The sequence below is a fragment of the Acipenser ruthenus genome, chromosome 1 (genome assembly GCF_902713425.1).
Source record: "Acipenser ruthenus chromosome 1, fAciRut3.2 maternal haplotype, whole genome shotgun sequence".
Classification (NCBI taxonomy): domain Eukaryota; kingdom Metazoa; phylum Chordata; class Actinopteri; order Acipenseriformes; family Acipenseridae; genus Acipenser; species Acipenser ruthenus.
In genome coordinates this window covers 81731982-81869759 of record NC_081189.1, presented here as the reverse complement: position 1 = coordinate 81869759, position 137778 = coordinate 81731982, and the positions used below count along the sequence as shown (strand labels likewise).

The window sequence follows — 137778 nt, the reverse complement described above, 5'->3', positions numbered from 1 at the left end:
TAGAGAACATTTTTAACCTTTAATTCAGCTCCCAAATGCCATTGACCCTGTTTGTGTTCTTGGCCATAAATAAGTCACTGGGATGTTTTACTACCTATAGTAACTAATCCTTCTGTAGTTGTCCTTGCTATTTTTGGGATGAACAACTGTTTGTAGCTGTTGGGAAGGAATGAAGCTCTATGACAGCTGATGAACATTCCTCATGGACAGCCTTTCAGCCCTAGATTGGGTTTTGACATCAGCACGACGCATTTCATTTGGGTGTGCGGCAGTGGGAATTTTAATAATTATCAAGGCAGAATATTTATTTAATTGTTTAATATTCAGACCTTAGACTGGATAAACTCTTGAGCAGTTTGTTTACTAAGGTGACAGCAGTGATAGCACTTGGTTACAACAACCGCATTTATCACACATTATTATTTATTTATAATAAGAACTGTCATTTATTTGAAGAATATGGGGTCATACTTTGAAGCTCAAGAAACTAGAGTACATCAGAGAGGATTATAATCTTTGAGTAACTAGCAAGAACAAATAACTGCTCCTTCTTGCAGCTATGCTGTTTCTTTCTAAATTAATACTTTTAGGTTTAATTCCACACAGAACATTTCAACAAATTAACAGATTTAAGCCATAGCAAATTTCATCACAATTGAACAAACAATTGTCAAGAAATATGCAAAACTGCTAAGTGTGACATATGTACGTATGGGGATATGTAACCCTTGCAGATTATAATAAAGGAAATGTGAGGGTTTTATTCAGTGTTGACCTCACTATTTTGGAAATAATAAAATGATATTCCAGTTCTTTTAGCTCAAGACCAGGGCCGTCATTTGCTATGGGACAGCCCATCCTTTGCTTGATCGGGGTAAATATGGAATTATTTAAATTATCAATAGTATTGTACAGTATTGCAGTTCTTGTAGAATATAATTTTAAAAAGTGTGACGTCACATTGTACCAGTTTTAGATTGGCACCGGAGTGCATGTAAGTCATCATTGTCTTTTTCACAGTGGATCGGCAGAAAGTGATATTTAAGGTGATATACACTACAGTATTAGATACATTCTGGTTAAAATTTACTGTTAGAACTATTGTTTTAAAATGTTACATTGCTTAAATATGCATTCATTTGGAAATAAATGATTAGGCAATATTATACATGTAATCGATGGACACTCTAAAATAAAGAGTTAAACTGCATTCTTGCCCCTGGCTCTTTTTGTAAAGCCCATGCAATACATAATTTTTTTCTTCAATGATCTGAAATAAGAATAGTCTATGTCCCTAGCTACTACTCTAAAACAGTTTAAAAAAAAAGAAAAAGATGTTGTATATGGCAAGCCAAATTGTCATTTAGAGATATCTCAAATGAATTTCCATTTACAAATTTAAATGAGATATCTAAAATGCATTTGCAGATATCTCAAAATGTTTCAAGATATATTTAAATAATTTTGCGATATCTCTAAATAACTTCCAGTTCTTTTAGAGATATCTCTAAATCATTTAGAGATATATCTAAAAAACTTCCTGTTCATTTAGAGATATCTCTAAATCATTTTAAGATTTCTCAAAATTATAACTTCCATGCATTCTATCTCATTTAAAGCTCCATTTAAATATATCTGGAAATGATTTAGAGATATCTTAAAATATTTAGAGATATCTCTCAATTAATTTGAGATATCTCTAAATGATCATTTGGCTTGCCATAGAAGCTGGCAGCAGAACAATCAAAGGTTAGCGTTAAAGCATTTACCCACTTTTAAAACACAAAAGTTTCAGTGGAAACACACACTTTATTATCATAAAATGAGACTTAGTGGATCAACATTTAAAAAATGCTTTAAAGTTAATTGCACATTTTGTGTAATATATTTTAAGAATAAGAATGGTGTTGACAAAGCACAGGATTCTACCTAGTTGTGAATTACTGCCTGTTTTTTCTCATTCATTATGCTATTTAGGACAGAGAATGATCAATGTTGACACAACTTTGCCCCCCCCCCCCCCACCCCAGTTTCTGAAATGACACCCCTGCTCAAGACCAAGAATTTTGAATGGGGCCAGACTGCTTTTGCCCCATTAAGAATATAATTTAAGAGCCAGGTGTGTCTGCACCATTGACCTATGTGCTCCATGCTAATGCAGGAGTGTGCTTGAATGGCACTTGCTTTGTGGGGGGTACCACAGTGTTTTTCTCAGTGTGCTTTGAGTTTATATAAAATATTGAGAAAATGATGTGCACATCTACCCAGGAAAGATATGCTACTGTATAAATTAATTGCTTCTGCTAATTGCTAAGTGCATTCATGGACTAATGATTTAGAATCCAATGCAATAATTCAGAATTAGCAACCCTAACTATTTTACCTCTTTCCTCAAAAGTAACATGGAATGCAACATTCAGTTTGAACTACTTAGTAACGATAACTAGCTCATTTGGCATTGGAACAGCAGATTATGGAAATTCTCATGAGTGCATTAAACATGATAGGCCACTGACACCATCTCTCTCTATAAATACAATTTTGAAATCCTTTCAGTGCAGTTCGTTTGAAGCGATATGGTATCAAAGAACACACATACAGTCACATATACTGTACACATATGCATGGGTTGGACAGGGAATTAGGAACACATGACATAACACTAGTAATAGGGTATAGGGCCACCAGGGTGAATTGGTGTGTGTGTTTAAATGGTTAAATAGAGATCCATAACTGTACCTCTATGATTACCACAGTCTCTTCTCCTTGCTAAGCTTTTCAGAATTAAATGACACTATTTTGTAATTATAAAACTATTTTTACGCTCAATGGAACAGGGAAATAATGCAATTTACGAAATGGTGCTGTATTTCTTGACTAAATTCCCCTCTTTGGTTAAGCAATAAACCTCTGCTATGTTGAGTTTCACAGTCCACCCTAATTACATAAGATTAGTTGTCTGAGATTAATGTCTTGCTTGTTTGATGCTAAAACTGATGCATAGTTCTTTATTTATATTTTGATGATGTAATAAAACGATGACATAAGAGCAACTGCAGAACTTACACTACATCTGGGTATATCATTAGCTATGGTTGTGCTTGACTGTGTAGTGTTCAGCAGATATAAAATATCCCTCTTGGATAAAGATCTCTGGGGAATACTCATATTTCAGCAACACCAAACTCTCTTTTGCTAACCAAAAATAAAAAAATACAGAATATGTATATTTATACTGAGTCTCTGCAGCAGGACGTAAACAGCAACGCAAAACATACTAGTAGTTTACATCCAGAACTAGATGGTTTTAAGGATGATTACAAATATTGGGCATGTCCGCTACTGTACACATTCACAATTTACATCAAGGTCTGGAATATTGACTTGCAAGAGAAACTCAATCACAAGGATATAGTCTTAAAGGTACAGCTAATGGCAGTGACTATGACTATTTTGGGAACAAACATGTATCTTGGTGGTGGCATGCATCAATTCCTGTGTAAGCCTGTGTGGTCACTTGTGTTTGGTTTTAGATTCCGATTCCATGGACCTTGGAAAAAAGTTCAGCACGCCCAAAGACATCATGCTGGAAGAGCTATCCTTGCAGTCCAACAGGGGCTCCAGACTCTTCAAAATGCGTCAGCGGAGATCTGAAAAATACACTTTCGAAAACTTCCAGAATGAAACCAACATGCAAATGAATGTAAGCAATTAAAATATTTCATTCAGATGCTAAATACATTCAAATCTAACAAAGCAATGAATTTCTTTTAGGTTTATTTTCCATACATTGTACTTGTTAGTCAAACAAAATACTCATGTTGTGTTTATTTCACTCAGAGAGTTTTAGTAAAATGATTATGCTTGTACTGTATCTGTTTTTCACAGATCATTTGTAATAGTCATGGGTTTAGAATATTTTTAATTGCATAGGATTATTATAAACAAACATATTTTCTCTGCTGGAGAACAGAGGACTGGTGGTACAGATTAGAAACTGGTAAGATTGTAAAAGTGTTTATGGAGGTTTAACACTAAAATAAATATATTTAAATATTACAATAAATTGACTTCACTGAAAGTATTGATAGCTATTATTAAATATATTTTGTTGCTGTAAGCATAAAAAAAGGTAATCAGCACAAAACCACTAAATAGGCATTCAAGTTCGCATTGCTCACCAACAAACCACATGTGAAAAAAAACTACTGCCAGTTGTGACAATCCCTCAAAATGGTTAATATAGCTCTAGCTAGCCTAAATGGAGAATCCTATAGCCTATGATTTCAAATTATGATTCACAAAAGGTCCAATTTGGCAAGATCATATGTTGCGAGAAAGCTGTTTTGTTGGGAAGATTTTATTAATAACGTTTTTTTTTTGTTCTAACTTTCAAGGCATTTGTGCAGGTATTATCGCTCAATGTTGTTTAGCAAGAGGCACACAAAGATTTCAGCCAATATATTTTCAAATGGGGAGCCATTTGGGGCATTTCTTTAGGTATACCTTTAGGATTAAGGATCTCAGCAGTATTTCTTTCCAGGTTTAAATGGGTGTATACAATACCAATTACAGTACCAGTTGCATTGCTTGTCTTTGGAAGGAGTTCCTATATACATTTTGTGCCATAACTTTGCAATCCATAGATTTCCACGCTAACCGATGGGTGAGGATGATCTGTGTGACATTAACCCATATGAGTCCAAATTGTTTTTTTTATTTATTTCTCACTAGAATGGTGTTCCTCTTCAAGCTCAGAATAGTGAAGCGACAGAAAATGGCAAAAGAGATGGTAACAGCTTGGATGTTGGACACTCACCCAAAACACCACCAAATACACCCGACCCCAGAACCCCACCTAACCCAGACAATATAGCTCCAGGTTGGTGAATTAGACACAGTTCATAGGTTGATAAGTATTACATTCAAAATGGGTTTGTTTTATATAAGCTGCATTTTTAGTTCAGTGAATCAGAATTATTGTATTAGCTAAACCAGGGTTGTGGAAGATAATCTGAATATCCTCTGGACACAGCACAGAGTTTTCTCACTCTCTCCTTCCATCAAACATAATATTGATATTGCTAATATGAGCTGTGGTTCTTTAATGAATTTACAATATGCAATATTTTTATTGAATCATTTTAAAGAATTATAAGCTATAAGTGAAACTGTGGTATAAAACTCAGAGCACGTTTCTGAATTATTCTTGTCCCATAAACATTCTTGTTCTAGGAAAAATGAAAATAACGTCCCAAGAGCGCAGTCGATTGTATCTTTACTTCCTGTTTCTTTCATGATGTTTAGTTCAGGAAAATCATTGTTTTAATTAGTGTAAAGGGGCTTTCCTTTGGAATGTACAAAGTCCCCCTAAAAATATAAACATTCTAGTTGAGAGTCAGTTGTGACAGAACAGGGTGTAAATGTATTTGAACATAGCAGCAATGTATAACAATTTGAAAATAACCGTTTAAACCAATGTGAATAATGTAGTGCACCCTGTCTTTATATATAAACAGAGGTAGCTCCAAATGCAGCCTCCATCTAACAAATGAAATAGGCATTTTTGTACTGAGGTTAGAAAAATCAACCTCACTAACAATACATGTGAGTCTCTTTAGACTATTTGTGTATGTATACAATACTCCATGGAAGACCCTATTTAAAGTTTTAAAAGGCAGTGATATTTAGAAATGCTACTGTGAGGCAATTAAGAGATGGCCTAGTATGGTTAACTTTAACATTCACATTGAGAGAACATGTGATGCATCCCAAACACAGGATATGGTGGACCCTTGAAGGACATTCCTCCTGAGAGGTTTAATACCACAGCTGTCCCGAAATCCTACCATTCTCCTTGGGAACAAGCCATCATCAATGACCCTAACCTGCTGGATACTTTACACCTCCAGATGCCATTGCCTGAACTAAAACAGGACAGGCAAGATTTTAAAAGCTTCAACAGGTAAATGCACACAGGCCTACAATTATAATAGTAATATACTAAGGAATAATTGCTGAAAACATTTTACTGAGATAAACTGTTGTCAAGTTTGTAATGTAAATCCCACAACAATTTTGATTAGAGAAGCTCACTGGAGCCAGTGCCTCTAGTAAACTCGATGTGGGGGAGAGAGACTGCTTCACAAATAGGACTTTAATCTAACCAGTTTAAATGCATTAGTATACAATTCCATAAATATATATATATATATATATATATATATATATATATATATATATATATATATATATATATATATATATATATATCGGATCTGGGGATCTGACAATCAACTAGTATACCGAACCATGAAATTAAATTTAAAAAGTGTATTATTTGTAATGGTCATAATTCAGAAACAACTTTAACTTTGGGGTTTGGAATTCAAGTGGGCTTTTTCTGAAATTAAATGAGTTCAGGACCAGAAATAAAAATGAAGCTCTCTCTGTCACAACTATTGAAGAAATCAACACCAATATATCCAGTTTGTTTCAACACAACAAACACATATACACATATACAAATTATACATTTTATTTCAGTTTCTTTCTGTACACAAAGGGTTTCAATGATTAACAAATGTATTATTTCAGTACATTTTGTACAAAAGCCATTCTTCAGATGTGTAGAAATAATTTAGCTGAAGGACTGAAATACTCTTACAGTGTTTTAGCCTTATCGACTCCCAGGTTTATTTCATGTTTCGATAATTAAAAATGTGGTTAATTCACTGATTGTGAATTTGGTCATTACATTTACCCCATTTTTTTGTATTCACTGTAACATGTATTGTAATGTACTTTTATAGGTCCCCATGCGAAATCAATATTTATTTTGATGTGTATTAATGTACAAGGTGGTTTTAAAGTCAGTATGTAACTTTGTAATGTCACTGTGGAAAACTTCATTACAGACCATGAAACTTGGCAGATACCAGCACCAAATGATAGACAAAAATATTTTAGGACTAATACCACAGGTTGTAAACAGATTGCAGCTGATACTGACAAGTGTAATTGCACTGCTTAATATGGCTTCCATTTTCATACTTCTTAAAAGAGAGATAATAAATTTAACACTGGTTCTTCTAGTCTTAAATCAGTTTAAATTCCTGTATGCTTCCTGTTTTTTTACACCTTCAGAGTCGCTACTCCTTTTGGTGGTTTTGACAAAGCCTCCAGGATCATCACTTTCAAGGCACCGGAGATGGACATGAGCTTTATGAATGCTGCCCCAAAACCCACAGATTTCCAAGACCTAGTTGGCAAGCGCCCTACTTTTAACAGGACGGCCCAGGGTTGGATTTCAGATGGAACCCCTGTCGTCATCCCTGTTGTGCCTTGGGAATCCATCATCCCTGAGTCTGATGACCTTTGATGTGCTTAAATAACAAAGAAATCTGATACCATACAATAAATAAGATGGTTTGCACATAATGTGTCACCCAGTATGTTGCTGCTGCCACCATTGTATTTATAGGTGTGATATTATTTAAATGTGTTGGAACAGATAGACTTCACCAGGGGGTGGGGTAGTGTTAATTCAACAGGCCCTAACTGTGAAGTAAAACAGCACTATTATAATATATATATATATATATATATATATATATATATATATATATATATATATATATATATATATATATATATATAAATATCATGCTATTAAATACATTTACATAAATATACTATTAGACAAGGATTCAAAATGTTTTGTTTTTTTTTTTGTAATGAAGAACAGCAAGTAAATTGAATATTTCTTGTATGATACGTTTTTGATGGGGGCGTGTGTTAATGGAAATTACCTTTTTGGATATAGTGTCTTTGCCTTTTACATAACATTTGCATATGAGAACTTAACTCTATTTTAACATAAAATTACAGTACCATGCACACAAGTACACTACTGGTGTTGCTCAAGTATACATCAATATATAAGTACTAACATTTTTAAAGATTTTGAATAAATGCCTGCATTAAGATAAGATATTGTGACATCAGTCATGCTGACTGATGCGTTTTTATCCCTCACAGCTTCAAATAGGGCAGCTTAGATAAAGTTGTAACATGAAATTCCTCTTCATGACACTTGATTTATGGAAGTTTCCAAATATACTATCGATTTTTTTGTGAAATCCGACCTAGATAATAGAGCACTTACAACCACTGACCACCAGGTGGTCCCAATGACAGTTAACCACTGAATTTTCATTTTTAGAAATATAATACATGTATGTTAGAATTCCAAGAAGAAAAAAGCTAATAATGGTTAAATATAGGATACTACATTAACATTTATGGAAGTAAAAAACAAACAAACAAAAAAAAAACCTCTCTGTGTCAGTTCATGCAGTAATGTATAAGAAGATAAGAAAAGTTACAAACCAGAAGACAGCATTCGGCCCATCAATGCTTGTCCAAGATGTATTGTAAAGAAAATGTATTTCTAAATTAAAGAGCTGAATTCAGGGGAAATTAGTAAAAAGCTCCACATCTCTTTAGCAATATGGCACAATTTAAAGGTGTCCAGTCATTCTGTCAATGGATTTGAATATCAAACTGGGACTAGTGCTAGTACCATCTGCAGTGCACAAGTCAATCTAGAATGTGATTTAGAGGCTGATTTCTGCCAGCACTCCTAAGTGGGATTGATAGAAGATAAGAAATGTTGAGAATAAGAAGAGTCTTGTCCCTTGCTAGCACACTTACTACTGTGAACTATTTCATGTGTGAATCTTCTGTTCCAAAACCAGTTTGTTTATACAGGAATTACAAATTGAAATGTATGCTTACTTTTTTTAACTAAAGTACAGTACAAATGCATATTTTTCATATTTAGTGGCAGGTATAATACAAAATGTATACATTATAATTAGCATTATAATTATTTATTTCTATTTTTTTTTAAATGTATAACTCTGGACAGGGTAATATTTTATAAAACCGGCAAATTAATTTAGTTTTTAAAATGTGCACATTTTAATTTCACATTTTAAGTCAATAAGTTCCTTTACAACACTTTGCCTGTCTTGGTAGTCCTAGTTGTTATAGAAACTGGTGCACAGAAACTAAAAGCCTGTCAAAACAAGTATCTAAGTCAGTAACTTTCCACTGTTGATTTCTGAAGTGTTTATCCTCATCTGGCTACAGTAGACTGTACTGGCCAGGCAGCCTGTGAGCTCAAGCGGACACCTGCAGGTCTAGCCTTTGTACTCCAGAGGCCGGTAGCTTGCCAACATCCACTCTCCTGGATGTATTTGTTTGTGAGGAAAACCAGCTGTGTTAAGAGCAAATTTATTCTGAGAACAGCACACCCCAAGTAGATATGCTGGCTTGCCCTTACCATCCATCACCTCACAACTCTGTATGCAAAGAAACAGACAGTTAATGAATGCAACAGCTGCATGGATACTCTATGTGGTGCATGATAATGATAGAAGGGCCCCATATGGTCCCTGGGCACAGTATTTAAGGTAATGTCTGCCATTTAATTTGAGGTTTATAACATGAAGTTGTGAGTGAGTTTATGTATCTCTTGCCCACGTTCACTATCATTACCCTTATACAAGTTTACATTGGTATTTTTGCACTGTATTTTTGCACTTTTCCCATGCTTTTTCCATGGTAATACCATGTATTAACCATAATTTACCCTTGTTTACCATGTTTATTAATATGCTTTACCATACCTCACTGTTCTTTACATTACTTTACCATGCTTTCACTATGCTTTATTATGCTTTGCTATGCTTTTACAATGGTAAACTTTTATAAGGGTAACTGATAAAAGTGATTGGCAAAGAAGTTCACATATGTAAATGTTCATGTGAACAGCATGGTCTGAACATTATAAAGTGTTTTTTTTTCTTAATATTTTTAAATATTATCTAAAACGTAAAAAATAAATAAAAAAATACTAAACATTTTGACAAATTGTCTTTATGAATGTTCTATACTACCTGTAAAATGAAAACTAACTAAACTAAACAGCCATTACGTGATATTTAAGACCTTTATAACCCTAACCTAACCACACCTTTATGTTTAACATATTCTCTGCCTCTTTCAAATATGCTGGGTTTCAATGGCCTGCTAATTGTCTTTTTATAGTTTCTGTTTCTGCCCTTTCAGCCCACTGAAATCTCATTCAGTCTTTATATATGCAAATGTAATCCAACCCCCCTTGGCTGTAAAGTAAAGTAAATTAATATTTTACAGATTTTCTGATTAATATGTACAGTACAGTCCATAGATTAATTGCTTTATTACAAAATGAAAAAAAGGATTTAAAAAATAATGCAACTTAATTTGTTTAAAATTCAGCCCCTTCCTGCTTCAAGAGATCATATATACTGTCTGTAGAGTATGTGATACCTTCTTATTATGTATGAATTTGTATAAGTGCAGACAGACCTTAAGTTGTCTCCTGCACAGTTAACAGTAGGATAGGAAAACTTTGATTTTATTAGCTGCATATAGGATTGTTTCCAATCATGCACACTGATCTTATAAATGTACTGTAACTGTAGTATGTGGAACTCCAGTATTTGTTTTAGACATTTTGAAATACTGCTTTGCAAATTTCTCATTTCTTGGCACCTTTTTATATAATAGCTGAAATGCACGCAAATTCTTTTGAATGTGTTTAGTCTTAGCGGTCTGTATAGAACTAGCAGTAAGAGATTATAAAGGTGCCTGAAAAATATCTCTATTGTTATTCCAAATAGTAGAAGAGTAGAAAGAGTAGAAGCCTGGTGCTTTTGTTTCAGCAGGTGTTTACTTGAAGCGGATAATCCCAAATCTACAGTCAGATATTTGTGGAGCATTGCTGACATAAAAAAAACACACACAAAAAAACAAACTATGGACTGTGTTGCTGTAAGCCGTTTAGGACAATTTAAGTATTTAATTTTTTTTTCTCATATGATTTGTGCCAGTAATTATTCTGAACAGTTTCATCTTGCGTGATTTTCTGGGGTCTAATACATAATCCACAGGAGTCTGCAGACAGCGACAATTTGTTTTATATACATGGGTGGCCTGACTGCTCAACAGCACTTCTGAAATCACACATGGAAACTTGTATTGCTCAAATTTTACTCACTATTACACAATTGTTACCACACCCTGAGAGAAAATAAATATGCATATCCAGTGTTTCCTGAAAGAGTAGACCAAATTTTTCTGGTTTTATTATACCAATGCTCCCTAGTTATTTTAATAATTTGCATTGTCATGTTGAATAAATCTTTCCTGTATAAGACTCTTTCACTTATACGGTATATTGTATGATGTGCAAGTCAGAGATGTAATGAGAGTACTGTTCTTGTACACATTTTATTCACAATTATTTCCTAAAGAATATGTACAGTGTATTGATGTTTCAGTCCAGATTCAAAACATTCAGAGCAGCCAACTTACTTGTCCATCTTGGGTAATGTATGTTTAGTATTACTCACATGGACAGGAAACTTACCAGAATACCAAAGTCATCGAGTCAACCAACTGTAAAAGTGCCAGTCCTGAAAAATGTAGCCTTTATTACAAGTGTTGGAATTGTCACATGATAATACAGCAATTCCAAGTCATTACGTAATTGATTCCAATTGAAATCTTGTAATTAACTGTTATTAGTGTTGCAACAGAATTGGAATAGAATTCATGAGAATGGTGGAATGCCCATGTGTCTTGTTTTGAATAAAATTACACCATTCATGGTTTGACATTTTATGTCATGATTTTTTTTTTCCATTACCCACTTCCCTGTATGGGTTAAGATGTATATTACATGACATGCACAGGTTTTGTTGGACTAAAAATGCATTTCCAGTATCAAATTAAGGAAGATGGCTGGTTTCATCTGCAGCAGTGGTGTAGTGGTAAATAAAAAAAAATTAAAAAGTGGGTAAACTCCCCTGTTTGGTGGTGTTAAACAGATAGATTGAACAGATAAACATAAACAGATACATTGTTATTGACCCTCAGCCAACCAGAGCCCCACCCCCATACAGTTATTTCCTCTCTCAGGTGTGAACAGTCACAGACCCAACGGTACGCTTCACTGAACGGTTCTGTGAGCATCCTTTCGGGGGCTAGGATGAAGGCTACCAGCACTGCCCTGCAGGTCCATTGGGCCTAACACAGAACATTAACAGAACATAAACAACCAATCACAGAACACTCAGTCCAGTGGCCACGCCCCCCTGCTTGCACTGCGGTTTTCTGACAGAGAGCTCAGCTGTGAGTCTCAGGCACAACTCAACAGAGATGCTCACTGTTAAAATGTCTTTAACACAGGATTTGCATGCCACAGGAGAACAGAAATGAGTAAACTCTGTATCCCTTATATGAGAAGTGGGTAAACGCTATATTGCCCAAATTAAACGTGGGTAAACGCTGTTTACCTGCGTATACCTTCCACTACACCACTGATCTGCAGTCTCCCAATACAACTAGACAATAAACAGGTAAAAAAATATATATATACACATGATATCAGTGTGCTCCTCTTGCTTACTTCTAATAACGACTTTGTTAAAAATTCAATTTCATTGCCCTTACAGTTGAGTACCCACCCCTAAGCATGCGTATACACTCATTGTTTCACTTTCACCATTAAAAAGACTTGGAGAAAATGATTTAAAAGTATGTATCTTAGAAATTTTCAAATAAAAAATACATATACTTGTATTCCTGTTGAAATTGACATCCTTTCCAAAGATTTAGTTTGAAACATGATTGCCAATGCTTGCCTTTTTAATCTTTTTTGCATTGTGAACAACATTTTTCACTGTTAAATTTGTTGTTTTGCAGGGAACAAAAAACTTAGCAATGTACCCCTGATACAGCACTTGGGCTGAATCTGGTAAGGATGCAACCACGGCCTACTTTATAAGGGAAAACAGCTTTAAATTAGTCATGAGTTTATTAATTATTATTATATATGTGGCCATATAATGAATTAATGTAACAGTCAAAACATTACATTGAACACTTTTGAATTCCCCAGCCTCTTTTTTTTTTAATGCCCCTCGTTTCACCCCATATAGTATTAACAACATGAATCAATGACCTGGTTTTGGGTGAATTAAGTAATACATTCTCGATTAAAAAAGACTGATTGAAAAAGCAATCACAGCCATATAATGAGGCACTATTTTTAAAACAGAAATCTATTTTAATTCTATTTGTAGCAACACATTATCCATTTGACTGCACTGAATGCTTCCATCGCCTTTACAGTATGTATCAGTCAGAAAACATCTTGTCACAACTAAATCTAGCTAAAATAAAGATTAAAATTAGATAACCTTAAAAAACACAACTACAAATGCTGAAGAAGATATGATTAGGAAAAAAAACTATACAATAGTTATTGTTCAAAATATGTTTGCAAACAAAGATATTGTATTATTTAGTCAAAACAAACATATAGTATGAGACCATTACTGCCCTTAGAAAATGTTTTATAATATTTGATGTATGATTAAGCAATGTCAGACTAACTGTATGCTTTTCATGATATGTCTTGCACATAATGTATTAATCCAAATATAAACAGCTGTACTTTATATGTAAGGATGCTATTTGGGTATTCACAAAAAAAATACTTTAATTGTATATATTTCATGAGCACTGTTATTCCCTGTGTAGATTAAAAGCATTGCATAGTCATCCCTTTTCATGTTTACGGTATTAACCAACGAGTTGCTGCCCTCATAAGAAGCCATTTATTGAGTCCCTTTTCTTCTGGATAAGTGATAATACAATTTACTTCAGAAAGAAACATTTGAGAAGTTGTGCTACTGGTGGTGCTGCTATCTTTAAGTATGATAACAGTAATGGATGGTTTGGGCATTGTATGCAGCAGTGCCGGACCACAAAAATGTTTGGGCCTGGGACAACTTTTTAAGTCAGCCCCCCCGGGCAATCATCTTTCCTCTCAGCTGTAAAAATAAATCGTCCTGTCAGGGCCAGGAAAAAAATTCCTGGTTGTCCTGACTCCCCACCCCCCCATGGGCAGCACTGGTATGCAGTATTAACATTACAAAATCACACACAGTTATAAGTTAAAATGTAATCCTTTGGTACTGTATGTAAGCAATAGAGGTACAGCAAAGAAGGTGGTGGCCATATAACTCACACAGTTTACCGTGTTAACTTGACGCAGTGGCGAGTTGTATCAATGGGTTGTCACTTTGTTGCATTGCTGCCAACTGGCTGCAAAACAACCTTTTCTGCAAACATTATGAGACCTCACATGCAGGCTCAACTATTATGTCAAAACCCCCACTCTTCCCCTGCTGCCTCTCACTGCTCATTTTTTGTTATCCAATGTTCACTATGCTCTTTAGACACAGAGATCCTGCATAGGGAACATAGTGGTAAAAATAAAGATAGGCATTGAAACGTGTGTCTTCATTCATTTATATAATTAACTCCTAACATATGCAGGCAGCCAAAAGATTAGTGGATTAATCAATACATTTGATAGATGTAACTGGTCATTGACAAGTGCATTGAATTGAATCAGTTGACCTTTATATTTTGTTCAGGTCCCAGCAAGGTAGCCTGTAAGCTGATGAAGTTTGTCAGTTGAAGGCAGTAGACTAGGGTCAAACTACAGCAGGGTGACCTTTTCAGATGCTGCCACATTCACTAGGAATACATTTCCCATGGAAGACACTGCCTTGTTTACAGTGGAAACATGTCTAACATAATCTGCATCTGTTATTAAACAAATTATCAAACTTGACTTGCCGCATAATTTGGTAAAAGCATAGCAGTCTGGCAAAGACATGATAATATGTTGTTAAAACACAAATATCTTAAAAATGGCTGAAAAGGGGATGCAATATTTCAGGTGAAGCAATGCAAATACCAGATACTCTCGACACATTTTATAGTCCCCACCAATTGTAATGCATATTAACCCTATTTCGTACAGCCTACATACTATAACAAATGTTGATGCACTTTGTGTCTTATAGTTTCATGAAGCCATTAGCCAAACTGTGCTGAAGGGGGGTTTTCTTCATTAGCCACACTGGCTGCCCCTGTCAGTAGTATTGAAAAAACAGTCAAGGTCCTTCAACATGAGCATTACAGCTGTTGGCAAAGCTGTTTAGTTGTCCCCTGTTTGAGTGACTGTGTGATAATCCAGCATTCACTGTCATGTAGGACAGTAGACAGGCGTGAGATTTTTTTTCATCAGACACATATTTATTTTCTCTATTGCTGTCATCATGCTTGGTGGGGACTGTCAAAAATACAGTACATGGACGGATTTGACCAAGAGTTAGATCATAGCTGCACCTGATGCAACTTAGATTATCATTGTGGCTTTCTTGCTGCTTGGAGCTTTGCAATCATATTTTTAAGGTTACTTTCTAGGCCCACAATCCTTACCAACATGCTCCCTTTGTGTGTTGACTATTTTGGTGAATCCTGGTGATTTCAAAATCCTAACCTTCCAAGAGGATCACCCATCTAAACCCAAACCACAAAGGTATATTGGAGTCAAAGGCTCCAATATACACTACCCCAGTTGTCAGTGAACCCAAAGACACCCACAATGGTGTTGTAAATAATAGCTGAAAATCTCACTAACCAGTCAGTTGACTTCTTGGCCGATACAGAGTTTAATAAAGTTTGAAGCACTGGAACTGAACAGCCTTTCACATTCCATTTGAATCTTGCAACAATGTGACTTTTCAACTCTCACTAACAATGTAACATTGTTTTAGGATTCTCCGGACAAGTTCAAAGCCAAGTAAACACAAACTTAGAGAAAAATGATAAAAACTCAATATTGGAGAAACATACTCAGTTGTAAACACCATAAAATAGTATGAGAAATATATGTTCTCGTTTTATTTCGTGTAGGTGTAACAGACAGTTTTGTGTAATGTAATGCTGTTTACCATGTTGACAGTGAGATGAGATTAGATTAAAAGTTATATAACTATGCATGCAGATGATTCTGGCTCTTTTGCATATGGGTTAAGATGCTTGCTTGCGCTGTGCGGACTTGCTATTATAAAAAAACATGGGCTGCAGAATAATTGGGGGTCTGCGACTATTAAAAAACAATGCTATTCTTGTTTTTTTTTTTTTTTGAAGTCACAGCTCATGATCTATGTTATTGCCTAATACAACTGTGTTTTCAAGGTATATGAAATGTAAGTAAGCTAATCCTTTGCCCTGTTTGAGGCATTTTTTTCTTCTTAATTGTCCTTAGAACTATTCAATGATGCACTTGTGTATGTGTGTTTGAAGAGGATAAGTGTTAGTCAAGGAGGTCTGTTTTGTGAAAGAAAATTAGAGACAAATAAGAGAGTTTAAGAAGGCTAGAATGAAGGCACTCATATAAGACAAAATCTCTGGAGTGGAAATTGAAGAGGACGGGGGAATTTAAACACACAGAGAAAACCCTGAGGTTGTACAACTTGTAGGTTGCACTGGGAATGTGCTCTTGAAGTATTAGCATAATAATCAGCTATCTAGATAGTATAGTTTTATTACTTACTCAATGGATTCCTGTAAATGTACTTTCACCAGTGCTCTTCAACAAGCTGCCCACTGAGCTACATACCCGAAACCAGGCTGGAACTGTCCAGCAGGAACGTAATGAACTGTACAAGTTCAAAATGTGCGGGCTACTCAATCATTGCAACACCAACAAGACTCAGCAGTGCGGAGAAACTCCTCCCTTAGCAAAGAGTGACCGCATGACTTGGTGTCTGTGTGGAAGGAGACAAACAGGACTGCACAAAATAAACGAAAGAGGCGGGGTTTGACCTCCTTGCTCTCAAAACATCTCGCATCCAGTGTTTCAGGTGCCCGGAGAGAAACAGGACTCACTACCGCCGCTCATCAACAAATAGTTATGCTTACAGAATTTAAGCACCAGTACAGTGAGAGCTAGGAGGAGGATACGAGAAACGCACATCTGAAATACCAGGGAGAATGAAACAAGAAAAAGCCAAATAAGAGGAATAAATCTTGGATTTTATTCGAAAGGATTCGCTTTGGGGGATTCAATACATTGTTAATCCTACGTCTATGAAAACCTCCTGCATTTTTACCTGGAACTGCTCTTCCAGGCCATGAGTTGAAGCGGCAGTCCTGGTTACTAGTACGACAAGTAAGCAAGTTAAATGGAAGCATTCTAGGTGGATACGTGAAAAATAGGTTTTGGAAACGCGCCATTTGGTCATATAAAGGTAAGTAGTTTAATATGTACCTAGTAAGTAAGAAAACTTTGTTTCAACGCCATTTTGGCTTTACGCGTATGCTTTTAATATTACCTGAGGCACAGGTATAAAAAAAAAAAAAAAAGTATATTCATGTCTGCTTGGGCTTAGGAGAAGCAGCAGCATTGGTGTGATAAAGCTACTCAACTAAAAATTAAAATACAATAACCACCGATCCTCAGAAAAGTATAAATACAGACGTATTATCGAGTCTCAAGTAAAATAGTGTACACTAAAGTTTTAAAAACTTCTTACTTGCCGACACCTTTTTCCAAAACGTTGATAGACTTTAATTTTACTTACTATTAGGTTTTGCTGTTTAAAAAAGTATTATAATGGTGTTTCTTTCATTTAAAAAATATATAGTTTTATTAAAAATATAATTCCGTTATAGCTGTTTTTTTTAAAAAATTCTATTAAGCCTAAATTCTAACACAGTCTTATTGACAGCCCCATTTGTTTACATTTTCCAAACGTAGTTTTAAATATCCATAAGCTCCCTTAAATCCGCCCTGCCTCGCACGTCATTCTGTTGTTATACAATACACACGTTGTGCTACTGCTTGCAGCAGAACAGACATTTTAAAAGTAGATTGCCTTGTATTTCCAAGTTAAAATTATCAACACACCCACTTTTTTTTTTGTGCAATATAAAGTATTGGTTCTTCGTCTTAAAAGAACGCCGAGTCTTTTGAGCTACATGTATGCTAAAATAGTATTATAAGGCTAGATGTATTCAATTGGTGTCATGTATTAAAATATTATTTTCTGGTAACCAGAGTGACAATATAATGTGCTGTGCCTAAAATAAATACCGGTATGCAGAAAAAATCAAAACAGGTCAGATTTTCTTTCACTGTAAATAATAATAACAATTATTATTATTATTATTATTTTGTATAATACTAGTTTTGTGACAGTTGTCTTGCCAGTTTGGAAGATTAAATAATCCATACATATTAGGATGTGCCCTGGTGGTGCAGTGTGTAACCTGTGGCATTTGTTAAAAAATAAAAAAAAAGACAGACAAATGGTACTTTACAAGATGTATGTACATACTGTACAGTTTTATTAGAACAGGGCGATCTTTCTTATATACTATATCTGTTGCAGATGAGCAGTTATCTTTGAAAAGATAAATGTTCCAGCTTTGTTTTGTTATTGGTCAGCGATGCCCACAGACATGATGAATTTTACACTCAATTTACACTTTGTTTCTTTTTATGTATCATTCTTCCATGGTTTAACTGCCGTCACACTCAATCAGAAAGAAGATATTGTTAACAGCTTGTTTACATTTGTCATATGTATGGTAACACAGAGACCCAAGCTTCCTTCCATCTTGAAATGTGCTTGCAAGTACATAACTCTGTGATACATATAGAGTATTGTGCATACTGTGCAATAGTAATACCAGTTATAGCAAGGTCCATAAAATGCTGTTGTACAAAAATGAAATTACAAAATACCACAGTGTTCTAAATGACGTTAATGCGATACTGTTAAGTACAGTATTTATCTAAAATGTGTAATATTACTTTAAAGATCTTCTTAAATTTGTAAGATTTATTATTTCTGGAAGAAATGACCCCCCCTTAAGCAAATGGGCTGTCTTTGGCAGATTTGAATATGACTGTTAACCAAAACTGTTCTGAAAGCAACTGCTTTTAACAGGAGACAGGATGGATATATATATATATATATATATATATATATATATATATATATATATATATATACACACACACACATAGTGGTTTGCAGACGTATTCACCCCCCTGCAAAGTTTTCACATTTTGTTGGCACGTGAGCGTACTCCACAACATTTTCAAACTAGACTTTACATGTAGAATCTACACAAACTATCCACATTGATAAAGTTGAAAAATGCATATAGAATATAAATAAGATTTACAGAGAAAAACAGATTGATCTCAGTTGCATAAGTATTCAACCCCTTTGCTGCTGCAGCCCTAAATCAGCTCAGGTGCAAATGATTTGTTTGAAATGTCACAAAATGAGTGAAATGGTTTCAGCCTGTGTGTACTCAAAGTGCTTTAACTTGTAGGTAATTTCCCTCAGGTAGATAAAGACTTTCAAGCTGCAATTCACATAGTGATCCAACATAGCAACCATGAAGACCAAGGAGCTTTCGAAACAAGTCAGGGATAAAGTGGTAGAGAGGCACAGAGCAGAAGGGTACAAGAAAATTTCAAAGGCGCTGATTATCCCTCTCAGCACAGTGAAGTCCATCATTAAGAAGTGGAAGATGCATCATATCATCGAGACATTACCCAGATCAGGTCGCCCTCCCAAACTGAGCAGCCGGGCAAGCAGGAAACTGGTTCATGATGTCACTCTGAAGCCAACAATGACGAGAGATCTGCAAAGTTCTGTGTCTGAGATGGGAGTCAGTGTTCACACATCAACAATAAGCCAGTCCCTACACAAAGCTGGCCTGTATGGACGGGTGGCAAGAAAGAAGCCATTACTCAAAAAGCCTCATCTTAAAGCACTATGGAGTTTGCGAAAAAGCATGTAGATGTTCCTGCAGACATGTGGAAAAAGGTTTTGTGGTCAGACAAGACAAAAATGTAACTTTTTGCTCTAAATTCCAAGCGTTACGTCTAGTGCAAGCCCAACACTGCACATCACCCAGTCAACACCATCCCAACTGTCAAGCATGGTGGTGGCAGGATCATGTTATGGAGATGCTTCTCTTCAACAGGGACTGGGAAGCTTGTCAGGATAGCGGGGAGAATGGATGGTGCAAAGTACAGGCAAATCCTTGAGTAAAACCTGTTTTAGTCAGCCAACAGGACAATGAGTTTCCACATTTTGTTGGTACCTGAACGTACTCCACGACGCTTTCAAATTAGACTTTACATGTAGAATCTACACAAACTACTCCACATTGATAAAATAAAAAAACGCATATAGAATATAAATAGATTTACATATAAATAGATTTACAGAGAAAAATAGATTGTTCTGTTGCATAAGTATTCAACCCCTTTACTTCTGCAGCCCTAAATCAGCTCAGGTGCAAATGATTTGTTTGAAAGGTCACATATACATATACATATACATATACATATACTGTACATATACATACATACCTGGGTCATTCCATGCCAAATCAACCAGTGCCGTTGCCTGTCCGTCTCAGATTTTCCTAGAAAAATTCACCTGGGGATTTTCAGACACTATGAGTTCAGAAATGATAGCCATTTTTTTTTAAAATTTCCCCTTCAACCTGTGACCTTGCAAAGGTCAGCCTAAAGTGAGAAAGAGACCTTGACCAGAAAAATCACCCTGGGTGCAATTTAGATGCTACCATCATGTGTAGCACCTTATTCTACTTGTATTGAATAGGGTTTTTCAGACAAATTGCCAGACAAGGGGTAACTGACGAGTTTTATTCGAACTTCAGCCTAACCCTTTACCCTGTAGGGGATGCGGGTCCTAAAATGTAAGTATTGCTGTAAGAACCTTAGAACCAGTCTTCCAAATTCTGTGAAAAACTTTTGGTTTCAAGCCCCACCACTGGTCATTAAACCCCCCTTGAAATTTGAATTTTTGCTATTTGTACCAAGTTTAGGCCGTAATAACGTGCGTGGGGGGACTCTGAAAAATCACCCAAATATATGTTTGGATAGATGTTATTGAGATCTACAAGTATCAAGCAAAATATCTTGGTATCCAGGGATTTGGGATTTTTGGCAGATTTCTGAAGTTGCATTTGTCATGCATTCGAGCATTGCTTATGACCACTGGTGAGGCTAAAGTACCACATAGTTCTATCCAAACTGGCTATTTCTTCAATTGTGCATTCTCTGAGGATAGATCTAGAGGAAAAAGTAACAATGTGGGGTTCCAATGGCACTTGCTTGGAGCTGAGGGGTTATGAACTTGCATGGGACTTGGGACTTTGTTGTTATGATGACACATTTGAAACTACCAAAACCTTAGTTTATAATAAAGTGTTTTTTTTTTTTTTTTTTTAATAAGTTGTGGTGCCTACCTAGGGGGATATTTGATTGACTAACCATTTGTGAAAAAGCCATTTGCTGCATTCTCATGAAATGCACATTATCCACCCTTCTCTGACACAGACTTTGAAAAATTACTGAAATCTGAAACGTCATTATTTATTTATTTTGCTTACTCCTGTTCTTTGAAACAATAGCGCTTTGCATTCATAGAAAAAAATGAATTCATTTCCATCTCAACTCTTTTCAACACATCAAAAATAAATATTTACTTACTTTTGCATATTTCAGTTAAATCCATTTACTCGGCTTCGTGTGTAGTTCAGTGTTATAAATTGGACTACTTTTGTGGTCCCTTTATTGGCGTAAGGATATTAAAATGTGTTTTTCTTCCCAAATCTAATGTTTGACCTAGATTATAAATGCAGTAAGGCCCACGAGGGTGTCCCTATACGTCGAATATACAGACTTCTTAGGGGTTGGAGGCACTAAGCCCAGAGGCGTCCGTATATTCGATGTATACGGACACCCTATCAGTCCTTATTGCATGCATGCATGCATACATATAGATTATACAGTGGTTTGCAGAAGTGTTCACCCCCCTGCAAAGTTTTCACATTTTGTTGAATTACAAATAATCTATGCACAGTTTTTCAAAGAAACTTTTTTTATTCAAAGCTGTAGTGGTTAAACTGAACACTGTTATATGAGGAGGAGGTTAAATGTCAGCAAAACTTGCAAAGAAAATGTACAAAATGAATTTCCTGGTTGCATAAGTATTCAGCCCCTTAATTCAGTACTTGGTAGAAGCACATTTTGCAGCAATTACTGCTTTGAGTCTTTTTGGATAGGTCTCTACTAGTTTTGCACAGTAGGATGGTGACATTTTTGCCCATTCACGGGAAAATTGCTCCAGTTCTGATAAGTTTGTTGGGATTGTCGATGGACTGCAATCTTCAAGTCTCGCCATAAATGTTCAATTGGATTCAAGTCAGGACTTTGACTGGGCCACTCAGGAACACAGATTTTCTTTTTGTTCAACCACTCCAGTGTGGCTTTGGCTTTGTTCTTTGGGTCATTGTCCTGCTGAAATATGAATTTCCTCCCCAGTTTCAGAGTCTTGGCTTACTCAAACCGGTTTTCCTCAAGGATTCACCTGGACTTTGCACCATCCATTCTCCCCTCTACCCTGACAAGCTTCCCAGTCCCTGTTGAAGAGAAGCATCCCTATAACATGATCCTGCCACCACCATGCTTAACAGTTGGGATGGTGCTGACTGGATGATGTGCAGTGTTGGGCTTGCGCCAGACGTAACTCATGGAATTTAGACCGACGCGTTCAATTTTTGTCTTGTCCTTTTTCCACATGTCTGCAGCTGTGTTGTCCAGTGGCTAAAGAAAAGGGCTTGTAATCAGGAGGTCCCCGGTTCAAATCCCACCTCAGCCACTGACTCATTGTGTGACCCTGAGCAAGTCACTTAACCTCCTTGTGCTCCGTCTTTTGGGTGAGACGTAGTTGTAAGTGACACTGCAGCTGATGCATAGTTTACACACCCTAGTCTCTGTAAGTCGCCTTGGATAAAGGCATCTGCTAAATAAACAAATAATAATAATAATCTACATGCTTTTTCGCAAACTCCATACGTGCTTTAAGATGAGGCTTTTTGAGTAATGGCTTCTTTCTTGCCACCCGTCCATACAGGCCAGCTTTGTGTAGGGACGGGCTTATTGTTGATGTGTGAACACTGACTCCCATCTCAGACACAGAACTTTGCAGATCTCTCAAGGTCATTGTTGGCTTTAGAGTGACATCCTGAACCAGTTTCTACAAGTTAAACCACTTTGAGTACACACAGGCTGAAACCATTTCACAAATTTTGTGATCTTTCAAACAAATCATTTGCACCTGCGCTGATTTAGGGCTGCACTAGCAAAGGGGTTGAATACTTATGCAACTGAGATTAATCTGTTTTTCTCTGTAACTCTTACTTATTTATATTCTATATGCATTTTTTTAACTTTTTATCAATGTGGAGTAGTTGTGTAGATCAATGTGTGTAGATTCTACATGTAAAGTCTAATTTGAAAGCGTTGTGGAGTACGCTCAGGTGCCAACAAAATGTGAAAACTTTATATATATATATATATATATATATATTATACTTGGTCTCAGGCCCCATTCCACATACCGTTCGTATAATGCCTGGCAATGCCCTCTGTGTCAGGTCTTATTGCTTACATATATACATGGGCTTACTCCTTGTTCTTCTTTACGCTGAAGATAGTTCTTAATGACTTTCGCTGTATGTTTGGGGTCGTTGTCATGCTGCACAATAAATTTGGGGGCAATCAGATGCCTCCCTGATGGTATTGCATGATGGATAAGTATCTGCCTGTACTTCTCAGCATTGAGGAGACCATTAATTCTGACCAAATCCCCAACTCCATTTGCAGAAATGCAGCCCCAAACCTGCAAGGAACCTCCACCATGCTTCACTGTTGCCTGCAGACACTCATTTGTGTACCGCTCTCCAGCCCTTCGGTGAACAAACTGCCTTCTGCTACAGCCAGATATTTCAAATTTTGACTCACCAGTCCAGAGCACCTGCTGCCATTTTTCTGCACCCCTGTTCCTGTGTTTTCGTGCATAGTTGAGTCGCTTGGCCTTGTTTCCACATCGGAGGTATGGCTTTTTGGCCACAAGTCTTCCATGAAGGCCACTTCTACCAGACTTCTCCGGACAGTAGATGGGTGTACCAAGGTCCCACTGTTTTCTGTCAATTCTGAGCTGATGGCACTGCTGGACATCTTCTGATTGCGAAGGGAAGTAAGCATGATGTGTCTTTCATCTGCTGCAGTAAGTTTCCTTGGCCGACCACTGCGTCTACGGTCCTCAACGTTGCCCGTTTCTTTGTGCTTCTTCAAAAGAGCTTGGACAGCACATCTGGAAACCCCTGTCTGCCTTGAAATTTCTGCCTGGGAGAGACCTTGCTGATGCAGTATAACTACCTTGTGTCTTGTTGCTGTGCTCAGTCTTGCCATGGTGAATGACTTTTGACAGTAAACTGTCTTCAGCAACCTCACCTTGTTAGCTGAGTTTGGCTGTTCCTCACCCAGTTTTATTCCTCCTACACAGCTGTTTCTGTTTCAGTTAATGATTGTGTTTCAACCTACATATTGAATTGATGATCATTAGCACCTGTTCGGTATAATTGTTTAATCATACACCTGACTATATGCCTACAAAATCCCTGACTTTGTACAAGTGTACCTAGAAGAATTGATGCTGTTTTGAAGGCAAAGGGTGGTCACACCAAATATGGATTTGATTTAGATTTTTCTTCTGTTCACTCACTTTGCATTTAGTTAATTGATAAATATAATCTATTAACATGTCTATTTTTGAAAGCATTCTTACTTTACAGCATTTTTTCACACCTGCCTAAAACTTTTGCACAGTACCGTATATATAATGTTTGTTGTTTTGAAACAAACGGGATATATTGGTGTTGATTTTTTCAATAGTTGTGACAGTAAGAGAGCTTATTTTAGGTTCTGAACTAATTTAATTTCAGAAAAGGCCCACTTAAGAGAGTTTGAATTTCAAACCCCAAAGTTAAAGTTGTTTCTGAATTATGAACATTACGAATAATACACTTTTTTATTTAATTTCATGGTTCGGTATACTAGTTGATTGGCAGATCCAATGAAAGCTGTCGACCATAGGAATTAATCTTAACAGGACCAAAGGGATATTGGCCGCAAGCCTAAAACAATTATTTCCATTCTGAGTACTAGACAATGCTGGACATTGGTGTGATTGTTTGGGAAGCGTGTGATTCACAAGCTCAGTGCAGGTGATGTGCAGGTTTTCTCATTTTAAAAAGTATTTCACATTCGCTGGCAGAGAGAGGGCAACACTCCTGGCAAACAGCTGATAGTCTAAACAGGAAAAACTCTTGCTGCATTGTTATTGGAAATATCTGAATTCTTACCGTGGGAAAAATTGATTTTAATATTTCAGCATTGTATTGTCAAATTCTTTCTGCCAATTTTAACTACAAAAGAAAGAATAAGTGTCACAGGTGATTTTCTTGTGTAGACCAAAAACTATAGAAAAGAGCTTCAAATGACTATTTTCAATGACGGACATGTTGTTACCTGTCAATTTGTATAAATATTTTTCCAGAATTTGGGCCAAAAATAACAACCCCCTTATTGACACTTTTCCCTTTTATGCTTGTTTGGCGTTCTGATATTTAATTCCACCATTAAGAGTTCAAGATAACGTAGTAGTCAAACGCTAGATAACAGTAAGTACATTCACATAAAATCTACTTACTATGTCTTAAAAACCAGGCCAAATATGTACTGTTTTTTAAGACATAGTATATGTCTTAAAAACCTATACTGTGGTAAAGAAACTCAGGAAGCCACTTGCATGCTTGCAATGACAGATCTTTTAAACACACCGCTATTTTTGTTTTGCAGATTTATACCTTATACACTGTACAGACCCAGAAAATATTGGCATTGTAATTGAGATTATACCCATTAAAATACATTTGTCATTTCCTCTTTTTTTTGGCGAGAGACTGCTAAAATTGAGACCAGTTCCTCCAATTGAGTTAGACTTAACATTTCTGATTACAATAATAAACACAAAAGGGAAATTGTCAAATAGACCTATGAATATAATAAATACACCCAAAGTAAACATAAACGGTATTGGTGCCTGGCTGACCAACTTGGGCCTGAAAACTTTTTTTTTTTTTAAGAATAGTATGCGTTTTGTTTCTTTTGGTTTTAAGTTAATTTTGAGGTGAAGTGTATGAGCAAGACTGAACTGCATGTTTAAAAGCTTGTAGTGAGTTTGTTGTTTCCAGTAGGAAAACTACTGTACTTGTTGTTTTTTTTTAAATACAAACAGTGGACGGGAACTTTCTCTAACCTAGATTGGTTAAGACAAAAGCCTTGGGACAAATTATACACATTATACTGCAGTCACCAGATATGTGACTCAGTTCACTCCTGCACTTCAGGCAGAATTCTAAAACTTGTTGCATTCAACTTGACCAGCATTAACTAGATGAATCCTGCTTTGTGAAGCAGCCTTTAAGATGACTTCTGTCAAATCTTTGCTGTTACACACATATAAACACCTGTGTTTTGTGAGAGGAGGTGTGTTTGCAACAGCTCAGTATAAAACAAAGATGCTATTGAAAGTAATTTGTGAGCCAACTACAAAATGTGTGTAATGCACTGTGAGCATTTTGGTTTTGAAGCCACAAGGCTGACATTTGAGTGAGATTTGCATAGTATTTTGTATAGGTCACTGGTAAGAGATGTTCACTGTACTTGCTGTACTTTATGCAGGAAATCCAGATCCGTTATAAGGTCAGGCAACTGAAGCGTTTTGTAAGATATAGCCTACAGTAAAGATTTTCTTGTTTCTGTGATTAAATCAGTCTTGAGTATTTAGATGCACTCTTTATAATTACACAGTGTATATACTGAGCTAAATAAACAAATTACAAATCATTTGTACATTTAATATAGCGTGCAGTGTTACTCTGTGGTGTCATTAAGGTTACGGAGTGAATAAAATAAAATGTTGGGCTTCAATGTAATGCCGCTACATTTCACCACTGCTGTGTTGTCACTCGTGTTTTGTTCTGCATACAAAGCATAATGTTGAATTTTAAAATTGCTAAGAGGTTATGACCAAAATCATCAGAAAGAGTGTGACAGAAACCTCTCGGTGCATCTGAGGGCTGTGTAACACAAATTCTCCATATGGTAACATCAACCCATTTAAAACCTAGTTGGGGGCCATAATATAAAAACGACTGAGCTTAACCACTGAGCCACCACAAGTTAAAGTCATTAAAAATAAATAAAACACAGTGTGCATATAACTGTTCCCTGTATTACAATCTCAGCAGCTCAGCTGAAAATGAATCCTGTTTCAAAGTCACATTTAATCCTTTACTGTTAAATTATTCTTAAATAAGGTACTTTAAAGAATAACATGGAGAAAATGTGAACATATAACTTAGGAATACAAAAAAAACTTTCTGTAAGTTCAGTGTTTTGATTAGAAGTCTTTCTCATTGTCTTCAATTTTTTTTAATGCAGTAGATGCTGCTGATTAACAACCTCTCGGTCCCCAGCAAAAAGTTGTCATTAACCGAAAGTTGCCAGTAAGCGAAAAGCCCCAGTTTTCAAGTGTATTTGGAACAACGATATATACTGTAATTGTACACATATGGCACTGAAATACATGTGTTTTAAATGTTAGTGTTAAAAAATTAACATGAGAAACACAAAATACCCCAAAATACAACTGTTTACTTCACACGTGTGTAAAACACACAAAAAAGGGAGTAGGCTTAAACAGTACTACACAACGATGTACTACAATTGTCTGGCAACTAGTAATAAAGTTGTCAATAAGCGATGTGCCGTTGCTAATATCAGAATTCCATTAACATTAAAGTCTATGGGAAAGGATTGGGAAAATGATGTTACTAACCGAAGGTTGTCTATCAAGGTTGCTAATATTATTTAATAGTATTTCCAAATTTAGCACAGTTGAGTGTTTAATACTTACGGATGTCATATAACTTAATGAACACGTTGACTGTTTTCACAGACCCCAATTAGCAAGCACTAATGTTGGACTAGTGTTTGTTGGTTTGTGAAAGAAGTTAACTCTTTGTTGCATTGTGCAGTAAATTTCAATAATATAGCCCTACTGTGCAAAATGGTGATACAGATAAGATCACTCAAACCTGATTTACCAGCTTCAGTGAACAAACCTGTACCTTTACAATGAAACTGTATTGAATGGTTTTAGATAAGAGAGCACATTTTGGTGTTATTACAGTACGGAGGCATATAGAGTAGCACATTTACACATTTTTGGAGAGGTATCAAACTAGAAGTTTACTCATTTGCTTTGGTAACCCACTTTATTTCTTTAAATTGGTTAATACGTAAGCAATAAGGCACGACAGGGTTTGTGATATACTCAGTTATCACCACGCTCCCCGGTTGCGTTGCAAGTCACAAGGCGAAGCTGAGTGGCTTCAACCAGCCAGGGCATGGTGCTATTGGAGTATATCACACACCCTGAAGTGTCTTATTGTGCTTATAAAATGGATTAACTAATTAAATTGAAAAAAAAAGCTAAAACGTTTTAATGAAGTAATTTTTATTAAATATCCTTCCGCCTAAAACTGAGCTAAGAAAAAATAGTTCCATATAAGTTCAAAAATAAAATCAAATAAAACCAGAAATTCCTAAAAGGTCAACATCTACATCAGTCATGTTTATTGCGATAAATTCCAATGTCTGCCAGGTTTTTTTCCTCCAAATTTTAGTGGTGTATGGATTTTTGTAAATAAGTGCCGACCCATGGTGATATGCTGTAATATCAACACCCCCAATCAGGATAGAGTATTTAAAATACCCATGTTATACATTTTCAGTAAAGGATAGTATTTCATTTCAATATGTTTTATTGTTTTGAAAGACATTGTAGGGCAGCAATGGGAAATTGTACCTGGAAACTAAATGTCCTAGAACAAGCAAGAAATAAGTTGGTTGCAGTTATAAGAAGTTAAATGATTAGTTTGAAAATTCAAATGCTCATTGAATAGTACTGTGAGAGGAAAAAGGGGCCCTTGGTGTTGTGTTTTGCAAGCATTTCTAGTCTAATATTCAAGATTTGTAAATTCTACAAGAAAAGCTATAATTGCTGTCCACACAACCCCTAATGCTTTTTGAAAGTATAGTATAACATTTCTATTTCAACAGAGAACATTGAATATAATCCATCTTTTCAAAAATGCATGAACTTTCTGTTCCTTTCTTATGTAAATATTGATTGACACTTCCTTATCAAAGTCCAGCTTCAGTGAGCCTGTGATTGAAACCTAATCAGTTTTCACAGGTGCCATTAACTAAGGAAGTGCTGCATTGTGAAGGAACTTCAAAACAATAAGTACAATGGGGAAACAGACCTTGCTGTGTTACTTTAGAGCCAGTGAAAGCCTGCCAAGAATGTGCTGTGTATTTTGGCAGGATTCTATAGAACCTGAATGCTATAATTTTTTTTTTTTTGCAAGACTTAACTGTTGGGTCTTTCATGGTAGTAGTGAAACATAAAGTTGGTTCGATTGACATTCTACAAAACCGGTTATTGAAGCAGCATGTTTACCTGATTATGGTTTCACAGCCTCAGGGGGTCACACCCCTAAAGTCCTGGGGAAGGGAAGTTGATGTCTTGTGGAATAGAACACTGCAACCAAGCGTTTAGGAGGTACTGTAACAACAGTGGTTTGTACTTTCAGCTCAGTCTTTTTTTTAAAGTGGAAAGAGGAGAGGGGGGGTATTCTTTTTACCCTTTATCAATATGGTGACCATATGGTGACATCCCATTAGTGTTTTAACAAGCTTCACCCATGTTCTTGGTGTAAAAGGGTTAAGTACCACATTTTAAAATGTTCCATGGCAACATCGTTATTTACAGTGAATTACCTGAAGTTAATCATTAACAGTTTTACCAAAGGAATGTGTTGGAGAATTGCACAAACATTAAAATGTGGTATAAGATGGATGACTTTCTAAATTGTTAACCATGATAAGCTTGTAGAGTTAACAAACTCAAGAAATTGAATAAATGAATGCATAAAATATGTTTTTTTGAAAATATCACTATCTATAAACAATCTCTTCAGCTGTCATTTTTCTCATTGGAAAGTGAGAAACAGAATACCTCACTATATCTAAATTTTTTGATCCCGTTCTGGATCCTCCAAGTTCAGTGGTAGGAAGGAATAATCACAGCTGATTTGTTCTTCCAGCACAGAATTTAATGTTTGGTCAGGCGCACTTACACAGCACTGCGTCATTAGTATAGTAACATGCGATCAAGCTGCAGTAAATATGTCTCAAAAGAGCTGTGTTGGATTTTTTTTTTTTTTTTTTTATATCTGAACATAATAATAGGATAGCCGAGTTGTGTGCAGCAGAACAGACTTGATCGTACATTAAATCCAACAATGAACCTTCGACCAAGCATTAGCCCTTTTAATATATTTTTGTTGCATTATACCATTTTGAAACAATATTACAACACAAGTATCTCAACAATTTTACAATTTACTTTAAATTTTAACAAGACATTTATTGTGGCTCTGCCTCTGATTTTGAATCATCCTCTGATCCACTGCCTTCAATTGTAACCATCTTTAGGGCTATTAATTGTTCCATTCTTAGGAATACCAAATTCCGTTTTTCAAAAATGTCCAATTCCATTTGTTCCTAATTTTTATCAACGTATTAATAATTAAATATGGCATTTGAACATAAATATAACGTTGGTAGTTAAAATAAGTAAATTTAATAAATATTACCACAATTATTTATTTTTCAATTAGACTCTTGTTGCTGTAATAGTAAGTTAAACACCTGAAGACACTTCAAACCTGTCATAATGTGCATAGACATATCTTGGCTCATTGCTGGCATTAAAATAAGCAGGAAAACCTAACAATTATATTGCAACAGTTCAGAAAACCAAATGTCTAGCACAGTTGTGAGAATCATATTTTCAGTCTTCCACTAACACAGTAGTTCAGTCTACAAATAAAGGTGTTTTGAAAATACTTGTTTAGGTTATTGCTGTTGTTTACAGTAACAATAAAAAATATGACAGTTTAGTAACAGCCCAGCAATGTCATGTGAGAGTAATCCTATGTACAGTACTCCACAAATTTTAAGTTTATTGTTTTACTGGCATTCTAATAATAACCAGGATAAAATATGAAACACTGATAAAGGTGTGTTGACTGACTCATTGCTCTAAACAGGTTCACTGCTATGTATTACCTGATTGTAATTTAAATAGCACCCCTTTTATTGTTCAATTGTTTCTTTCAGAATTCTGCAGTGCTATTCGCAAGATTTAAAAAGAGGCGTATCTCCAGACAGAATGTCTTTATGAAACCAGCAATGTGCAGTGTAGTGACTACATCCTTTACACAGTAAAGTGATCAATTTCCTTTGAGGATTGTATAGCTAGAAAAATAGTTTTGAGCTAATTTCTTCGTTGTCAGAAAATATAATTCAATTAAGACGGCCATGGTTTAAAATTGCTAATTATAGCTTAATTAAAGGCAGGTAGCGTGAAAAGAAATAAACTAAACAATAATGAAATACGGAATCAACTTAGCTTACTTACTTGGGTAAAGCTCTGCCTTGAGCGCAGTACTTTAGCTCTTAGTTTTTCAGCATAGAAGAATGCAGTGCTTTGCCATTGTTGCCGTCTTATTTGCTATCTTATTCTCTACGTGTTTGACTGGCATTATGATATTTAATGGTATTGACTCGTACATGATCACATGAATTGCAGCAAAACTTTAAGAATACTATCGCACCATCCTCATATAGATAATCAGATTTCTTTTAGCTCTCTCTTACTGAAATATTGCTTTTTTTTCTTCGTTGGTGCAGCCGCCATGTTGAGTTTCAGCAGACATATGGAGTGAAGTCACATGAAAAAACTCAAAAAAATATATAATGGACATGGTATGTCTTCTTCAATTACTATACACTTAAATGTGTATTTTCAACTAATTGCTGATTACATTTTTACCAGTTTCAAAACGCTTGAGATGATTTCTGAAATGGTTGTTTTTTAAAAGGGAAGTAAAACAAAAACCGTCAAAGTGTGAGTATTGTGATTTTTATTTATGTTTACCGGAGTATTCATACTTAAATAATGCAGGAAGATTGTGCTTCACTGATTTTAGTATTCAATTATACGACAAGTTAAAAACTGTAAAGATGATGAGCAGCACTCTCTATGGAGTGCTGCTCATTAACTTTACAGTAGATTCACTGGCGCCAAGCGAGCTCTGCACTAATGTGACGTGCATTTTTACAGAGGGAAATCAGAGAATCAGCTGCAAGACAGACACAAATATGCTTATGGTAATGCTTTGTAAGAATGCTCTCAAAATAATAGGTTTACCTCGAGAGGCTGGAGTCTCGATTTGAGGTTGATATTTATGATAATAACTTGCGAAAGTTAGTAAACTGAGTGCGAAGGTTGTTGCCAGTTACTGCAAAAAATGCACGCATTTTAGCCTTGGAGGGAACACTACACACAATACAATACTACGTTAATCTTTGTATTCATGTTGATTTTTGTCATAAATACAACACGTAAACGATAGCTGTTAATTTTTTAACATGTATAATTATAAAACAGTTTAAATATAGGCCCTATGCCTTGTTCTTGTAGTTTACAATAGCTTGCCTGCACTATCTGTTATTATCAGTATCCTATCGGTATTGGCCGATGTGGGTAGATAACAATCGGCTGTCGGTATCGACCAAGAAAATCTTTATCGGTGCACCCCTACTAATTACTTTTGCTGCCACGCATACTACCCATAGTTGAACATTGTTTTTACGTTTGTATTTGTGTGCAATGTTCAGAAAAGCACTTATAATACTGTAGGCGCATAACTTTGTTGAAAAGTGTGGGTGTGGGGGTGACCAATTGACCTGGCGAGTGTAGCAAGGCAAATATTTTTAGTCATTACAGTTTGTCATTGCAAACCCACGACACTGAGTTGGTGTTTCAGCATAAAATGTGCAATATGTGCTTACTGACCATGGATAAATTACAAATACATGCAAGTAGCACCAAATGGCACAACCAGTGCCAATAGTATCTCTGCACAGTGCTACACCTGACTGGTCAATATGAGGTCCTTAATCTCTGGCAAAGGACCGTGAATGTTATCGTTCAAACTGTGTTTAATCACTGTTCCAAATCAATACACCGGAAAGTACAGAAATACAGTATTCGTGTATTTGACATTTTTTCTGCTTGAGGAAGGAACGTCTCCTTTCTTGTACACACCCTGTGAATGTTGTCTGTCAGTGTAGTGTGCTTTCTCACTGTCCTATACATTCAATCTATCAATTTAAATAAATAAATAAAAATAATCAATAATAGTGTTTGCTGTCAGTGGCAATACAACGAGTTTACGGTTTGAATGACGAGTTGAAGAAATCAAACAAATGGATGCAGTCTGAATACTTTCAGCACCTTTATTTCAGCATTTCACAGTAACACAGGATGGTGCTGTCTTCACTAACAAAGCCAGCAAGGAGGCTTTGAATAAACTTTATGAATACACTGTGAAAAAGTTACTGAACAAACAGCATGATCAGCATTAACACACGTAAACTATTAGGTATTTTTAATTACTAAAACTTCTTTTCGCTTACACATTTTAGGACCTATCAGTAACTTAAATACTGAAACATACACAAACCTGCACTCAATTCCTAATTAAAAAAAAAGAAAAAAGTTTTTTTTATTCTTTTACATGTTTTACAAACAGTTCACAAACCATGTTCCCTTTTATGTACGATGTACCTAAACCGAAGAACAGCTCCATGTAAGTAAAATGTTTCTATTTAGTATTGAGGTATTATTTAGGCTATTAGAAATACCCACGGCGTGGCATGTCCAACGTTGGGATAATGAAGCCTGAGTGAAGGCTACCAGACCACAGATGGAATTCTGAGCAAACCGCATTACTCATGGAATATTGAGGAAAACATTTGTATTCACAGGCAACAAAAACTAGTGCTGTATAAAATCACACACACAAAACAAAAATAGAAAAACTTTAAATGTTATTTTTAATGCAGTAGCTTTAGCGTCTAGTAAGGCTTGCCTTAAATGTCCCATGCTGAAGGTTTTTATTATTATTTTGAAATACCAGTGTTTCAAATTGTTACTACTGCTTAGTAACAGTAACATAATTTTATTTAGAGTTGGTGTTGAACGTAAACCCGTTCATGGCTCTGCAGGAACATTAACCTTCTAACTTCCCTTATTTTATTTTTTTTAATAAGTCTTTTTCCAATGAACAGAATTAAATTAATACTACCTAGCCTATATTTAACTAATCATTTTTGTAGTCTCAATTTAACTGCCCAGTGGCTTCTGTTGCAGTCCTAAGCTGCTAACGTTAGCTATTGTAATACAGTGCGGACCATGGATCAAACCAATATTTGTTTAAGATGTAGTGCTTTTTTTTTAATTTAGTAATCTCTTTACCTCTTCATTGTAATGCCAGCTTATTGCTGGCATTACAATATACAGACTAGTCGAAAATGAGGGACATTATTACAATAATATACAATTTTCATAAAATTACAAATTAAATACAATGTTCAGGACAGTTATCCCTCCCATCTGTAGTTTAATCTGCAACAACGCAGACTGGTTTATGCAGTTCTTGCTGTAAAACTGTTTGAATGTGTTTCTCGTATACTCTGGACAGATAGAGTTGCCTTAGTTAGAGCAGAGCTCTTCAACTAGGTTTTTAAATTTACGGGGACCAGATTGGAAAAAAAGTTAAGAGTCGGTGGCGCAGAATATTTTACTCTGCACATTTTTAAGTAATAATACATATTATGTAACTTAATGTTCATATATTGAACAAGACTTACACATTTTACCATATGACTAGTACTTTAATAATAGAATAGTGTGAGTATTTAACTGAGTATCATTTCAAGCATTTTAAAATGTATGTGACATATTAATAGTATAACTGTTAAGAAGAGATCAGCACTTCTACTTTTGAGCTTCTAACTGTAGCCTCTGCTCTGGATACATATTTCCAAAAGCTCCTTGTTTGGTTTCAAAATGCCTTTTCATATTGTATTCCTTAACTACTGACACACATTCATTGCACAATAAACACATTGGCTTTACGTTCGATACAGCTGGTGAAATATCCACCGATTTTTCTTTTTAAATTTTTTTTTTTGTATCGGGGGGTTTTATCGGTTAAAACCGAAAATCAGAAGCCCTACTTATAATATTTGAGAACCCTCATTTACACTGTCTCCACGCCTTTTTGTGAATTTATGCAGAAACGCCCATAATAACTACTGACACACAAATACAATAACTTGGGCAGAAACGCCCAAGTTATTGTATTTCTTGCTCTTATTGTATTACCTGTATTGTAACACTTGAAATGTATTTGCTTACGATTGTAAGTCGCCCTGGATAAGGGCGTCTGCTAAGAAATAAATAATAATAATAATAATTAATAATAATAATAATAATAATAAATAATAATAATAATTACATATTCATCTGAGGTTGAACCGCAAAGAAAAACTGCTGCTGCAAAGCATTCCCTAAAAAGTCGCTAACAGCATTGTGCTTGTTTATTACATTTCACCCTAGACTTCTGACTCGTTTGCGACAGGCGACATTAGTAATGTTACAGATATTTAAAATTGGAGAAATTCAAAATTGAAAGACACATTTTCACATAAAGTTCTTAAATAACCAAACTAAATAACTGTATAATTTATTTTCTACTATAAAAAAAGTAATACACATCATAAAATTGATTAGAACATGTTTTATTATCTTTTTCTTTTTGTTTCCCCCTCAATGCTAGGTCCAGCACCAAAAAAGTGGACTCCAGATGATTGGAACTGCAATATTTGGGCTTCCATGTGGTTAAAGCTTTGTACCCAAAACTGAAGGATTCCTTAATGTTTCAGTCTGAAGAGAAACAATGAAATGTATTTATTGGCTACAGTGAGAGTGAAGAGTTAACAAAGTGCTGCATGGTTTTCCGCATTAACACAACGAGGATGATTATCAACAAGAAAGCTCCAAAAATAATACAGCAGTGGTTTAGTAAACTTGGATTACTGTGTACTCTGCTCAAAGGTTTCCCAGTGTTTTAATTAGTGGCTTTTAATTTGAGCCACACCCGTAGACATTTGCTGGAATTACTTTCCTTGCCCAGCCAGCTTGAGGGATCAGAGATCTCCTGATGTTCAGTAAGAAAGCTGCTGGAGGAAAAAATATTTAAATTGCTGAGATTTTTCGTTTGAACCACAGGCTCCTTTAAGCCTTTGCTTACTGTAGACTTTCTTTGCTGAGTGACTCTTCTTCTTCACAAAGTCTAAGTTTAATCAAATGGCATGGGTCAAGTTCTTCAGGAAGCCTGGCGGCAATCTTGGAAAAACCTACCAGCCTGGGAGCATGCTTTCCCTTGCCCCGACAAAAGGCTTGTTAAATGAACCAGGACAGAACAGTTGCTTTCTCAACAGTGCTGTGCAGGTGAGTCTTCTCAACAAGTCAAAAATATGCAAAAGCTATACATTTCTAATGTGTTAAAAATACCAAACTTGTAAAAGAACCAACTTGTGTACTCTACGTGGAAAAATCCAATTTCAAGGAGTGTTTTTTAAGTTGTCTTTAAAAATGTTTGATTTTTTAAATTATTATTATTATTTTTATTTTTTATAACCCAACAATTGAGTAGCCATATTGAAAGAAGCTGACAGTTTCAGTTACTGATTTATTTAATTCAGTGGGTAAATAATAAAATGTTTATGGTACGAGATGCACAGATTGACCAGTTTTTTTGTTGTAAGATTTGTACAAATATTGGACTAATTGCAAGCCCAAGTCATCACAAGGGTTTGGCCTACTTTTTGACTGATGAATCAGTTTACCAAAAGCTTCTCCGTACACGGAAGAACAGCTGTGCATTAGGAACGTCTGTCTTGTTACAGTTCCTGGAAATCTGGAAAGAATCAGTATCTTTTAAAGGGCTGAATTGATCTTCTAATGCTGGTTAAGGATGGATTGATAAGCACCAGTAATCCGTCTAAGTGTGTGCATCAATATACATCTTTACTTCCTGTTGTGTTAAATACAGACTTTGTACCCTTAGAATGTTTTACTTATTTACAGTGAAGGTGTAAGGTAATTCTTTAAAGTAATTTTGGCTAACGCATTTCCTCCAAAAGAACTGTGTTTTCCAACAAATACTTGACGCTCTTTCGGCATGTTCCGTTTCTTCGGCAATGAGTTGATGTTGTGAGCACCAAATAAACCAAAAGATCACGGATAACAGCACAGCATGTAAAGTATTCTCTATGTTTGGCATGATGGAAAAAAGTTTTTCCAGAGAACTTCTGCAAGAGAGCAGAGTGTGTTTGGAAAATTCCAATGTGAAACCAATAGAACTCTAGTCTGGATGAAGCTGCAAGTGAACCAAACAAACACATTTTAATTAACTTTAAAAGAAACTCAAGTTCGCTTGAATTTTTCTGGTGTGAAATAAACCAAAGCAAATTAGTTTGCTTGCACGTGAACCACAATTTGAATTACTAGTGAACTAGATGTGAAAGTGCCCTTAGTTTACCTACTGTACCTGTAAAGCAAATCTTTCAAATGTATGAAATATTTTGAATAATCAAACATGAATACGATTATTGATTTAAATTAATCAAGCAATCTCTTAATTTCAATTAATTTAAATGGGCAGCAGTGTGGAGTAGTGGTTAGGGCTCTGGACTCTTGACAGGAGGGTCATGGGTTCAGTCCCAGGTGGGGGACACAGCTGCTGTACCCTTGAGCAAGGTACTTTACCTAGATTGCTCCAGTAAAAATCCAACTGTATAAACGGGTAATTGTATGTAAAAAATAATGTGTAAAAAATAATGTAATTGTATGTAGAAGGGCGTCTGCTAAGAAATCATAACACATAAATAAAACAAAAGGCACCCCAACTGTATACTAGATGATATTCTGTAATCTTATCTCTCCAGTACTGGTTTGGTTGTCTTACTCTGTTGATGGTCTCTATCTAAGTAGCAAGTGGCAACTCACTCAGTCAAAAGCACATGACAACAATTTACATTCTGAGTTTTAGTAATCAGAAAATGCTTTCTCGCATAAGTGAGATGGTTAGCTTGTAATATGCAGACATAACTACAGTAAAATACTATTCACTTAAAATGAACATAAAAAGTCTGTACTGTAGGTCTATTTTGAGCAGTACAAAAATACTTCACCTTTTCATTAACTTGTAATAGGCAAAAATAACTAAAACAAATACTTTTCTCTTCAAATAAACACAAGTCTGTACTTTAGGTCTAATTTCTTAAGGGAGACAAAGTCATAAGTTTTCTGACACTTGTTTCTTGACAGAACTGTGCTCTCTATTCACGGAGGCAGTTTAAATATGGGCATCACTGTTGTCACATGAACACATTTCAACATAAGCAAACATAATTGTAACACAAATTAGTTAACAAACAAAACAAGCACACATTATGCCAGTGCTGCAATAGAAGCAAACCATCTCCCCAACCTTAGCATATCTGCTGTGTTGATTTTCTTTTTTTAAACAACAACTATACTCATGTCAAAGTATAGTACTACTACTATTTATGAAATCTTTTTTAAGATAAAAAAAACAACATAATAAAACCTTAATCAGGACTTGAATAAAACCAAAAACTATATACTTGACAAGTATACAACTGGATTTCATTTTCATAAGGGACAGCAGAGTGGTGCTGATAAACAGGTACTAGTTGTTATTCTCAGACTAATAAAAAATGTAAATGTAATTCTTCTGATTTATTGTTTTTAATTGAAGTGTAAATGGCATCAAATCACATTTTAACATCTTAACTTTTATGATACTTGCAGTCATTTAGTTCCGAGCTTTGTTGTCCAGAATAGTCTTAACACATTTTTTTTAGCTGAATTTACCAGTATGTGACCAGAATGTCAGTTTCTGATCAGAAAATGATATATGATGCTTTGTCTTGCTCCAGTGGCCAAACTGAAATCGTTTGTAATCAGGGAGTAAAAGAAACGGGAAATCAGCACTGGTCACGTTTGAGATAACAGATAAGTCAAATCAGCTCACAGATAGCTGCAGAGAATTGTATTGAACAATTACCAAAACTCGGCTGTGGAGCAACAGAATGACTGGAAAACATTAAAAAAAAAAAAAAAAAAAAAAAAAAAGTGTATATATATATATATATATATATATATATATATATATATATAATGTAAGGTACAGTAAATAAGATGTTAATATCATTTGAAGCTATTTAATTAATATTGAAAGACATTTAAAAATAGCAGATTTATTTTTATTGTTAATTTTCTTAGCATTTGAAAATGTATAATAAAAGTAAAATTAACAGTCCGTACACCCTGCCATAAGACACTAACACAGTCCCGAAGTAACCCTGAACTGCATGCTGCGGTAATGCTGTGTTATTTTTTTTTTTTTTCTCCTTGCGTCTGGAGAAACGACGAGGGGGTTACAAACTCAACAATGCTATGGCTGATGCAGTGTTTTATATATATATATATATATATATATATATATATATATATATATATATATATATATATATATATATATATTATATATATATAATATATAATATATAATATATATGTGTGTGTGTGTATTATATATGATAACACAAGCTAGTAAAAGTTTAATACTAGATTAATACTTGGTGTTAACGCTTACAGGATAATGTAGCTTCTAATGGTCTTTTTTCTATTCGCGAATTTAAAAAGACAGCCGCTTAGCCTACTGTGCTTTATTCAATAACATTGTAAGAGCAAAATGTATAGTTTATTTTCAGGTTTCTAAATTAGAAAACTATATTCCCCGCTAAGTGCTAAAATAAACACGTAATTCCTATTGATATCAAAATTTTAAAATATAATATGTGCCCAAAACAGCATCGTTAACCGATAAAACCCGATAAAACCCCCCCGATACAAAAATAATTAAATCGGTGGATAGCCAATAAACACCCGAAAACACCAGAAAAACTGTGGACATGGTTAATCTATTCACATTGACTTTACACTTTTCATATTAAAAAAAATAAAACCTACTACAAAAATAATAATAAATACATTTCCCTGTGCTGCTGGGCAATGTCCCACCTTCCTGACTTGTATCTATCATTGATTCTGTTCTGAATACTTTAAAACCGCCCCAACTGCTGAGTGACAGCACATTCCTACATTTCTATTGGAGACTCCGCTTGAGAGATTTAAAACGAGATTACAATCAGGATGGAGGCTTGTTAGCGGGATTTAAAGCTGTATTACTGTTAACATACGGAGGATTTAAAACAGAATTGTGACGAAATGTACAAAAATTCCTACACACAATACCCCAAGAAGAATGTGACCATAGGGATTTTGTTGTAGAAGACAGCAAAGGGAAGAAGGTACAACTTAAGTGTGCAAGTACTGTCCAGTTACATATTTTGACACACACACACACACACAAAAAAAAAAAGAAACGCTCCAGCATTTTGGAAAGTAACCAAAAACACTAATTTCAGGAGTTTTACACAGCGATGGAGGTAAGCTCTTCTGTACGTCCTGCAATGTTACTGTAGATCACTACCGAGAATCAGCTGTTGACAGGCATTTAGATTCAAGTATTCACTGAAAGAGAAAGGTGGAAATCCAGGGCAGTACCGTGACTGCTTTTCTTGCAAAGAAACAAAAAACTGTGACTTCCATGTTCCAAAAGTCCACTGAAAACCATGTAGCACGAAACCCATACAATTTTGACCTGACAGAGGTGTTTGTTTGCGCAAATATCCCTCTTGAAAAATTGGACAACCAAAAGTTATATAAATTCTTCAGACTGAGTGTAGCAAATGGTGGAGCGATTCCTTCATCAGCCCAACTGTCGCCACTTTAAGGGCACATGAAGGAAAACAGTTTAGAGTGTACATGTCAAACGATCAGACCCTCTTACTGTATTGGCCCTTAGGGCTTTCACTTTATCTAGAAGTAAAAAAAACATAAGAAATTAGGATTGAATCGATGAGGTAATAAGTTCACTTAGGCATAACAGGAGAATAATTTGTATAAATAATTGTATATAACAGTGGTTCTCAAACTTTGTTCGCAGACCACAGACTTACCTTTCTTTGTTTCAATGCGATAGGTGGGCCTGTTTCTGTGAGCAAAGTTATTTTAAAATTGGAGTTTTAAAGAACGGTTCTAGTTTACTTTTCATTAACAGAGGGAAAAAAAATTGACTGCTTTATTTTTCAATTGATAATTACAGCAGAAATGTATTTATGTGAATTAGTGTTTTTATTGATTTGGTGAAACATAAAGAAATTGTATTCAACTTAAAAACAGTTTGTCTTGAACATGTAAATGGCCTGTTACGATAATGCTTCAGTGCGTAATTTGGCTGGTTAAGAGGAGGCTGTGTGGTTCGGTGGTTTAAAGAAAAGGGCTTGTAACCAGAAGGTCCCCCGATTGAAATCCCGGCTCACTCACTGACTCATTGTGTGACCCTGAGCAAGTCGCTTAACCTCCTTGTGCTCTGTCTTTCGGGTGAGACATAGTTGTAAGTGACTCTGCAGCTGATGTTTAGTTCACACACCCTAGTCTCTTTCATTCGCCTTGGATAAAGGCATCTGCTCAATAAACAAATAGTAACACTCAATTTTGTTATGTTAGCCTCAGTGCTGGTCTCGATCACTCTGTAAACAGTTCTGACATAAACCGCAATGATAGCCTGTTAGTGACCAAGCATTTAAAAATGCCAATAACATATTTTTGTATTGTTGGCTTCTCCAGGTCAGCCGTAGTAATGCGTGGATAATGAACTTTGTCTTTGCATACTTTTCTGTCTTTTCATTATCAACAAAAATACGCGATTGGCATTTTTAAATGCTTGGTCACTAACAAGGCTAACATTGCGGGTTATTATTGTTATTATTATTATTTATTTCTTAGCAGACGCCCTTATCCAGGGCGACTTACAATCGTAAGCAAATGCATTTCAAGTGTTACAATACAAGTAATACAAGTAATACAATAAGAGCAAGGGTTATGTCAGCTCTGTTTACGGAGCAACTGAGACCAGCACGGAGGCTTCATTCATTTGAATTAATTACAATAAATGGAAACGTTGAAAACCTCCAGTTTACTGTTTACAACAAATAGAACCTTGTTTGAGAAACTATTTTTTTCCAAAGCGGAAGGATAATGCAAATTGTTTTTTGTTTTTTTTAAATAAAGCAGTTTTCTTTAATTGTATCTGTTTTATAAGGATAAGGATTTGTGGGTTGTGTTGCATTAACATATGCCTTTGTCCAACCCAGCTACAGCCATATATGATGGAGAGTTTAGACCTATTTTAACTTGGAGATATTCTCCATGTATGCATTTTATTCCTACCTCAGTAGCTGAGTTTTTAAGTTCTCAAATTTTGGGTTTGCAACGGGATCTATAAACTATGCTGCCGGTTCCTTTCCGTAATTATGTAACCTTTCCACGGACCACCTGAAGGGAGCAGGCGGACCACAGGTTGAGAACCACTGGTATATAGCATTTGTTATGTTCAAAATCCCAGAAGTTAGTGGATGTGATTTGGTAATCCATATTAATGTGGATTTTTAATACATTTTTACACATAGGTAAATGTATGCAGGTTAGACCAAATATTCTATTGACTACTGTGCTTAAATTGAAAACAAATAACTAAGAATGTATGTATTTATTTATTTATTTTTTCTTCAGGTACTCTGGCATCTCGATATTTTCAGAAGAAGTTTAAGACAGTTGCCTGGGCATGTTTGTCTTGATGATGCCTGTATTTTTTGTGCTTTAAAGGTAAAATAAATGTTATCTTTTGTTATGTTTCTAGAGGCCCGCTTGTCCCAAGACTGTACTCAGAAAATCCCTAGAGTTTTGTTCTTATTCCCAGCATTTTACACAATGGCAAATTTATTTTTCTTTTCCAATTTCCAGAGTATTTTTATCCAGTTTCAACACAGCAGAGAAAGAGCACTGCCTTCAGATGTCTTGCGCAATGCCCTAGCTGAAAGTTTCAAAGATGAGCACAGATTTCAGCTTGGGTTCATGGACGACGCAGCAGAATGCTTTGTAAGTACTTTGTCATTGCCCTGTTTTTCAGCTTTATTATTATTATTATTATTATTATTTATTTCTTAGCAGACGCCCTTATCCAGGGCAACTTACAATTGTTACAAGATATCACATTATACATTATTTCACATTATTATTACATACAATTACCCATTTATACAGTTGGGTTTTTAATGGAGCAATCTAGGTAAAGTACCTTGCTCAAGGGTACAACAGCAGTGTCCCCCACTGGGGATTGAACCCACAACCCTCTGGTCAAGAGTCCAGAGCCCTAACCACTATTCCACACTGCTGCCACTATTCCACACAGCTTTAGGTACTGAAGTGCAAAGCAATACAAAAGGACACAATGTCCTGCTTTGAAATTAAATGGCAAGGTCATGTATTAAGAATGTTATATCTTTTAGATTCTTTGATTAGTCAGCAGTGACATATTATTATAAAAAGATGTTATGTAACCTCATGCAGCATGACTGGGTAAACACTTTATTTATTTATTTTTCCATTGAGATTAAAATGCCCTCTCAAGGACATCCAAAATCAAAAATTATAAATCTGTTGCAGCTTTTTTATATTTTGCCGACAAGCTATATATTTTTATTTTAATTTCTAATTATTTAACGGGTGGATAAGGGGGGGGGGGGGGGGGTTGATGACTTTTCTTATTACTTAATCTCTTCCAGTTGTAATGAATTGGCAGATGTTTAGTCAAAAATAATAATGTGGATGTTGTAAAAAAAATTACACAGTTAATAAAGTGGCAGACCTTAATATTTCCCATCAATTCCTTAATCCAGATATGTCTTTGTGCTTTTATTGTGTTCTGAAGTATTTCTTTTGAACAGAGTAATAGGCTGATATTGTCTAGGAGTGTGTATACGTATGTTGTGCAGTATATGGGCTTATGCAAAACAACTTTATTTTGTGCCTTCCAGGAGAATATTCTTGAGAGGATTCATTTTCACATAGTGCCTGAATGTGAAAAAGATATGTGCACTTCCAAGTCATGCATTACCCACCAGAAGTTTGCAATGACTTTGTACGAACAGGTAAACTGTAATAAATAAATAAATAAATAAATAAATAAATATTAACCCTGAGTTCTCCAAGAAGTTTGTTTATTATAGATCAATGGTGTGGGCAGACACATGGCAAATGACATTTAATAGAGAAAAGTGTAAGGTACTGCACGCAGGCAATAAAAATGTGCATTATAAATATCATATGGGAGATATTAAAATTGAAGAAGGAATTTATGAAAAAGACCTAGGAGTTTATGTTGACTTATGTCTTCATCAAGACAATGTGGGGAAGCTATAAAAAAGGCCAACAAGATGCTCGGATGTATTGTGAAAAGTGTTGAATTTAAATCAAGGGAAGTAATGTTAAAACTTTACAATGCATTAGTAAGACCTCATCTAGAATATTGTGTTCAGTTCTGGTCACCTCGTTACAAAAAGGATATTGCTGCTCTAGAAAGAGTGCAAAGAAGAGCGATCAGAATTATCCCGCGTTTAAAAGGCATGTCGTATGCAGACAGGCTAAAATAATTGAATCTATTCAGTCTTGAACAAAGAAGACTACGCGGCGATCTGATTCAAGCATTCAAAATTCTAAAAGGTGTTGACAATGTCGACCCAGGGGACTTTTTTGACCTGAAAAAAGAAACGAGGACCAGGAGTCACAAATGGAGATTAGATAAAGGGGCATTCAGAACAGAAAATAGGAGGCACTTTTTTACACAGAGAATTGTGAGGGTCTGGAACCAACTCCCCAGTAATGTTGTTGAAGCTGACACCCTGGGATCCTTCAAGAAGCTGCTTGATGAGATTCTGGGATCAATAAGCTACTAACAACCAAATGAGCAAGATGGGCCGAATGGCCTCCTGTCGTTTGTAAACTTTCTTATGTTCTTATGATCGTTTCTTTACTACAATAGATGGGATTCGAAGTACCATACTCAAAAAATGTTTTATTCCTGTACTTCACTTTTATCAACAACTGTGTTCCTCGTAAAGCTTTGTTAAGTGAAAGAACAATTAACTAGGGGGCGATCAAATCTCAGACAGGGGCGATCAAATCTCAGACAGGGGTGATAAATCTCAGACCAACCCATCTGATTTGTGTTGCCTTTGCATGTTAACAACCTCTGTTTATAGTTTATTGCTACAATAAACAAACCTGTTGATTTGATACAGAAGAGCTAGGAAATAAACTACTTTGAAACAGACATAGCATTGATACTTTTAAGAGTGTCATGACCAATGTATATCTCCTGTTTTGAACAGTATTTTTCAAACTGCTTTTTAGCTGTACTTTCTGGGATAGCTAGGATGGTTCAGGAGTGAGATCACCCACAATTCCTGCTCGGCAACATGAGGAAACCTCAATAAAGTGTTTTCCCACCCTTGTAGGGTTTGTTTTTGTCCCATGTGAAGTCAGTTAGAGAAAAAAATACAATTGATTCTGAATCTTAATTATGACAACACTTTTTATAATTGAAAACCCCCTGTCAGAACTCAAACCAATATGAAGGAATGCATGGTAGGTAAATCGAGTGAGATGTATGCCTATATGTGTCAAAGTATTTGCTGTCCAATAGCTGTAAACTGAGCTTTTGTTAAGGCAAGATGAAAAAGTCTGCATTTGCGCAGATTTATTTTAAGTTTATGCCCGCTAGAGCTGGAAGCTGATTGGCTGATGGTACTTAATCGTTTTCTACTAGATGTCAATATGTTAAGTTGATCAAAACAGCTATATAGTCCTAAACCAATAAGAAGACATTTGTTTCTTTCATTTAGAGTGTGTGTCGGAGTTGTGGGGCATCGTCTGACCCTCTACCTTTTACAGAGTTTGTGCATTATGTGTCCACAACAGCTCTCTGGTAAGTAGCATTTCCCAATGAGTTTAAGAGCTTTGAATTTTGCTATTGTATGGACATTTAAAGGCAAACATTTCTTTTTTTTCCCCCACTAGCAATCAAGTTGACAAAATGATGGAGAGAAATGAACGCCTTAAGTCAGACATGTTTGGAGAATTGCTGCAGGCAGCAAGTACTGTTGGAGACTTTCGGAACTGTCCAGTAGGTGAAACATTTTACCATTTTAACATTTGTTGTTATACTTGTTTATCATACATGTTAAAAATGTTGTGTTACACAATCACAGCAGGACAAAAACGTGTAAGATTTTATATTTATGCAGTGTGTAATTAAATAGGTTCAAGGATTGTTGTGTCTAAATCTCCTTAATCCATGTAAAAGTGTATTAATCATCAGAGTTTAGTCCTGAGTAAACAGATTATGCACCTCATTCATAAGACCTGCTGGTTCAAAGAATTAAGTAGTAGATTAATCTTGCATTTGATCAGTAAATGGAATATGCTATATTTTTTGGTTAGTCTCTGATCAAGCCTATACAGTACATATACCATCATGCTATACACTCAACTATACGTCAACTATACGACAACTTATGTCCTCCAATAATAATTAATGAAACAAAACAACAACAGAAACTGCTGTTTTTATACTGACACCAAAGACAGGACAAAAATATATGGAAGAATTGATAAAAGCAACTGACTAAATCACTAAAATTGAGAACATGCGTGAACGAGGGCATATAAACTCATACTCTACAGAGTTTAAACCAGGGGTTGGCAAGTGACCGACTTGAGGTTTGGTGGCAGCCCCTCTGAGTTTCTTTATAAATGTATTACATTTAAAAAAACATTAATTAGATCTGCCGTCTTGGCACTTGCACAGTCAGCTTCTGTGTTGTTGTTGCTGGAGTGATTTTTCTGTCAGTGGTTGCTAGGCAACATTTCCAAGGCACGCAGCCAACGTCATGTGGAAGTACGTAATCCATGCTTATGCAATAACCGTATGCGAAGTGCTGAGCCAGCGGAACGACAAATTTGTCTTTCGAAAAAAATCAACTACTTCAACCGCTGACACAAGTGGCAATAGCAGTTTGAGTGCCACTGTGAGTACTAGTGCCAGTGGCAAGGATGCATCAACGGAAAAGCCAGTGTGCTTACTGTGTAACGAGTTTGTGATTTGCAAGACATATAATGTGAAAAGACATTTAAAAAATGTTCATGGGGACTTTTCCAATAAATTTCCGACTGGCAATGATAGTCGTAAAGTGGAAGTCGAGCGACTGAAACAATGCCACCAGAAACAAAAAACAGGCTTGAGACAATTCATGTCAGAACTCGAGCTAACAGCCCTTGCAAGACGAGTTGGATTCTTGCAAGAAATAAAAAAGCCTTCACTGATGGAGGCATTGTTAAAGACTGCATAGTTATATGTGTGGAGTTAATTTCGGAAAATCTCCACACTAAAGAAAAAGACAAAATCTGTCAGTTGGCAAAAAAACATCCCTATCAGCGAGAAAACAGTTGCATCACGTATAAGGGAAATGGCCAAGGACGGAGAGGCAGCTGAAAGAAGAACTTCGAGTGCCTGTCTTTGAGTGTTGCTTCGGATGAATCAACTGACATAACAGACATTGCACAACTGTGCATTTGGGCGAGGTATGTGACAAAAGACGGGGAAATTAAAGAGGAGCTGCTTGCTCTGCACCCATTGAAAGACCGCACAAGAGGTAAGGACATTTTTATACCTTCCTTCAAGTTGTAGCAAGGTTCGATCTTGATTTGCAAAAACTCGCCTCTTGCACAACAGATGGTGCTGCAGCAATGACGGGCTGTACGATTGGATTTTTGGCTTTGGTGTGAAAGCACTTGTCTGAGGAATTGCATTCATACCACCAATTACTTGCTTTTCATTGCATTATCCACCAGGAGAGTTTGTGTGTGCAAACGGGGTGTTCTGACTCATTGCGAGACTGCATGGACAAGGTGATCAAAGTAGTGAATCTCATCCGTGCATCAGCTTTGAGTCACTGGCAGTTTCTTGAATTTTTTGTACAAGGTTGATGCACAGTAGAAGGAAATCATTTTTCACGCCGAGGTACGTTGGCTCAGCTGGGGGAACGTATTGAAGAGATTTATAACTCTGTTGCCACATGTGATCGAGTTTTTGAAAGAGAAACAGAAATTCTCCGGGTTCTCAGACCTATAAAATGATGCTTGGCTGAGGGATTTGTACTTTCTGATGGAAATTACAGGGCACTTGTGTCACTGCAAGGAATGGAGAAAACAATCTCTAATGTGGCCAAACGTCAGACACTTTTTCCAGAAACTGGACTTGTTCATTGATCACATGGCAGAGTCTGACTATACCCACATCCAGCTGATAATGGCAAGTCTGACAACGAGCGCTATGTGGCATGGCTGAAAGAGCTTCAAACTAAGTTTTCACAGCGTTTCCAGGATTTTGACAGAATGGATCTGCTATTCGCTCTCCTCAAAGATCACTTGTCTTTTGCCAGCAATTTGAAAATGACTTCCTTTCACTGCAAAGCTCTGGTGACACTGCCAAATCAGATGTTCTGAGCACCTGGTGCAGCATTCTTCAAGCAGAGGATTATGCTCAAGTCAGAGCAGTTGTTGCAAGGATTTTGTCAACCTACCTGTGCGAAGCCACCTTTTCCACAGAGAATGTCCTTAAATCCAAGTACAGGAGCAGACAGAATGATACAAATCTGGAAGCCCAACTCCGCTGTGCCATGAGTAATACACTTACCCCTTTCAGTCACTCGTGTAGAGCAAGGGTGCTCCGTTTTTGCACTGACCGGTAATTTCAAGCACTTTTTACCAGAGACAATGGTGAGGTTTTGTTTTGTTTTGTTTTTCTATGAAGGTATATGCAGGCATTTTTGTTTGTTTTAATTTAAGAGAAATGTTTTTTTCTTCCCCTTGCTGGGAGCAAAACAATTGTACAATTTAATAATCACATGTAATGTTAAATGGGAATAGATTTAAACCTGCATTTGTGTGTTATGGCTGCTTTTGGTGGGAACCCACGTACCTTCAAAAATAGTATTTGCGCACTAAAGTTTTTATTTTTTTCTTTGAGAAAGAAGTAATAGGCAGCTAGTAAATCTAAATGAAACCCATTTATACAGTTAGTTATTTATCTTTTCTGTTGCACAGATTTGTGTTAAGCACTGGTTGAATTCTGTGTGGTTTTACATTGTGAATTCTGTGTGGTTTAATATTGTTAACTGAAAAGATGATAGCAGCGGTATAGCGGTAATGTCTTTGTTCAAATAAACAAATACAGTATAATTGTACTCCATGCTTTGCCCAGTGTGTTTCTGTAAGTTCGTTGGTATTGTGCAGGTATGACAACCTGATAACTGAGTTAAAAATTGTTCAGTTTTGTAGGTGGCGGCCCATGGTTACGTTGAGGTTGCCAACCCCTGGTTTAAATTAACTGTGATCGAACTGTTGGAAAAGGACGAGAAGCTTTCGGAAATACTGATGGACTCCAGTGGTTCAATATTAATAAGAAAGCATCTTCGAAATGAATTGGATAACTTCTCTGAGCACTTTATGTAGGCTATTATAACAAGGAAGATTGTATTCTTTCTGAATGTATGTTCATCGGCAATGTAGTGGGGGAAAGAATGGCTAGTTTATTTTTATTTTTTAATACCATGTGAGCGGAGCGTGCCTATTTTGTCTGGAGCGGGGGAGCAGAGTGGAATCGCAAGCAGTGGAGCAGAATGGAGAAAAGAGCGGAGCAGAGGATATTATGAGCGGTGAGTGGAATTCTGTCACTGCTTCTCTCCACTCACATTCTCTGATAGTATCATAATGCCGTACCATGATCTATTTTATGTTAATTGTGTACTAAGTAGGCTACGGTAAAAAAAGAAAATGCGCCAAAATCATTTAGTTTCAATTTAAAAAAAAACAACTTTTTTTTTTTTAAAGGAAAGTGTGCTTTCTACTACTGTACTGTGTACTGTATAGGCCTACTGTACATATTTGTTTACATAATGTAATGTGTACAGAGAACACAGTGTTATTTCAGTGCAATTTATATATATATATATATATATATATATATATATATATGTGTGTGTGTGTGTATATATATATATATATATATATATATATATATATATATATATATATATATATATATATATATATATATATATATATATATATATGTATATTACACATACAATATATGTAAAATAAATGATAAATTAAAGTCTATAAATGTGTGTGTGCGTGCAATTTTTCTTTTTAAATTGGACACCTCGTTATTTTGGACAACAAATAAAAGGGCTTTCTTATCTTAGTGGGTTTTAGTGTAACTTTAAAATTGCTGCTTTCGTATTCTTGTGTATATACTGTTATTTAAATGGTCTGACTGTGGCAGTTGTATGTGTGACATGCTATACAAATGTATTGTGGTTTGTTATTTTTTTCTGCTATGTACTGTGCAGTGCTTTGTGCTACTTCTGTATAAAAAGTGCTATATAAATGCAATAAATAAATAAACCTGTTTTGCCCCCCGGTTTAATGAGGGCGTACTATACTGCATTCAGTTTTTATTTATTGTTTGAAAAGGTTTGGTCATCCGTCCCCGTCCCACATTCACAAAAGAATAATACTGTTTATTGTTTTAAGTTGATATAGATAACATTTCTTGAAAAACACATTTTATTCCTTACTTAGATAGAAGGTTAAACTTAAGAAGAAGCTGTGGTAGTTTAAATGACTACCAGAGGTGTGCAACTGTGATTTTTGTATTTGTGTGTTTATAATTTATACTCTGTGTGTATAATAAATAAATAAATATATATATATATATATATATATATATATATATATAATTTGTTCTATTTGTTAATTATAGTTGCACCCCCCACCCCCTTCTGTAATTTCTAAACCATAAATTTCTAAAAAGGACCTCGGTTAGAAGCAGAACCAGTGATACAGAATTATACAAAGCACACATAATAGCATATGTAACTGGTAAGGAATTAAATATTCAGAAAATATAGATATTATAAATATAGTTAATATACTGTATAATGTATTATAATAAAGTCAATATGCAAAAAGGATAAGTAAAATAGAAAAATGAAAAATGAAAATACTATAAAATGCCATGGGTACTTAATAAAATAGCGTGCCACATTCACCAATGGTGACGTGAGGCTGAGTGGGTAAGCCTGTGTGCTATTTATAGTGACAGTGCAGTAGAACATCCTCCCCCTGCAGCCTGCACAAAGCAGCAATGCAACAGCAATGCGGCAGCACAGAGAACTTGGGTTTTTCATATTATATAGTGTGGATTTTGTGATCCTGCTCAGTTTAGGAAAGCTGGCACAATGCTGGCTTGAGAGTATTGCAGAGAGTCCTAACTTGTCAAATGTATATGACAGAACCTAATAAATACAAGATACAGCTGTGTGCTTCATACAGTGATTAGACTGAAAACTTTGTGTTTTGAGCTCAGCTCCGCCTATAGAAAGCTGTCATACCAGTGAGAGGGACTTGAACCTAGCCCAGTGTGCCCTGACCTTCCTGCAACTGTAACGGGACTGAACTGCCGATCTCTGTTAATCTACCAAGACCCTCTAGTCTCTCAAGCTGCTTTTGGAAATGGTCTGACGCTAACCAGGATCACAGCGCTAATATATATAAATATCCCCCACCCCCAAGTTCAGTTTAGTTCAGTACAACTAATAAATAACCCAATATCCAGGACAAAATACATCTAGTCTGTTTTTTTGGAATGAACAGTGAAAACCTGAACTAAAGAAATACATTCGATATTTTGGAATTTTTTATTTTATTTTATTAGTTTATTATCTCATTATATGTGTTTTTAATCTTAATGTAATACTCTTTCTGCAGTATTTTTTTAAAAAGCAACAGCTGGTTACACCCCCAGTAAGACCCCTAATAACAATACTTTTATCTTTCCAGAGTACCTGTGGGCAGAGGATCAAAATCCAACGTGTGCTGATGAACTGTCCAGAGATTGTGACCATTGGCTTCGTTTGGGACACAGAGAACTCTGATCTCACTGAGGAGGTTATTCGGTCTCTTGGGCCACATATATATCTCTCTGGGGTAAGACTAGTGAATTGAAAGGAACCATCGCTTTTTAAATTTGATTTTCATAAAAAAAAAAAAAAAAAAGTTAATTTTTTTTTTTTTTAATTTGTTTTACCATTGTGTATATCTGTTGTTATTTGAATCTATTTGAGAAAACACAGCTGTTTTAGTAAGTAAAAATATGGATAGTTAAGAATCAAGTTCAGCATAAAATGAACAGGTATTTGTTCACTCTCCTGGCCAGGGTTTGAATTTGGCTCAGAACTAACTAACCTTGTGTCAACATTCTTCCACATCACAACACTACCACCCTGTTCCAGAGTAATCTGGTAGTGTTCAGGAAAGGATTAAGGTGTGCTCAAAGTTATAAAGGGACACTCTTGGGGTGCCTCTTACTATAGCCATAGCAATGGCCACTCATCTTTCATTTGCACAAAATACCTGTTAATTCCCGATGTAAGTATTATTTCTAATAAACATAAAACACATTTTATAACATTGTATCAAGAATCGTTGTTCGTGGTAGCCTTACAAAAAATGTTTTGCATCTTGGAAAAATCTGTCATGTCTATGTCTCACATTTTTACATGTGGATGTTGTTTTGTATTTACAGCTGTGCTGGGGTGTATGTTACTAACATACTTGTTTTGAAACAAAAACATAAGCAGACAATCATACAGGATAACTAGGGCTCATAGTTTGTTTATTTTTGGTCACATGATGTCCCTTTAATGTTATATTGAGCCGAATCCGTTTCTTAACTAAATTCTTGGAAAAGCATTGATTGTAAAACTCAATGTAAAAATAAAATAAAATGGCAGCTCCTTATTTTTAATTTAAACTGAACACAAAAAGTGAGTTCAGTTAAATTGCTTTTCCCAAGTCATTAAGATTTCAAATCTTAATGACTTGTTGAAAAAATGTTATAACATGCTTTGCAAATAGTTTACTCTTAATTATGATTTAATTAAATCAATTTAACTTCACTCGCAGTTAGTGTTCGGTTTAAATTAAATTATTATTATTATTATTATTATTATTATTATTATTATTATTATTATTATTATTATTTTACAATTTCAATTAAAAAAAAAAAAAAATCAGTCTCAATCAAGTTACAGGAGAAAAAACTAAAGTGAACTTGTTTTACAATCAACACTTTTACAAGAGTTTAATTGAACGGAGTCTCCTCAAAAAAATTGACATGGTAGTGTAGCGTACAATCAATTTTATGCAATAAACAAGAACAGACACTTTAAACACAAATAATGAGTGGCTACAGAACAGTTAAATGTACTTGATTAAAATAGACTGATTTAACAACCAGAAAAAAAACCTTGGTTGCCAGATTCTGCTGGTAAATTAGTCTGATTTACAGTTGCAAAGGGGCTGGTTTGTAGTGACTGAAAAAAAAAACATGCTCATCAACTAAATATGTTATTTTTTAGTAAGTATAAATGTGCAGTTTCATTTGGACATGGCTTCAAAGTGGAAAATGTATTATAAATAGTATAATAAAATGGAAATGTAATTTGTGAAATGACTGAAGATTCATAACATGCTGAACTCCTTTTTATTTTATTTATTTATTTGTGAGTAATAATATAATTTGTGGATACATTTTGAATCCGTGTCTGTTCCCTGTTTCTTTTCTTTTTTTTTTTTTTTTTAATACAGTTTCTGTAAATGTGAGTAATAATCTAGTGGCTTATCCTTGTAAGTCTGCAGTTGCATAACCACATCAAATGTACAAGCGTTGCACCCTAATGAGTTCATGCCTTTCTAGGTTTAGTTTGTGTTCCGCCATGTCGCTTGGGGCTGCCACAAGAAAGATCAGGCAGGGCAGATCAGCTCCAGTGCCAGAAGGGAAGAATGTGCCAGTGTCCTGTGTGTTTTCCTCCATCTTATTCTAACCCAGTTTGTTAGTCCACAAATTGTCTACATACATTCCCTACAAATCAGACAGCATCATATATGAATCACTGGTCCCAGTCCCTACCCAGGTTGGAAAAAATCGATATCTTCATTGACTTTTGACTTGTTGGTTAATGGAATTTATAGATGTGGGCTGTGTAGTATAGATGTGTTTACTTAGCCTAGTGGAAGTTTTCATAGATTTGCATAAATTCTAGTTATAGTTCAGGTTAATAACAGAAATTCACTTCAGATTTCAAAATAAAAGGCTTTAGTTCACACTCTGTTAAGGGCAGTTTCAGTTGTTATTAAAGTGAAATAAATATCATAAACCATTTATTTTTAAACATATTTTCACCCTCATGCAATTCATTAAACAAAGATAATGACTTTGCTGTTTTGCTGTGGTTACATACAGGAACCTAAGAGGAAAATATAATTGAGCAAATAACGTTGGTTTTTAGTAGCGCGAAACTACAAGATAACACTGTACATTTGATTACATTGACTATTAATCTTGTTACATTTTAAGAGAAATTGAGGCTCATGAGTGGCACTGTATTCAGTATATCACACATTTCTTAGGCATTAAAATTTGACAATGTCTAGACGGCAGTGATAGCTCAATTGCAACCTCAGACTACAGTCGGCAGCACCTAATCAGGATACTGATAATCGGGATTTCTGCTTAAATGGGATATAACTCTGGGAGACGGTTTTTCCCAATGCTGTTTATGTGGTTTAATTGGGATGTCACTTTGTTTAATTGGAATACAAAAAAAAAAAAGACTCATATTTTAAAGTATGTATTTAACATTTAGTCATAATGTGATGTGATTTTATTTTTCTTTTCAGTTAGAAACAAAAAAGTGTGACCTAAGGTCGTCTCAAATGCCTCCTGTTTAATTGGGACAGTCGCTTATTCAGGATATTTTTATAAAAATAAAGCAGCACAAAGTGTACGAGCATTGGATCCCAACATTTTTTTTTTTTATTAAGTTTCTGATTTATTATTATTTGTTTCTTATTTTTTGTATTTCTGCCACATTGTTCTTTTTCACCAGTGACAGTGGTTTAAAAAAATAAAGGGGTAGAAAGGGTCCTTAACTCAATATGACACTTCAGTATCAGCACATGGTATTTCAATGGGAAGTTTTGGCATAAAGTGTGCCAATTAAACAATATGTGCTAAAATTGTTAAAGCTTTGTGGTATGTTGCCTATAATTCTCTCTGCCTAGGGTGCTCTCCACATATTAAAAGCATTAAAAGGTCCTTCCCTCAATAGGACGCTTATTGGCATACAGCATTTCAGTCAGTTACTATACATTATAGCACACACTGTTTCAATAAGTGCCTGTGACAGAGCGAGTGAATCCAAGTCATAAATCTCCCTCCAGACCTGTGAAGGCGTTGTATAACAGGAACAGTGTGCCTCGGACTGGATGGGTTGGCAATTCATTCTAGAGAAAGTTGGAAGTCAGACATCCAGAAAGGGGCCGGAGTCACAATACCAGAAGTCATTGCCTTAATGCGGTCAGCGATGTGGCAATCGCAGATTGGAAGAAAAGCAATTGCACTCGCTACCAAAGGGGACGTGACTGAGGTTATATCAGGGGATGTGTTCCAATTTGTTATGGTTACGAAAAGACAGCTGAAGGAGAATAAACGTACCGTGAGTGTTTTGTTTTCTCCGGTCAGTCTATTAATTGTATTGTTTCTCATTGTTAGACGGCAAAACTATCCGGGAGCTGTCGCTTGGCGCCAGCACCGAACCCGAACTAGACTTCATCTCTGTGCACGATAAACTGTATTTCACCACTTGCACTAAGAGCACTCACTCTGGACTTGTGATCGTGTTTGTGTTGTGTGTGTTATAGTCGTGTTTTATTATTTCGGGACTGAACCCCGTGGTTTTTAACTGTGCAATACACATTGGTGTGTAGTGCCAGTTATTATTATTTACTGTTCCAACCAAGCAACCCAGCCAAATAAAGAGCTGTTGAAACTGTGAACTGCGTTTTGTCTCTCATTGCGTTGCACTGCATCACCTCAACACCTGCGCACTGTAAACCACAGTGCCCTTTAAAGTTAAGGACCACAAAATAGTTTTAAATTGTGGGGAGGACCCCAGGCAAGGTTGTAACACAAAGATTTACCCATTTTAGCGCCTACTCTTTTATTGGCACAGTGTGTGCCAAAACTTCCCATTTGAAATATATCGTAACTGGTTGAAATACTGTGTGCTGATAAGTTTAGTTACAGTAAGATTACAAAATGGTTTGGAATATAAAGTGTCTTTTACAGGGACGTGACTGTCTTTTGCACGACATTAGTTATAAACTTGTGCAAATTATTTATTCGCTGGTCTAATGTTTTTAGTTTTGTTAATACGGTATATCCGCTAATTTATTTCGACATTTAAAAAAAACATTTGTATTAATAATGGTGCATCCTGATAAAATAATAAACTGTTTTTGAAGTCTTGTATTTAATGGGAAAATTCCTCACTACTATATTTCAAGTGAATCGGGAAGATAGGAAAAAAACAACAAGGTCTAATACATCTTGCGCGTATTGTTATAATTTACATACTGTATAGGCAAGGTATGCGAGAGACGCATAGAAAAACAAATAGGCTAACAAATACTATAGAACCACTCTCTCGTTTTATCGGGGGTGTCAGGGCCCAATATAAATCCTCTACGCAACCCGCTTTTTTCATTTTTTGTATAAAAAACAGCACACCATTTTAATTGGTACTGCGGAGGGTAATTGCTTCTAATCAACTTAAGTCTCCAATTAATTTTATGAGTCTTCCTCTCCTTTCCCAAACTCCCTGCTTTGAAAGAATCCATTCCCAACATAGGAGGCTTGTTGCTAGGGAGCTGATGTCACTGCCCTATGACTTTTGCTTGTGCATTGCTGCCACAAGTGAACACCTCATTGGCTAAAATAAAAACCGCTTCAGCAAGTATATATTTAATTTGCTTTGTGTTATTGTGCAATGCGTGTGTATATGATAACAGTACAATATTAATGCTTTTGTTTTTAATTGTTTTTCTATATTTTTGTTTGATGTTCTGTACGAAATAAAACAAACCGTAATTCTAAGTGAAATTGCCTATGTATATTGCAGCTAAGGCATGCACAGTTAGACTGTAAAAATGGGGAGCCAACTCCAGGACCGCGATATATTCGAATGTGCAGTACAGCAAGGGGCGATATAACGAGGGGTAGATGTTTTGCACAGTGGCTATGTACTAATGTCTAAATGCACAGTATTTTCCCTTGTGCCATGCAGCTTTTCTACAGAGTCACAGATGAGCAGGCAAAAAGGAGTGAACTGCACCTTGTTGGAATGATCTGCTACTCCAGTAGACACTACTGTGCCTTTGCTTATCATACCAAATCTTCCAAGTGGGTCTTCTTTGATGATGCCACTGTTAAAGAAGTAAGTAGAAATGTCTGCTGTAACTAAAAAACGTGCTGCAAGTGTATCTGCTTTGATCTCTTGCCTTGATTCAGCACCATCACTGTTTTCCATTAGATTTGAGGTCATTTCAGGCAGGATGCCTGGAATTTTTTCAAATGGAAGGAAAAACGGATATAAAGAAAGTTAACATTCTGTAAAGATAGATCAAAGCTCACTCTGCAGTCTGTGCTCTGATGTATGAGAACAGGGCTTGCGGACAGTGTGCCCTTTGTATGCTGAAATTGACAGATATGTTTCACATAATTAGTGTTGTGGTTTCTTTAACAAAACCAGTTAATTAGAAAAATAAATCCTGCTTTTATATATACTTTTTTTTTTTTTTTCTTAGGTTGGATCCAAATGGAAAGATGTGGTTACTAAATGCATACGAGGCCACTTCCAGCCACTTCTCCTTTTCTATGCTAACCCTGAAGGAACTGCAGTATCCACAGAGGATGCACTCCAGCAGGCCACTTTGTGGTCTCATTATAAATCTCTAAATGGGGACCTTTCAGGTGAGTTTATATATACTCTTATACTCTGAGGTAATGCATTTTATATATATATATATATATATATATATATATACACACACAGACGTGCTCAAATTTGTTGGTACCCTTACAGCTCATTGAAATAATGCTTCATTCCTCCTGAAAAGTGATGAAATTAAAAGCTATTTTATCATGTATACTTGCATGCCTTTGGTATGTCATAGAATAAAGCAAAGAAGCTGTGAAAAGAAATGAATTATTGCTTATTCTACAAAGATATTCTAAAATGGCCTGGACACATTTGTTGGTACCCCTTAGAAAAGATGATAAATAATTGGATTATAGTGATATTTCAAACTCATTTGTTTCTTTAATTAGTATCACACATGTCTCCATTCTTGTAATCAGTCATTCAGCCTATTTAAATGGAGAAAAGTAGTCACTGTGCTGTTTGGTATCATTGTGTGCACCACACTGAACATGGACCAGAGAAAGCAAAGGAGAGAGTTGTCTGAGGAGATCAGAAAGAAAATAATAGACAAGCATGGTAAAGGTAAAGGCTACAAGACCATCTCCAAGCAGCTTGATGTTCCTGTGACAACAGTTGCAAATATTATTAAGAAGTTTAAGGTCCATGGAACTGTAGCCAACCTCCCTGGGCACGGCCGCAAGAGGAAAATCGACCCCAGATTGAACAGAAGGATAGTGCGAATGGTAGAAAAAGAACCAAGGATAACTGCCAAAGAGATACAAGCTGAACTCCAAGGTGAAGGTATGTCAGTTTGTGATTGCACCATCCGTCGCTTTTTGAGCGAAAGTGGGCTCCATGGAAGAAGACCCAGGAGGACTCCACTTTTGACAGAAAAACATAAAAAAGCCAGACTGGAATTTGCTAAAATGCATATTGACAAGCCACAATCCTTCTGGGAGAATGTCCTTTGGACAGATGAGTCAAAACTGGAGCTTTTTGGCAAGTCACATCAGCTCTATGTTCATAGACGAAAAAATGAAGCTTTCAAAGAAAATAACACCATACCTACAGTGAAACATGGAGGAGGCTCGGTTATGTTTTGGGGCTGCTTTGCTGCGCCTGGCACAGGGTGCCTTGAATCTGTGCAGGGCACAATGAAATCTCAAGACTATCAAGGCATTCTGGAGCGAAACGTACTGCCCAGTGTCAGAAAGCTCTGTCTCAGTCGCAGGTCATGGGTCCTCCAACAGGATAATGACCCAAAACACACAGCTAAAAGCACCCAAGAATGGATAAGAACAAAACATTGGACTATTCTGAAGTGGCTTTCTATGAGTCCTGATCTGAATCCTATCGAACATCTATGGAAAGAGCTGAAACTTGCAGTCTGGAGAAGGCACCCATCAAACCTGAAACAGCTGGAGCAGTTTGCTCAGGAAGAGTGGGCCAAACTATTGCAGTGATTGCCTCTAAAGGTTGTGCAACAAAATATTAGGTTCGCGGTCCCATCATTTTTGTCCATGCCATTTTCATTTGTTTTATTATTTACAATATTATATTGAATAAAAAATCAAAAGCAAAGTCTGATTTCTATTAAATATGGAATAAACAATGATGGATGCCAATTACTTTTGTCAGTTTCAAGTTATTTCAGAGAAAATTGTGCATTCTTCGTTTTTTGTGGAGGGGTACCAACAAATTTGAGCACGTCTGTGTGTATGTTTGTGTGTGTATATATATATATATATATATATATATATAGATATATAGATATATAGATATATAGATATATATGTATATATATATAGATATATATGTATATAGATATAGATATATATAGATATAGATATAGATATATATAAGTATATATATAATTGGTTAAATAGTAACCAGTAGAGTAAATGGGGAAGTTTACATTTTAAGACAACCATGATGGGTATATTGCACCAGCATCACTTTTTCTGAATGTACTGTAACTGATATATTGGTTCCTGTCACTTCGTGAAAACCTTATTTTTGTTTGGTGTGTTTTTTATTGAATTTGAAATTTGCCAGCTGTCCTAAGATGCCCTCATGGAAAACCGTGTGGGCCAACCATTGATTTACTGTGAGGTTTGGCTTTTACTGAGGATTTCTTTTTTTTTTGTTTTCCTGTTCAGAAAAAAAGAGGGTTAGCAAATTGAAAACAAATGCTACTTTAAGCACAGGTTTGGACACCATTTTGTTCTAATTAATTTGCTATGATCGTGTTGCTATGTGCTGTAAACTGTTTGGATTACCGTTCCCATTTATCAGGGTACCCCTCCTGAGGTCTTTTAATTAATTTGCAAACAGATCATTAGGATAGCTAAATAAGTGACCGAGTACACAATCCTAAACCACATGGTGTCAATACATATGGTCAAAACTGAAAATGCTTTTCTCCACTCTAAGGTCTTCATGATATTTATTTTCTGAAAATCTCATGTATCTATGTGGATTTTGGCCTGATGAAGTAGGCAAATTGAAATGAATTGAATTTGCTACTCTGACTCATGGAAGGTCCTGTAACTATAGTAACCTCTTTTTGAATTGCAGATATAACAGCTAAGAAGCTATATCTTCAAAATGAAAATGGAATTGGGCCATTTTCAAACCAAAGCAGCTTCAAACAGAAATTGCAGCACACTTCAAGTTCAGGATCCAGCAGTGGGAATGGACAAACAAATGGTGGCCGAGTGCAAGGTAGGAGAAAGAAAATAATAGGAGGTAGGTGACTGTACTGAAACATATTGAAATATTTCAGTGCATTGTACCTGTTATAACAGCACATGTTTTACACCATGGAACACTGGTGGTTAGCATAACAACTGCTCTATTCTTCCAAGGAAATGTTAAAAGTCGCTTTAGGTCTTTTTTTATTTTCTTTTAAAGCAAAAATTGTTCTGTTTTTTCCAGTGTGTTTTTAAACTACTAATTAGTTTATGTTTATGAGTTCGACAACACATACATGCTAATGGTGATGCTTAAAGTGCATTCAAAAGGTACAGACTTGTTTCCCTTAATGTAGCAAAATCTACAGATAAATGGATTCCTAATGTAATCTGACACAAAAAAAATAACTTGTAATGGTTAGATTTTTGCATGTGATGTTTGGTTGACTTGCGTTGAGAATTACCATAACTTTTTATTGTTTTGCCTTTAACCTTTTAGACACAACCATCTCATTTTAAAAGCCTGTCAATCAGTCAGGGGTTGTGACTTATTTCTGAATAACCCATGGAACTGTAAGCTTCTATTTCTTGGGATACATTGTTTAATTATTTTATTCTTTACAAAGTCCATAGTGAACCAGAATATTACACTACTGATACACTACTACACTGGACGCATAAGTGCAAAAAACTTTCCAAATTTAAAGAATAACAACAGGTAGATACGGCTATGCATCAAAACAAATTATAGCTGTAGATTACTGTTACATTCCCAAGTAAATCCACACCTTTCCGCAAGGTTGGAGATGGGATTTCCCAACCCAAATTACCCAACTTTCTCAGCCAGCATGGCATAGGAGGTTTGGTGGTCCAGCGGTTTGAGAAAGGGGCTTGTTACCAGGAGGTTCCAGGTTCAATCCCAGCTCAGCCACTGACTCACTGTGTGTGTGACCCAGAGCAAGTCACTTAACCTCCTTGTGCTCCGTTCTTTGGATGAGATGTAAAACCGAGGTCCTATTGTAAGTGACCTTGCAGCAGCAGTTGTGATGTATAGTTCACCCCCTAGTCTCTGTAAGTTGCTTTGGATAAAAGACTCTGCTAAATGACTAAATAATAGTAATGTTCCACAATGTCTCTATCGCCCGAGGTAGGGGGTTGGGGGGTTATGATCTTGACCTAGTTTGGGTTACAGTTTTATTTAACTGTACTATAATTTTTGATTTCTAGTGAAAATCATCCCTGGTGATCCAAAGAGTAAATTCAGAGAAATCTCCAAAGAATGTGCACAGAAAGCAGGAGAGGTCAGATCGCAGAAGAAGGAATTTGAAAGAGGTCAGAGAAGACAGGACTCTGGTAGACACACAGGTAGGTTCAGCTCCAAAAAATAATGTATTGTCAATACCCAGGTTCTTTTTAAACCTTTTAATTTACTTCAGCCTAGAATCCTAGGCATAGTGTTTATACAACTATTGTATATGAAATTCTGTTTGAGATCATAGGTGTCTACTTTTTTTTTTTTATTTTTTTTGTGATCAATTGGTTTTATTTGAGCACACACGATACATTCGGAATCATACAAATTAAGAAAATTACATACAGAGAAACCAGAGCCCGCACAAAATTAATACATAAATAATAATAAGAGGAAATTATATAAACCAGTCATTGCATAATAAGGTCAGCCAGGGCAGCAGGCTAAACTCCACGTCTCTACCATTGTTAGTCTCGGCACATACAGGCTGGCTGGGGTCCACGTTAAGGCCCTGTCCACGCCATAGTAAATAAATTAGATGGGCATTTGCACAAAGGGAAAATCTGGGGCAGATAAGGTGAAATGAGGACCTTAACTTGCTAATATACTAATATAGATGTGATCTAAGATAATTTAAAGTGTGTTTTTGTCCCATTTTAAGTTTTGTGTACTACAGTATATTAACATATCTGACTGTACCGATGCAATATTATGACAAGTATAAATCCTCCTGTATTTTAATTCGGTCTTGTCTTGTCTTTTCTTTATTCTCGTCCGTATGTACACACAGTATAGGACCTGTTTCTAAGCTATGGCGTCTCATGTAACCAGGGGAATTATGGTAACGTACTATGCAAAGCACTAGGGGATATCGGAGGATACTGTGTAACCAGACCCGAACGCGGTTCACGTCCAGACTACAGTTAAACCAGTTTATCTAACCCAGTTATGCTGACAACCGAGTTCAAAACTACCTCCTGAGTAGGTTTCAAATTCGGTTGTCGAACTCGGTTATGAACTGTTTTTAGTGCGGATGGAAATCGAGTTAAGCACTTTTAAACTGGGTTTGAACCCTTAACCTGGTTATAAAACGGTAATGTGGACAGAGCCTTAATGAACAATATCCCTGAACAAGAGTGGGCAGAGTTATATCTGTTGTTATACAAAGCTGCACAATTGACGTTTTAGTGGCTGTAAGGCCAGCAGGTAGAGTTCTACACCGAGTTTAAGAAAGATTAACCAATGAGTCATCATTAAGTAAAAATAGCAAGATTCAGCTACTGACTGAACCAGTCAATTTAGAGAACACCAAAGCTGCATAGCTCCAAAAAGACACAATGATGGGACAGTCCCAGAACATATGCATACTGGTGCCAAGTGTAGCACGTTTACAGTAGTTCCATGCAGGGTATTATAATTTGGAAGCATCTGTACAGGGTTACGTAAGCTCTATGAATAAGTTTAAAATGTATAATTTGATTGTCACCTCCAGATCCTTCAATAAGTAACTGCAATTGTCTATGAATAAGGATAAGTACATCCTTAGTTTTGTTTGTGGCACAGGAACAGGCTGCAATTCTAAAAATGAATCTTTTGAAAATGGTGGACATCACAAGATTTAAGGTGTTTCTTGTAATAAGGCTATAGATACTCTGCAATGCAAAAAGGTACTTTTGTACGTTTTGAGAATTCAATCCCTGTACATTCCGTGACACGCTATTAATATCTGTCATTTTATAATGGTTGAAAAGAGACAGCAAGAGATCCCACCCCCCCCAACAATACTCTAAAAAGCAAATGGGTCTGGCTTATAAAACAGTTTCCATTCTGAATATCACAACATGTGTGAGTTCTGCAATACAAAACATTAGAACAACAACAAATACAAATAAAAAAAAAAACACAAACCACTGGATTTCAACATTTAAAGCCCCCCTGATTTGGAAAAATTCAAAACTATTTATAGCCGTGAGTCTAACAGCAATGCATGTCTAAGCTCAGACCCATTCTGCATTACCTACCGTCAAACCCCTCAGCCAACAGATAATAAATAGTTGTGTAATTATTTATGATTTTTAAGAAACATAAACTCAAAACTCAGACATTGCCACTCGAGACACAAACATTGTAAAGACTGGTATTTTTGGCCCCATTATAAATTAACCAGATCTGTCCAGCCCATCTGCGGTTCAGTAACCACACTGTGTACTTATTGTTGCAGCTTCAGTGTTTTCAAACTTTGTTTTACAGTTCTAAGATGGTTAAAAATAAAAGCAACACAATTATAACACATTGTTAGCTTTCTTAAGAAGATTGTACTTCTTTAAGATAAGCCATGCCAATTTAAGATTGACAGCTGCTGTATTTCAGCTGTATCTACTGTACGAGTATATATAGTACTTTGAACCGGATTTTCAGTACTTCATTATATATATATATATATATATATATATATATATATATATATATATATATATATATATATATATATACATCTATATATCTATATATATATATATATATATATATATATATATATATATATATATATATACACACAGTACTGTGCAAAAGTTTTAGGCAGGTGTGAAAAAATGCTGTAAAGTAAGAATGCTTTCAAAAATAGACATGTTAATAGATTATATTTATCAATTAACTAAATGCAAAGTGAGTGAACAGAAGAAAAATCTAAATCAAATCCATATTTGGTGTGACCACCCTTCAAAACAGCATCAATTCTTCTAGGTACACTTGCACAAAGTCAGGGATTTTGTAGGCATATAGTCAGGTGTATGATTAAACAATTATACCAAACAGGTGCTAATGATCATCAATTCAATATGTAGGTTGAAACACAATCGTTAACTGAAACAGAAACAGCTGTGTAGGAGGTCCAAAAATTGGATGAGGAACAGCCAAACTCAGCTAACAAGGTGAGGTTGCTGAAGACAGTTTACTGTCAAAAGTCATACACCGTGGCAAGACTGAGCACAGCAACAAGACACAAGGTAGTTATACTGCATCAGCAAGGTCTCTCCCAGGCAGAAATTTCAAGGCAGACAGGGGTTTCCAGATGTGCTGTCCAAGCTCTTTTGAAGAAGCACAAAGAAACGGGCAACGTTGAGGACCGTAGACGCAGTGGTCGGCCAAGGAAACTTACTGCAGCAGATGAAAGACACATCATGCTTACTTCCCTTCGCAATCGGAAGATGAATTGGCAGAAAACAGTGGGACCCTGGTACACCCATCTACTGTCCGGAGAAGTCTGGTCAGAAGTGGCCTTCATGGAAGACTTGCGGCCAAAAAGCCATACCTCCGACGTGGAAACAAGGCCAAGCGACTCAACTATGCACGAAAACACAGGAACTGGGGTGCAGAAAAATGGCAGCAGGTGCTCTGGACTGATGAGTCAAAATTTGAAATATTTGGCTGTAGCAGAAGGCAGTTTGTTTGCCGAAGGGCTGGAGAGCGGTACACGAATGGGTGTCTGCAGGCAACAGTGAAGCATGGTGGAGGTTCCTTGCAAGTTTGGGGCTGCATTTCTGCAAATGGAGTTGGGGATTTGGTCAGAATTATTGGTCTCCTCAATGCTGAGAAGTGCAGGCAGATACTTATCCGTCTTGCAATACCATCAGAGAGGCATCTGATTGGCCCCAAATTTATTGTGCAGCATGACAACGACCCCAAACATACAGCGAAAGTCATTAAGAACTATCTTCAGCGTAAAGAAGAACAAGGAGTCCTGGAAGTGATGGTATGGCCCCCACAGAGCCCTGATCTCAACATCATCGAGTCTGTCTGGGATTACATGAAGGGAGAGAAGCAACTGAGGCTGCCTAAATCCACAGAAGAACTGTAGTTAGTTCTCCAAGATGTTTGGGCCAACCTACCTGCCGAGTTCCTTCAAAAACTGTGTGCAAGTGTACCTAGAAGAATTGATGCTGTTTTGAAGGCAAAGGGTGCTCACACCAAATATTGATTTGATGTAGAATTTTCTTCTGTTCACTTACTTTGCATTTTGTTAATTGATAATTATAAACTATTAACATGTCTATTTTTGAAAGCATTCTTACTTTACAGCATTTTTTCACACCTGCCTAAAACTTTTGCACAGTACTGTATATATATAGAGATAGCTAACTATGCTCCCAAAAACGAATCGCTGCAAAAAAAAAATTACTCATAAAATGTCTGGTATTTGATTCAAAGACATCCTTTTCAACAATAACGTTAGAAATTATAGTGCATAATTTTCAATCTGCTTTTCTTAGGGTTGATTTTGAGTTTCCTGTGTTAACGTATTCTGTCTGCCACTTTGTATTGCTTAGGAGAAAAATAATGTAAAATCACGCTTTCAAGACATTATTTTATTCTTATTTTTTAATCACTGACCGTATAGTTAGTAATAATTAAGCAACCCTGTGAGGGGAGATTGCATTTTCTGTAATTCCACGCCATCTCAATTTTACCTGCTAGTATCTCAAACATTTAAGATACCAGCTTCATGACCTTTAACCTACTATGGCTACTATAATGAGGTCTTGTGATCTTTTGACTTCTGCTGTATACAGTGATGGAAATAATTGCATAGCAGTTGGAGTTTAATAAGACACACCTGAGCTGGTTACATGCAAACTGGCTAATCAAGCGTATATTAAAACCTGGAATGGGTGAAACTGTTATACAATAGGCGTTTTATTTCCACCCCTGTGTACAGACGGCACACTTTGGGTTTTTGTCCTCGGATCTGGTGCACAGCTGTATTCTAAGTTACTTTACTGGTGTTGTAAAATAAATGTCATCCTTTTTACTGCCGCATTGTTTTAACCTCTGAATGAAGAGGCTTTCATATAAGCATCTGACACTTGTTTTTACTTTGCCTGCAGATATGTTTCCAGACAGCAGGCCGTACTGTAAGTCTGCCTCACCACCTACAGAAAATGGATTTAAACAATATATAGACCAACGGTTGTACAGTAGCCAGGGAAAAGGGTCTTCCTGTCAGGCCCGATCTTCTCTTGAACCCAGGTTGCCAGCCAGTAGGGTACAGGTACTGCCAGGCCTCCCAACCCACAGCAAGTCCCGGAATGAGTTTACCAGTGGTTACGACACAGACAGCAGCCTGGAGTCTAGAGAGAGGCGTGGTGGGAGCCGGAACAAGAGCAGAGCCTGGAAGCCCATACGAGAAACTCTCAATGTCGACAGTATTTTCAACGTTACTGAAAAACGGCAGCACAGCCCAAGACGCAAGCTCCCAAATGAAAATGAGAGCACGCAGTACGACAGAGAGCACCTCTTTAACCACTGGCCGAAGGAGGAACGGAAGCAGAAGAGTCTAATGACCATCTACGAGGATGAGCTGAAACAGGAAACGGGAAGCAAGAGCTCGCTGGAATCCGAAGGCAAAGGGAACACTGACAAAGAAAAAACAAAGGGTGGGGTGAACCTTAAGGTCCGCAATGACAACTGCCAGATGCAGAGGACTGAATCTGGGTATGAGAGCAGCGACAGACTAAGCAATGGCTCCACTAACCTTGACTCTCCCGTTGTAGAAAACTTTAAATCTAAGGAGCTGAAATGTATTCCAGAGGCTAAGCATTCCAGGTAAGTTGTGATTTTTATTTATTTATTTTATTACAGGACTATAATTGTGAGTATTCATGCACAGAACCAATGGAAAAACTCCCCAGTTTCAGATTAATAATCTGTTTAAAACTAAAAGTATGTTTGACCATCTTTCTGCCCGACAGTACTCATCTCTGTACTACCTGTACAGTGTTGGTAGACATCTCCAAAGTGCTTGTATTTTTAAGTTTTGACTTACCCATTCTTTTAATTAACATGTTATTAAAAAGGTTGAAATTTACTTTAAACGGCATGCTGTTACAAATTATGAGAGCATATACCAGGGATTATATCCCTCTAGCTCAGCAAATCAGAGTGCAGGGAGTCTTTCCATTGAAGTGCAAATGTACAACTGTATACAGCCCATCAAATTCCTAAAGGTTCTTCTGTGCACTCTGTTGGAAATATAAAATATTGACTTGACACTTTAAGCTGCACCGTACAATAATCGTGGTATACCGTGACGTGCCTCGAGTTACACACGTTTTCCACAGTACCAGAGAGATTATCTATGGGACCTACTGTACTGTACTATAGTATGAATATGTCCTTGTGGTTTTTTTTGTGTTTTTTATTTTTTTATTTTAGTTTTTATTGTAGTATTATGAAAGGTTTTGTACATTATAAAAATATACAATAGTACAAATATAGATCATTAAATCTAGATTAAATAGAAAAAATATTAAATGACTGGTTAAACAAAACAGTCGCATAACATTTCTCAGAAAAAGGGATATAAACATTATAAAATGTGACACAGTTAGAAATTGGATTATAAATTAAAATAGTAACATCCAACATACAATATAAGCAGCAGTGTGGAGTAGTGGTTAGGGCACTGGATTCTTGACCGGAGGGTTGTGGGTTCAATCCCCAGTGGGGGACACTGCTGTTGTACCCTTGAGCAAGGTACTTTACCTAGATTGCTCCAGTAAAAACCCAACTGTATAAATGGGCAATTGTATGTAAAAATAATGTGATAACTGTATAATGTGAAATAATGTATAATGTGATATCTTGTAACAATTGTATGTTGCCCTGGATAAGGGCGTCTGCTAAGAAATGAATAATAATAATAATAATAAGATTTAAAAAAAATAATTTCTCTCGCAAGGAAATACAGGTAGTGGACAAAAAATGGAAACACCTGGGTAAATGAGAGACCAAGTATACTGAAAGCAAGGGCTTACACAGGTGTGGCTCATGCGTTAAGCAAATAACATCCCAGCATGCTTAGGGTCATGTATAAAAATGCTGGACAGGCCTGGTTGCCTATAATTATGGCTAGCATGGCTGCAAGAGGAGACCTCAGTGACTTTGAAAGAGGGGTGATTGTTGGGGCGCGTTTGGGAGGAGCTTCAGTGACCAGGACAGCTCAACTTGCACGAGCAACGGTGTCTAAGGTGATGTCGGCATGGAACTCCGACATCATCAGCAAAGGGCAACAGCGGGCGGAAGCGCATACTCCAGGATCGTGATATCCGTGCATTAATTTGAAGTGCATGGCAAAACAGGCGAGCAACTGCAGATCAATTGACTGCAAATTTCAACCTGGGGCACGAGCAGCCAGTTTCATCAAAAACGGTCCGCAGAGAACTCCACAGAGCGGGATACCATAGTGGCCCAACGCCCTATTAAGTGACTTTACATTGGTGTTTCCATTTTTTTGTCCACTACCTGTATAACAAATACAGTATGTGCCAAATAATTTTTAATGTTGATGTATTTGATCTTTTATAAGGCAGGGAGTATTGAATTGGAAGGGAAGGGAAGGGGGTGGAGGGGGGGTGTTGTTTCTAATATTGACTGTGCATTACTATCCCTACCACTCCATTAATCTCAGTGACCAGAAGAAAATAATTGCTGACAACAAACATTAATCCATTAAAAAAAAAAAAAAATTATATATATATATATATATATATATATATATATATATATATATATATATATATATATATATATATATATATATAATCTCTCAATCGTTTGACAACTATTTATTTTAGGGACCAACTCCAGCCAATGAATGCTGATTTCCAGACTGACAACATGCATTCCTCTGTTTCTTATGGTAAGTTATTCAATTTCACTTTTTTTCCACACAGCCTTTTTTTGTAAAAATCAATTTGCTCTGGTGTACTTCTGGTGCAGTCTTTTGAACATATGAATCGGCTAGTTTTTACAGATACCAGAAGGAAGCAGTAATAATAAACAATGGTTAATGTCTGAGTGGAACAATAGCAGCTATCCTTTTTTAAGTGATTCCAGAGAAATGCCAAAGCGGGGAAGATTTTTGTTTCAACGAGGGACTAACTATATATGTTAGACATGCTTTGTTTTCCAGTGCACACAAGAGAGCACATCCAGACAACCTCTGAGACTGTAGCTACAGTGAATGCTCTGAGTCTTTGATCATCACCAGACTGCAAAAACACAAAAAAAGAACTGTTTAAAACAAAATCATTCACCTACAGTGCCTTGCGAAAGTATTCGGCCCCCTTGAACTTTGCGACCTTTTGCCACATTTCAGGCTTCAAACATAAAGATATGAAACTGTAATTTTTTGTGAAGAATCAACAACAAGTGGGACACAATCATGAAGTGGAACGAAATTTATTGGATATTTCAAACTTCTTTAACAAATAAAAAACTGAAAAATTGGGCGTGCTAAATTATTCAGCCCCCTTAAGTTAATACTTTGTAGCGCCACCTTTTGCTGCGATTACAGCTGCAAGTCGCTTGGGGTATGTCTCTATCAGTTTTGCACATCGAGAGACTGAAATTTTTGCCCATTCCTCCTTGCAAAACAGCTCGAGCTCAGTGAGGTTGGATGGAGAGCATTTGTGAACAGCAGTTTTCAGTTCTTTCCACAGATTCTCGATTGGATTCAGGTCTGGACTTTGACTTGGCCATTCTAACACCTGGATATGTTTATTTGTGAACCATTCCATTGTAGATTTTGCTTTATGTTTTGGATCATTGTCTTGTTGGAAGACAAATCTCCGTCCCAGTCTCAGGTCTTTTGCAGACTCCATCAGGTTTTCTTCCAGAATGGTCCTGTATTTGGCTCCATCCATCTTCCCATCAATTTTAACCATCTTCCCTGTCCCTGCTGAAGAAAAGCAGGCCCAAACCATGATGCTGCCACCACCATGTTTGACAGTGGGGATGGTGTGTTCAGGGTGATGAGCTGTGTTGCTTTTACGCCAAACATAACGTTTTGCATTGTTGCCAAAAAGTTCGATTTTGGTTTCATCTGACCAGAGCACCTTCTTCCACATGTTTGGTGTGTCTCCCAGGTGGCTTGTGGCAAACTGTAAACGACACTTTTTATGGATATCTTTAAGAAATGGCTTTCTTCTTGCCACTCTTCCATAAAGGCCAGATTTGTGCAGTATACGACTGATTGTTGTCCTATGGACAGAGTCTCCCACCTCAGCTGTAGATCTCTGCAGTTCATCCAGAGTGATCATGGGCCTCTTAGCTGCATCTCTGATCAGTCTTCTCCTTGTATGAGCTGAAAGTTTAGAGGGACGGCCAGGTCTTGGTAGATTTGCAGTGGTCTGATACTCCTTCCATTTCAATATTATCGCTTGCACAGTGCTCCTTGGGATGTTTAAAGCTTGGGAAATCTTTTTGTATCCAAATCCGGCTTTAAACTTCTCCACAACAGTATCTCGGACCTGCCTGGTGTGTTCCTTGTTCTTCATGATGCTCTCTGCGCTTTAAACGGACCTCTGAGACTATCACAGTGCAGGTGCATTTATACGGAGACTTGATTACACACAGGTGGATTCTATTTATCATCATTAGTCATTTAGGTCAACATTGGATCATTCAGAGATCCTCACTGAACTTCTGGAGAGAGTTTGCTGCACTGAAAGTAAAGGGGCTGAATAATTTTGCACGCCCAATTTTTCAGTTTTTTATTTGTTAAAAAAGTTTGAAATATCCAATAAATTTCATTCCACTTCATGATTGTGTCCCACTTGTTGTTGATTCTTCACAAAAAATTACAGTTTCATATCTTTATGTTTGAAGCCTGAAATGTGGCAAAAGGTCGCAAAGTTCAAGGGGGCCGAATACTTTCGCAAGGCACTGTAGATTCAGTATGCTCTTACACATTGCATTATGTGTGTTTGTTACAGATGTTTATATCGCTGAATACATTTCCACCTGTCAGGAAATAATGATGTCCCTCCCCCCCCCCCCCCCCCCAAAAAACATCTGGCATCTGGATATTCTGTACATCTCGCTTTGTATTCCCAAGCACAGTTTAAGCTGCATACATACTGCTAATACCATAAACAAACTAAACTGAAATTATATATTTACTTATTCAAGTCTAGGTATCGGTGTGGGTCAGGTAAAAACTTGTTTTTTTCTCTAAATACTGTACCTGCAGGCAATAGAAAAGTGAACTATATCTAATATTCATATGCTGGTTTGGTCTTGGACACCAAGCAACAATTTTTAAATGTAATATCAATGAAATGTATTTTTTTTTAAAAAAGCAAAACTACTACTACTTGTACTAGGGATGCACCGATTTTGATTTTATTGGGCCAATTCTGATTTCCGATATATTGTCAGGGTCTTTCCATTGATGGCACAAGGTGTGTACTGTGAAAGACACAATTAAGTAGGCAGTGCCCTTCACTGGGATTTCTGTGGCCAGAGGACAACACTGGTGGGAACACAAATCTGTGCCAGTCACAGAAAATGAGAGAGCGAAGATCCTCTGGGACTTCATCTTGTGACTGGATAAACCTGTCGAAGCTAGAGAGCCTGATATCCTACTCATCCAGAAGGTTTCAGGATCAAACCCACAGAAGATTTCCACCATACACATTGCTTGCCCCTGGGATGAAAATATGGCAGAGAAAGGAAGAAAGGATCTTCAAATACCAAGCCGTGAGAATGGAATTAGAGAGAACATGGGGAGGAAAGACTAAAGTGGTGAACATTGGCATAGATACCCTTGGAGCTCTTGGAGCCCCACCTTGAAGGGCTGCTTCCAAGCGCTAGACATCACCATCAACATCTTCCATCTTAAGGAAGATATATAAGTGTGTATATGTATATATGTATGTGTGTGTATATATATATGTATGTGTGTGTGTGTCTATATATATATAATGTATGTATATACTGTATATATACAGTACTGTGCAAAAGTTTTAGGCAGGTGTGAAAAAATGCTGTAAAGTAAGAATGCTTTCAAAAATAGACATGTTAATAGTTTATATTTATCAATTAACAAAATGCAAAGTGAGTGAACAGAAGAAAAATCTACATCAAATCAATATTTGGTGTGACCACCCTTTGCCTTCAAAACAGCATCAATTCTTCTAGGTACACTTGCACACAGTTTTTGAAGGAACTCGGCAGGTAGGTTGGCCCAAACAAATCAAGCATTGCTGATTAATTTGCACTTTGAAAGTTCTGCTGACAAGGAGCTGAGACTGAAAGTTTTGTTTTCAAATTATTGAGACTAGATGACATAGATTTTTAAGGTGCTTTTTTTCAAAATTTGAATGTTTATGAAATGATCTAGAACTAAAGGGACTTTTTTTTCATAGATAGTTAGGAATATATATATTTTACAGTCACCTCCAAAATTATTGGCACCCTTGGTAAAGATGAGCAAAAAAGGTTGTATAAAATAAACAACACAGGTAATGAGCTATATTTTATGCTCATATATGGGAAAACCATATTCTTTTATTCTAATACAATTGCTCAGAGAAAAAGTTTTTTCTTAACAAGTAATACATTTTTTCTCAAAAAGATAGGTGTCAGAATTATTGGCACCCCTAAAGATTCTTATAAATAAAATCAAACAAAATTAAATCTGCATTAACATTCTACTTTAAGTTCATCTCAGTCTTAAGGAACTGTATTGTGGCCTTCCATGGCTTCCTGTTTCACTGGGGTATAAAAATGAGGTAACTCGCATATGAAATCCATTTGTCATCCATCACCATGGGGAAAGGCAAATAACTCACAAATGAAAAGAGACAAATGGTTGTTGACCTTCATAAACCAGGCAATGGGTACAAAACAATAGCTAAAAAACTAAATATACCACTTGCCACTATTAGGGCAATAATTAAGAAGTTCAAAACAGTGGAACAGTGGTAAACTTGCCTGGTAGAGGACGCAAGTGTATCTTGCCCCCACGCACAGTGAGACAGATGGTTCAGGAGGCAAAGGGAAATCCAAGGGCCACAGTTGGAGAATTACAGAACTTAGTTGCATCTTGGGGTCACCAAGTCTCCAAATCTACAATTAGATGCCACCTCCATGCCAATAGGCTATTGGAAGGGTTGCCAGAAAAAAAGCCTTTATTGAGAGCAACCAACAAACGTAAGCGACTGGAGTTTGCTAAACGGCATTGGCACTTCGATTGGAACTGGGTGCTCAAAATGGAATTCAAAATGCAGACAAAATTGACCAATACAGTAATCAGTAGCCTAGCCTACTACTGTATAAGCAGTGTCTTTGATATTGAAATCTATGTGAATGCAAGGTAAGGAGGTGAAAACTCTTGTTTGATTGTTCTAGGGTTGATATACTGCGATATGTGTCTATTAAAGTAAAGCTTTCCTGCATTATACAGGTAGTTTAGTATCTGCCGGCTCGGTCTATGTTACACACCGACGGTATGTACTATGATACCGTGCTGTACTCTTCATGCTGTTTTGGGAGTTATTCTTTCAGCACCAAGAAAGCATGCTTGGGAAAGTGATTTAGTTTTCTTTTGGTCCAAAAGAACGATCATGATTGCAGCTTCCCTGTTTATTTTTTAAACGTATTAAAACCAGCGATGCTGCTATCACAATCGTTCTTTTGAATATAATCATTATATAGATGTGGACGGAACCTTATATGATCGCTGGGTGTTTTCCATTGTTGTAGTACCTCGGAAAACGCCTGCATTTCACTTCAGTGACTGGATGAGGGAGTGCTGGAGTGATGTGCGCAGAGTTAAGGCTTGCTTTTTAAAAGCGTTATTTTGTGCTTGGCGCATATTTTCTAACATGGCAGGATCTCGCAAATTGTCGGCCACTCCCGCCAAATTGTGCTATGCATACATTATATTTGTGCGCAGCGCAGAACGGATTGTGGCACGCAAAAAGAGGTTTAGAATATGACACATTTTGCGCATTTGTGCATAACGGTCATTTGCGACGCTCAGAACCCTCTCTGCAGTGCACAAACCTTTCGAATATCTGGGACTATATCTCTGAAATGGTATAGGAGCGAGAGTGGATGATCCACTGCAAAGCTGCTCTCTTGCTTTGTAAGTGGTGTCACAATGAGCAGACTGTCTGTCTGGTCAGTCAGCCTACAAAAACAATAACACAGAGCCTTTGCAGGTTAATCTGCGGTTACTATTTAAAAAGCACAGCAGATTCCCAGAAATGATACAATGTGTCCTCACAGAAAGGATAAACTGGTTGTGACGCCCAGCTGTGCCCACTAGCTAGAAAATGAAATGGCTCACATCTACCCTCTTGCACATTTTAATAAACTGGTTTTGGAGGATTGTTAGAGCTAGGAAATCTATTTCACCCTAATTGAAGGAGATTTATGTAAGTGCTGTGACTTGATGTAGTGAACTGGAAAGGACAGTGTTTAATAATACAGTCTGTGTTGTATTATTAATGCAGAAATATTGTCTTAGGCAACAAAGAAAAACATACTTATTTATTATGTATATCTTATCGTTTTATTTGCATTCCATTTTAAGGCAAAAGTTTTTGAAATTTAACATGAATGTGTTTTTCTTAATGGATATCAATCATGAAATTTGAACACTGAATATCAAAATTTATACTTCTATTATAATGGAACACAAATGGTTATGTAGAAAGACCACAATGTTTTTGCTAGCCACAGTGACATCACAGTACACAGGTTTAGTATCATATCTTTATTATATAATTTAAGATTTTCACATGCAGATTTTTCCAGTACTATAAATCAATGCCAAATCTCACAATATGACACATGTTAAGAAAGTTACTGTCTGCTGTTTCAGGCTTAAGCTACCACATTAGCTTTATTTCCCATTTGCTTCCTGTATTAACTGGTTGTAGCAAATTAGTTTGCAGCTTGTTAATACTAGATATGTTAGCACCAACCACATGGCAGAGAGATCCCTGCTGATTTCAATAGGGAAAATCCATTAAGGAACTGTTAAATCAATTTTAATACCAGGAAGCTGTTAAAAATAGCTTTTTATGTCAACATGACGGGGGTTCCACCATTTTAAAACCACCTCTGGTACATGTCTTTTGAGACAGTTTACAAGGTTAGTTTTATATAATGTGCACAGATCTGCCAAAATGTATATATTTTGTAGTTTTCTATGTGATCTTGTACTTGACAAGTTATTTCTTTTTAAAATGGGAAACGCAAGTTGTTTTAAAAGAGCTTTTTCCTGCACCGGTACTGTTATGAATTGCATTCTAATCCCAATGACAGGAAAATCTCCCTGGTTCTGTCAGTCTTTGAACAATGAGCACGTCAACAGATATTTGCAAGGGCCCACTCATAAATTCACAAGACAGCATTTAAAGGTCAGGGTTGTTCTTCTGTTCCTTCTGTGATATGTAGAAAACGATGCCAAAACAATCTGGCATCTTGGGGAACATAAGTCCTAATAAGTAGAATTGATCCTGCCTCCAAGTTTGCAGTTGGGTCATGTTATCTTTTTATTTATTGTTTGCAGCATGTTGGCACCCTAACAGTAACTTCATGCTTTTCTTCAAGTTTCTTCCAAAACAAGTATCAGCCTCAGCCATATTTAGGGTTATATGAGACTTGCGCCAAGATTCCCAATAGGCTCACTCTCAGCTTTTAGCCATGCATGGATCCCTAGGTCAGCAGGAAAGAAATAACACCTCTATTTATAAAGTTGGAATTTACTGTGCGCAAACCTCCTGGTGTTAGAGAGAGTGTGTGTGTGTGTGTTTCTGTACTTTATGACAGTCTGCCTTGTCTGTGCATGTAAACCTCTGCTGCCTCCATATGCCTGAATGGTGCCATTGTTTTGCTATTGCTTATTGATGTGGAAGTTAAACACTCTTTACAATAAGCTTTTTCACAGCTATATGAAGAAATGCTAAATTGCTAACTTAATTTCAAGATTGACATCTGGATTGGGGATTCATTTTGCCTACTGTACACTTCAGTTCAGATGTGTGTCCTGATTTATTAGCTGATCTACAGTATAACATGATTGCTGGGGGCGTTAGGTTTTCAGATTGAGTGTCAAAGAGATTGTAACAGACAATAACAAGTGATTCTATTTGCAGTGGAGTGATATGTGAAGTGGCTGTTTTAAATGTAATGTTAATACCAGTAGGTGGCTATACTTGAGTTCATGAGGAGAATGATTTTCACTATCTTGAACATGCAGTATGTTCATTTAGAAATGGCTATTAAATATTGAGTTTAGACAGGTTTTAGAAGATTTTAAGGTGTCCAAAAGCAAAACATGGAACACCATAGTCCTATGAAAGCAATGTTATAACAGTTTAATTCAACTTTAATTAATTTAGCGTTAGGCAAGATTCACCTGTTTCAGCATTACGCCTCCACAATTAAAATGAATCCATTAACAACTGAGTGGTTATTTTAAGACTACCAATAGATGTTTTGACAGCTTTTAAATACTACAGTATGAAAATATATGTGGATAGCCAGGATTAAAGTACACTCTTGACACATAGCATGACTATTGATTTTATTTTAAAAATCTTCAGATTTAAAGCTGTTTTATGATAAAATGATAAATGTATGTTATTTGCCAGCTTTACAAATCCAGCAAATGTGACGTATAACCAACACAACTCTATCTTTACTCTATACTTGGAGTGATTACCTGTTAACTGTTTCTTATATCTTGCATAAGACAGAATTCTATCACGGTACTGTTTTTCAACGAGATCATCATTTAACCTCTTTTGATCTAATATTTAATTTCATATAATTTTATTTTAAAAGGGAGTACCTAAAAGCAGGTGTCTAGTTCAGCAGGTGCTTATCTTTGATATAATCCAAATGGCTTTCCAAGCTCACATATCAGATATGGAACTAAATGTGACATAATAGGCCTGTAATGTATAGCAATAAGAACAACAAAAAGTACAAAAAGAGTACATTATTTATTTTTATTTACATATGTATTACCATTGTGCTGGATAATAGTATGTGTTATAAATAATTTATGCCAGTACATTTCCAAGATTAACACAACATTTGCAACCTGTGCCCTTTGCTCTGCCTTTTTATGCAAAATTTGCTCTCTTGAATTCAGCCGGCAAACCAGTACCCTCACGAACCTAACGATACTAAGCAATGACCTGCTGGGAATACCCTTTCATATTTATTTTGTTGTTGACAAAACGTCATCTTGTGTTCAACTTTACAACCCTGCCGTCATAATTGAAAGATAACCGGTTCTATAGTCACTTAAATCCTTCTGCACCAGCTTAATTGTGGCTGAATAATTGTACCAAACGAATTTGCTTACATTGCAGACTAAGAGGATTATTGCATTTTGCTTACATTTTCCATGAAGTATTTGCTAAGCACATTGGTTTAAAACAAACACATACACAGACAGTGTGCTAGTGGGGACTAGGAGTGAAGAGAAAGAAACCAGTTGAGGTGATTGTTCACTGCATGAAAGCCTGTAGTTACTGAAGCTCATAGTTATTGGTGTCCTATAATCACACTGCAGGGGCTGTTGTTGGCATTGGTTTACTCAATAAAGGGATTAAAAATGGAGAAACTAAAGGTAGAATTATAATAAATTATAATATATTAAGGAATATATGTGGGCCTCCGCAGTAATTGCTGTACAGCTCAGTTTTGAACTGACAGTTGAAAATCCTTGGGCTAGACGTCTACGGGGAGAGATGGGTTAAATGCAGTCTTCTTAATGATTGTTTACTACCCAAGAGGAATTGTACGTGTTTATATTGTAGAAAAGCAGCAGAACTTCAAACCATCAAACAATCACAGGCATATGAATACAATGTAATTTGTTAATTGTATGTTAAGCTGCGATGTTGCTGGAGGCAATAAGCGTGGTCTTAATAGTGTTGGCACGTGACTTTTAAAATGAGTGCAACTTGTGAGTAGAGTGGCTGTGACTTGCTTTCCTCTGATGAGGAGGAGAATTCACACTTGTGTGCTTCCTTGTCATTTTCAATCCTGTCATCAGGATTGTTATTCATTTGTACACAAAATGACATGTTCTATATAGATCCTGTTACTCAGTACTGCACATGGCTTTATGAACTTGGAAACTAGATTAAGCTCTGAACCTAATGATTTATTAGAGCGGCTAAAACTCCTTATATCACCATTAATTTGTGATTTATTAGAGTTTTTTGGTGTAGTCAGTATTGTAGTTAATATTGTATTGTCCAGACTGTGCTTACATTCCCTTCCAAATGCACCAGTCTCCTGTGTTGCACAAAAAACTAAACAGGAGGCAGGTATGAACTTTTCCTAGTCTTTCAAGGGAAACTCATAAAATCATTCAAACCAGGGGACCGCATTTAGAGACCTGTACACAGAAATAAAAAGTAAACACTTGCATAATACAAGTAGCCCATCAGAACCATCACATCACGTATAGTGATGCATATCTGGATACTTATTACACTATAACGTTATTGTATAGTTACATCCCTACTGTTTAGATCACGTGCTTAATACATAGTTTAGGCACCCCGCCTGAGATTCCTATTCAAGGCAGAAGTTAGGAAGCCCATGATTAAAAATAAATAGCAAAGTTGAGTGTGTCGGGAGCATGGAACATTAAGGGCCATCTTGTGGAAAATATACTGGACGATGAACTGAATGTAAATGAAAGTCATACCCCTACATCTTATCACATATTCCAAGAATGGATTGTAAACGTTTAGCACAATGGGTTCTGACACTGTTGTGATGCATGCAGCGACATTCAATTCTTTACGTGTTTTACTGTAGTAGTTAATGTGCTTATACCAATATAAGTGGCAACATAAGGAGCTAAAGCTTACCGAATTTAATAGGATAGCATTTGTGTGGCTTAATTCTCAGCAGGGTATGATATAGTCACAATGTGTGATTTAGTGGAGGTATGTATCACGTCACCTTCCATATTTAGTAGATGATGATTACTTTACACTTGTTCAATTGCTTAATGCAAGATATGCATTTTCATTTTTCGAGACCAGGGAAAAATATGTTTTATTTATATATTTATTAGCGTATTTTTTTTTTCAGATCTCAATTTAAACATGATAATTGTAAGAGACCCATTGGGTGTAAATTAAACAATAGTATGAAATGGAATTGAGACTTTTTGTTTGAAAGTTTGTGGTTAGCAAACCGGTCTCTTTCTGAAATTGTAAACCCATCAGCCTAAAAGATAACAGATATGTTATTTTCTTTTTAGGTGCTTCGGAGAAGGATTACAGTCCTCAAGATATATACTTGCAGAAACCTAGTCCTTGCTCACAAAGGTAACGACGTGGTAACTTTGGTACTTGACCACAGAGAAAGAATTGACTATTCTGATGGGTATTTGCTTAGTTCGTAAACTCTGTCTTTATGTATTTATATATGAAGAAATAGTAGAAACATTTTACATTTGCCATGTGAAATATGTTGGCGTCTTAATATGTCCTGTCTGCCATAGAGTGGGTTTAGATTTCTTGATATAGGAAAATACACTTCATCTTCATTGAATAACTCTGTGATCTATACTTCATTGGAGTTCATATTATCTTTTTTTGATTCATACCTCATACATTTTGAGTGCGAGTTGGCAGTAGCACTGGAAATTGCAGCAGCTGCCTTTTCAGTGGACGCAGTAACATCAGATACATTATTCTGAGTATAAACAGGGTTATGTATCCTTTGATAGATCTCATTGAGAAGAGTCAATGAGTTGCAGAAATACACGTGCAGCACTGCAATTTCAATACATAAAGAACAATAAAATAATATATTTATTTAGCACTATTGTGCTGAAACATTAAGCATTCCTGTGAGGGGAGGTTATAAGTAATTGTCATGCTGCTGCCACTCGCCCAGCACACTGCATAGCAGTGCTTTTCCTAGGTGAGCCATTGGGGAACCAGTTTGCATGAATTCTTGTGGCAAAGTGGTTAACAGTGTGCAGGTGCAGGAGTGATGCAGTGATCAATGAAAGGCAGACAACAAGAATCCAAAGTGCAAGGAGGTTTATTTTTATAATCCTGGTCTGGTGACCGTAAATAATAATCCCAGGCAATACACAGCAATGTGTACTGCACTGTTCTAAATAAAGGGTTTGCAGTCCCAAATAATAAACAGTCAATTACACACACAATATACAAACATGGTCACCAGTCCAGGGTGCGTGCTGCAGTGCTCGTGGTGCAAAATACAATTTATATCGTGATACAGGTGAAGTGATGTCCAGGTTAGTGCTGGCCTCTACATGTTAGCCGTCTACTAATAATAACAACAAGTAACAATTAGAGACAAACAAAACACTCACGGTACGATATATATAAACACTGGTCCTTCCAGGTCCTTAACCATAAACGAAGGAACAGATCACGTCGCACCCTCACAGGTTTGGATTTACCACCAAGAATCATTCTGTTTCTGTCACAATTCTGTATAACCCTCTTTTTAAATAGGGAAAGGGTTTTGCATATTCCTTTTTGAGGCTTTACCATTGTATGTTGTTTTAGATATTTCATTGGGGGGGGGGGGGGGGGGGGATCTATTCAATTGATCTAAACTGGGGTTGATCCAAATACTGCTGCTGTGTAGATCATTAAAATAGGGCTTTCCATGTACCTAATCGTTTCAGTGTATTTCTGTCTCCTAAAGATATACAAAAGACAAGAGAGGGTCCTATTTTAATGATATAAACAATGGTGGCAATATAATCCACCACAATTTAGTGGGGATGTAACATTTAATTGCGTAATGATGAACCATGATGCTTTCTTTACATGACATATCGCATTGGGTTTTCAACCCGGGTTCTTCGAAGGGCCGTAGTGAGTACGCAGTGCGACTCAGAAATGCATGAAAATGCAAAATAAAATAATAGTCTTGAATTGATTTTTATTGATTTTCTACTATCTCTGAACCACTGTGCATAAATATTTAATTTTAGAAGTTTACAGTCCGACCTATAGTTTCAAAATGATCATCCTCCTGTACGCATGTGTGATTTCGAATGAGCATTTATTCACTCTGATAATTATTAGGCGCGGCTGCATTTCAGTAACAGCAATAGCGGCTGGTTGAATTGTTTTTGGTGCTTGATAGAGTAAATCCAGATTGATCAATTTCTTACTTGCAAAGGAAGAAAACACAAATGAGTCTACAGAAAGTGCAAAGTGACCAAGTTATACAGAGTGCCTTTGGATTGCTAGTTATTGTAGTTTTATCTTGAGGTTTGTGTTTTTGATGTTGTAAACATTTTAAATTACACACATAATTATGCTGAGATGGGAAGTAAATGGTAACATGATAAACATTTGCAGTGCAGACTATTTTGGATTATCTGTAATAACTTTGCTTAATAGGAAGTGAATACGTGTGTTTCCGACCAGATTCCCAAATACTCTTTTGATGCTCTGCATCCAAACACTTGTAATTAAAAGTTTTAAGAATGTCTGTTTTGGTATTCTGTCCTAAACCAGAAGTTTGTCAATCCCAAACTATAAATAATATATTAATAAATGAAGGGGAACATTTAATTTTGAATGTGTTAATCAGATTATTCTGCCTTTTATTACAACTGTGGTATTATTCAGTAAAGCAATAAATGTAAAGGGGTACTTGAGCTGAAACTTTCAGACACAAGGGGTACAGACTAAAATAAATAAATAAAAAAAAGGTTGAAAACCACTGATTTGTTGCATCGTTATAGAGGTATGTATTGTTTGTGTTGTTAGACTGAAAGCACAACATAGCTCATTGTAGTTCACCAAATCGTTCTTGAATGAATGTGTGTTTTATAGTTCATATGAATACGTACTCTCCCTATCATTTTTCTTTTATCTTTTAACCATCATTAAATGATAATTTGATCTTATTTTTCATAATACAAGTAGTCCATCAGAACCATCACATCATGTATAGTGATGCATATCTTGATACGTATTACACTGTAATGTTATTGTATCATTACATCCCTACTGTTTAGATCACATTCTTAATATATTGTATTCACCTATTTAACTGTACCTACTTCTATTGATATTGGTCACTCTTTGAAATCTTTGAAGAATAATGTGAAGCAAAAAATATGTGGCCTGGTCACTGCTATGAGTGGATAAAGGTCTCTTAAATGTTTGTGTAATCCTTTATTTATTATTATTCCCTCAGAAGACATGCATTCAGAAAAAGTTCTGACCATACTGGAAGGACCTTTTTCTCTGATGTAGATCCAGTGTTCTTGGAACAAACAAGATCAGAAGGGGAACATGGTGGAAGTTATAAATATAGAAACACCTCACACCTGCAGTATGGAGAGAAAACACGCAGCACAGAATGGAACAGTGCAGATGTGCCGTCAGACTCCGAGTACACAGGTAGTGATAAAAATGAAACTGCAAGTCCTACTTTGCCACTGAAGTCTGCCGTGACTTCTTCACTAGTTTCTGGACATCCCGAGCATAAGGACATAAGGACTGCTGTGCCTAGAACTGACGCTACATATGCAGTCAGTAGTGTGCCTAGGAGCCACTCAGAGTTCAGTCCTGTTCAGATTCATGGACAAATTGCCACTTATGGTTTACAGAAAAATGAGAACTATGATGTGTCACAATCCTTCTCTCAAAATGTTGGGCCACCACTGTCTCCAAAGAATTATGCACGAAAAACATGGCTGCATTCTGAAAATAACAGGTCAGCATTCAACAGAAGACCATCATCAATGGATCCTTTAGGAAGTAATCCTTATGACATGTCCAGAATTTTAAGAACACCTCCGCAGAAGTTTAAGTTTGAAGATAGCCACCAATTAAACCACAAACGGTCTGAAGTGGCCGTACAACCGAAACAGTGTAAATCTGGGTTTTACGGTCAGGGGAGGTTGGATTTGTCTGAAAGTGTCACCGACAACAAACCAAAACCTACTGCCAATTCTAAGGAATCAAATGAAGGTGTTATGCTGACTACATATTTTTCTGTAGACAGCTGTATGACGGACACTTACAGGATAAAATACCATCATCAGAGGTCCCCGCTGTACATGAAAGATGGCAGTGCCCGGGTCAGAGGAGAACAAACCTCTTCTAGTGACAGTGAATTAGGAGATGCAAGCCACCCAGATCCTCACGAGCTAACAGGTAGAAGAGGCGACTCTGACACTCAGCCACACTGTTGAATGGCATTTGTTCAAATATTTTAGATATTGTACAATGGGCCCTCCTCAGAAAGCATTACCTCATCAGTTATTCTAAGATTTTTGGTTTTTTTGAATAAAATAGTTTGATATCCTTGTTGTTCTTGACTGAATTTGGTATCTTAGAGCAGACTATAAAACGTGAGCCTATTTTATGCATAAGAAAAACTGATTTCTTTGGAATGGATGGCCAAGTTACTGGAACCTCATTCACTAGGTGTGGGAGGTGAGATTTTTCCCTAGGGCTCCAACTTTTTCACAACGGAGCCATCCAAGGTGGGAGGATGTGAGGATGAAATCCACCCACCCCCCCACACCCTGAGGGGAGCACAGTTGCAGAGATACCCTGGAGTTTAAATAGGGAGACTTGTTAGCACATGATAGAGAGCCACTGCCACACCTCCTGAATTTCACTAACTTAGTTAGAACTGTGTTTTGTTTCATAATTAATTAAAAACTTGACCACCTGTGTAAATATAATGCTGGTTCCTTTTTTTACATGTCTGTTTTTTGTGTTGTTTTTTTTTTGCATGTAAAATATTTTGGTCAAATTATAATGAAACCATTAGGTTACTTATTCTTTATCGTTAAACCAGTAGTGCAGGTAACAAATAACTCTTAGTTCATGAAAGCAGTGTTGTGATTTACTTTTCACACATATGTCAGTTTCTCAAATGTGATGTATTTCATTTTTAGGCTATGCAGTGAATAAACCAACTGCAAGATGGAATCCAGTGACTCCCAGAGGAATGAATGAAAAGGGATATTTCTGAAGGGAAGTGGACTTTTTAAACTGTCCATGTAAAAGGTAATAACTTCTAAAAACCATTATTTAAAGTTTTCTCCATGTGATCCCAAAGATCTTCACAGAGCCATTACTGTCACGCTGCCCTGCATAGATGTGTGTCTTCATCTTTAGGCAATGTAAAACAAGGGTAAGATTCATGCCGGTTATTTTGATTACAGTCTGAGGCAAAGCACTGGTATCATTTTGAGGTGAAATTATTTACCCTGAAATCAATCAACCAGAAACTGTCCCATCCGAACATGACAATAAAGACACATAATAAAGCCAGTCAATGCAGCACGCCATTTAAAGTAATGTTTGGACACAATTACACTTTGCAATCCGTTAACACAGTTTTGATATTTTTAATGTGACTATTTTAATTAGCCCAAGGATAGTTCAAAGTTTTCATGGATGGTGCGTGCTACTTGCACAATATGTAAATGTATTAAGAGAGTTTAACTAAATGTACAACTGTGGCTTACAAATATTAGAGAAATTGAAAAAACACTGTGTTATAGAATGAATAATGTGAGATGTTTGGATGGATGACCTACAAAGGTACTTTGTTTCTTTCATGGTTTAATTATACAGGGCAAATAGAAACCATATTGTAAAACACCAGAACGTTCAACAGTTACCAAAGAGTTACTTTTCTAACTTTTTTTAAAAATTCATAATTTCCTATTCTGAACCTTTATATTTTATTTCTTTCAGACAAAACAAACAGGAAGAGGGAACCGTTTCATGCCAGAATCCTTTTTTTTTTTTTTTTTGTTATTGTTAAGCATAATTTGTTTGTAAAACAAACATTAGTCTTCAAGAAAAGCTGGCTATAGGTGGAGTCATTCATTGCATTGTCTGTGGTTTTATTTCTTTGCTTGAAGACGTTGTTAAAAAAAAATTCCAGTAGAGGGCAGTGTAATACCTTCTATTGCAAAGCCCCAAACAAAACCAGTTATTTTACAGGACTGTGTGCAAGCATGCAAGACAAGCAGTTCCATACAGAAATACCATTCCTAGATTTTTTAGTGGATTAAACAATTTAATGAAGAATCATTTACTTTTTTTCTTTACATTGACAGAATGATAAAAGTTGAAGGACAAATAGTGTATTGAAAACTTCAGTTTGTCAAAGTGCTCCATATATGCCACAAGTTGCACATAACAGTAGATGTGACCTTTTTATACTTGTTGTATTAATAAGTTTGTTATTGGTATCTCAGCAGTTACACCATGTAAAAACTGTTGTTTCTGTACAATTCTATACAATGTGCTAAAAAGAAACTGTTTCCATTAATTTATTAACACTAGATATGCCTACAGAACAGTAAAACACACTGACTGACTGACCAATAAAATAGACAATTACTTTATTTTTCTCCCAGTGAAGCTCAAACCTGGCAGTTATTTTATTGCATACTATCAGAATGTTCCATTGATAAGGGAGATAAAATATGTCTTAAAAATGAATAGATTGACCTTTGTTTGAACTTATCTACATATACTGTTTTATAGTGCTCTACTTTTAAAAGTTTGACATTTGAAATTGCCAGCACATTATCTAATAGGTAACCAAAACACTTTTTAACCTGTGATATTCTACATATTTAGATAGTAAAATGATTTATTTTCCAATACACTAACGGTTTAATAAATAGCTAAGCTGTTCCACAGTGCCTTTCTATTTTTATATGTAAAATGAAGGAGCTGTAAAAAAATAAAAATAAAAAGTGTGATTATTTGTACAATGAATGATTTCTGAAGTTTTATAACATAACTACAGGGTTTTTTTGTGATTATGTGTACAATGAATGATTTCTGAAGTTTTATAACATAACTAGTTTTTTTGTAAATTTGAATAACACTTGAAATTGAATAAATAACATTGTCCATATTCTTTCGGAGTGTCCTGTTATATTTTATAAAGACTTTTCATATTAAAATTGGTAATAGTAACATCAGTACCTTTTTTTTTATTATTTGCATAATAAAGAATTTCACAATGTGCAGGGAGTATGAGCAATAATTAAGGTGCTTAGACATCTTGAGAGATACACATGTAGTTGAATGGTTTTATATTTAGTGTACAATCATCTTCAGCCAACTCTGTTGCAGGAGACCATATCCTGGCACTTTGCATGGACATGAGGCAAAACCTGGGCCAAGATGAGTGTGTATATATACTGAGCAACAAAAGAAACTTATCACTTATATTTGAGCATCAAAAGAAACATATCACTTATATTTGGATAAAATTCACTAAATGTGATCGAAAAATGACAAACTCTGTTTTAGAGCAGGTGCAGTGGCTTTTTATTGTGGTGATTACAATTTACATTTTACTGTCTAAAGTTATGTGGGGACGGGATACTGTGAAAGTCACAGGCTAGTAGCGTGTGTGGCCACCGTTGGAAGCAGTACATCTGCGACGCATGCTTTGCACCAGGTTTCGGATGTTGTCTTGTGGAATCCTGGCCCATTCCTCTTGTAGTGCCTGGATAAGCATCTGCCTGTTCAGTGGTCTCCGAGCCCTAGAAACTACATGTCTCCCAGTTCGTGGCCTGTCATTCACAGAGTGTGTCTGGTTACACTGTCTCGCCAGGTTTGCTGGCTGTGAACACCCAAGACGGCGAGCCACAGTACGCTGCCATAGTCCAGCATCCAACATGCTGATTGCACGAAGGCGCTGCTCTCTTGACAGATGTGGCATATTGGTGTTTTTCTGTGATTTTCTTTATTGTTTTTATTCAATTCAACAGCTGAAATCACTCCATATCCAGTGTCCAATCAACTGTCTAACTAATTACACTATGTAACACAATTTTTGTTCCTGGGTAGTAAGTGTTATTTCCTAATTGCTTATGCCTCAAAAGTATAGAAAATGGCTATTATTCCCCACAAACTTTGCTTTTGTGACCAGGACAGTGATATTTTGAAATTTACCTATTTCCAATGAGAAAACGGGCGAATTTGTGTCTTTTCGTTCACATAAAGTCAGAAAAAAACAACATATGAATCCAAATTAACATGTATTTATACAAAAATGACTACAAAAGATTTAGAAGTGAGTAGTCTTTTTGGTTGGGGTAGTATGGGTTTCTCTCCTCAGCTCCACCTCTGAAATTGTCACCTGATCTACAACATCTTCCTCGCTCTCTGACTTGCTGCTCTCTTCTAAAGACGGCTGCTCTCTCTCCGGAGGAGTGGGTACGGGGAGCTCATGGCAGTGTGGCACTGGGGCGATGGATGAAGGAAGGTCCGGATACGTGATAGCAGGTGCATTCTTGCCAGTCCGACGTTTGGAAGGGTCCACCATGCAGAAGTAGAAGTTGCTTGAGTGGTCAGTGGGTTCCTGCCAAATTCTTGGGATATGGCTCTCTTTTCCCCTCTGTACCATCCTACAAAAATACATTTATTTCACCCATGACTAATGTGTAAGAGATTCTCGCAACATTTTTCATATATGATATATTTTTCCAATAACAAAATGCGTCTGTCAGATGCTTGCAGCCTCTTGATGCCATCTCAGAAAAATGCAGGTATCCACTTAGGTAGCTGGAACTAAACTGAACTGGTGGGCTTAAGGCCCCTGTATTTATACTACTATTTATATTACTGGAAAGTTCTAGAAGTTACTCCAAGTTTACTCAGCACTGAATCTATCTGGAATGTTCTGGAAAATAGGTAAATTTCAAAATATCACTGTCCTGGTCACAAAAGCAAAGTTTGTGGGGAATAATAGCCATTTTCTATACTTTTGAGGCATAAGCAATTAGGAAATAACACTTACTACCCAGGAACAAAAAAAAAAAGAAATTGCATAGCAGACCCGCATGACACCGGGTTGTGACCTAGGTAGGGCATGCCAATGTGAAAGGGGCTTTAGATGCCACGGCTTGTATACAGTTTGGTCCGGACACAAAAATACAGGTACAGTTAATCTGATACTGCAGCACATTCATTGTCCTTTTGGCTACAGCTTGACCTAGCAATCAGCATTACTGCCCTTCTACTGTTGTGAAGTTTTCCCAAATCATTTTTACTTTCCATTGCCATGTATCTGATTTAGGCCAAGTCCTCCATAGGTATAATGGATCTATGGTGTGAAACAGTCTTATGATGTCTGTTGAAAAGGGTCTCTGGTCTAGAGGACAGATCTGTAAAATAAAATTTAACAAATACTTGCCTTTTTTAAGATACAGTGCATCATGTAGACAAGCTTTCAACTACTTGACATACATAAAAACCAAAGCAATAATCACACTGTGCCAGGAAGATACTGCACGTAAAAATAGTGCACAGAGGCAACTAAAGTAGACTTTTTCACTTTCCTTTTATTTGGGTCAGTGTATTACAGAAATGCCAAGGTTACAGTTAACTGTGAAAAATATATATTTGTATATATTGTGAAATATTTATTAAAATCAAATCAGATTTAATTTCATATACAACCCACTTTTATTTATTTTTTTTGCAAAGTGAGATACTGTTAAGCAAAACAGAATTAACACAAAAAAATAATTTTTCATGGGGACTTGTTGATACACCAGTATTTTAAGTAGAATGCTGCAGTATCTTATGTTTTTAGTATTTATATTGATAATGGCTTATAAAAATGTCAATTAGGTAAACAATCATATCAAATAATGTATGGGTTAAGTATTTCAAATTTAACATCTCAAGCATTTTTGTCAGTAAAATCTTTAGAAACCATCTAGCAAAAACATCACAGAACACAAGACTTCTTATTGGGTCACATTTTCAAAGCCTACTCCAGTCTTCAATTAACGCCTACTTTTTGAAGAGGACAAACAGTTAATTTAACAAAACTAGAACCAAACAACCGTTATGTATTTCAGGTGCACTTTAGCAGTCTGCTTATGACAGTTATTATGATGATGTAGCTGCAGAATATTGCCAATTTGTGGAAGACTGCATATTCCATGTGAGCCTGCGAATTCTGAGATTTCCGAGGAATTCCATTGTCCGCAGATTTGGACTGCATCCAGTGATAAACAGAAAACAGTTTGATGTAAAATATACATGATGCTCCCACATCATAGACTTTTGCACAGCACAGTCTGTAGCAGTGTCATCTCAACTGTACCACTGGGGTAATTTCTATGGTAGAACTGTGGAAACAAAATAATAATTTGAATCTTTTATTATTTCAAATATAATCATACATGCAAGTCAGCTGTTAAGTGAAAAAGGTTATCACTTAAACTTAAGAAGTCTAAAATCAGACTGGTTCTTAATGTACTTTTAAAAATATACAGTTTATGTGATAAAATGATTTATAATTAAGCAATTGTTACAGAGTACATTAAGTATTTAAGTAGATAAGATTCTTAATGAATCAAGCACTCCGCTGCTAATGTACCCTTTGTGATGTTTGTTTATCCAGGCAATCCCAATAAAAGTAAATAGCAGACAGATTCCCTTATTATAATATGACAGAACACTACACATTAGTGAAAAAAAGATCCTTCCCAATATTAGGAAGAAGATGGTTTGGTATGTGGTAACAGCCAGAGGCTGACACGTATATAACATTTACCACTTTTACTGCTTTATAGACCTACAGTTTTATGTAATGCAGAGTTATAAGTTACAGATGTTACAGACTTGATTAGAAATTATGTTAACTTACCAATGCATTGTTGGACTATTTGCACGGGGTCCTGGCTGATGTTTTTTTAGAACGGTTTCTAGAAGATGAAAACAAAACTTTTTCAGTTTTTCAGACCATTTCGAAACCTAATGCTGATTCGTCCTGTAAAACGCCTATGTGTGTGTCTGTGGTTAGAATTAGTAGTTCATAATGTATGGGAGTTTTTCAAACACCAGTAAACCTGGGATTTACTAAAACCACGCACGAGTTGGAAACCCGTCAGTAAAGTGAAAACAAAATAATGTCTTAAAAGCAAAGGTGTGGCTCACTCTCTGCTCTGTTTTATTTTACAACACTCAACTGTTAACACACTTCAAGCAGCAAGTAAACTGATAAGATTGATTAAGGTACAGAAAGTCGTCGTCTTAAATGAAGATAGCGGTAGTTTAATTTATATAAATGTCACTTACATTCACCTTGTGTTCATCTGATTAAGACAAGGATAAAAAGTTAATCCGGAAAACGAACACACCCTCCTTAACTGAATGATTTGAAAGAGCGTGCTACTTTTATTATGCTGTGGGCGTTGGTCGCTAAGGTAACAACAGATAAACTACGAAGAAAAGTACTATATTAAAAATAATAAACAGCCAAAAATCGAACCAATAGGAGTGTTTGGGTAAATTCACCATCGCGTCTCTCGGTCGCAGCTCCTCAGACTCCATTTGTATTAATGGCAGTTACTTTTCCGGTTGCTTTTTCTGTTCAGAGGAAGTTGGCGCATGCGATCTAATAGATGATGAGCGCCCTCTAACGCCCTTCTACCATATCTTCGTCTAGATCCCCATTTTCCAGTAGTCAGTATGTATTGTAATATGTTTTTTGTTTTCTCTCCTTCAATATACTGTGTATTGATAAATTATCCACCTCGAATGTCTTCTTTGTTGTTTGAATTTATTACATTCTAATATATAATGTTGTACAGTTTCTAACCTTTGACAGTCTCCACATAATCCATCTCCATGTTTCCGTATTCTAAACAGATGCTGACTCAATGCTGCATGTCCAGTTCTCAGTCTGTTCGTATAGTTTCTTCCGCCCTATTCAATTCCCCTCTAGATGTTTCACTCCCTAACCTGACCTTTGGCTGTATATCGTAATAAAACCTTCCCTTATGATTGTGTTCCAATTGATTTTGCCATAATTTAGGGTTACCATATTGCTCCAGATTAACCGGACGCTTTGAAACAGACCGGGATTTCAAAATTCCACCTAAATTGAAAGTAATTCACGTATAAATGAGCTCCACCTTTGTTGAGATTAATCCTGCTGTGGTGGAATTGCTTGGGCGCAGCAAACAATTCACACTGATCAGCTGCTTCTGATCAGATCTTAATGAACGAATAGCTAATTTATCGATAGAGCAACGAGATGATGATGCGATTGTATTTGCAGAATAATATGGCAGATTGAATTTTAACAAACAGAAAAAAATAGCGACTGGCTGCAATTCATTCTTAGTTTAATACAATTATTTGACGCGCATGCGGGTATTTAAGCACCATTCTTAATTGTAGCTAAGGATGGTTCATTTACACCTTCATTTATTTCAATTTGGGGGCAAATGAAATCCCGTTCTGCCTCACAGCATCCGGTTAATCTGGAGCCACATGGTAACCCTACATAATTCCATATTTTATTATTGCATTTATTTCTGCCTGTCACAGAGGGAGTGTCATATCCACTTTCTTTCTCAATAACCTATTTTTTTGCCATGGAATCTACCTGTTCATTATCTAGCACCCCAGAATGGCTTGGTACCCATGCTAATACAATATCTATGTCTCTGATTGCGCATTCATTTAATGTTATTAAAATATCATATATAATATCTTTCCTGAGTCCACCTGGGTATTCGACTAAGTATGACCAGCATTTTCCACTTGCTCTAATTCATTGATCTTTGAATCTTGTATCCACTTCCCTACTTGAAATCCAAAAGTACCTCCCCATATTATATGATATTTCAAATCCTCAACCTGTTTCAACTCATTCATTCCCAATTTAATCTTCAACTTTTCCACCTTCCTTTTCCTTGAAAATATCATGCTTACAGACTTTTCTGTCAAAATCTTAAACCCCCACTCATCTGACCAATTAGCTATTTTGTGTTGCTCTTTGTAATTCCCTCTGTATCACTTTCCTCATTTCTTTTTATCCAAAATACCCCATCGTCTTAAAAAAAAACTACTTTACATTTACTTTTTAAAATGTCATCCGCTAAATGATTTATCATGATATTACATAATAGTGGGCTTATTATACTTCCTTGTGGAGAGAAACCTGGATGTCCCGCCCCTGTTGATTTTTCTCAATGTCAATTTGGTGTTGTCAACGGTGACGGTAAGTTTTTCTTGCTATTTATTGGTACCCTGGGAGATTTGTGGCCCGCCTCTGCTCACTCCTGATTGGTCGCATGTCTAAAAAAAAAGGCCATTCTTCGACTCGCCTATTGGTTAAATTTACTCAAGCTCTTCAACTGAAACGGAGAATACCTTCAACTGTTTTTTTTCTAGCGTCTGGTCGTTGTTTTAGACTTATGCGGTGGAAATGCAGATCTCTTATTGGCTGATCACATACCCTTCAGGAAACCCCTAGACTCTTACAAAACCTCTAGTAAACACTGTAAGTCATCTTGGATAAAGGCGTCAGACAAATGAACAAATAATAATTAGAGTAGTATGCTTCATAGTATAAGCAAGCACACTGTATGCAAGTGAGTGAGGCAACGTAATGTCATTTGATGTTATTTAAAACTTTGCTACACATTTCTACTTTCGACATTCAAAGGAATGGGGTGCTTGTTTGGCAGTTTATGTTCATTGGTTTATATTTGATACAAAGTGTAATTCTTTGTGGAATGCAGGTGAAATGTACCTAACTTAACTCAAGGTTGTAAGTGTGTAACTATGTTGACAAAGCGCAGCACGCTCTCGTTGTAAAACTGGCCCAATTACTGCCTGTTTTTTTTTTTCTGAAATGACGGCCCTGCTCAGAAGGGTTCAGCTTGTCCAGAACACAGCTGCCAGATTGTTTTCTCAAGCTCCAGAACACAGCTGCCAGATTGTTTTCTCAAACTCCAGAACACAGCTGCCAGATTGTTTTCTCAAGCTCCAGAACACAGCTGCCAGATTGTTTTCTCAAGCTCCAGAACACAGCTGCCAGATTGTTTTCTCAAGCTCCAGAACACAGCTGCCAGATTGTTTTCTCAAACTCCAGAACACAGCTGCCAGATTGTTTTCTCAAGCTCTTTCTCAACATATTGCTCCAGTGCTTAGGTCCTTACATTGGTTACCAGTGAGTTGCTGAATTGATATTAATTGGTGATTGAGAATATAACATTTATAGAATAGGGTTCCAAATAAGTGGTCATTATGGAACTATCAAATACATAAGGAGTAAATGACTGTCCTCACACCTTTTATTACCAACAAAATGCATTGTGCTCTTTGCATTATAATATATTACAGTACAGTGTACTGTATTTGCAATTCCAAGGTTGTGATTGTGATTAACTTAATTGAAATTGACAGAGTACAATATAGACAATGCAAATGAACAAACAGAATACCTTTTTTTTAATTTAGTATTTATTTGAAATTACAAAAACATAAAAAATGGAGTGCAAACCGTTTAAGCAATACATTGCAAATGTTACTGAATAAAAACAGCATGTTCATATAGGGTACCTTTTTTTTCACAAGCTATTTCGTTGATATATTTCATACTGAAGGTGCAATTTGGAATAAGCCAGCTGGTTTCTCTCTTCATTATTCTCTTTGTTGAAAAAACAGGTCTCTAAACCCTTTTGAAAACTCTTTTGGCATCAACTCCATCATAATGGTAGCTCTATAAATAATACAGAAAAAAGAATAAAAAGAATTAGATACAGACATGTCAAAGCACTGGTTGTTGTTTGTGTTTTTTTATTTAAAAAAAAAAAATGTATCAGTGTATGTTGACTAGGGACCTTATATAGCATTAAGGCCATTAGCAATACTTAATATGTTATGTTAGGCTGTACATTACAGAATATTGTGTCTACCGTTTAAGCCACGTATCAGCAAGACTTTACCTGGACAAGCTCGCCAGCAATGATTTCTCGGACAGTGAGGAGTTCCTTGCCATTGTCTTTTCTGATGAATTTTCCAGCTAACTTATCTCCATCCATGGTCCACGTGCCCTGAGAAAGAAATCCAGTAGGTAGGAGAATGTTTTTAAAGTGTCCCTTTACTACAATAACAAAATAAAAGAAGCAACTAACTTAATGGGCGAAATGAAAATAGGTTCATGCATTTGTGTCTGGTGCTCAAGATGCTGCAATTCAGATAACTACCATTAGGTGGCGTGTGCGCAAGGATTAATTAGCTGATCCGGACTGCTTTGCTCCCAGGAAATGGGCCAAAATATTAAAAATTAAAACATCAAATACAAATTGTAAAGTGTGCCTTTTATGATTGTAGCCAACAGGGCTGCAGTTCACCAGAGCATAGCTAGAGGGTCGTCTAGATGCTAATAATCTCTGGGTGGCACTGGGAGACAGCGTGTTGTCATGTATGGGCATACTGAATTATTACTTGATACAACTAACTACCCCAAGCGTGCTTCAATATTTAAGTAAAGGAGGCATGTGCCTGTAGTGTAGGCACAAGTCCTCAAACTAATCCAGCAGTAAAGGCAGCCGATGAAGAAGGATTCAAATGTGTACATAAAGGGCACTACTCTAACAAAATATAAGAATGCTTAACTCTGAATATTTAGGTGTGTTTTTGAATGAGTAATTCACTGCTGAGGATTAATACGTCTTATTAAAATTACTGAAACTACTACTGAAAATCAATTGCTTTAAATGTTATAAAATATTAAACACCTTCACATTCTTTTTGCTTTTCGTCACTATTTTATTCAGTTTCTTTTCACTGTTACAGTCAACACTCACTTCAGTTAGAGTTGTAGTACTGTAAACTGGTAATTATTGTATGTTAATTTTTTTCTATCAAATTAATACTGTCTATGTAAGAACATATGTACCAGTATATTTTAATCAATGAAAAAAATGATCTTACACTGAGCTCAGTTCCATCAGCTAGGCTGTATTCGAAAGCAACTCCGAGGGTGAATACGATTTCCACAGTGCGGAAGGCACTGGACTCATTGACTGTGAACGTGTCTCCATTTTGTGCAATGGTGACTTTCAAGTTGTCATGGGCTGCCAGCTTCCTCTTCACCAAATTGATAACTGTCAATGAAACATTCAACTATTTCAAGACTCAAATGCTGAGATATAAATAATGTATTTTGAAAAGTAAATCATTTATATGAAGATATTTGCATTAAATTGCATTAGTATGCCTGAAACAAAGCTCATGTTATTGTGAGAGTTTCAACATTCGAAGCTTAGCAAGCATTTACTAATAGATATTGACTATCTGTGATATTTTCAACAAATGTTAAAGCACAGGCTTCTAAAATTGTTAAGGCTGAATTGCTAAATTGTTGAGGCTGACTATTTAAAGTATTCACCTGTGTAGCTTGCAGGCCATATTTAGCGCTTATCTATTTAAAATAAAAACTGAAGAGCTCAACAAAATATACTTTAAGTTATTACTTTTTTTCATTATTATTTGTAAAGAAAACAAGCCCTAATATTTTCTTTAATATCTATTGAAACATGAGAGTGAAAATGACTAGACACAACTAACAATTTCAAATCACAGTAATCAGGTTTTATTATCAACATACAGGTAAAATTATATAGAGAAATTCACTACTTCTAGAGTTTATGAATTAGCCCTGATACAGAGTAACAGAGAATGTCAAATACTGGACAGTTGGCGAAGGCAGCCTCTCTCGTTTTCCCAACTGTGCTGATTTTAACATTATAACACTAAATACAGCCTTCAACTCTCACCCACAGCCCATACATTCCTTGATAAGCAGCCCCTCCTTATCAGCAACCTCACCTAACAAAGAACATATGCCACCTCCCCCAACAGCTCTCAGATCAGGGGATGGAGACATAGACAGATAAAAAGGGGAAGGGAAAGATAGAGAGAATGACACAGACAGAGAGGGGGAGGTGAAGGGAGAGAGAGAGAGAGAGAGAAAGAAACCCAGATAGACACACAAACATGGAAATAAGACTCCTATTGCATAGCACTTTCACCCATTCCTAGCAACCATTACATGTATTGAACTAATTCAGTTATCAGCAAGAAATAGTTTGTCAATTAAATTATTATTAACAGTAAATTACAAATAGTAAAATTATCAAAAACATCAGATCTTACATTATTTATATTAAGACTTTTTTTTTTACATTTTTAGAAAATAAAAAGCTGGGCTTACCCATCTGTTCCATAAACTTGTCATAGTTGTCATTACTGTTAACTTTCCAGGTGCCGTTGAATGTCATGTTTCTAACTGGAGTGAGTTTCTGCAATGAGTGCACAGCCTGTCCAGCAGACTCACTTTATAAAGCATGGCTTGTAATAATGTCTGTGCATTATCTAACTGATAATGCACAGTCTTGGGTCCTCTCCTGTTCTCTCTCTACACCCGCTCCCTGGGCCCCCTCATCGCATCCTATGGTTTCTCATACCATTTCTATGCTGATGATGCTCAGATTTTCCTCTCCTTCCCCACCTCTGACTCCACCATCTCCTCCCGTATCTCTACCTGTCTGTCTGCTATTTCCTCCTGGATGCACTTGCATCACCTCAAACTCAACCTCTCTAAATCTGACCTCCTTTTCTTTCCCTCCTCCTCCCCCTCCTCTGATCTCTCTATCTCTGTTCCTCTGGAATCTACCACACTCTCTCCCTCTTCCTCCGCTAAGAACCTTGGAGTCACCCTGGACCCCTGCCTCTCTTATTCCCAGCACATCTCCACTCTGGCACGCACTTGCCGATTCTTCCTGAGCAACATCCGAAGAATCCGACCCTTCCTCACCAACTATGCTACCCAGCTCCTGGTCCAGGCCCTGGTACTCTCCCGCCTAGACTACTGCAACTCCCTCCTGGCTGGCCTCCCTGCGTCCGCCACCCGTCCGCTCCAGCTCATCCAGAACTCTGCTGCCCGCCTGGTGTTCTCTCTGCCTCGCTTTGCCCACGCTGCTCCACTACTCCGCTCACTCCACTGGCTCCCGATCACCGCTCGCATCCAGTTCAAGACTCTTGTACTAGCCTACAGATGCCTTGACCAGACTGCACCCAGCTACCTCCAGACCCTCATCTCTCCCTACACCCCCACTCGACCTCTCCGCTCCACCTGCACTAGAAGACTGACTCTACCTCCGCTACGCTCCCCTGCCTCCCGAGCCCGCTCCTTCTCCACCCTTGCTCCGCAGTGGTGGAACGACCTTCCTACAGATGTCAGGACTGCCCAGTCCCTGACCACATTCCGGCGCCTCCTTAAGACTCACCTCTTCAAACAGCACCTGTAGAACTCATCTGTTGTATCCTGGGACACTATCACCCTTCATTTAAATATGCTTTATTTTGCTCTTATCTGCCCCCTATTTTACTACATTTAATCCTGTACTTCAGAATATTGTAATCTGCCAAGTGTTTAACCTGTAGTATTTTGTACTTAATCATATCCTGATGTAACTTTCACTATTATCTGCTGTATTATTGAATTGTGGTTTGTCACACTTGAAAAAAATTATTGTATTTCTTGCTCTTATTGTATGACTTGTATTGTAACACTTGAATGTATTTGTATTTGCTTGCGATTGTAAGTCGCCCTGGATAAGGGCATCTGCTAAGAAATAAATAATCTCAATGGTGATGTTTACTGTTTAAAGTTCAAGTAAGACAGATTACTTTGTCAAGGCTAAATACATACAGCTCTGGAAAAAATTAAGAGACCACTGCAAAATTATCAGTTTCTCTGGTTTTACTATTTATAGGTATGTGTTTGGGTAAAATGAACATTTTTGTTTTATTCTATAAACTACTGACAACATTTCTCCCAAATTCCAAATAAAAATATTGTCATTTAGAGCATTTATTTGCAGAAAATGACAACTGGTCAAAATAACAAAAAAGATGCAGTGTTGTCAGACTTTGAATAATGCAAAGAAAATAAGTTCATATTCATTTTTAAACAACACAATACTAATGTTTTAACTTAGGAAGAGTTCAGAAATCAATATTTGGTGGAATAACCCTGATTTTCAAGCACAGCTTTCATGCGTCTTGGCATGCTCTCCACCAGTCTTTCACATTGATGTTGGGTGACTTTATGCCACTCCTGGCGCAAAAATTCAAGCAGCTCAGCTTTGTTTGATGGCTTGTGACCATCCATCTTCCTCTTGATCACACTCCAGAGGTTTTCAATGGGGTTCAGGTCTGGAGATTGGGCTGGCCATGACAGGGTCTTGATCTGGTGGTCCTCCATCCACACCTTGATTGACCTGGCTGTGTGGCATGGAGCATTGTCCTGCTGGAAAAACCAATCCTCAGAGTTGGGGAACATTGTCAGAGCAGAAGGAAGCAAGTTTTCTTCCAGGACAACCTTGTACTTGGCTTGATTCATGCGTCCTTCACAAAGACAAATCTGCCCGATTCCAGCCTTGCCAGTAATGTGCATGTAGACGATACAGCCCAGAACCATACAAGTATTAACACAAGAATCAAAACTATAGATTGAACAATGAAGCTGAATAAATAATAGGTCTTGGCAGTAGTAAAAGCTGATGGTTGTGGAGAGATAGAAACTAGGATATAGGCAGCATCTTGCCTTAGGATGGTCCCTGACAATATTAATGAGATGGTAAATCGGTCAATTAAACCAATGCAGACGAAGATTTTTTGATTATGTTGGCTGGGTCCTGGTTTATGAACCTCTAGCAGTCAATAAAGCTCAGGGCTCCAGAGCCCTGAGGCAGAGTGAAGGAATAATGACAGAATATCACACAATGCAGGATTGTGCACTGCAAGCGCTCAAACCCAAATTCCACACCCTACCGATTTTGGCAATATTTGAGATTACAGTTTTTCTCAATGGATAAAGCAAAATTCCAGAAACTATTAGCACAATTCTCAAAACAGTTAACACAAACACCAAAATGGAGTTCTAATTTGCTAAACTATTCACACATTTCACGGGTTTACATTCAAAGTGCACAATTCTAAACCATATATTCAATTGCCTAAATGCAACGGTTATACTTTAATGCATGTTTCACATGTGAATGTCTTCTTTGCAAATTACATCAATCTCATTGCTGTTGCTAACAATCAATGCTCGTTAATTTACATAACATTCCTCCATGTGAAAATAATACATAGCTTAATTGATCAATCATTTATCAAATGGTAACGCTGTTCATAAAAGGCTGTTGTCTCAAATGAAATACGAGCAACTGTCATTGATCATGTCATAAACAGGCTTGACAATGAAAGCAGCTGGGTTCATAGTTCAACCAAACCTGGGATGCTCCACGGTTGCATCTATCATCCGTACATTTTGTACTAAGAATCGGAAAGTCAATCGGTAAGCCATTGTGTATTCATTACTCTGCTTTTAGAATTGAAAGGAAATCGAATAGTGGTGGCCGTGGTTGTCTCCTCACTGAACTGCAAGAGTCGACATTAGTTGAGATGGTCCATGCCAGTAATGACATCCGCCTTCGTGAAATACAGAGCAGGATTGATGATGACGATGATTTATTTCACGGTGTGAACAATGTCAGCTTGTCAACCATTGACCGTGTTCTGAAGAGACACCAGGTTCGAATGAAACAAATCTATGCGGCACCTTTTGAAAGGAACAATGAAAGAGTGAAGGAATTACGGTACCAATATGCACAAGTAAATGTAATTTGCCATGTGTCTGCCCAGTTCTGAATGCTGTCTAGATCATTTTGAATGACCTTTGCTTCTGCAACAGTGTTTGCCACTCCTCCTATTTTTGTGTCGTCTGCAAATTTAACAAGTTTGCTTACTATACCAGAATCTAAATCATTAATGCATATTAGGAAAAGCAGAGGATCTAATACTGATCCCTGTTGTACACCACTGGTTACCTCGCTCCATTTTGAGGTTTCTCCTCTAATCAGTACTTTCTGTTTACTACATGTTAACCACTCCCTAATCCATGTGCATACATTTCCTTGAATCCCTACTGCCTTCAGTTTGAGAAATAATCTTTTATGTGGAACTTTGTCATTAATACAGGTGAATAGACTTTGAGGGGTTACAGCGATGGTAAATAACTAAGCTATTGATATGCTTTATAGTTAAAATACATTTGAGTGGCTGATTTACAGTATTGCATACTCCATGTTTATATATATATATATATATATATACAGTATATATATATATATAGATATATATACTACTGTAAATATAAGTGTCAGGTGGGAAGGTGAAGTTGGTTGGCGATTGCAAATACAAAATGCAAATATAGTCACATTTAATTACAATTTAGTTTATCTCTTTATAGATAGTTAGAGTACTCTTTGTCCTGGGGTGGCTAACACTAAAGAAGGCCTTGTTCCATCATCACACATACACATACCATTATGCTATAAATATGTTTAAAGGGTGGCTAAAACAAACGATTGAGGTTACTGGTTTGATAATCATTAACTGTTTTGTTGGACAGAACTCAGGATTTCATACTGTACAAGCTAAAAAAGCAATAGGCAACCAACTTCACATCCATAGTTTATTCATTAATAAAATTAAATACACACTACTTGTCTATCAAACACATTTTAAAATAGTCTAAGTGTAAATATATAATTTCTACATCAACAGGCATTCAGTTGTATACGTCTTTATATAAATCACTTATTTTAATGCCTAGATGTGAACATAATAAAACAAAAATCATGTTGGATTATTGTAGATGTTGCCTTCAAGATAAGCAGACCAAGTACAACAAAGATGGTTCAGGCCACATAATCAGAGTGAAAAACTACAGCTTGAAGACATCAAAATCTCAACTTTTTAATATAGATATACTGCGTGTGTGTATATATATATATATATAGAGAGAGAGAGAGAGAGAGAGAGAGAGAGAGAGAGAGAGAGAGAGAGAGAGAGAGAGAGAGAGAGAGAGAGAGAGAGAGAGAGAGTGAGAAAGTGTAGTCCTGGGAAGTAAAGGACTACACCTCCCAGAACAACACAGACTGAAAAGCTGTAATTATGTTTAATTGTTTTATTAGTAATTATCCCCTGCACCTGGCTATCAGGTACCAGGTGCAGGGTATTTAAAGAAAGCAGCCAGTCTGTTCTGGGCTGCTGAGTAGAAGGAAGCAGGAAGGTAGACAGATTTTGGGTGTACTCTGGTATGTTTTGTTAAACTGTGTGTTTTGTTTTTGTGGTGTGGGGAAACAGCTTATCCGTCCCACTTTGTAGTCAGGGTTGTTCCTGGAAGTTTAGTTAGCGCTCCGGAGGAGCTAGGTGTTTGTTTTGTTTATTTTGTTTATTTTGTGTTTGAATAAAAAGTGCGCAACTGCGCTAAAACCCGTAAAAGTTCCTGTGTTGGGTCAAGTTTTTAAAGGGGCAAAAGAACCCGAGCCGCAAGGCTTGTTTACAATATATATATATATATATATATATATATATATAATATGTTAATATGTTAATATATATTTTTTTACTTTAAAGGTTATGTATTTATCACACGCATATCAATGTAATGTAAAGCATCCACAGATGATAAATAACAAAAGCATGAAAGGTATCAACATTGAATAACAATAAAAAAACGCACAAATATATTGTTGTTTTTACTCTGTTCACTCTGAATTGCGAAACAAAATCGGCATGTGACTTGTTTAGAACTATGGGGGGGGGGGGGATTTGGCAGGACAACGTCACCTTAATGCCCTGTGATATAAGTGATATACTGTACATGCATTTTTCCATGCATGTAAAATGAAAATAAAATACTAAATAAATGCTGCTTTTGACTAACTGCATTTGCTCTTGCATACGTGGGCAAAAGCCTTTTGAGCAGACAGTCCATCTTAATATTCTGTGGTGGTTACATGACTACAGTATATAACCCAGCAGATAATTAGCTCAGACTACTGGGCTTGTGTCTATGGATTTAAGCTACTTCATTACCTCCAACCACATTTTACACAATATGTAATATGTTTTATAAATAAGAGGTTTCAAAGAAACAGCTGTTATACTGATATCTGTTTTAAGAATTCATGTTTTAAATTCTGTTACTGTTAGAAATAAACCCAGGAGTAAAAGGTGCTGTGTGGCAGCCTTGTGGGCCTGAATCTACTTTTCACTGAAATGGAGAAAAATAAACATAGATATAAACTGTCCAGGATTGTGGTGGTCCTGTTCACACCCTATTTGAAGAACAAACGCGAGGCTTTGGGTTTTATTTCTTTCTTTATTTTTAAGGAAAAAACTAAAAAAAGCTTAAAACCTAAGACTACAATTCACTTCATATTCTAAAAATACAAATATTATGGCATCATGTATTAGTATGGTTCATCAGGGATTTATCATTACTGTGCTTCTCTTTACTTGTACTTTACCATGGCATACTCAAGTTTACTATGCTTTTACCATGCTGTTGTAACCCACAGTACCATTGATATCTGTGACCAGATTTGCAGTTATTTATTTATTTATTTATTTATTTATTGCGTTTTATACAAAAGTATCGCAAAGCACTATACAGTACATAGCAGAAAAAAAGAACACACCACAATACATTTGTAAATCATGTCACACATACAACTGCCACAGTCAGACCATTTACATAACAGTATACACATAATAATACAAAAGCAGCAATTTTAAAGTTACATTAAAACCCACTAAAATAAGAAAGCCATTTTTATAAAAGTGCATTTTTAGTCTTGACTTGAAAACTGTAATGGTCCCAGCTTCCCTGACAAACGAAGGCTGAGTATTCCATAATTTTGGAGCTCTACAAGAAAAATCCCTACCTCCCATGTTGCTTTTGTTGACCCTAGGAATAACCAGCAGCCCCGCATCCTGTGATCTCAGAGTGCGGACTGGAAGATACACAGTCAGTAACTCCTACAAATAACTAGGTGCTAATCCATTCAGGGCCTTGTAAGTCAACAGCAAAATCTTAAAATCAATTCACACTGCACAGGGAGCCAGTGTCCAAAGGAAAATGCTCAAGAAACAACCATGGCTCTAGGAACATCTACACACAAATCTAATCCAAATTCTCAATTTTATCTCAAAACTTAAAACCTTAAAGTCCCTATTAGATTGGCAAATGGCTATTCAATCCCCCAGCGGGATGCATTTAAATATTATTCTCTACACAACAGATGCTATTATAAGTGTGGATGTTCCTGGAACATTTGATCCAAGTGTTCCCTTGAGGGTTAAAGAAGAGCCTCTTCAAACTGCCACTTCAATCTCCACATGCTCTGGTTTTGAACATGATACCCACATTGACAACAGGGAAAAGCCCACTCAATATATATTACCAGTGAAAAGGTTAGATGGAAGATATATCTTACATTAAATCTTACAGTACTTTACCCTGGGCTTCTACTGTCTCAGAGGAAACAATCTGCTAAAGAAAAAAAATAAAACAGTATATAAAACTGTTATTAATTGATTTCTGAAAAAAATATTGTTTTACGGTGTAGTTAAATCAAATGGACTATAAAATACAGTAATTTGTTTATAGAATATCAAGCATTTGTAAAAAGAAATGTGTAGTATACTGCATGGTGGTTTCATTTAGAAGACTATATATTAGACTTGGTACTATGTTAGGTTTTTCTAATTTACTTGACTTTTAGGGTCGAATACACCAATGTGGATTAACCACTAACCCAGATTAAATCAAGGATTATATTTGAACCATGTTGCACAAAACTTTAATCCAAGTTTTATATGTAATCCTTGTTTAAAATTAATCCAAGGTTAAACATTTCTTAATCTAAGATTAAAATATAATCACATTGTACCAATCAAGGTTTACACGTGAGAGGTGGATTAAATTTCAATTTAAACCTTCCTTGGAGGTGGTTTAAACTTGGACATGGCAGCATACCTTAATAAAATGTACCTTTTCAGTACCTTTTTAGTAAAACAATGCTAGTCAGGGAAAATCTCGCCTGATGAATATTTTGTAAAACCCATTAGTCACAAACAAATAATCCATAAGCATGTTGCTTATTATTATTATTATTATTATTATTATTATTATTATTATTATTATTATTATTATTATTATTATTAACAACCTGGTTTCACATTATGACTGTGTAGCCTGTATTTACTGTATATTTGAGTAAAGGCGAAAAGAAATAGAGACAAAAGCTATGTATTGTGTTTATATATCATGTTGTACGTTTACAAATGTATATATATATATATATATATATATATATATATATATATATATATATATATATATATATATATATTTTAAATAATAAAAAATAGTGTGTGGCATGTTAAAAGTATATACATGTACGCAGGGGTTCATTTGTGCTGGATCGCAGCAGATCCTAGGTCCTGTACCTTTTTGTCTGACAGGTGAGAATTACAGTTTGCAGTGAACCATATGAAAAAAAAAAGTTATGTTATGTTGCAAAAAATAATTCTATGTACATAACATGTACAAAATCAAGCTTTCCTATTCCATGAATTGAATGACAAGTGTTCTGTAACGATACATTTTAGGATGTGACATCAATGGGCAAGAACCCAAATGGAGCAAAACACCAAAACACTAGTGCTTGTCGCTCCTGTTCATCAGATTAGTCAGCCCACCGCTGGTATTGTTCAGACCTGAAGATTATATTAAAACAAGGCTAGACAAAGGCTGGTCAGCAAAAGGCATGAAACCCACAAGCAGATGAGAACTTGAAGCACATTATATGGAAGCTACTGTAAATCATGGGCAGTGGAATATGGTAGAAGAAATGCTATCTCTTCCTTAATTATAAGAATCGATACCTTTTAGTTTACAAACTAACCCCTGCATGTACGGGTATTGATAACTAACAAAACTTCAGTGGTCTTAAATTAATGCTCATTCCAAATGTATTGTCTCCAATAAATTAATAATTTCTGTAACTTTGTAGCTTTTTTGCCTGAAACGTAAGGACAATAAAATAAATATATTAGAATTTGCCACTTTTAGGGGCTCCCGAGTGGAGCATCCAGTAAAGGCGCACCGTGTGGAGTGCAGGATGTGCCCTATAGCCTGGACGTCGGGAGTTCGAGTCCAGGCTATTCCTTTGCAGACTGAGGACGGGAGCTTCCAGGGGGCGGCGCTCATATGGCTAGGTTGGCCAGGGTGTCCTCGGCTCACCGCGCACCAGCGACCCCTGTAGTCTGGCTGGGAGCTGCAGGCTTGCCTTTAAGCTGCCCGAGAGCTGCGTTGTCCTCCGACGCTGTAGCTCTTGGGTGGCTGCATGGTGAGTCCGCAGTGTGAAAAAAAGCGGTCGGCTCTCGGCACATGCTTCGGAGGACTGCGTGTGTTTGTCTTCGCCCTCCTGGGTCAGCGAAAGGGTGGTAGCAGTGAGCTGAGCCTAAAAATAATTGACCATTCCAAATTGGGAGAAAATAATAAAAATAATTGGCAACGACTAAATTAAAAAACAAAAAAAATTGCCACTTTAGGTAGCCAATAAACACTTTTGCACTACAAATAAATATTTTAAAGTAAAGCAAAGCTATTCTTACAGTTGATTGATAGTCAGAATGAATGCAAGGCAACCCGGTCGGCATAACTAGAGATCGGGTTAAGGGCCACAGGCTGCATGTGAGGCCTATGTTGTCGCTTTTTAATTATAATATAAAAACATCATCTGACCAGAGAAATAGTATATAATGAGTACAATTAATAGAATTTAATGTTTTCTTATGCTTGAACTCTTTTTGTTTACATTTGCTTTTACGTTTACATTTGCTAAATACAGTGTATACATATAATGACTGATTGCTAATCAGAAATCTAGCATTACCTTCTTTATCCAAGATTTATAAACATAACCCCAGATCAACTAAACCTAGATTAGCACTAAACTGAGTTTTATTTAATCCACATTGATGCATCCGACCTCAGGCTCTTTCAACACCACACAGCCAGCTCCCTACTGTATATTCAATATTTGTAAAATGTTTTTATTTATGTTGCTGTAAAAACAAGTTCCCATGAGTAAAAGGTGACGAGTGGCAAATTGGTTAACTGTCGTCATCCTTCCAGGCCTCTGGGCTTGTAGACTTATTTTCATGGAATTACAAGACAGAACACAGGCAGCAGATGGGAGGAGTTGCTTTATAAACGTGACAAGTACTGCAAATTTTTTTTTTTTATTTGAGTTGTTTACCAAGCTGAAACGCAAACACTTTATAAAATAAATAATATTAAGGAGACTAGACAGGACATAATAGGTGCCTCAGTTCTGCTCTGGCGCCTTACTGGCAAAGGAAAAACATTCCTTTAATTTATATTAAATGTATAATGTTTTTATTCCCTGGCCTGGCATCTTTAAAATGCCAGTGTCAATTATACATTGGCTATCACATACTCCACAGAGTGTCTCTCCTGCTGTAAACCATTTTAAATGACCAGCGGTACTACAGTACACAGTACATTACTCCACTCTTTAAGCTTCCTCTTGTGGCAAAATCATCAGTACAATAAAAAATACTGTGCATTGAAAAGAATTTGGAAAAAAACAATACATAGCAAAATGGCTCACAGGGTTAGCAACTGTCGGCATGATCATTGTGTTACTTAGTTATTTAAGTAACACAATTTGAAAATAGCATAGGAAAAGTTGGTCACTGTCTGTATATGTAAAATTGTGTATGAAAAAAAAATATCTACACCACTGGGAGGAGGAAAAAATCACACTGAGAAACCAGAGAAGGAAAACATTTAAGAAGATTGTGGAAAAGGCATTTTAACCTAGCAGTGGAAACTGTTGAAAATGACAGGTTATCCTTAGTTTAATGCTGTTTGGGGTTTGAAATGTTTTGGAGATTTTGAAGTGAGTTCATAGCCTGTAAACACTCCATATAAACACTATAGTTTAGCATTTGTGCTTTAACATATCATACAAGCACTTACGTAGGATAACAACAAATTCAAAACAGACCAAAATACATCTACACAATGTGGCACAATAAGCAATTAAAGAATCCAAGAGTGACAGACGTTTTCACTTTGATTTATATCTTCTCGATCAGATTTTTATCGTTTAAATTACTGGCTGCAAGTTTGCAATCAGGGACTAATAAAATAAAATACAACAACTGCTGTGCATACATAAAGACTATACTTTACCCTCAGAGTTCAACTTCATTCAAAAGTCATGCATCAAGCAGGAATTTTTTATTAATGGTAAATTACTACCACTGATTACATATATTTAGCCTGATGAATGATGACATAATGTAATTGGGAAAAAAAGTTTTCTGAACATAGTCCTTTGTCGGTACTGCACAGTTACTGGGAGATCACATTTTTATAGTGCTGTGTAATAACATATGTGATTGCCGCTGTGTTATTGACCACAAAGCACTTTATTTACTGTAGTAGTATGACAATAAGCATTATATTTTTGCTGTAGAAATCCACATTCTTTGCAATATATTCATTGCAAAAAATATATTCTTTGCAAAAAACTTTGTTAATGGATCAGTTAAGGCGAACAACATACAGCTCTTTGCAGATAACACAAGAGACATCCATCATCATGGTCCACTAGGAATATGACCTCTTAGTGCTCCCAAGAGACCTACTGGGAGGCTGGCGAGGCTGGGGAAGGCACACTGCATAAGTGTGGATATTTTAGGGCTGCAACGAAGGGTACATTTTGACCTTCGAAGGTTCACAACACAATACCGAAGGAAGGTTCGAACCTTCGATGGTACTAATTTCCATAATTTACTGGTGGCGTCACCATAGCTACTTGTTTATATTTGATTGAAAATCCTATTATTTTACAGGTAAGCCATATAAATGGAATAAAACATTAATATGTAGTTTAAAAATACGTTATATACAACAGTAATCGTTATAATTTCAATAAAAATACACGTTGTTTATTTACACGTAATTGATGCTGCTTGAGAGTAAGCTTGCATGGCAGCAGCACTAACTGCAACGGACTTAGGCCAAACAAACTTAATTTAACAGTCACCGTTCCAAACAGGTTATCAGTCAGTCACATTTTACTACTACGACTACTACTACCGAAACTACCACAAATACAAGGCCAAGAGAAACTGCTGGCCATGTGTCCGTCGTATGGCTATGAATCCTGTTGAACATCCCTTCGGTGGTGGTAACCATCACTACGACTACAGCCCTAGGATATGTACAGAACACATGTGTGTGTTATCTGCCAACATAGTCCACTGGAGAATACAGAACATACTGGTATTAAAGCACAACATATACAGCCCAACTGTGACGGTGAGGCCATCCCTCCCATTAAACTGTATTCTGTTGCTCATCCAGTATAACAGTGAAAAACTCTCAAACTGACATGACATCACATTCCACTCACCGATCAGTTTATTTTTTTAAACTGAAAACAAAATGTCCGCCTCACTTTTAAAGATTTATTTCTGACGAAAGAAGATTTGACCCTTTTGATATATATATATATATATATATATATATATATATATATATATATATATATATATATATATATATATATATATATATTAGGGGTGAACTGATAATCAGTAGCCTATTGCCATGGCACCGATAAAAGGGAAAAAACACAAGAAAAGAAAAGACACAAGAACACTGTGACGGTTATTTTCCCAGTGCTGTGTAACATGCGACCAAAATGCAGTAAATACGTCTAAAACAGCGGTGTTTGGATTTTTTTTTTAATATCTGAAGACAACAATAGGATAGCGAGTTGTGTGCAGAATAGACTTGATGCTACATTAAATCCAACAATGAACCGCAAGTAGAATATTATTCTGATGCCTAAAAAAAATAGGTCAAACCCTGAATAACATTGATAGTACAGTTACCGGACTAACATTCACCCTAAGTAATGCTTTGTAGTTGGTTTCAGGCTGACAAAACTGTAATAAATATATGGGGTATTTATTATTCGTAAGACAGTCGTATTAACCAGGCAAATTATTGATCAAATGCAGCATCGATGCGCGGTTAGTTACAAAACCGCCTCTGCAATGTCTCTGCTCCGTCTCTCTCTTTGGCAGCTTGGCATCACCTCAGGTCCTCCTCCGTAGCTCACTTGATCAAATACTAACGTTGTTGTAGTTGACATTGAGTAGGCATTTTTTTTTCTACTGTACAGTATAGGTCACAGTTATAATAAGCAATGTTTGACAGCAAGTGACTATAAAAAATGTTATATATTTTTTCTACAGAAGTGTTTTTACTAGTACAAATGCAAAGTGTTATTTTTGTGTGACAATGTTGTAAAAGAAATGTACAAATTGCTGACAAGCACACAATATAATACTATATTAGTCTTTGTATTCAGTTTCTGAAGTAAATGCAACAACTAAACAATACCTGTTTGTTTTTGTCATAAATACAATAAGTAAATTATTTTGCAGCTATATGTACTTTAAGTGGGTGTGTTGTGTTAATAGCAATTTGGAGTTAAGAGCTTTGAGACTTTAGCTGTACACCTTTTAGGGTATTACAGTACGTATTCAATGTTTTTCTCTAAAATTGAAAACTGAAGTTCTGAAGAGCTTTCATCAGATGTTGGAGAAAAACTAAAGGCACTACAAATCAATCAACATCGTTTCTGTCTTCATCAAGTTCTGGCTTGGGGGAGTTGGCACAGCTCAGCCCTTTGCATTCACCACACACCATCAGTCCAGGCCATGCTTTTTGCAACTGCACCTAAAAACCTTGCTGGTGGCAAGTCAGTCTGTATAGGAAGCAGCTGTTCTTCACTCATTTTCTACCCCTGTCTTCTGGCTTAAAGTGATTAGTTTCTCCCTTCCACTGTTGTATTTGGAAGAACACACGAAGACTGTGATACTTTGCTGATGCTGAAGTGGGTGGTGGACTTTGAGCCTGTACAAATGTTGTACTTGTCGCTACTTTCTCACCAAAGTGCTTGTATCATAGGATGTCAAGTTCTTCTTCTGGGTTTCCATTGCAAAAGCACACAAGGGCTTTCTCCTAATGCAATAATGTCCTCTTTTGTTGCTCCCACTGGCTGGTAAAAACATCATCTTGTTGGCATAAGTTGTCATTCACTTTGATCTTCTTTAGGGCAACATCTTTGCCAATAATATGTACCGTCAGGTTGGGTCATAATATCATTCCGTTTGTAAAATTAACAGAAATGGAATATACAGGGGGGGTTCCTAAGCCATTCTCTGTGTCTGCTTGGTTTCTTGTCACGATCTCCCCCACTGACAAAGAATGCTTTTAAAAACAGTTGTAAACTAAATACTGGACAAGTGGTTTATCTTCACCATCGCTTGAATAAATCCTGTGGCACCAGGGGTGTTTTCCACAATGTAAAAACCAGACGGTTTTGAATGCTTTGACACCACAGACAAGAGAACAGACAGAGAAACACCCCATGTGGACTCGGGCACAGTCCCAATCACCGGGGTGAGAAAAGGATTAGAAAAGGACGAGCGCAACTTTCAATCAGGGTTCCCTGACACGCAGAACAAGGCTCTGTACTTTGACAATTTGAAGACCCGCAGCCTGTGATCGGCTTGAACAGTGATACCATTTTCGGAAACTCTGATATGGGATAACAACCACAGTGTTTGCCTTGGTGTGGGAGTCTGCCATGTAAGATGTCTAAGATCCTAAAAGTACTCAAAAATCTCTAACTTAGCCCCGATTGATCACCGGAGGAAGATAGTTGGACATATCATTTGAAGTCGACAGAGATTGAAATATATTAAGTTATTAAGCTAACAGTGCCGGAGTCTGCGGTGGAATATCCCAGATATACTTGGGAAGAGTGCACGTCACGTGGAAGATTTGCTGTTTCAGTGGAATACCTAAATAGTTAATGACTTTTGCAAAAACATTTCTTTTGTCCCCTGGTGTGGAGACGCAACGCAAGGAAGACTTTCCTTGCCTACAGGAGAGCATTTAAGTGCCTGTTTTGATGAGATATGGAACGGCTAGAGGGGGCAGCGAAAGTCTGTTAAGTATTCAGCACGTAGTGTTATTATCCTCTTAAGAACTCAAAAATAAGCAGACCTTAAAGCAAAATTAATGTTTTGTTTGAGGTGGAATTTAAGAAAAGTAATATTGCTTTCAATTCATGCTTTGAGTTAATGAACACTATGATAACTGTTCATTTGTATGTAATTTATACAAATTGATGTTTTGTTTTACAAGGTGATTACATTCTGCGTTTAAAGCTAGAATCCAAAGTAGCTGTCTTGATAGTAAATAATTCTCGTAAGGTTGTCTGGACATGAAGAGCGTCTTTATCTCGCAAGAGTGAGAATTGCCTTCAGAACCAAAACATCTATATGAGACTGATTTAACGATGCTTTGATTTTCGAATATTAATGAAAGTAAATATTTGTGTTAATAACGATACCCCTATTAAGACTAACCTTCATCTTAAGTAACTATCAGGGATGTGGTTGTACCCTTTAAAGGAATCTGCCATAGATTGATTTGGATCGCTAATCAGCTATCGGGAGTGGGGTGTCGTTTAAATTTTCCTTTCTGTACTGCTTAGTTTAGTTAGTTTTTACTTTCTGTATTACTTTAGTTTAGTTGTTGCACCTTTATTTTTCCTTTATTTAGTTTTATTTCCAATAAATGTTGTTCCTTTGTATTCACTAGAAGCGGTGTCCAGTCTGACTATTTCAATAGAGGTGGGTCCTACATGATTTTGAATTCAAATAAGGTATTTTATATGATTACAACTTAAACTATATAGTGTGGAGTAGTGGTTAGGGTTCAGTCCTAGGTGGGGTACACTGCTGATGTACCCTTGAGCAAGGTACTTTACCTAGATTGCTCCAGTAAAAACCCAACTGTATAAATGGGTAATTGTATGTAAAAATAATGTGTAAAAAATAATGTAATTGTATGTAAAAATAATGTGATATCTTGTAACAATTGTAAGTCGCCCTGGATAAGGGCGTCTGCTAAGAAATAAATAATACTACACACTACGACCATATGGTCGGGATGTCGTGTCACAGCCTAGAATGGCATGCACAAATAGAATATTGGTGCACAGTTTCATCCCTAACACTGTCTTGGGCTTCTTGATATTCCACTCGCCTTTTCTTTGTATTCTGTTTGGGTTCAGGCTGGAAGAAAATGTAATTGGAATCCATGCCTGAATGATAACAGAGGAGAACGAAGGTCAGATCAGTACGCCTGCATCCCCGCTGACATGGTCTGTCACACATCCCTCCCTTTGTAACCTGTCACTCAGAAGGCTGATAAACCGCTGTTTATTGACCTTATTTGCAAGAAATTAATCTTTCTTTGATGTGATAACTATATCACTTGCAAAGTTCACCACTGGTGCAACATGTTCGTCTCAAGTGAGTGGCATCCTTTATTGAAGGGCCATCAGAAACAATTATAGCCATATCCCCATATCTGCAGATTATATAATAAACATACAGCTTACAGATGCCATTATAAGTCAACCATTTTGGCCATGGTAGACGTTGTAGGAGGGCTCCCCCACCAGGGACATTCTGGACATCTCCAGTGGGCCCTGTCTGGTCAGTTTGCACAAGTGCCCAAATAGCATCAGCTTATGCTGGTTTATTTGCTTGCCTTGGAAGAGTGGAAGAGTCACAAATTGCTGGTGGGAAACTGCACAGCTCATACTTGAATAGTGACGGTCGGTCTTCATACCTTTCTCCTGCAACAGTCAGTCTCTGAAATAGCAGCTGAGGGTCAATTTGTATCATTTCCTCATTGATTCTAACTGATGTCCTTGAAAAAACAGTTACTGCTTGTTTTTGGTTTTCTTGAATGAGTAGTCCTGAACATTTTCTCCCAACAAGTGAATCCAGTATCTTGTCCCTCAACTGTTTGTCCTTGTCAGCGTTTACTGAACTATCTGCTGTAACACTACTCGCAATGCTGTGTAGTGATGGGTCGAAACTGAACAGATTGCTCTCTGTAAGAAAACTAAGGAGTTTTTTGGTGTCCTTCACATCTCATGCTTGTCTTGTTTTTGTTGTGTCTTAAACTGAACAGATTGCTCTCTGTAAGAAAACTAAGGAGTTTTTTGGTGTCCTTCACATCTCGTGCTTGTCTTGTTTTTGTTGTGTCTTTGTGTTGTTCACTTGTGTTGTATGTTACATCAGTGAAATTCTGCATGGCACCAATAACTTCTGCACATGCTGGCATGGAAAGGAGCCACACCAGGTGTTGAGTCTCCGTCATTCCCCAGCCCCTCGTTAAGGCACCACTTGTCTTCACACCCGTCATGAGAACCAGTTCGATAATAAGATCACAGAAACGATCACTTTTTCTTATGACATGAAATCCATTTTTGAAACTTCTGTATACTTATGGATGCTGCCCTCAACTATTTTGGACCAATTATTCTTCCTGTCTTTACATAACTGTGCAAAAGAGTCTTGGAAGTCTTTGGTTCCAACTGGGGTAACATCAATGCTTTTTTTCTTCCTACTTTGCATGCTGACCACAGAACAGACAATATTCTTTGAAGGTAAACTGTGGCTCCTCTGATTGTAGAACACGTTGATCATATGGAGTAGGGCAGCACTTTTTCTCGCTGGCAATGTTTCGTGGATTACAGAAGACTCGATGGCATTCTTGGTAGACACATTGCCCAACATGTGTTTATATATTGCTTCCACGTACTTCACTAGCTCGATTTATCCTATCACATCCTTTTTCACCCAAAATAACTATAGGCTCTTTATTTTAGAATGGGGTCCCCTCCGCCCCTGTGTAGCTTATTATTTTGTAGTATGATTTATATATATATATATATATATATATATATATATATATATATATATATATATATATATATATATATATCATCTCCCGAGTTAATTCATTGATTAATTGTTGTTAATTGGGAGATGGTCACCTGCATAAAAGCCTGCAGCTCTCTGCACTCGGGGTGGGTGTTCGGAGGAGGAAGAAGAGCAAGCAAGAGAGAGAGAAATCAAAACAAAACAAAAGTTAATATAGGATCAGTGACAGCGACTTGCCCAGCCTGACCTATACTTGTAGTATTGTGTTTGTGATTATCTTTTCTTTACCTGTTTTATTTTTGCTCTGTGAGCAGTGTGTTTTTGTGTTTAAATATTTATTTTATTTTTGTTTGAAAATAAACGGTGCAGCAGCGCATTTGCACCGCAGTTACCTTGCCTTCGTTATTGTTCCTGCATCTGGCCTGACGTCACCACAAAGCCAGCCTGTCACAGCTCTCCATCAAGGAAAGACTGATCACACATGCCACAATTGTCCATGTTCATGGACAGAATCACGGAATTAAAAGAATAACACGGAATCCAGTGCTAAACAAAAAGATAAATGTGGAGTAGTAGCAGTGTGGAGTAGTGGTTAGGGCTCTGGACTCTTGACCAGCGAGACATTTGACATTTTTGTCAAAATGGCATATTATATATCAAATTAAAGCTCTTGATGAAATCTATCTAGTGCCAAAAGGACCTCACTGAAATCACAAACTGCATTGAATAAAGTAAGAAAGTAATAAAAGACACAACTGCAAAATCTAGGTAAACTTAGTGCCAGGAGGGCGTAACTGGCACCCTTACACCCTCCTGAATTGAGGGATGGCTGAGTGACAGCAGATGAGTCAAAATGGCTGAAAAAAGCTGTAAAATAAAGCTTTGTGTAAAACAATATCTAACTTTTGAGGATATTTTACTCAGTTAAATTGAGGATTCAAGCACTGAATTCACTACAGAATCAGAACCAGACCATGTCAATTGCAGAAAATCTTGTAAATTATATTTTACAGTACTATTTATTAAGTATAACTTATGAAATATGACTGTATATGTGAACATTTATATTTTAAAGATACATATTGATGTATTAATTGTTATTAAATTGAAGAAAAACAAGTCTGGGATAGAATTAGTGAAGAAAACCACACTTATCTGAGTATTCATTTCAGTGTGTTATTATGGAAAGTCTAACTTTTAAGCAACATTTCTGGTGCTATTCTTACTTTTTGAAGTTTCAAATTACATTTTTTTTTTTTAATTTTCTTCAAAATTATAGTGATACTGTGCATGTACTGATAAATGGCAATTGAACACAAACTATAAAAATCTTATTTTTGCTCTCCTGTAAAATTATGAAAATGTCACTTACGCCCCTCTGGTTCTAAGCCCTCCATTTTAGTTTTATCGGCGGGGAAAAAGCCGTCTGTCACAGAGCTGCCTAAAATAGTTATTTCAAAATAAATAAATAAATAAATTAAAAACTTGTTAATATTTTTTACCTTATGCAGGATCCTACATAAACATTAATGTGATTTCTACAGTAAGTAGTCATACTTTAATTTAATACAAATTAAAGCTAGTAAGCTGTGTATTGCAGTGTTTTGTGGCAGACTGCAAGCATCAGCCAAAAAGGGAAGCTGCTCCAGATTTCTTTTAGTAGCTCATGCTAATCTCCTAAAGAAGTGGTATGTCAGTTTGTGCTAATCTGTATTCATACAATGAATAAGAAATATCCAAAACCATTTGTGTGTAATTTGTACACCAAAGTGATTTTCCGTTTCAACATTACTCTATTCCATCTGAAGTAGTTTTCATGTTTTTCCATTTCATATACCTATAACTTGATATTTAAGTACTGGACTTCTACTTTCATGCTACGCTGTTCAAGTAAATGTCAATACATTATTCATAGTTATTTGTATTTATTTTAATCAAGCAACAGTTAACAGAATTAAAAACATATTAAAAACGAAAGAAAAAAACAATACAACTTACTGTAGAAATTGATTGAATGTTTACAGAAAATGCAACAGAAAAGAACTTCTGAAAACCGTAAAATCAACAGTGTTCGAAATCGCACAAATCGCAAGAGCGTTTTTAAAAATGTATTATTTATTTATTAATGCACTTCCACATTCTCGGACTCAGTAGTTAATGAGAAACGGCGACATGGGAAAGTATGTATACTCAGAATTTTGGAAGACTAAAAATAAATGTAAGGACTGGTTGGTTCCGTGAATATTTTTAGAAACTTTAAATGTGTCTTGTTGTTTTTTTGTATAAAATGCAAAGGAAAAAATTGAATACACGAAAAAATAGAAAACAAAACACATCTTATGGCTTACCTTTTCTGTATTCAGATTTACTACCAATTAATACTGATTCTTATCGTCTTTAAATTAGAAATTGCTTCACATTTTTCTCTTCTCACTTGGTATTATGATATGGTATACAGTATATATAAATGTGACATTGTTTGTTTTTGTGCCTGAAATATAATTTTTCTGTTTCATTCCTGTCTGGTTCGGTCTTTCATTCACCACTTTTTTCTGTGTGTAATTATTGCAAAAACAAAAACGGAGTTTGCTTAAATATGTGGACTTTACTTTGAAATTTACTGTGTGTCAAGACAAGTGTGTGGTTTTAAAATTCTAGTATAAATACATTATTGTGTAATTACATTTCATAGACACATAAGTAACTTTTACTTATGGGGAGAACTAACGTTGGTGAAGGTATGTGTTTTGTGTTCTGTGCTGTACTGTATTTAAGTCCGTGTTTGAACATAAGAACATAAGAACATAAGAAAGTTTACAAACGAGAGGAGGCCATTCAGCCCATCTTGCTCGTTTGGTTGTTAGTAAAGGGAAGCTTCGTGAGTGTTTTGAATAACCATTTGTTTTGGCCCTTGTGCCTTTAGGTTTGTTAAATGTGTTTTGTTTAGAATTTCTGTCCACATTATTTTTGTTTGTTTATAATTAAACGTGTGCACCAACGCTTAGAAACCTGCATCCTCTGCATCTGAGTCTCGTCCTGATTACAACAGCCTGGCCAGTGACGTCATCCTTACCACAGTCCAAAATACTTTTAACCATGTTACGTGTCGAATTCCATCTGTTGATGACACTTGCGTTGAGTGTGTGGGGATTGCTGCTCCTGTGTACTGGCCTCAGCTTCAGTAGTTCCATCATTATCCTGGGTGACTGGGAATGCCGCATCAAGCGCTATGCCACTGTGCACTGCTTGAATCTTTGCCATCAATGAATCCATAGTTTCTTGATCTTGAGTGTTTGAGATTTCTTCTTCTAACATGCAGCCTCTGAAGTGCAGAAGATTCACAACTGCCTTGCACTTGTCCAACGGCAGAGATATTTCTTCTACTTTGGAAATGCCATCACTCAGCAACAATAAGTGCAAGGCATGTGCAGCACAGTGGAATTATTCCTTCACATGCAGTAAACAACTGGCTTTCTTCATGTTCTCTGCGCCATCATGCATAGAGAACAAGCCAACATCTTTAACAGACAAGAAATCATTAAGTTCTGCACAAACATATTGAGCAACTGCTTCACCAGTGTGTTTGGGCAGTACTTTACAGGATATAGTAACAATTCTGTAATCCCAATTTTCATGTATTTATGCAATTCGAAAGCCCATATATGGTCTCCTATGGTACTTGTCTGTCCATCCATCAAACATCAAATTTGCAAACAGACTTGGTTACTTTTTACCTTGAGTTTCAGGTCTAAATATACATCTTGAAGTGCTGTTTTCCACAATGTTGCTTGATCTGGAATGTTAATATTTGGAAAATTAGTGGTTACTGTGTTGAAAGGCAGCAGATCTAATTACAACCACACAGCAAAGTCTCTATTGAGTTCATATTGTGACTCTGCTGGCCTGAAAGAATCTCTCTCATTGTTGCCAAACTTCAAACGTGTCTGTTTTTGCCCAGGAGTAACCTGGGTTGAGCTGCCTTCTGCCTTGCTCTTTGTTCATGACGCAGATGATCAGAAAGTGAAGATGTTGATGTCTGCAAGCTGTAGTTTTTCACTCTGCTTATGTGACCTGAAACATCTTTGTTGTACTTGGTCTGCTTATCTTGAAGGCAACATCTACAATAATCCAACATGATTTTTGTTTTATTATGTTGACATCTAGGCATTAAAATAAGTTGTCTATGATACAATAACTGATGTAGAAATGATATGTTTACACTCAGATATTTTAAAATGTGTTTGATAGACAACAGTAGTGTGTATTTAATTGTATTAATGAATAAACTATGGATGTGAAGTTGGTTGCCTATTGCTTTTTTAGCTTGTACAGTATGAAATCCTGAGTTCTGTCCAACAAAACAGTTAATGATTATCAGACCAGTAACCTCAATCGTTTGTTTTAGCCACCCTTTAAACATATTTGTAGCATAATGGTATGTGTATGTGTGATGATGGAACAAGGCCTTCTTTAGTGTTAGCCACCCCAGGACAAAGAGTACTCTATCTATAAAGAGATAAGCTAAATTGTAATTAAATGTGACAATATTTGCATTTTGTATTTGCAATCGGCAACCAACTTTACCTTCTAAATTTTTAACTATAAAGCATATCAATATCTTAGTTCTTTACCCTCTCTCTAGCCCCTCAAAGTCTATTTACCGGTATTAATTACAAGAGCATACAGCATTCCCCATCACGATGCTTAGACTGCTTCTACATTGCTTCAGATATCCTTAGAGAAACAATCACACATTGTGAAACCACTACAGCAAAAAAACCTGCAGTGTGTCTGTGTTTGTTAGGAATCCCATAAAATGTTTCTTTAAGTGTAGACTACAACCTTATGACTGTAATAATATGTATGTATTCAAACAAATGCAGGCAAGTGCCACACTTCGTAAATGTCAGAACAGACAATACAGATTTGTCTAAATGTTAGAATTTGAAACATCAGTTACTTATCCATATAAGAATGTGCACATTCAACAATATTCTGTAAGGTGTGTAGTCAAAATCAAGGATTGTGCATTTAAAGTTCCAGAAATAATGACTTTAGACCACGCTCCCTTACTGGGGCAGTAATTTAGAAAAAAGACTATAGTGAAGGGAATATTTCTGGATCTACGGTATAATTAAACTGGCTAAACTGCGACCTAATGGCTTGAATAAAGAACTCGATTTTAAGCCATTTTTATAACTTGTCTTTTTTCCTCTTTATCGGCCCAAGTACGGTACACAAACTTGGAAACTAATTGAATCACTATTATTGATTGAAATGTTGTAATAAATGAATTGAAGTGTGTAATTATACTAACTGAGTAATTAGATGTGAATTTGGGGTATTTAAGGGGGTGTGTGCTTTGCGATGTTAAGCTTTGACAAAGATCAGTTTTGGTCGAATCATCAGCTTTTTTCTGTCTTCTCAAGACTTTAAATTTTGGAACTTTAAATCCACAAACATAAATTACTTAAAATAGAAGTCAAATGGAGTTTATACATACCTATAGTAATATCTGCTGGTATCAACAACAGTCCAGCTTCCTAAAGGCAGCATGCCTCCAGAGCTCATGCCACTCTGACTCTGCTCACTTCTGAATAAAAAACCCAAATGAGTCCAATCCTCGATTGGTTTTTTACTGTTTCACCTGTAGAGCAGGTGGGGGGTGGGGGGGGGGGGGGGGGGGGGGGGGGGTGCAGGTGCGTGGCTAAGTATGTGAACTTGGCTCGTGCATTAAATGCATGCCTGCCACAGAACTCCCCTGGCTCCTAAACCCTGCTATGTACAGATGGGGATTGCAGTAATCACACACCAGCCATGAATTCTGTAGACATTAAAGGTTTGCTGACATAAACGGGTTTAACAGAGAATATGGGAGAAAATCTGTCCCGGGAGATGTGTGGGTGAAGGGTCCAAAATATGGGAGACTCCCAGTGAATACGGGAGAGTTGACAGTTAAGACTTCAGGCGGCGGCATGTGGCATTATTTTAAGTTACAGATGACACTATTCACCTATCATAGATTCATTAATTGAACATGGTTTTAGAATCAATTGTTCATCCATACATACTGTAATTATACACTAATTAAACTCAAACACTGATATTAAAATACTTATACAGCCGCAAATTCTGCTATACATTACATATTATTTTACTTAGTTATCTTAAACAGTTATAAAGATTGGAAGACATTGGAACACGATTCACAACCCCTGCCAACTTAAGACTCAGGTTGGCAAACAAAGATTAATTATCTCATTTTTAAAACATTTCACATTTTTAGAGATGTGGTTTGAGATCTAATGTTTCATCAAGTCCATTAAATTCCATAGATTTTAAAGTATAAACCCAGAATGGCTCTCTCCTCATAAGCAGATTAATTGTATTAACACCTCTGTCAGAGATGGAGACTTTTTCGAGTCCTATAAATGTAACACTTTTGCGGTAGAACTGTGGTCCATGGCTTTAGTGTCTCACTATCGCATAATCCATATTATTATTTTATATTGCAAATTTATGTTCTGCTGTATTTATTTATTTTTTTATTTTTGTTTGTCCAACATAAACTAAGCCACAGGGACATTTAAGCATACTTGTATGACAATTGATAAAAACCTGTATCATGTATTTACAACCAGACCCAGGGGACTCTTTCGACCTGAAAAAAGAAACAAGGACTAGGGGTCACAAATGGAGATTAGATAAAGGGCCATTCAGAACAGAAAATAGGAGGCATTTTTTTACACAGAAAATTGTGAGGGTCTGGAACCAACTCCCCAGTAATGTTGTTGAAGCTGACACCCTGGGTTCCTTCAAGAAGCTGCTTGATGAGATTCTGGGATCAATAAGCTACTAACAACCAAACGAGCAAGATGGGCCGAATGGCCTCCTCTCATTTGTAAACTTTCTTATGTTCTTATGATTCCATAGTTAGATGATGAGCTGATAATACCTCTTCAGCCAAAGAAGCAGACACAGTAATTTAAGAGCACCGTTCCCATTATGTAAAACAGTATGTAGCGTGAGTTTTGTACTAAAGCATGGTTAGCTGTTGCAGGGAAAACAAAGTTTATTTCTCAATCTGACCATTTAAAAAATTTGAAAGCAGAACGCACAGAAATACTTGGGACTGTAATTAGGAAGTGTACTGTGTACTGCAGCTCACTTGATTGCAGTAAACAAAACAACAAAAAAACCCAAAAAAAACACAATTTACTAAATTTAGTTCTCAAATTGTGCTAATAAAAATGTATGCGTTTGCTGTGGTGTATTTAATATACAGATATAGCAGAACAAACTCACTGCAATTTAGACTTGTTGTTACTGAAAAATAAACGGTATGTAAATCATAAGAGCTGTCTGTGTTACATGCAGTCAGATCAGGACTTCACCAACACTGAGCATGCGAGCTGCAGCATGCTGTTCCCTATATTATAACTGTACACAATTAAAGTTGCAGTCACCAATTTAATACACAACCTTTTGCAAAACATTTAAAATATATACATGCTGAGTTCATTGCAGTCATCAGCTGCATAGATTAACCATTCAGCAAAATGAGGCAACAAACAAGTGAGTACAGACACAACAAACCTGGTTGTAATGGGGTATGTTTAACAACAGCCATTTAGGATTGCACATAGTCACTGGTACACCCGGTGGTCGCTGTTGGAAACACTGGTACTTGAGATGAAAAGGTTGAAAACCACCGATTTAGAATATGTGACAAGGCTCCAACTGTTTGTATCCATCCAATATATGGACAGCTGGAACCTTGCTCAACCAATCATATATATTGTGGCAGGGATAGATTATGGTAGATGGTGGTTGGCAGGGATGGGATTAATCCCCCTACTGCCAAAATACATGTGAGAACGTGAAATAAAAAGGGAGCTTGAAGCTCCATTAAGAGATAAGTGTTGTGTGTTAAGAAGAAAACCAGTGAAGGCTTTTGCCCAGCCTGGTTAAATAAAAAAAAAAAAAATTAGTCTAGCACTCCTGGAAGGAGTTAAATAACACACAATACAAACACCAGTTCAAATAAACATAAACAATACACCAGACAATAATACCTTTGAAATCATAATACAAATCACCAGCAACCCATTATTTTAAATAAACCCTCAATAAACATATTTAACAGCGCATTTATTTACATGCAGGGCTTTGCCCTGTCTCCTCTAATGACATGCAGGACCTTTCTTCTGCCCTGCCACAGGTAGCAATTGCAATTTAACTGAGGGCTATACTGTATTTTTACAGTAAAAGATACAAGCAATCGTATCAGCTTTCAGAATTGTGTTTTTTGATGATGGATTTTAATTTAGTTATTTGACTAATCTTTGCTTCAAAACATCAGTTAGGATGGACAGAGATTTGTACTTCAGATGACAGCTCCACTGGAGGCCTGGACTGACTTCCTGCAAATAATCAATACGAGTAGCTGTAAAAAGGGGCATAAGATGGACATGGAATACATTTGGACCCATACAGGACAGAAACAGAAACTTTCCAGCACAAAGCAGACTCTTAATGAATGTGCTAATGACTCTGGGTGAGGAGAGGCAGGAGGACACCAGAAGTCTGTCAGAAGCAGATGAGAAAAGTGTCATCAAGACCTTGTGTATAAAGAGATTTAACAGCCCTGCCACATAACAAACTTAAGGTCTGTGGGGAAAATATGGTAATGGTTGCAAAAAATGTAAGCCGATGAGCTTGGCTCATTAACAGCAGTTAATCGATTCTGTCCTTACACTGAATATCAATCAGCTTGCTGGTAATAGCAGAGAACTGGGAACAAGCTTCAAATTAACCATTGGTTCTCTATGTGATTGCAATGTAAAAAAGTCCTGTGTCACAGGTGACTATAAATTAGCTGGGGTTGTGTACATTATGTTTATTTTTGTATTGTATTAGTATTTTGGTTTCATTTGCACTTGCTATGTTTCACACTTTATTTTGTTTATTACCCAAAGGGAGGCACATTGTTGCTTATTTTGTATTGCTGTGTTATTATTGTTAAGTGTGTTATTTATTGTTAAGTGTGTTATTATGTGTAATACAGCATAGGTGGTTAAAGGAAGAAAATAGTCTATCTAGGCCCTTGAGGTTACGGTTGCTGCCTGTCTTCCAGTTTGGTGTTTCTTGGGTTCCTGTTTGTTGTACGATCCCACCTGTTACAGAAGGTAAGTGGGTAGCACCGTATTTTCCCTGTCTTTGGTTTCTATTTAGTGGCTGATACATTTACTTACTATTTTTAACGGTATGGTGTAGGGTTAGCTCTTTAGGTATTTTATTTGTTTTTATTTGTTTTATCATGATTGTGAATTTTAATGTTTAAGGGGCTGGGCCAGCATGACTCTTTTTATTTTTACTTTAGGATGCGGAATGCCAGCCAGCCACTGTTTCTTTACTGCTTTTTAAATGATATTTTATTTACTCATTGGTTACCTCTGAAAGTGAACATTGTTTTAAATGTTTTTTATGTCCTGTATATCTCTGATTTTGTGGTAGGTAAAGAATATGAAACCTCTGGCTTCTTTTAAACACTTTCTTTAATCCTAGGATGTTGATCTAAAAAAAAGAGGCAATATTGTCTCAAATGTAAGGAAAAGTCTTAACTAGTGTTATTGGCTAGTCTGTTTTAATCCTGTGATGTCTTAAAACACTGGTACAATATTGACTAATAAGTGTGTTTATTGTTTGTTATTCAAGACCCAATTTAAGCAAGGCTGACTGGTGCTGGGCTGGCCACTGAGGGGAGATTGCATCACATTTATTGAATATTGTGCTGCTCTGCCTCCTGAGGGTCTGCTTCGGGGCTTGTGTGGTCTGGTGTGTTATTTCGGGGTTGGGGAGGTTTGTTCTTTCTTTATTTACTAGTGCATGAAGGGTGGTTTGATTTATTTCACTTGTGTGTATTGAGTTTTGTTTCATTAGCTATTTCACTTTATTTTGATTGCACTGAACACTTGTTGTTTATATTCTTTACTGCAGGTGTCACTGGTGCTCATCCGGAGTCCCGGTGGGCAGAATAGCTGGGTGCAGTTTGAGGTTTCACCAGTTTAGGTTTGATGTGCTTCTCCCTTAGGTGGTGAACGTTAATCCAGTCTGCCTTATTTTTTGACAACCTAAAGAACAGGACTTGTCTGTTTTGTTTGTCTTGTTGGCAAACACATCACAGTTATACGTTGTTGTTTAACTTATTTTCCTTGTTAGTAAATAACTAAATTTCAATCGCCTTGATTTTCATTCATTTTAAAGGGACAGTGCAGGGGGAATAGTTCTGCAATTTGTGGCGTGCCCTTACTATATCGGGAAGGTTCTGCTCCTCTAAACTTTGGAAGGCGTAGTCAAGTCTACATCCCATTAGCACATTTTAGGGGTGGCAGTCGCTACACATACAAACCTGCATTTGGGCCACAGTGCTGACAAGGAAAGGAAACATTGTTGTAAATACTGTCCAACCTAAAAAGGGCACAATTTCTTATAGAAGTGAACAATGTGTCCACTAGGTGGTGTTGGAGTAATGCAGCTTGTTATGGTGAGAAAATGGGGGGGGGGGGGGGTGGCAACCTTTAATAAGTCCCTTCTGCAAAATGTATTCATAATAGGCATCAAAAGCTGTCAGTAAGGTGCCAGTGTTTACAAAAGTCAACCTCAGTTCAGCATCCTTTGAAGAACATATTTTAGAACCTGCCTCATAAAAAATGTTTTGTATGAAACTGGCTAGATTTATTAATACAATATATACCAGCTGTGGAGGAAGGAGATTTAAATCATACTCAGATGCTAGATGATAAATATTCAACATTCAGAGAAACAGGAATTAGGTGCGCTTTAAATAAACTCAGTTACAGAGGCAGCTGTTCCGTTTGAAGTTGTAAATGTTAATATTGGATTTACATTTTAAATGTTGAATAGGTAAAAAATGAAGATGTAGCTGTCCTCCACTTTATTTCAAATTAATTAGGTGTAAATCAAATTTAATATAAAACGAATAACGGGGGGGGGGGTCCAGTTTCTTAGTTTGAAGATTTTTTGAAGATCAAAAACTCCTCTGCTAGGTAAAAGTGAAAATAGAGTTAGAATTAGGGTTAAGATGAAAGAGACTGCTAGCCAAGCAGCTGTCATTTCCATAACCTGTAACTAAACATCCTGCTGGCAGCTCCTGTCCTACAGTAACATCCAACACATTTAATTAGAACTAAAGGAGGCTCTCGCTGTAAATTATGATTCATAAAATGTATTTATTCAAGTTCCTGATGTTACACTGTATTTGTTTGTGAAGTTTTAATGTATTGCCTATAGCCTACAGGATGTGCTTAATCCCAATTCCCCTCAGGTAGCAGCAAAGCTTACATGTTTTATTCTTTTAATTTTTTTTGTGTGTGCTTGGACACCAGTGACTTTTTGCATATGCAAAAGAAAACAACTTTCCAGAAACACTGTTCTCTTGTTTAGGCTGGCAGCCGGGGGTTTACTATAACAGCATCACAGCAAGAGCCAGGCTTGTTTGAGGGAGAGGATAATATGCTGCAGTATTGCCTTGTGTGTAATACCCCTTTTACACTGCACAGTTTGCATATTGCTTTGATATTAGTGTTTGTCTTTGAAAGAATATACCTATCCTCCAAATCATTAGGTATAACATGAATTAAATAAGAAATGAATTACAGGTTGTGAGGTATCCAAGAGAACTAACTTTAAACCATTGCAGGCACATTCCAAGGGAATAATCGTACAGTACCTGGAAGGTACATATAACAGCTACATTTTTGTAATTCATTAGTTTTAAATGGTTAACTCATGCCTCAAACACTGATTTTAAGTGCAAGTGCTTTCTAATACAAATGTCAACAGTGTAAGCAGACTATTATTGAAAATACATCCATAACCATGTTAGGGCATAGTCACAGGATATTAAATAAGGGCATAATAACAGCTGTTAAAATAACAAAAATGATCCTGGCCTTTACTACATAATAATCAAAGGAGCAGTTAATGCCAGTGCTTGACAAAATTGTATAAATTAGATTTTATAGGAAACAAAGCTTTACTGTTGTTTTTTTCAAAGCTTAAAGCTAGTAACGAACGTTTGGAAATACTCAGTAGAAAACAACCAAATTTATTTAAGGGTTTCTGCAAGAAAATACACCTATTTGTACATGCAGCCTACTGCATATTTGCAGTGCAGTCCAGTTTCCCGCATTGGTGTGATTGAAATGAAAGGAATGGAAGCAGCATCACTGGTATTCTTGTTCTAACCTCTTGAGCTCATGAGGGTAAAGCTGTAGGTCCTTTTTGGAGAATTGTTCAGATAAGACGGGTCGTAGCATTTTATTGACAGCACGTAGTGAGGCAGAGTTGAGAGATGTTGTAATAGCAGTTTTATACAAGCACAAATGTAAAAAGGAGTGACACACATTTTTACAAACCAATAAAGCCAAATGTAATCCAAAATATCTATAGAGAGCTATGAGTGTATCTTAAAAGTTTGGTGATGATAGATGCTATATCAAAGAAGTTATCATGCTCACCATGTAGCGTGTGACAGACAAATGGATGGACAGATGGACACGCAGCTTATAATGTTCCCAGTGTATTTTAAATGCTGCATTATGAACATAATACACTTGAAATAATTAATAACAAACATCAGCACTGGAGGACTGAGTGCTAATGCATTTACAAAGCAGATGAATTATTTACGTTCTTCCCATGTTAATTAACAAGTAATGAGGCAGGTTTAAAAGTTCTGCATAAAAAAAATATTCATTCATAACTCATAGACTCCATGAATAACATTATTTTCATATTATGAAACTCTTTGCCCTCCTTTCTTGTTAGTCATTATATAATCTCTCTCTCAAATTCAAATTGGCTTTATTGGCATGACAATAAAAAAATAAAAATATGTGTTGCCAAAGCACATACATGGCATAAACAACTAAAATATAGACAGAGAAAACAAAAGGTTGCGGATGCAACCCCGGTTCCCTGAAAGAGAAAATAACCATCAAGGTATGGGATATTGCCTTCAGGCAGTAGGGATTGGCTGAGCTTTTATAGCAAAGCTGCCTATAGGCCTCTGCGCGAGCTGACATGTAAGCCCTCCCCCTTGGGAACTTACAATACACAGCATGCAGAGATCCTCTTCCTCTTTTGCTTCAGGCCGTGAAGGCTTCCGGAGTGACCTTGCGGCTTGATGGTTATTTTCTCTTTCAGGGAACCGGGGTTGCATCCGCAACCTATCATTCCCTTTCAATTTAAAAATAACCGAGTACAAGATGGATGCACAGATAGTGCCTGTAAATCGCCCACACGTTTCGCTGATACCACTGACAGCAGAAACGCAGTCTTCATAGACACGAGCTTCATATCCACACTGTGGAGAGGCTCAAACGGGGCCATGGTAAGGGCTTCTGGCACCACATCAAGGCTCCATGACGGCAAACTGGTCGTCCTTGGAGGTCGCAAGCGTCTTGCACCTTTTAGGAACTGAGATGCCAGAAAATGGCAACCTGGTTATAAACCGTCAATGCGTACATGGCAAGCCGATATGGCGGCTAAATACATTTTAAGTGTAGAGGGAGATTTCCCTTCATCCAACAGTTTCTGTAGAAACTGTAATATCACTGCCATAGAGCAAGATATTGGATCATGGCCCTCAGCCAGACACCAATCTTGAAACAACTGCCATTTGTACGTGTACTGTGACCTAGTAGAGGGTGCGCTCGCACTCTGAGTGGTCGAAATAACCCCCGTCGATAGCTCTAAGGCTGACAGGCGCTCCCGTTCAGGGGCCAGGCCCATAGCTGCATGACCTCGGGATTTGGGTGCCATAATCCTCCCTGGGCCTGGGATAACAGATCTGCTCGCAGAGGGAGTTCCCTCTGGCGACCGTGCAATAACTGCACCAAGTTCGGGAACCGAGGAGCGATCAGAATCACTGTCGCCTGCTCTACCCTGACCTTCTCTAAGAAGGCGGGGAACATCGGTCTCGGTGGAAATGCACATAGGAGCCCTGGCAGCCATTCGTGGGCCAGTGTGTCGAGGTCCTTTACCGAGAACCACAGAGGGCAGTGCGTGGACTCTCACGAAGCGAAGAGATCTATATGCGCTGTGCCGAACCACTCCCAAATGCGCTCTACCACCCGAGGGTGAAGGCGCCATTCTCCCGCAAGAGGGCCTCCTCTGGACAGGAGATCCGCTGCGTGGTTGACTCTGCCCGGAAGATGAACCGCTCGAAGAGAGGTTAATCATGGTTGTGCCCATAGCAACAACCGTGTTACCATCTGGTGAAGACCGGGGGACCACAAGCCACCCTGGTGGTTGATATACGCCACTACCATGGTGTTGTCGGTACGCACTAACACGTGCTTGTCTCGAAGCACTGGCAAGAAATGCCGCAGGGCGAGGTCCACCGCTCTGAGCTCCAGAGCATTGATGTGGGCTGACCTCCAAGGTCCTGACCGCACTCCACGGGTCCCTGTCCTGTTCCAGACTGCTCCCCAAACTTCGTTAGAAGTTCGAAGGAACTTTCCACCAGCGTAGAGCTTCCCAGCAGGTTTGGGAAATTTTCAACCTGCGGTGTTTGTCTCTCTGCAGATGTAACGCGAAGGCATTGAACCAGGCCTGTAGAGGTCACTGGTGTAGTAAGCCCAAAGGAAAAGCTTGCGAGGCGGCAGCCATCAACCCCAGCATGTGCTGACACAGCACCATGCTCACTGTTTCTCTCAACCTGAATAGGGAGAGACACCGCTCCAGAGGCAACTCTTTGTGTCGATAGGGTCGCTTCCATGGACACTTAGTCCAGATGAAGACCCAAAAATTCTGTCTATTGGCTCAGCACAAGGCGGCTCTTTTCTGAATTCACCTTTAGACCTAGCCGCTGAAGGTGGTCTGTAACCATCACTGTGTGCTGTGCCAACTGCTACTTCGACTGCGCACAGACGAGCCAGTCGTCCAGATAATTCAGCAGTCGGACGCCTTGAGTCCGCGAGGGAGCCAAAATGGCATCCATACATTTCGAAAAGGTCCGATGAGCCAGTGACAAGCCGAATGGAAGGACACAGAATTCGTAAGCCTTGCCCTGAAAGGCGAAACACAAGTACTTCCTGTGACCCAGACAGATGGGGACGTGAAAGTACGCATCTGTTAGGTCCACGGTGGTAAACCAGTCACCGTGACAGACAGACTGGATGATGTGCCGGTGTGTAAGCATCTTGAACGATAACACCCGTATTTGTTCAGTATTCGCAGATCTAGAATAGGACGGAGCCCGCCGTCCTTCTTGGGCACTAGGAAGTATTTTGAATAGAACCCTTGCTCGATCAAAGCAGGGTCTACTTGCTGAATGGCACGCTTGTTGAGCAATGCCTGTATTTCCACATTCAGAGCTGAAGACTGAGCGAAGTCCTTCACTGCAGTTACCACCACTCCCTGAAAGGGGGGGGGGGGGTTTAACCGGAATTGAAGGGTTTAACCAGTGAAAATGTTTTTTTGCAACCAGGTGTCGTTGGTGCACAGTTGCCAGAATTGAAGCTGTGGGAGAGTGTAGGGGTGGGTTGAAAGCTGCCTGGGTGTTTCAGGGCTGTTTTGGCTGTGCTCGCTCACGAGGGGCCTGACTGGAGCCACGAGGGTGTGATCTACTGCCTCCTCAAGGACGCCAACCTACACGCTGCGGCCTCACAATGGTCGGCTGCCCGCGTGTTGCCACACTTCTGGGAGAGGTCTTAGTACCCCCTGGTCGTGCTTGGTGCTGTGGTGGTGTCCTACGCAACTGTTGTTCTTGTGGACATCTGGGCTGAAAAGGCTTATGTGGCCACATCTTCGCCATCTGCTGCGATGCCTCCCGGGCCTTAGCAGAGCATTGCAGTATCTCCTCTACCGCTGGGCCAAACGTGTGCCCCGGTGTAATAGGAGCATCAAGTAGTGGAGCCTTATCATGCTCCTGGACTCTCGCCTGTGAGAGCCAGAGCTGCCTTCTGGCCACCACCAGGGACGCAATGCTCCTGCCTTGAGCCCGCGCGTTCAGCTAGGCTAACTTAACTAGGAGTTGGGCGACTAGCCCCATTTCCATCCTAAGGAACACTGACAGGTACTCAGGGAGGTCCTTAATAAGTGCTGCCTGGTACACAGAAAGTAGGCTGGCCACGTTGGACAGCCTAACTGCCTCTGTAGCCATGGAGTATCCCTTTTTAAGGTGCACCTCAGTGATCCTGCATTGCCGGGGAGGAAGCCGGGATCCCCCATGTGGACTGCACCTCCTTAATAAAGTCAGGGAAGGCCGGGAGCATCCTGGGCTGCTGTAATCCTGCCGAAGGCGACTCAAAAAGAGATCACCGAGGTTGCTCTACTGCTGGCCATTTGATGCCCAAATGGTGAGTTGCCCGCTCCACCAGTGACCATAGGGGGTTATTAGTGTCCAACACCTCCAGGAAGAGGATCTCTGCGCGCTGCATATTGTAAGTTCCCAAGGGGGCGGGCTTACACGTCAGCTCGCGCAGAGGTCTATCGGCAGCTTTGCTATAAAAGCTCAGCCAGTGTTCAAATTGCATACAGAGTATTAAAACAGGTTTTAAATGTGAAGCCTTGGCTGGTTTCACAACCCTCAATTAGCACTAATCTAATGTTGCCTTCAGTCCAAGATTAGGGCTAATCAGGGTCTGTGAAACCAGTCAGTAGTCATATTAAAGCATCAGTACTCCCTCTCCATAACTTGAGTTTTTTTTTTTTTTCTTTAAAGCTCTGACTACTCAGCATTTGCCCGCTCTACATTAAACACAATGTATACAAACAAATACAAATCCTGTCATAAAGGGTTTGCTCCCCAGCCATCTTTGGACAATGTGAGAATTATTGAACACTACAGCACAGTTGTAGCACCCCCACCAATGGCCAGCTCTCTACACTTAATTGGATTAATTAGTTTTTAAATGACTATGCCAATTTGGAATGATTATTAATCTCGTCTAAATAATTTATGCAGATTCTATAATAAATCAAGGAATAAGAACTGGTGTGGAGGAAATGAGACAATGCAAACCAAGTTCAGAGAAATCCACAGTACTTTTATTGCACAGATATTATTGCACAGATATATAAAGAAATAGAGCAGGCAGACCTAAAACAATGATTTAGCAGTAAGAGTTCAACTAAACAAAGGAAATCAACATACAAGTCCAACTATCAAACCCTAAACACCATTTACATTTAGCAATACTATAGTAAGGTATTTTAATAGCCAGTTAACAATAGTACAGTATTTAACAGCATTAGATTAAAATAGTTCAATAAAAAGAAATCCACATCACATAATTAAAAAGCATTACATAAACATGTTTTGCAAATAAATATTACTAATAGTTAAAAGCCAATAATAATAAACAGTGTCAGTAATAGTTTAACAATGATCCAAAAACACTTAAGACGTTTTTATAGAACAACTGGAATTCAGTAAAAGAGAGCGAATAAAGAAAAGGAATCTCTCTGCAACACACAACAATATTGCACTGCCCAGATTTACAGCCACAGCTTGATCAAACGAAAACCTTATTTTGTTATAAACAAAACAGAAGGCAACCTTTGTCAGAGAGTCCAGGGGATACTCGGGCCCATTAACAAGAGTGGAGAAAAGTTTATTCCATAGAAACAAATTAGACCACAAACTGTTTTGACAGCGTAATAAACGCTGATACAAGTACAAACAAAAACTGGTCTTACCCAAAAACGGCCAATTCCCCAAGCCCTGTGCTCTCAGCTCACAAACAAAAAGGTAGCGCCCCATTCTATTAACCTGGAAGATTTTTATACATCCAGGTTAATCAGCCCTCCATTAATCAGTGAATTCAAAATCACCTGAACTACACAGATTAGGACCGCATTTCTTAAAGGGGTAGACATCGCTACAATAATATAAAACAAACACAACTAAAGTAATACACAATTCAATAAAATAACACCAGTGCAACTAAAAATAAAACACACAATATCAGTGAAATCATAACCACAAATATAATAATAAATCAGTGCACACTACACCCCTTACACAAAGGTAAGCCATAACAAAAAGTTTTTTTGGTAGAAATTATGAAATTAAGGTAATATGAATAATTTCATGGATTCAATATTTGTGGTAAATGTTATGTTCGTCATAGTCACAGGATACTAAACCTCTCTTTGTTGTATGGTAGGTGTAAGTCTTTGTTGTGAATATGCAATTCTTGAAAGGTGCTGGATACAAAAGTTTAATTTGACCTACTGTGACAGAAATACAATGAGTTCTGGTGATAAATCTTCCTCCCGACCTGTGAGGGCGCTAAAGAACGGGAGGAGAAGTATCTGGAAGGGCTGGCCTGACAGTTCGTTTCCGGGACCGGAAAGTGGGTCAGCCTGGAAGGAAGCGAGACTCTGTTGTAAGACCGTATTGATTTGACAGGTAAACAAGGGGCAGCTGCAAGTAATAAGGCAGCTGCAACCGTTTACCTAGATATCATGCGGGATTACATATAGGGGCCAGGGTAACGCTGTTCTTTTCCTTCGTTTGGGTTAAGCCAAGGACCGAGAAGGACGTAATCCCTGTATTACTCTGCAAAGAGTTGTGTGTGTGTGGGTTTGTGTTTGTTCGTCTCTGTAAACTAACTGTCTGTGTCTTTTGAAATCACTAGACAGCTAAACGCACATCCGGAGCTGTCGCCTTGGGCCAGCACAAGCCGGATCACCACTTCACGAACTGTCACGGAATAAAGTATATTCACGCACCACCATCACGACTGCACGCACCCGAGACGGGTGACCGTGTTTTTGTTTCCTTTATCAGGACTGCAACCTGTGTTCTTCAGCCCCGAGCTTTACACATCGTTGTGTATTGCCGGGGCTTATTATTTGTGGTCACTAGACCAGGACGGAAAATAAAAGCTTATTTTCTGGATTACAGTTGTCTGCCCGTCATTCCTGCACCGCATCACTGCTACACCTGTTCCCCCTACCACCCACTTTGCCACACGTGGTGTCAGAAACGGGATCATGGACCGCAACGCGCTGGCGGAGCTGCTGCAGGCACTGGAGAGCAGACGGGACGCAGAGGAGAGAAGGAGGGAGGAGCGCTATACAGCGCTCATTGAACGGGTAGGACTGGCCGTGGCTGCAGTAGCGACCCCGACGACAATACCGGTGATGTCGCCCCCGAAGGCACGGGCGATGAAGATGTCGGCGGAGGATGACCCGGAGGCGTACTTGGTGGCATTCGAGCGGCTGGCTACCGCGGCGGCTTGGCCGCGGGAGTTCTGGGCCAGCCAGCTGGGACCCTGCCTGATTGGGGAGGCTCAGGCAGCTTACCAGGCTATGAGCGACCAGCACGCCACCGAGTATGACCTAGTCAAGCAGGCTATCCTCCGCCGGCTCAATATTACTACCGAGACCCACCGGGCGCGGTTTCGGGAGTACCGGAGAGCCCCGGAGACACGCCCCAGGGTGGTTGCGGAGAGGTTGTGCGACCACATGGTGCATTGGCTGACCTCCGGGAAGAAGACCGCCCAGCAGATGGGGGAAGCCATTGTGGTAGAACAGTTCTGCCATGTGGTCGGCGCCGAAACCCAGGCGTGGATACGGCGCCACAACCCCGACACCCTGGAGGAGGCGGTCAAACTGGCCGAAGACTTCGAGGACTCCCTGACCTCTGCCCGGATTGGGATCCTGTCCGCCCCTGCCCTTCGAAGCAGCCGCGCTCTCTCTCCCTCTCCTCCAACATCATCACCACCACCCCCCTCGTTCCAGGGACCCAGACCTCCCAGAGCACCGACCCCATTGGGCCCCCTTGCCTCCCCCCCATGGAGACCAAGGTTGGCCCCCAGCTGGGGTAGAGGTGCTGCCCCTGCCCCGTTGCCATACCAGCAGCGGGACAGATTTCTAACCCATGCCCCCTCTGTCCCTCCTATCTGTTTTAGGTGCCACCAGCCGGGACATCTGGCCAGGTCATGCCCCGCTGCCATGGAGTGTGACGTGGCCGCGTGCAATTGGGCACCTGAGACTGGTAAGCGGGGGGAAAATGGTCGGGAGGGGCCTTGTCTGATTAATGTGGTGTTAGGGAATGTGAAAACCCACGCGTTAGTGGACACAGGGTGTGAGCAAACCTTGATTAGGACAGCTCTCCTGGGCGGTGTGTCGTGGCGGCCACGAGGTCAGGTGGCCATCTCCTGTATCCATGGAGACACGGCGGCATACCCCACATTAAAAGTATATTTATCGGTAGGACCGATAAAACGTCACCTTGTAGTCGGGGTGGCGGAAAGGTTGCCACACCCAATTATTCTGGGCCGAGACTGGCCAAAATTCAAAGAATTGATGAAAGAAATGGCAGTCTCAGCCACACACGTAAACGTGGCAGAGAAAAAAAAAAAGGAACGAATTGGTCATGTGTTTCCTTTTCACACTGAAATGTTTTCCCCTCTTTTCCGTCCTAGAAAAACGAATAAGGAGAGACGGACCGCAAAATGGGAGGGAGCGTTGTTGAGACAAGGCTGGGGTCTGGTGGGAGAGTGCTGCAATGGTAACAAACGCCAGTCGAAGGGAGTGGGAACGCAGTGTGACCGAGAGAGCGAGGTTACTGGACCGACTAGAGCAGATGTTATTCCAGCCCCTCTCAATGTACCGGACCCGCGGTACTCAAGCGCGGACCTAGTGTGGGGCCAACAAAACGACCCGTCACTGGTGCACGCTTGGGGACAGGTCCGGTCCATTGAAGGTAAGGATGTTGACGGCGCTGGGGCGCTAGTATATCCACATTTCAGTATCAAGGGGCAATTACTGTATAGGGTAAACCTAGCCGCGGGCACAGGACAGCCTGTAACACAATTATTGGTTCCCCCGTCTTGTCGGCTGGAGGTCATGAGGCTGGCGCATGATATCCCTTTTGCGGGGCACCTCGGAGCCGAGAAGACGAGGGAGCGAATATTGGCTCGATTCTATTGGGTAGGTCTTCATACTGATGTGTCGAAATATGTAGCCACCTGCCCAGACTGCCAGCGAGTAGCGCCGGGTCGAGTGCGCCCCGCCCCTTTGGTCCCACTGCCGATTATTTCCACTCCTTTCGAGCGCATTGCAATGGACATAGTCGGCCCTTTGCTACCTTCTGACTCCGGGTATACGCACATTTTAGTAGTGGTGGATTATGCAACGCGATACCCGGAGGCAGTTCCATTGAGGTCCACTAGTGCCGCTGCAATAGCCACCGAGTTAGCCCAGATTATGGCCAGAGTAGGGATCCCCAAGGAGATTTTGACCGATCACGGAACTAATTTTTTGTCCAATACGTTACAGCAGGTGTACAAAATATTAAAAATACGTCCCATCAGGACGTCCGTTTATCATCCACAATCGGACGGTCTGGTGGAACGTTTTAATCAGACCTTAAAGTCGATGCTGAGGCGATTTGTGACACAAGAGCAGAAACATTGGGCAGCACTTCTCCCCTACCTCCTTTTTGCAGTGAGAGAAGTGCCGCAGAGTTCAACTGGGTTCTCCCCCTTTGAGCTCCTGTACGGCCGGCAGCCTCGCGGCATTCTCGACCTGCTGAGAGAGGGGTGGGAGGAGCACAAAGGCTCGTCTAAAAATGTAGTGAAGTATGTGCTCCTACTCAGAGATCGCCTGGATTTGGTCGGTCGTTTGGCCCAAGACAACCTCAGATCGGCTCAGCACCGACAAGAGCAGCATTATAACAAAAATGCACGGATTCGAACCTTTCGACCAGGGGACAAGGTAATGCTGCTACTTCCCTCATCAGAGTCAAAACTGTGTGCTAAATGGCAGGGGCCGTATGAGGTGATTCGGGCTATAGGGAAAGTAAATTATGAAATTAGACAGCCCGATCGCCGGAATGAACGTGAAATCTACCACATTAATTTGTTGAAGCCCTGGCAGGCAAGAGAGGTCTTATTTATAGCCCCAGGCAATATGGAGGATGATTTAGGTCCCTGTCCAGAGACCCCGAGCACAAGAGCGATTTCAATGGGGGAACAATTAGTTCCGGATCAGCAAAGAGAGCTGCGTAAGCTTATTGAGGAGTTCAGCGATGTTTTTTCTGATGTGCCCGGCAGGACGAACTTAGTTGAATATGACATTATCTCTCCCCCAGGTGTCACAGTGCGAGAGAGACCGTACCGGATCCCGGAAAGTCGACGAAGTGGCGTTCGCAAAGAGGTACGGGATATGCTCGAGCTTGGAGTGATTGAACCTTCCAGGAGCGAGTGGTGCAGTCCTATTGTAATAGTGGCTAAGAAGGACGGCACCAACCGCTTCTGCGTAGATTTCAGAAAGGTGAATGCTATTGCCAAGTTCGATGCGTATCCCATGCCTCGGGTCGACGAACTTTTAGACAGACTGGGAAAAGCAAGGTTTATTTCCACTCTGGACCTGACGAAGGGATACTGGCAAATCCCTCTAACCCGCAGCTCCAGAGAGAAAACCGCATTTTCAACACCAGAGGGGCTGTTCCACTTTAAAACCATGCCGTTTGGGCTACATGGTGCGCCCGCTGCCTTTCAGAGACTGATGGACCAGGTTTTACGCCCACATCATGAATATGCAGCAGCGTATATTGATGACGTGGTGATTTACAGCTCCACCTGGCGAGAGCATTTGGCTAGGGTTGCAGCCGTTCTTCAGTCTCTAAGGGCAGCCCGGCTGACAGCTAACTTGAGAAAATGTGCGTTTGCCAAAACAGAGACTCAATATTTGGGATTTGTAATGGGAAATGGAAGGGTGAAACCTGTGGTCACCAAAATCCAGGCTTTGGTTGATGCAGCGATCCCCAAAACCAAGACTCAGGTGAGGTCACTACTGGGCTTAGCCGGTTATTACCGCCGCTTCATCCCCGAGTACGCCACAGTGGTTAACCCGTTAGTCGACCTCACCAAAAAGAGTGCTCCAAATTTAATTAAATGGTCAGCTGAGTGTCAGGGGGCGTTTGATACGATTAAGCGTAAACTTTGCCAGGCCCCCACTCTTATTACCCCAGATTTCACCAAGAGATTCATCCTCCACACCGACGCCTCGGATGTAGGTTTGGGTGCAGTCTTGTCCCAAAAAGTAGCTGGAGTAGAACACCCGATATTGTACCTGAGCAAAAAAATGTTACCTCGGGAGCGTAACTACTCCGTAGTCGAAAAAGAGTGTTTGGCCATTAAATGGGCTACTCACTCTTTACGATACTACCTGCTGGGACACTCATTTGATCTTGTCACAGACCACGCCCCACTCCAGTGGTTAAGCACCATGAAGGACAGCAATGCCCGGATAACTCGGTGGTATCTGGCATTGCAGCCCTTCATGTACCATATGATACACCGTGCGGGGAAAGACCACCAAAATGCGGATTATTTTTCCCGGGAGGGGGGAGCAATGGGAAAGGTAGATTTAGCCGAGTGTTCCTTCGGC

The 137778-nt window shown here is 37.5% G+C and overlaps 4 protein-coding genes and 1 long non-coding RNA gene across 11 annotated transcripts in view; 3 read left to right on the top strand and 2 right to left on the bottom strand.

Annotated features, from left to right (window-relative positions):
* The window catches only part of LOC117421031 (myozenin-2), a 12888-nt gene extending 1159 nt beyond the window's left edge, over positions 1–11729 (top strand). Inside the window, exons 2-6 of one of the 2 annotated variants that reach the window (XM_034034889.3) lie at positions 811–874; positions 3534–3703; positions 4735–4882; positions 5782–5965; positions 7147–11729. In XM_034034889.3, the coding sequence (XP_033890780.2) occupies positions 3545–3703; positions 4735–4882; positions 5782–5965; positions 7147–7381 (726 nt within the window). In that variant the 5' untranslated portion in view covers positions 811–874; positions 3534–3544 and the 3' untranslated portion in view covers positions 7382–11729. The remainder of the gene's footprint in view (positions 1–810; positions 875–3533; positions 3704–4734; positions 4883–5781; positions 5966–7146) is intronic. The other variant, XM_034034888.3, reaches the window with a different exon arrangement.
* Positions 11730–16707: 4978 nt separating this feature from the next.
* On the top strand, positions 16708–84756 carry LOC117421311 (inactive ubiquitin carboxyl-terminal hydrolase 53-like). Of its 6 annotated transcripts, XM_059031038.1 has the most exons (18): positions 16711–17231; positions 35773–36446; positions 42726–42818; positions 42957–43091; positions 44030–44143; positions 45896–45978; positions 46071–46176; positions 51960–52106; positions 57308–57457; positions 57828–57993; positions 60521–60667; positions 61864–62001; positions 66775–67492; positions 69523–69587; positions 79986–80052; positions 82928–83133; positions 83737–83892; positions 84645–84756. In XM_059031038.1, the coding sequence occupies exons 2-18, from the start codon at positions 36303–36305 to the stop codon at positions 84719–84721; spliced, it is 2712 nt and encodes a 903-aa protein (XP_058887021.1). In that variant the 5' UTR covers positions 16711–17231; positions 35773–36302; the 3' UTR covers positions 84722–84756. The 6 variants fall into 6 exon arrangements, with proteins under 6 accessions (XP_058887016.1, XP_058887006.1, XP_058887021.1 ...); XM_059031033.1 differs by having other exon boundaries at positions 16708–17231; positions 82931–83892; XM_059031023.1 differs by having other exon boundaries at positions 16708–17231; positions 82928–83892.
* A 4296-nt stretch (positions 84757–89052) lies between these two features.
* On the bottom strand, positions 89053–91339 carry LOC117421461 (uncharacterized). The gene is made up of 3 exons (XR_004547501.3): positions 90823–91339; positions 90392–90449; positions 89053–89870 (listed from the first exon to the last, which is right to left on the bottom strand). It is a non-coding gene; the product is annotated as an uncharacterized LOC117421461 (long non-coding RNA).
* A 2701-nt stretch (positions 91340–94040) lies between these two features.
* On the bottom strand, positions 94041–96921 carry LOC117421543 (fatty acid-binding protein, intestinal-like). The gene is made up of 4 exons (XM_034928072.2): positions 96761–96921; positions 95479–95651; positions 94488–94595; positions 94041–94261 (listed from the first exon to the last, which is right to left on the bottom strand). The coding sequence occupies exons 1-4, from the start codon at positions 96825–96827 to the stop codon at positions 94211–94213; spliced, it is 399 nt and encodes a 132-aa protein (XP_034783963.2). The 5' UTR covers positions 96828–96921; the 3' UTR covers positions 94041–94210.
* A 35531-nt stretch (positions 96922–132452) lies between these two features.
* The window catches only part of LOC131738040 (zinc finger protein 446-like), a 6016-nt gene continuing 690 nt past the window's right edge, over positions 132453–137778 (top strand). Inside the window, exon 1 of the mRNA XM_059031007.1 lies at positions 132453–134377. Within this exon, the coding sequence (XP_058886990.1) occupies positions 133372–134377 (1006 nt within the window). The 5' untranslated portion in view covers positions 132453–133371. The remainder of the gene's footprint in view (positions 134378–137778) is intronic.

Coding starts and splice junctions, on each gene's coding strand:
- LOC117421311 (XM_059031023.1), top strand. CDS start 36,303: ATGGCATGGGTCAAGTTCTTCAGGAAGCCTGGCGGCAATCTTGGAAAA. Junction 43,092..44,029: donor ACGACGCAGCAGAATGCTTT/GTAAGTACTTTG, acceptor TGTGCCTTCCAG/GAGAATATTCTTGAGAGGAT. Junction 52,107..57,307: donor CACATATATATCTCTCTGGG/GTAAGACTAGTG, acceptor TGTGCCATGCAG/CTTTTCTACAGAGTCACAGA.
- LOC117421543 (XM_034928072.2), bottom strand. CDS start 96,827: ATGACATTCAACGGCACCTGGAAAGTTAACAGTAATGACAACTATGAC. Junction 94,596..95,478: donor CTGATGGAACTGAGCTCAGT/GTAAGATCATTT, acceptor TTTCTTTCTCAG/GGCACGTGGACCATGGATGG. Junction 94,262..94,487: donor TTGCTGGCGAGCTTGTCCAG/GTAAAGTCTTGC, acceptor TATTATTTATAG/AGCTACCATTATGATGGAGT.